The 116,609-nt window shown below is 40.4% G+C and overlaps 1 protein-coding gene and 1 long non-coding RNA gene across 3 annotated transcripts; one reads left to right on the top strand and one right to left on the bottom strand.

Annotated features, from left to right (window-relative positions):
- Positions 1–8,490: 8,490 nt before the first annotated feature.
- LOC137167080 (uncharacterized) lies at positions 8,491–98,440 on the bottom strand. Of its 2 annotated transcripts, XR_010923974.1 has the most exons (5): positions 98,357–98,424; positions 74,342–74,521; positions 45,168–45,196; positions 24,720–24,846; positions 8,491–8,710 (listed from the first exon to the last, which is right to left on the bottom strand). It is a non-coding gene; the product is annotated as an uncharacterized lncRNA (long non-coding RNA). The 2 variants fall into 2 exon arrangements; XR_010923973.1 differs by lacking the exons at positions 45,168–45,196; positions 74,342–74,521 and having other exon boundaries at positions 98,357–98,440.
- On the top strand, positions 89,266–93,333 carry DIRAS2 (DIRAS family GTPase 2). Its single transcript, XM_067568861.1, has one exon. It carries the CDS (start codon positions 89,295–89,297, stop codon positions 89,892–89,894), a length of 600 nt encoding a protein of 199 aa, XP_067424962.1. The 5' UTR covers positions 89,266–89,294; the 3' UTR covers positions 89,895–93,333.
- Positions 98,441–116,609: the final 18,169 nt, after the last annotated feature.

Raw genomic sequence — 116,609 nt, 5'->3', positions numbered from 1 at the left:
TGTCGCTGACAATTTCCTGGTGCAAGTGCTGGAGCAACCAACTAGGGGCCGTGCTTCTCTTGACGTGTTGCTCACAAACGGAAGATTTGGTAGGAGAAGTAGAAGTGGGTGGCAACCTAGGCAGCAGTGACCATGAGATGGTCGAGTTCAGGATCCTGACAAAAGGAAGAAAGGAGAACAGCAGGATACGGACCATGGACTTCAGAAAAGCGGACTTTGACTCCCTCAGGGAACTGATGGGCAGGGTTCCATAGGAGGCTAATATGAGGGGGAAAGGAACCCAAGAGAGCTGGTTGTATTTTAAAGACACCTTATTGAGGGCACAAGAGCAAACCATCCCGATGTGCAGAAAGAATAGCAAATATGGTAGGTGTCCAGCTTGGCTTAACAAAGATGTCCTTGGTGAACTTAAACGCAAAAAAGAAGCTTACAAGAAGTGGAAGCTTGGTCAGATGACTAGGGAGGATTATATAAACACTGCTCGAACGTGCAGGAATGAAATCAGGAAGGCCAAAGCACAATTGGAGTTGCAGCTAGCAAGGGACATGAAGGGGAACAAGAAGGGTTTCTACAGGCATGTTGCCAACAAGAGGAAGATTCGGGAAAGTGTGGGCCCCTTAGAGAATGAGGGAGGTGACCTAGTGACGAAGGATGTGGAGAAAGCTGAGGTACTCAATGCTTTTTTTGCTTCTGTCTTCACAGACAAGATCAGCTCCCACACTGCTGTACTGGGTGGCACAGAATGGGAAGGAGGCGAACATCCCGCAGTGCTGAAGGAACGGGTCCAAGACTATTTAGAAGGCTTAGACATACACAAGTCCATGGGGCCGGATGCAATGCACCCGAGGGTGCTGAGGGAGTTGGCTGAGGTGATTTCAGAGTCATTGGCTATTATCTTTGAAAGCTCGTGGCAACAGGGGGAGGTCCCTGAGGACTGGAAAAAAGCAAATATAGTGCCCATCTTCAAAAAAGGGAGGAAAGAGGATCCAGGAAACTACAGACCAGTCAGCCTCACCTCAATCCCTGGAAAAATCATGGAGCAGGTCCTTAAGGAATCCATTTTAAGGCGCTTGGAAGAGAGGAAGGTGATCAGGAACAGTCAACACAGATTCACTAAGGGAAAGTCATGCCTGACCAACCTGATTGCTTTCTATGATGAGGTGACTGGCTCTGTGGATGTAGGGAAGGCGGTGGATGTGATATACCTTGACTTTAGCAAAGCTTTTGATACTGTCTCTCACAGTATTCTTATCAGCAAGTTAAAGAAGTATGGGTTGGATGAATGGACTATAAAATGGATAGAGAACTGGCTAGAGCATAGGGCTCAACGAGTAGTGATCAATGGCTCCATGTCTAGCTGGCAACCGGTCACAAGCGGAGTGCCCCAGGGGTTGGTCCTGGGTCCGGTTTTGTTCAACATCTTCATTAATGATCTGGAGGATGGGGTAGATTGCACCCTCAGCAAGTTTGCGGACGACACTAAGCTGGGGGAGTGGTAGATACCCTGCAAGGTAGGGATAGGATACAGAGTGACCTAAATAAACTAGAGGATTGGGCCAAAAGAAATCTAATGAGGTTCAACAAAGAAAAGTGCAGAGTCCTCCACTTAGGAAGGAAGAATCTCATGCACAGCTATAGACTGGGGACCGACGAGCTGGGCAGCAGCTCTGCAGAAAAGGACCTGGGGGTAACAGTGGATAAAAAGCTGGATATGAGTCAGCAGTGTGCCCTGGTTGTCAAGAAGGCTAATGGCATATTGGGCTGCATTAGGAGGGGCATTGCCAGCAGGTCACGGGAAGTGATTATTCCCCTCTATTCGGCATTGGTGAGGCCGCATTTAGAATATTGTGTCCAGTTTTGGGCCCCCCACTACAAAAAGGATGTGGACAAGTTGGAGAGAGTCCAGCGGAGGGCAACAAAATGATTAGGGGGCTGGAGCACAGGACTTATGAGGAGAGGCTGAAGGAACTGGGCTTGTTTAGTCTGCAAAAGAGAAGAATGAGGGGGGATTTGATAGCAGCTTTTAACTACCTGAAAGGGGGTTCCAGGGAGGATGGGGCTAGGCTGTTCTCGGTGGTGGCAGATGACAGAACAAGGAGCAACGGTCTCAAGTTGCAGGGGGAGGTCTAGGTTGGACATTAGGAAAAAGTTTTTCACTAGGAGGGTGGTGAAGCACTGGAATGCGTTACCTAGGGAGGTGGTGGAATCTCCATCCTTGGAGGTTTTTAAGGTGAGGCTTGACAAAGCCCTGGCTGGGATGATATAGCTGAGGTTAGTCCTGCTTTGAGCAGGGGGTTCGACTAGATGACCTCCTGAGGTCCCTTCCAACTCTAATATTCTATGATTCTGTATTGTTGACTCATATTTAATGTGTGCTGTATGCAGTCTACCTGAAATTACCATAACATGGGTGCACAACTAATTGGAAAAAAGTGTACTCAAAGAGTAGTTATCAATGGTTTGCCGTTAAACTGGGAGGACATATCAAGTGGGGTCCCATGGGGACTGTTCTTGGCCTGGTACTATTTAATATTTTAATTAACAACTTGAATAATTGAGGAAGAGTACACTCATAAAATCTGAATGACATGAAGTTGGGAGGAATTGTAAATATTTTGGAGGATTAGAATTCAAAATGATCTTGATAAATTGAGAATTGGTCTGAAATCAGTAAGCTGAGATTTTATAAAGACAAGTTCAAAGTACTGTACTAAGAAAAATAAAATGCACAAATACAAAATGGGGAGTAAGTGGCAAGGCTATGGCATTGCAGAAACTGAATTAAATCGTAGCTTTTAAAAATGTATCTACTCTTGTCTTAAACACTCAACGCAATGGTGTGTCTACCACTGCTTTGGGTGAGCAGTTCCAATGTTTAATTACCCTCAGAGCTAGGAAATCACATCTTATTTCAAGGCTGAATTTGTCTAACTTCAGCTTCCAGCCATTGAATCTTGTTATTCCTTTGTCAGCAAGATTGAAAAGTCTCCATCATTGGATATCTGTTTAACGTGTAAGTGCCTAGACACATTGATCAAGTCACCTCTCAGCCTACTCTTTGATGACTAGTTTGAACTCTTTAAGCCTTGTGATGTGAGGCTTGTTTTCCAGCCCTTAGATCTCTTTTGTGGCCCTTCTTTGAACTGTCTCAAGTGTTTCCACATCTTTCTTGCAATGTGGGCATCAGAACTAGACACAGTTTCCTAGTAGTGGTTTTACCAATGCTGTGTGCAGAGTCAAGTTCATTCCCCTACTTCATTCCCCTTTTTATGCATCCAAGGATTGCATTAGCTCTTTTTACCAGAGTGTTAAACTAAGTTCATGCTCAAGCATTATGTATAATAACCCCTAAAGTCCTTCTGAATCACTGCTTTCCAAGACATCCTCCCTACTGTAAGTATAACCTGCATTCCTTGTTCACAGCTGTATTACCTTGCAATTAGCTGTACTAAAATGCAATTTGTTGGATTGTGACCATTTAACCAGGCTATTCAGATCACTCTGTAACAGCAACCTGCCAGCTGGTGAAAGCTCCTAGGGAAAAGCTCAGAGGTTTCTCCATTCTTTCACTATTTTCCAAATGTTAAAGGTTCTACATGAAAGAGAGAACTTTTCTTAATTGTCACCGCTAGTGGAGGAACAGGACCTTATGTCCTCTTTTCTTATCACAACATGGAAGAAAAGCTTTACAAACAATAGAGCCCGAAAAGTTCTAAATTCTGGCATCTCCTAACTATACTGTGGGTATGTCCACACTGACAGCGGCAACTTCGCCACTGTCAGATCAATTTATCTGGATCGACTGAGCAGCAGTGAAGACCCATTCAACTGATCTGGAAGTCTATTTAATAAAATCACCTCCGCAAAAAAGCGTAGTGTTGCATTGATAGGTACCATTTCCTGTTGGCACAGCACAGTGGAGACGGCGTGCTAAATGGAAGTTACGAAGTCGACAGGAGTTATGCAAACTATTCTGCGTAGCTTGTGTAACTCCTGTCGACTGCCACTGAATTTCGCTGGCAGTGTAGACCAGGCCTGAGAAGGTTAGCTGAGCAGTACACCTCTGTTTCTTGCATGTTTCCTTATTGGATCCTCTTCTGGCATTCGCTGTGTCGTAGGTCCGTTACCCATAGGCCCTACTTACACTATGAAAACAGCTATGCTAAGAAACCATTTAAAACAAACTGATTATAAAGTATAATTTTGGATGGCACAGTCCCACTCTCCCTCTTTGAACAGAGCATAATCTGGTTAAATGGCTTTTGAAAACCATTATCAAGACCAGTGGGCAGACTGTACCATTAGCTTTTAAGCAGATGTCTCCATTGCAATCAATGGTACAGCATGATCCCAGGTTATGCATGAGGAATGTAGAAGAATTCAGGCAAAAGAAATGAGGATTCCATGCTACTGTTCACAGTCTTTTTCTCTATTTTTTAAAAAACTTCATCATTAGCTTTTCATATGAGATTTAATGCAAGTAAATGTAAAGGTGTACCTCAAATACAAATATGTTTACTTTTTTGGGGAGGGGGGGTGTCTTCAAATTTGTTAACCCTACAGACTCTTTCTCCTATATATTATTTTGCTCTGTGCAAAGTTATGCCAGTTATCAGTCAATTCAAATCATTCATCATTTTGTGGGAAGTGTGTGGCTGGCTACAGAAAAAACACAGTATGCATGGTTCTCCTGAAAGCATTTGATAAATGTTAGGAATCTACTTCCAGCTAGTTCAATGTGAATGCACATCTCAGGTCCTTATTCTGCACCTAGCCCTGCTTACGTTTAGGGGGTAGAGTAGGAGCTGCAAAGACTCCATGATCCTCAGACTGCTAGTGGTTGGTCTGGTCTCAAGGAACAATGTAGAGCAGCCTCAGGGACAAGAAACACTCCACTATCTGGGGATTACCTGAGCACAAGGGCATTCCAGCCAGACCCCTTTTCTCTCAGCCATTCCTCTTATGTTGGGGCCTGCCAATGAAGTGGTGTAGAGCTAATATTCTTGGTCCCATTCCATTTGGGAATTCCCTTAGGCTGGGAGAATCCCCCAACAGGTTGGTAAGCCAGTTCTCTACATTCTAGAATTGATGTTGTATAATGTACATTTCAGTGATTGGGAAACAAGGGTGAACAATTAAGTGACAAAAATCTGCAGATGAAACAAAATTATTTAGGATAATCAGAAATACAGAAGATTGTGAGGAGAATGAGAGGGACTTAACAAAGCTGAATTGGCATCATGATAAAAATACCACCTAGCTTTTCATCAGCAGAAACCAAAAATGAGGTCAGTATCATTATTACTGCTTTACAGAAGGGGAAATTGAGGCTCAGAGAGGTGAAGTGACTTGCCCAAGGTCATCCTGCAGGACAGTTGCAGAGCCAGGAAGAGAACCTAGCTCCCTGGGTTCCAGTCCAGTGTTCTGGGGACTAGATCACGCTGCTCTGTTAATTACATCAGAAATGTACTGTTGACAAATGCAGGATTGTGCCCATTATAAGGAATCATTTCAGCTATTCATGCACTTCACATGGTTCTAACTTTAATGTTACCACTGAGGGAAAAGACCTAGGTGTCACTGTGGACTGCCCAATGGAAATCTTAAGTCAATGAGCAGCAGCAGTCAATGAAGCAAGCAAACTGTTAGGATGCATGAAAAATGAGAAAAGAAATAACACTGAAAATATTATTAGCCCCATTATATAATTCAACAATATACCCTCATTGCAAATGCTATTTTCAGATCTGGTGACTATCTCTAAAAGAAAAAAGTTGCAGAAACAGCAGAAGTTCACTGATGGGCAACAAAAATTATTAGAGACTTGGAAGGAGTGAGAAGATTAGGATTGTTTAAATCTGGGAGAAGATGAATGAGAGGAGATATGAGAGAGGCATACAAGATACTGAATGGTGTAGGCCCTGGTTCAGCAAGGTTCTTATTAAGCACTAATTTAACTTTAAGCCCCAAAGTCAATGCTCAGTGTTAGGCATGTATTTAAGTAACCTGCTGAATCAAGACCATAGCGATAAGGTAGGCAGTCCTATTTACCCAGCCTCATAATATAGGAACAGGAGGACGTCCAATGAAACTGAATGAAATACATAGATAAAAGGACATACATTGTAGGGGGAAATGAATTAGCCTATAGAACTAATTGCTACAAGGCATCATTGAGGCCAAAACCTTAGCAGGATTCCAGAAATGATTAGCTATCTATATGGATAATGAGAACATCCACAGTTATGTTGGGGTCAGGAAGTCAGTGAATACTAGTATAGGTGGGAAAAAAACCTACAGGCACCCAAGAGGAAGTAGGTAGGTTAAGGATGCAACCAAAGGTTTTCAGACTCTAAAATAACTAATGACATGTGGCACTTCTTAACCTTATTTTTACTTTCAAGTGAAACATGATTTGCTTGACTAATTCATAAATATGAAGTAGGCTTTAAAACTCCACACATACATGGAGTTCATTTATTTCATACTGACTTTAATACTGTCTATCCACTATCATGTCCTAGTTTTCTTCTTTTGCATTCAGTATAGGATTTTTCATAATAGCAAGAGTCCAGGCAGATCATTTCAATGTTTCATTGTCAGTTTTCATTTGTTTGCTTGCTGCTCTGAGGTAGCTGAAGACATGGTTACCTGAAATTTTGTGATCTTGAGAAGTGAACTGCTATTTATGTCTTACAGATGAATAGCAGTTTTCTTCTGCATTTTGGTTTATGAGGCTTGATTCATTACTGCATGAGGAACCACTGATTTGGTTCGTACAGCTAGTCTCAGAAGTTTTCAAAAAACGGTACCTAACAAAGTTATATTAAAGTTTATTTAACAATAAATTTATTCCATATTATTAACAATGATTTGAACATTACAATCTTTTTCCTGGTTTGTTGCATTTCCCCCGTCACTAAATATTGTATGAATCCACACATGCCCACAATTAGTGGGAGGGGGGAAAAATGTACTCTCTTTCTTAATCGGTCAGAAACCTACCCTGGTTAGTATGCGGATTATACAGAGTCATTCATTTAGTCACATTTAATGAGTCACTGGGATTCTTCCAAAAAGGACAACATACACACTGTGTTTAAAAAAAGGGATGTCTTAAAGAATGCCACACTTTTATTTCAGTCAAACATTACTGTCTCTGATATTTTAGTTCATTTCTCTGCTTGCCTTTTGTTCTATACCATAAAAGCAAGTGAGAGAGAAAGACAAAAGGACAGAGAAATGGTAAATAAGAACATGTTTTTCTCTATATGTATGTGCACACATTTTAAGCTTTTAACTGACTAAATTGTTTATGGTTCAGTGTGCATCTTAGGCACATCCTGCTGTTGGCAACAAGGTAAGGAAGCTTTGGGAGGAATTACTCTCCCACCCAGTTCAACTGTTTGGTGTACGAGAGAAGGAAAGAACTGGAGTTAGAATGATGGTACTTTTCCTTCTTCTTTGGCATTATAGATGAGGCCTGGCTTACTGGCAGACTGAGACAGTAGTTGATTACAGTATGAATGGGCAACTGACATCGGCTGTCCACTGACAATCTGACATGCTAAAATAGAATGTGTGGCACTATGCTGGAAGGGAAAGGAACAAACATTGAATCCCTTTCCTCCCTCATTCCTCTCTCATTCTCAGCATTGGCATTCTTTTTTTCTGCTGCTGCTATTGCCTCACTTGGTGATGAAAGTGAAGCCCTAGTGCTCTCAGACTAGGAGGTGGTTAGGATGCGAGCTTGCAACACTGGAGACTCAGATTCAATTTTCTGTTCCACACCAGATTTCCTGTGTGACCTTGAGCAATTCATTTAGTCTCTGTGTTTCAGTTTCCCCTCTGTAAAATGAGGATACTACTACTATCCTCACAACTCTCCTGCGAGGTAAGAAAAATACATGGAAGCTGTGATGTGCTTAGTCAGGTAACTATGGTCATGAGGGTCATACAAGTACCTCCGACACACAGAACAGCTTTCCTTACTGTGTACAACAGAGGGACATGCATGAAAAGGGGCAGTTTCTGTTTTGGTTTCTGGTTGGCACAGAGAAGCAATAAAATGGATTATGTGAGTCCAAGAGAAAATCAGTCTCATTAAAAAAAAAAAATCACATGGGTGACAGACACTATACTGTAGGGTTGCCAACTGTCGGTAAATTTACAGTCAGCCAGTAAAAAAATGAACAATTTTAACACTGTCCATAAATCAGTAAATAAATGAAAATGTCCGTGAAATTGGGTAGAAATAAAACAAATTATATCACTTCTTCAAAGAATCACTTCTTGTATCATAAAACTACACTGACCATCACTTTTATCAATTTCCTGTTTTCTATCATTGCACACACCCAAAGAACATAAGTGATCAATTAACTGCAGCTAAAACAATTGCATCTTTCCAAATTCCTGTATACAGAATATCATGAGTGAGTACACACTTTTGTGACATTATTGTATTGTTTATGGTATTTTTAGTCATGTCAGTAAAAAGTTTACTGTCAGTAAAAAAAAAAACCAAAAAACAACAGCTTTAGTTCAGAACTTCAGTTCTGTAAAAAATAAAATGCAAGGTTGGCAACCCAGCGAAGGTCCTGATGAGAAAGGAAGTAACTCAGTCTATGGTGTGTCCGGCTAGCTTAACTACATATGAAGAATGCCCTTTCCTGTGTGCTTGCATCCTCACCACAGCACTGCTGCAAAGCTGCAAGAGAAAGAGAATAACCAAATGGGTTTAGACAAATGCTTTAATACTTGTTTTTGTTAATAAAAGGATGACACAGATGCATACAAATTAAAGATGAACAATAACAGCCCTGGACTTTGGGATTATTTAAAAAATCTAGATCTACATTTTTTAGCTTGGTCCCTAATGTGGGGATGTGTTGTTACATTCTCTGCTTAGTAATGACTTTTCATTCACATAGTGCTTTTTATCCCAAGGGCTCTGCAAAGGTGCGTAAGTGTTATTCTTATTATCCCCATTTTAGAGATAAGGAAACAGAAGCAAAGAGGCTGGGATTTTCAAAGGAGTTAAAGTGTGTTAGAGGCCAGATTTGTACAGGTATTTAAGTGCCTAGTGGGATTTTCAAGCATGCCTAGGCATTTAAATCAGACTTAAGTGCCTAAATGTGTTTGAAAATCCCACTAGGCACCTATCTGCATCGCTAGGCATTTAAATATCTCTATACATCTGGGTCTAGGTGATTTACAAATGATTTGGGTGTCTAACTCATTTAGGGTTCTTTGAAAATGCTTGCCTAAATCGCTTGTCCATGGTCACACAGCCAGGCTTTCACAAACCTAGAGCCCAGGTTCCAACATCCTGTTCAATGTTCTGACCACTAGACAACATAGCTACAAGACCCACTAACTACGATGTCCTCTCTCACATCTAAAAGGAGAACAGACCCCATTGAATTTCAACAGATTAGATTTATAATACTGCAAACTGACCTCATTGTCCTAGATTATATTCTCTTACTCACCCATCCTGAGGCTTTCAAGATAAAAGAATATGAGGTGAAAACATAGCTTTTATGACATTCACAGGCCAAACAAGATCCATAGACAGATGCAGAAGGATAAAATAATTTGTATCTGTGGGATTATAGGATATAAACTATAAACCAGATGCATCAACCACCCTCGAAATTAGCATGCTAGTGTGAACAGATTGTGTTTATGTTACGTTCTTAGGACTAACGACAGCAGTGTGCATTGTAAATTTATTCAGGTCCAAAGAAGTTTCATGTCTATTAGGGACCCATTTTAAAGCCTGTTATTTTTTTCTTTTTTGGTGAATTCTATTTTTGTTTTATGTTAATTAAGAACTCATGCTCTGATTACACAGGCTACAAAAATTGCAGCAAATTTATTTATTTTTTTTTACCCAGTGTATTCAATTTCTTTTTAAAAACGAGATGACTGTATAAGGAATAACTTCAAGGAGAGCGCCTGGGAAGCCAGCCAGCACAGGGAGAGCTTGAGAATCTGTGGAAACCAGCCAGTCTGGTGAGGTGCCAAGGACCCAGGTAACATGGGAGCCCCGGCTCCCTAATAGTGTGCCAGGTGAGTAAGGGAGTTGAGCAACCCAGGTGTCTATCCAGATGTGTGTGTATTAAGGAACAGACTATCTCAGGGAGGCAGATGGGCTGGTGCTCAGCCTGCCTGATTTCTGTTAAAATTTTTGGCGGAATCTACTCATTCCCACAATATGTTTCGATTCCACTGAGTCAGCAGTTTTGTCAGAAATTTTTCAACCAGCTCTACCTCTGACCCCGGACACAGTTATTGTTACAAAAAATAACATCCTTGCAACTTGTAATCTCCAGCTGTCTCAAACACTGTGCTAACACTGCCCTAATTTACAGAGCACTGTAACTTCCCTATTTCTACATTTACTCAGTTTGGCATCCTCATAGTTAGAGGTTTACAAGGCTGATAGTAGCTTCTCTTTTAACATATGATAATTTTGTCTGTATATATCTGTAATGCTATGTGTGTTGTTATACTTCCTGCCCGTGGTGAGGGTACGTGGGAAACATGAGAACAGAGATGGTTTATTAACTGATTTTTTGGTGGCTCCCTCTATCTGCATATACCTATGAAAACTTTTTTGCCCCCACTTCTCCCAGCTAATTTTTAGGTTGAAGGTTGGCACCACAAAGCAGGAGGTGACAGTCAGAGCCCAAAAGAGTGAGACTATGGGAGTGCAGGAGGGAGTTGGATGGGATCTCGCATGTTACTTCACATATAGCTACCGCACAACCTAGGGCAGGCCATGCAGACTGATTAGAAATTGGTTAGTGGACACAACACTAGTGGAGATCAGAAATAGAACCATGTCAGGTTTCCCTAATGACTTTACTGTTTAAAAATAATAGGCTATTTATGACAGTCTCAATGGCACTATTGAGAATTTCACTGTTTTTTGTTATCAGGAGAAATGTGCTTCATATGATAGTGCTGAAGTATGTTTCCTATTTTTGTTTTGTTTTGGAAGAAGCCCTGCCAACAAAAATTTGTCAAGTATTTTTGCTTCAGATTATTACTACAAAACAGATCTATAAAATATTGTTTCCCCCCATATGTCATTGCTCGCTAGCTGGGTTACACTTTGTCCTGTGGAGTTTTGTGAAGGCCTGTTGATAAGCTGAAATCTGACATCATGGAGCATTTGCACTACTATGCAGTGACATGGGTGGTTGAAAGAATGGAAGAGCACAAAGGCTAATAGTGTCTGATGAAGACATGCTCAATCGATTGACGAGTGCTTTTCCCGTCGACTCTGGTACTCCACCAGAATGAGAAGCATAAGTTATGTCAATGAGAGAGTGTCTCCATTCAGAATAGCATAGTGAAAACAGTGCAGCTACTTGATGTATGGTACGATGATGTCAGTTATGTTATGTAACATAACTTGCATGAACAGAACCACACAGTGTAGACCAGGCCTGACAGGTAATCTTTCCTTTTTTTGTTTCATTTTGAAAATTAATTTTGGTAGAAATACTTAGGGCTAAATTCTGCCCTTGGGTTGTGGGTGTGTGTATGTGTATATAGATATATGTATGCATATTTCCCACTGATTACAGTGGGGAATATATAAGATCTTGGGTTGCGTGTGTGTGTATATATATATATATAAATATAATATGTCCTTTGCAAGAAGAGTCCCACCTTGGTAAAACCCACTTATGTAGCATGAGTCACACACTATTTCTAATCCCCATATTATACCCCCACACTTGCTACTTTTAACTTGGCCACCATTCTAACACCTGTATCACAAAAAAGTGACTGCCATACTTTAGTACTGTACATCTCAGCACATGGATAGATAAATGTTTCTGTACAATCCTCTCCACTAGATGCCTTTAACATGCATTATTAATATTGCTTTTGAGCTTCTGTCTCTTGAATAGCATCATATGTTGCATTAGATTGGCTAGCAAGAAGAGTTTATTTTGAATTTGCTTACAGAGAATTGTGTACAAAAAGCTAAGCATGAAGCAAATCTAGGCTTTTCTCATTTTTATTATATCAAATCAGCATGATCCTCACAATTCTGAAATTATATGAATCACAGGAGGGTTACAATATGAGCCTGTGAAGTAAACTTATCTGGCTTATTATTCCTAATGATTATTTATGCAGCACTGCAGGGGTGTATGGAACTTTATAGACCTATACAAAACCACTGGTGTGGTGGGCTTAAAATCTAAATGTGACAGCAATGAACAGTATAATGAGTGCATAGAGAAGAGAATACACACACAAAACATAGTACTTACTGTTCTTGTGGGAATATTGTTCTGCAAGGGAATATAAATTTCATGTGCACAGAATGTTAAAGTTGCAACATCAAGCACTCAAACTTTAGGCAATGTAAGGTTCCCTGTGTAGGAGTTGGAAGGTCATCATGAATGAGGCAGAGGATTTCAGGAAGAAAAAAGGATGATCTCATGGTTACAGTTGAGTGACATACTGGTAGAACTCGATTCTCTCTCTGTTTCTGCTACAAAGTTCCTATCTGATGCTAGATAAGTCACCTAAAATTCAAATTTTTCACAGGTGGTCACTGTGTGTTCATTTTCTGGGTGCCCTACTTGAGATCTTCTGGTCTGATTTGCAGAGGTGCTGAGCACTCACAACTGCAATTGACACCAAGGGGATTTATACTTTGACATATAAAGTGTTAAATACTCTGAAAGAAAAAAATCTCAATAGTCTCAAATTCACTGCCCAAAATTAGTGGACACCATTTCTCTGTGCCTCAGTTCCCAATCTGTCAAATGGGGATAATGATTTCCCCTCACCTTATAGGAGTGTTGTGAAAATAAATTAGTGTTTGTGGAGCACACAGATAATACAGAGATGCCCCTGAAGAAATGAATAATTCTATCTTCAGAACAAGATTTGGATGGTGTGCAGTCAATAAGGTCATGGGCCACACATTGAACAAGGAGAAATAAAATATTGAATGGCTACTCAGTAAGTGAGCACCATCCATCCTGTGCACTGTAGAAGGCAGGGTGCTATAGAAAAGAGTATGTGATCATAGATCATAGAAATGTAGGGCTGGAAGGTACCTTGAAAAGTCACCAAGTCCAGTTCCCTGCACTGAAGTAGGACCAAATAAACCTAGACCATCCCTGACAGGTGTTTAGCCAACCCATTTTTAAGAACCTCCAGAGTTTAACTACACCTATAGTTAGAAAGTTTCTCCTAATATCTAACCTAAATCTCTCTTGCTGCAGATTAAGTCTTTTCTTGTCCTGCCTTCAGTGAACAAGGAGACAATTGATCACCATCCTCTCTATAACAGCCCTTAACATATTCATAGATTGTTACCAGATCCATCCCCACCTACCCCAGTCATCTTTTCTCAGAATTAAACATTGCCAGTTATTTAAAATCTTTCTTCATAGGTCAGGGTCTTAGGGTCCACTCACTGCCTGGGGCATCTCCTCCTGGCTGTTCTGGGTATTAGCTCCTTCCAGGTCCAAGGCCCTCTTCTGCTAACTCACTGCACACCCGACTGCCACTTTCTCTCTCAGTCCCTGGAACTCCCGGTGCTCCTTCTTTGCAACTTGGTCCTCTGCCCAGGTCACTGTGGGTGTTTTCTCCCTTCTGGAGTGTCAAAGTCTTTCCTTACTAGCAGTTTCCCTATTCATTGCCCCTCATGGTGTCACTTCCCCAGGGGCTGGCAGGGGAACATGGGCCTGCTATATTCTCCAGGTTTCAATTCAAGGATCATCTATTAAGCAGCTAAGGTCTCTTCCCTTCTGAACCTCATTACCTTTCCCTGAGCCCTTTCCCTACCTTCCACCTCTTCCTTCTGGGTTTGCCAGCCTCATAACTCCCTCCTCTAAGAGAGTGATTGCAGACTACTTCCTTGCAGCTCCCCCTGCTCAATGTTTCCTGCCCATAAAAACCCAGCCCAGCTCATTCCTCTTCAGCTGGGCTCCCTCATTCAGTCAGGGGTTACTTAAGCCACCTGATTCCTCTCAGCTGCGGCCTATCTGGTTAATTGGCCCTCTTCTTAGCCTACTTTAACCTTTCAGGGTGATTGTGGGTGAATACCCCATCATAGTCAGGTTTTCTGTTCTGGACTCTCCAATGTGTCCACATCTTTCCTTAAATGCTACCCCCAGACCTGGACACAGTACTCCATATAAAGCCTCACCAGTGCCAAATAGAGAGGGACAATTGCCTCTCCTGTTAATATATCCCAGAATTATATTAGCCTTGTTCGCAACTGCATCACATTTTTTACTTATAGTCAATTTGTGATCCACTGTAACCCCAAGTTCTTTTTCAGCAGTACTACCACCTAACCAGTCATTTTGTAGTTGTGCATTTGGTTTTTCCTTCCTTAATGAAGTTTTTTACAGTTTTCTATATTGAATTTCATCTTGTTGAATCAGATCAAATTCTCCTGTGGGTCAAGGTCATCTGAATTGTAATTCTGTCCTCCAAAATGCTTACAACCCTGACCTCCTTGATGTCATCTGAAACTTTAAAAAACATACTCCCCACTCCATTATCCAAGTCATTAATGAAAATATTGAATAGAACCATACCTAGGACAAACCACTGTGGGACCCCACTAGATACACCTTCCAATTTTGACAGCAAACCATTGATAACTACTCTTTGAGTATGGTCTTTCAACCAGTTATGCACCCACATTATAATAATTTTTTAGACTGCATTTCCCTCGTTTGTTTAAGAGACTATGTCAAAAACCTTACTAAAAATCAAGATATATATGTCACATCTACTGCTTCTCAGATCCACTAGGCCAGTAACCCTGTCAAAGAAGGAAATTAGATTGATTTGACATGATTTATTCTTGACAAATCTATGGTGGCTATTTCTTATCACTCTATTTATCCTCTAGGTATTTACAAACTGATTGTTTAATAATTAGTACCAATATATTTCCAGGTATCAAAGTTACGCTGACTGGTCTATAATTCATGGGTCCTCATTGTTCCCCTTTTTCAAGATAAGTACTATGTTTGCCTTTCTCTCTGGGACTTCACCCATCCTGTATGTGTTTTGAAAGATAAGTGCTAACAGTTCCATGAATGCTTCAGGTAGTTTCTTAAGTACACTAGGATGAATTTCACCAGGCCCTACTGACCTGAATACATCTAACTTATCTAAATATTCTTTAGTCTGTACTTTCCCAATTGTGGCTTGTGTTCCTTCCCCCTTGTTGTTAATATTAATTGTATTAAATATCTGGTCACCATTAACCTCTATAGTGAAAACTGAAACAACATCAGCATTAAACACCTGATGCCATCAGTTATTAGCTCTCCTTCCCCACTAAGTAAAGAACCTACACTTTCCTGCATCTGTCCCTTGCTCCCAATATATTTATAGAAACTTTTCTTATTTCCTTTTATGTCCCTTGCTAGGTGTAACTCATTTTGTGCCTTGGGCTTTCTAATTTTGTCCTTATATGCTTGTGCTATTCTTTTGTACCTAGCAATCTGTCCATGTTTCCACTTCTTGTAGGATTCCTTTTTAATTTTCATGTCATTAAAGAGCTCCCAATGGAGCCATATTTGTCTTTTACTATTCTTCCTATCTTTCCTTCCCATTGGGATAGTTTACAGTTGTGTCTATAATATTGTCTCCTGAGAAATTATCAGTTCTCCCGAACCTTCTTTTTCCATTAGATTTTCTTCCCGTGGGACCTTACCTTTCAGTTCTCTGAGTTTGTTGAAGTTTGCTTTTTTTGAAATCCACTGTCCTTATTCTGCTCCTTCATTTCCTTAAAATCATGAAATCTATCATTTCATGATCACTTTCATCCAAACTGCTTTTCACCTTCAGATTCACTACCAATTCCTCATAATCAGAATCAAGTCCAAAATGAGTGTCACCCTGGTTCTTTCCCTTACTTTCTGAAACAAAATGTTGTCTCCAAGAACTTATTGGAAATTTTTGTGTTTTGTCATATTACTTTTTCAACAGATGCCTGTGTAGGTAAAGTCCCCAATTACCACCAGGTCTTGGATTTTGAATATTTCATGTAATTAAAGAACGTGTCATAATGCATATGCTTAAGAGGGTGAATTAAGATTGCACAGGTACCTATAATTCTGGCATTTCCTAATTTATCTTAATGCTTTTTTAAACTAGTTTTGTGTGTGTAGTTTCCTAGGTTTTTAAGAAAATAAACTGAAGAAAAATCAAAATGCTATCATTTGCCATTATACTGTCACCCACATGGATAATCAGTTGGATTACAAATATGTCATGGCAAAACTATACATAATTCATGGCAGAGTCATAGTAAAAATAGATAATTTCATGCTATGGTCAGGACAACCTTGTGGACATTAATGGTTTGTTAGTTTGCTTTAATCTAATCCTTTTTAAATGGAACTAGATCGAAGACAAAGAACTAACTGTTAATCAGTGCTTGCATTATGGGGCAGCTTGCGGGTGGGGGAGTTGCAGTGCCTCCCATCTCTTCCCCCAAAACCCCTTTCCCCAGTTCAGAACTTCTAGAAGAGGCAGGGCTAGGTCTTTGCCCCCCTCATCCCCTGCGTCCTCAATGGTGACCACTCTCATTCTCTGCCCTCTTTCCTCCTTGTAGGTCCCCTGCTTCTCAAGCCCCACTATCCTTTTTCCCCACCAACTCTCTCAGTCCCCCTCATCGGTCTCTCTACATAGCACCTCACTGGAGAAGGGGTGGTAGGGAAAGGATTCAGCAAGCTTGAACTGAGCTCCACAGAGCAGCTGGCCTGGAAGCTGGGCAGCACCTTTCACTTGCTGCCGGGATGAAGGGGCTTCTGTAGAGTGGGGACATGAAGCCCAGAATCTGCAAGTGAAATGCTCAGCCTGGGCAGCAGGTCCCAGTGACAGAACTGGGAGAGAAAAGGGGGTCAGATGATCCAGAGGAGAGAAGGCTAGGGCTATACGTTGAGGACCTGTGAACCTACAAGGGGGAAAGAAGACTGAGAATGGGAGCTATCACCACAGGGGATGGGGAGGGGGGCTTTGCCATCCCTGCCCTTCTAGGAGTTCTGCACTGAGAAGAGAGGTCAGTGGGGTGGGAGCTGGAGTTGAAGTGGGGACAGGTAAGGCTAGAGGAGATGGGGGTATAATATACAGGGGAAGGCAGGAATGGAGATGGGGAACTAGGCAGTGTTGGGTGGGTTCAGAAGGCAGGCAGGAAGGGGCAGTAGGAGACGGCTGGAGCAAAAGGCAGACAGCATGTAAGGGATGATGGTGGGTAGGAGAGGAGGCAACTGATCAAAGCAAGCTAAGAAACTATTCGTATGGTCCCTGCTGCTGCTCACTAACAGTTTGTTAGTTCACTTTGATCTAATCCCATTTCAAAGAGTGAAATGATGAACTATTAATGCCCAGCCAGCAGCGTCCATATAAATCCGTGGGCTCAGTGGCAGTGGTGATCACTGTGACTGAATCACATCCCCACTATCAGCATAGTTCGAACTTTTAGATCCACTGCACAGACAACTGCCAATTGTGGTAGGGGAGTAATTGATAGCAGTAGTAGGCTGTCATCCTCATTATGGACTAGCAGCTAGAGTGTGATGAGACACATTTAGTCAGTGGGTTTCAAAGATATGAGACAGCAGAGGAATGGTGAGACTTAGAAACCTTGGCTTCAATTTCAAGTTCTGCACACTGGCACCCGAGCTCATCAATGAAAGGTGGTAAAAATTTTCCCTCACCTTCTTGTATGGGAAAAACATTTCCCCCTAATATTCTTTTTGGGAATGGGTAAACCATTTTAGCTGAAGCTTAAATTTGCTTATATTTAAAAAGAATTACAGTGTGAGGCAGACACGGGGCACAGAAAAATTCAGCATAAAAGTTTGGCAACATTTTAAGCAACTGACAACCAAGGCCTGGTCTACACTGGCGACGGAGGTCGATGTAAAGTCACTTACGTCGATCTCCAAACACCTGCGTCTCCACTGGCACTACTGTTAAGTCGACTTAAGTCATGGCAAAAGTCGACTTAATAAGACCACCTCTGCAAGTGGCGTAGCACCTAATTCGAATTTATTAATTCAATTTAGTGTCAGTGTAGACACAATTTCACTTAAATCAACTTTATTGGCCTCCGGGAGGTATCCCACAATGCCCTCTTGTGACCACGCATTCGCTGCTCTGTGCTATACTGTGGTCATGCTACCAGGAAATGTCCCCTCCCCTCAAGCCCTGGGAAGATTTGAATTTTCATTTCCTGTGCTGCCAGCGTGGAGAGAGCTTTGTCACTGTTCTCCGCATGGCTACTGCAAAGCCCAAACGCGCTCCAGCATGGAGTCGACTAGAGGTCTTAGATCTCATCGGTCTGTGGGGTGAGGAGTCCGTTCTGGCTCAGCTCAGAGCCAGCAAAAGGAATCTGGACATTTAAGGGAAGATATCCCAGGGCATGCTGGAGAAGGGGCACCAGAGGGCTGTGCAGCAGTGCTGCGTGAAGATAAAGGAGCTGCATCAGTCATATCAGAAAGCCAGGGAAGCTAACAGCCGTTCTGGCTCCTTACCCAAAACATGCCGCTTCTATGATGAGGTGCACGCAATTCTCGGTGGCGATCCCACCACGGTGCTGCCCCGCAGCATCAATACCTCCGCTAGGTCACAGTCCGTGGACAATGATGAGGAATCCATGGATGACAAGGAGGAGGAGGCTGAGGAGAGCAGGGTGCATGAGAGTGGGCTGTCCGTTCTCCCTGAAAGTCAGAACATATTCCTGACCCCAGAGCAGTCCAGCAGCACACAAATGATCCCAACATCGGGTGAGTTTTTTTTCTTCTTAGCAGTTCTGTCCTTTTACATTGCGGGGAGGGAGCCAGGAAGGGGATTTCAGGTGTTTTGGTGACTGTACTGGGGGGTTACCCAGGGAACAGGTTATTTCTGTGATGAGATATACTCCGATAATCATCAGTTGATATCTCACAGAAACTTGCATGTAGTTAACCTGTTATCCTTTGCAAAAGTTTTCTGGGGAGGGCTGCCTTGTTCCTCCCTCCATGGTAGGATACTTTGCTGCGCCACGCTGCTGTCAAGGGAGCCTGCATCATGGCAGAACACAGCTGGTACCCTGCTGCGTGCAGCAAATCTTTCCTTTCCTCGTGCGTGACCCTCAGGAGACTGATATCACTCATGGTCACCTAGAGAAAACGGCGCATGTTTAAAATACCAGAGCTATACAGCAGATGCCCTGTACTTTTGTATTTCCCATTGTAGTGTCCTACCAAGTCACTTTGATTACTTTTATTTGGTTTAAACGGAGACTATAAACGCTACCCCCACCCCGTGTCCACAGATCCCCTATTTAAGGGCACAGCAAGCAGACCCCTCTGGGATGTCAGGAATGGAATGAGGGTCTGTGTTTGCCCTGTGCACTGCATGGGGAGTATTGTCTACATTGTAGCAGTTGTATCATTTTCTTCACTCTGCTAACAATGCTTACCTTGTGAATTTTTTTTCATTCTCTAGACACCTTGGCCTTGGCACCATCCTCAAGAAATGCTTCAGAAAGACTATTGCAGATTAGAAAGAGGAAAAAAAACCCCCAAGAGATGACATGTTTGGCGAGCGCATGAATGCCTCAGCAGCCGCAACAATCAAGCTCAGAGCATGGCAGCTGACCTTGTCCCAGTATATGGACATAGACAGGGAGAGTCGCAGAGAAATGCAGGAGCATGATCCCGGTACCACTTAGGAAATGCTGCGAATCATGTGGGACCAGGCAGACATGCTCTGGCAGCTTGTGGAGCTTCAGGAGCAGCGGAGGCAGGACAGAGTCCCACTGCAGCCCCTCCATAATGCTCCTCAACCGGGGGCTTTGCTGCCCTCCCCCCACCCCCAAGAGGTCTCGAAGGAGATTGGCCAGGCTGCAGTACGTGCTTGCCTCCACCCCGGTGGAGGTGAGCAGAAAGCAGCAGCGGACACGCTGACAGCTGGCCAGCAAGCAACCACCCTACTCCTTGAGACTGTGAATGAACACTCCTGCCCTTCCCCCATGACTTGAATGTTCATAAATAAAAGTTTGCATCATTTCAACACATTTCTTTATTAAATTGTATCTTGTTCTGGAGGGATTTGGAGGATACTGATATCAATGGGGGGAGGGAGGGGGGAATTGTTCACCAAAGGCAAACAACATACAGGAAGAGAAACCAGTCCTGCATCTCATTGCAGAACTTGGTTTTCAAAGTTTCCCTAATGCAAAGTGCTCCGCGGTTAGCTCTCCATGTAGTGCTGGCATCTAGCTGCTCATAATTGGCGGCCAGTCTTTCTGCCTCCACAGCCCAACCCTGGGGGAACCTTTGACCCTTCGCTTCACACACATTATGAAGAACACAGCACACAGATATCACCCAAGGGAGGTTCTTTTCACTCATGCCCAGCCTAGTGAGGAGACTCCTCCATCTACCCTTTAAACGCCCAAAGGCACATTCTACAACCATTCTGCAACTGCTTAATCTGTTATTTAAACACTCCTTGTCATTGTCAAGATGCCTGGTGTACGGCTGCATTAGCCAAGGGAGCAAGGGGTAAGCAGGATCCCCCAGGATCACTATGGGCATTTCCACACCCCCGATGTCAATTTTTTGGTTGGGGAAAAAAGTGCCCGCCTGCATACTAGAGAACAGCCCTGAATTACGAAATATGTGTGCGTCATGCACCTTCCCAGACCACCCCACATAGATGTTGGTGAAATGATCCCTGTGATCCACAAGCCCCTGCAGGACCATGGAAAAGTACCACTTGCCGTTTATGTACTCGGTCAGCAGGTGTGCAGGCGCTAAGATGGGGATGTGCGTCCCATCAAAGGCACCCCCCTGAAGTTTGGGAAGCCCATCGTGGCAAACCCCTCCACTATGTCCTGCACATTTCCCAAAGTCACTAGCCTTCATAGCAGAAGTCTATTTATGGCACTGCACACTTGATTCACGGTGGTGCCCACTGTAGATTTACCGACTCTGAATTGATTCCCAACCAAGCGGTAACAGTTAGGGTTGCCAGCTTCCACAGAGTGATGGCGACTCTCTTCTCCACCGTCACAGCTTGTCTCAAGCGAGTGTTCACGTGCTTCATGGACGGGGCCAGCTCCAAGCAAAGTTCAAGGAAAGTGGCCTTTCACATACGAAAGTTTTGCAGCCACTGGTCATCATCCCACAGCTGCATAACGATGCGGTCCCACCAGTCTGTGCTTGTTTCCCTGCACCAGAACCTGCGCTCCATGGACTGCAGATGATATGTTACAGCCTGCAGCAATCGGGAATTGTTTTGCTTGATGGCTCTTAGCAGGGCAGCCTCGGTGGCATCGCTGTTGCCTGTGCTTCGGCTTCTTGCTCTACTTTGGAAATACTCGATGATAAGCTGTGATGTATTTGTGGCGCTCACAATAATAATGCAGAGTTGAGCTGGCTCCATGTCTCTGCAGCAAAGGTGAGCGTGCGGAGTTAAAAAAAAGGCGCGAAAACAGTTTTCCTGTTTGTTAGGGAGGGGGAAGCAGCGTTGCATCATGGGACAATGACACTCATCCCAACAGCCACCGCAGCTAGTTGCACTGTGGGATAGCAAGCCACAGTGCACAGCTTTGAAAGTCGAAATAAGCGTGGTGAGTGTGGACACACGAGACCTGCGCAAACAGCATAGTGTGTAGATGCTGCTGCGACTTCTAAAAATTGGCTGCTGAAAGTCGACTTTAAGTAAGTCAACTTCACTCGGCAGTGTAGACATACCCCAACTCTTACAATGAAGAATGTCAGGCAACCTTGACTATGTGTAGCACTACCAGCTCTGCCTATAATTGTTTTGTTCCATTTTTTGTTCTACCCTCTGTCCCCGCAAAATAATTAAAGATGAGAATAGGAGTAGAAAATGCCAGAGTTGAAGAGCGAGATAAATTACTACATTTCTTTCATTCATATGTTTTGTTACCTCGTTCCTCTTATAAGATTGTTCTTAAGCAGTCAGTGCACCTTTTTCCCTTCATCTATTTGATGCCCAATAAAAACAGTTCTAGCACCAAAGTGGTTCAGTTGAATACCATTATATGAAAAATTCAAGCTACAACAGAGAAAATGTACCTATATATCAAGTAAACATGGGTAAGGTAAATACATTTTGATTATACTGATTTACAGTTTAATTGATTTGTATGTACTGCTGAAACATAGACTTGTATAATTTGAAAAGAGGCCAACTTCCCTTTGTTCAAATTCAGCCTAACTGGGCAGATGACAAAACGTTGGTACTATCTGATTGCTGTTTGATGGCTTATCTGGAGGTCTTAGTTCACTTACAAATGGCTGAGTACCTGCAAAATGAAAGTCATTACCTTTGCAATCGGCTTTAGTTGGTGCCTTTCTTGGCAGTCTCAGCTGAGAGACTAAGGACTGAGGGGCATTGGGACTGAATTATTCTGACTGCTAGAGGGGGTCTGGCATGAGAAACAGTAGCAGAAAAGTATGGAGAGGTTTCATTGTCCTAGCTCATGCTGTACCTGAGTTGCAAATAAATGGAAGACTTCATTTTCCAGGACTGCCAGTCCAGCACCATTCCTGACCAATATATTCATGTACACATTTTTTCAGATGGACTGCCAAGAGAGTTTACTCAGGGAAAATGTCTAGAAACAGTTGAGGGAAGATTAGACAGAACACCATGCTCTCCTTTCCTTTGTATTTGTTAAAGGGAGTTTGCACATAGTCAATACAAGATGGCAGGGTACAATATTTACCTACACAGACATTCATTCATTTTGAACATGTAAGAGCCAGTAGAGTCAACTGCTGTGACAAGCAGGATTCTCTTTCAGACTAAAATACCCTGCTAATACATTCACCTATTCTATAGGATCACTACAAGAGACACCGACGGATGATAGTTGTTCTCTCACTGCACCATACCATTCTTTAAATACATATGAGAGATTGCCTTGGAAATGCCAATGAGGCTGACAGCTTTTATGACATAGTAGTGCAATTCTCCTCAGTAAATCTCTACATGTGATTCCCCTCAGTAAACCTCTACATGCTATTATTTTATCAATCAACTGTAGCAGCTAGGACTGAAAAAGAAATAGTTTGGACAAAATAAAATAAAGTTAATCTGTATAAATAAGAAATTCTGAAACAATCACATTCTGCCATATGGTATTGGTTCAGGAAACTAAACCTGTAATTGTCAAATACAAGTGCTGTATATTGGCATAGAAATCGCAACAAACAATGATGAATGATGCTCCCAACATTTATGAAATTTTACAAGATCATGAAGATGAAGCACAGCCAATGTCATCATTCAATGCAAGTATAAATTTCCTTTTCCCCTAAAGACCTATCCCTACAGCCTCCACAGTCTATATGTTTCTTCCAGCTGAGAGATGGGTGAACTTGGAAAGGTGACTATCTGAACAGCCATGAAAATCCCATTATCTGTGGCTAACCAATATCTTCCCTTTAGAACAGTGTTTCTTAACCTGGAGTTTTAGAGGGGTCGCAAGTGCAGAGCTGGTATTGGGGGTGGCAAGAAAGGTAATTGTCTGGAGCCACAGGGGCGCCATGAAACTAAGTTACATGCCTCAGCCCCGTGGGGGTGGGACTCAGGCTTCAGGGGTACAGTAGTTTGGAAAGGTTAAGAACCACTGCTTTAGAAAGTTTGAGCTACACAGCTTATATCAGTTATTCAACCCTAGTAGCACAGTTTCCTGTCAAAGGTATGAACCATCACTTCTGATGCCTGCTACTTATCAAGGCCTAAGTCTCCTGCAAGTGTGAGTACACATATGCATGCATGTTTCTGGCCTCACAGGCCAAATTTGAGATGACATCTGGTATTCTGGCACCGCCTACCTCCCACTGGAGCTCTCCTTGGTCAGCTATTTCTCAGCTAACACCATGAGGGACACCATGGATCTGTGCTTTTGGAAGCTCTCCTACAGGAGACCCTGTTTGCCACAAGCCTTTCTAAGCTCCAATCCTGCATCATTGCGCTTACCCACTTCTGACCCTTTGTGCCCTCACCACGTGCTAACAATATCTCCAGCTGAATCTATTGCCCCTGTAAGGTTGGCTGAGAGTCTCATCCATTAAAGGCTATACATGCAGCACATAGTCTCACTCCCAACAGTCTCCATAAGTCTGGAGGGGAACTTTCCCCTTTAAGAGGCAGCCTTGAGGATTGCTCTCTGAGGTCTCTCAATGCTTATTTTTGGTAGCAGCCCAGCTAGTGCTGTTTCTTTAACCACCGGCTAGATTCTGCAAATGCTGTTCAGGGCAGGACTGGATTCCAGCAGCCTGGGGACCAAGGCTTCAGGCCTCCCTCCAAACAGGGCACTGCCTTTGTAGCCTGTCCTCCATGCTAAACCACCCCTCCCTCCAGTTTGGTATACACAGCCCTTAGACTTCGGTTCATGCCTATTATTATAAGTATGACTTGGCTATTTGTTTATTTTGACATAAACAAACGTCTCTACTTAAAATCCACCAAAAAACTGCATTAGCAATTTTCACTTTTGTTGTATTTTTTTTTAATCCCATGCCATCACTACAAACATATTGGGTTAAATCCTGCAATCTTTACATCAAGTGAATTTCCATTGAGTTTTACCTAAGTTTAGACTTTAGGATTTACCATATTGTTCGCAAATATATAGTTAGTGGTCATAAAAGTGTGTGTGCATTTTGATTTACCCTCTATAGTCCTGTAGAGGGTAGTGTAATTCCATGCTCATTTATTTCCATTTCCATTTCCAGCAGGTGGCATGGTGTTTGTTTTTGTTGATTTCACCTGGAATGAGTGTTTGGGTTGTCTCAGCTTCTAAAAGACAAATCACATACTGTTCATTCCAATGTACATCCTGTGCAGTGCTGTCAAACAGTTTTTGTAACCATTTCTTCTCTTCTCAATGCATAAAACAAATTGAATAAACCTTTTTTTCTTTTTCATAGGTAGCATGTTATTTTTAATCAGATTTTCTCACAGTAGTTGTGCAGAGTTCTTTGACTGAAACTTACTATACCTTGGTTTTAAAGAATTACAACCACATTGTAACAGTGAAGCCATATTGCTGAATGACAGTCACATTCAAAGTCTGATGACATTTAGCATCACGATATCAATGAATTCTTGTAGTTTGCCCTGTTTTCCTTAGTAGAATGCCTGGTGTGACATAAGATTGAAAGCCAGCAATACAGCATCACAGATTTTGGATGCAATTGTACCTAACACCTGGTAGAGTCTTACCCACTTGCACTATTATCCAGTAGACTAGGATATTTTTATTACAGCTGGAAGAAAAGAAAGGGTCCAGATACCCAAGGTAGAAGTCTTAGTCTTATAAAAAAGAATACACAACTAGCCTTACTCTTTGACTCTAGAACTCAGCATACCCCTTTCAGACTGAATCCCTCTTGGAAAGCAAACAAAATCTTTGAAGTCTGAGGTAAAGTATATGTGAGATCAGTATCCTGGGCTTGCCGAGATCTGAGGAGTCTTATCTCATCTCCTTCCCACTCATTTTGGTAGTCTCTGGCTAATATAGTTGCAGCATGGTTTGCCTGGCCAATGTGGATTTAAAAACAAGTTCCATTCACAGAGTTCCAGCGCCATGTGTGGAAGAAACTATAAGGTTCAGCCCTATTCTAGGAGGTGCACTGCTGAGATGATAGGATAATTTGTTCTCCGACACCATTCAGTTCTTGGCCTTTCTGCTAAGACTGCCAGCAAGGGTGCCAGATGCGGCAATAAGTTATATTCTATGAACACCCTGTCTGCTAACAACCAAATTGAAGCCACCAACACGTTTCACACAGACCACTGAAAAGTCATCAGTCGGTACTGCTTTAACTTTAGTACCAAACTGGGTTGGATACAAATTGGTGAGTATAAATCCCATATATTACACCAATTCTTGTACCATTCAGTTGCCCTAGAAAGTATGCACACACACACATTTACATTCTATGTTACATGTGCTAGTGAGTTCCATTGTTATTAGTGCCCCTAAATGAAGAGAACATTCAATAAAAATAAATTCAAAAATCACAAAGTTGAATTAGCACAGTGAAAATGGCTGCAAAGGGGAATGCACAGGCACAGAATACGTTACTCTCTTTAAACCCTTTGAATGATATTGTTTATCATTGAATATGAAAGCAATTTTTTCCTGTACACATAGAATACATGTTCATTGTACATAAGAACGGCCATACTGGGTCAGACCAATGGTCCATCTAGCCCAGTATCTTGTCTTCTGCTGGTGGCCAATGCCAGGTGCTTCAGAGGGAATGAACAGAACAGGTAGTCATCAAGTGATCCATCCCCTGTCTTCCATTCCCAGCTTCTGGCAAACAGAGGCTAGGGACACTTCAGAGCATGGTTTTACATCCCTGCCAATCCTGGCTAATAGCCATTGATGGACCTATCCTCCATGAATTTATCTAGTTCTTTTTTGAATCCTTTTATAATCTTAGCTTCACAACATCCTCTGGCAAAGAATTCCACAGGTTGACTGTGTGTTGTGTGAAGAAATACTTCCTTTTGTTTGTTTTAAACCTGCTGCCTATTAATTTCATTTGATGACCCCTAGTTCTTGTGTTATGAGAAGGAGTAAATAACACTTCCTTATTTGCTTTCTCCACACCAGTCATGACTTTATAGACCTCTATCATATCCCCCTTAGTCATCTCTTTTCCAAGATGAAAAGTCCCAGTTTTATTAATCTCTCCTCATATGGAAGATGTGCCACACCCCTAATCATTTTGGTTACTCTTTTTCTGCACCTTTTCCAATTCCAATATAACATTTTTGAGCTGGAGCGACCAGATCTGCGCACAGTATTCAAGATGTGGGCATACCATGGATTTCAGAAGAGGAAATATGATATTGTCTGTCTTATTATCTATCCCTTTCCTAATGATTCCCAAAATTCTATTAGCTTTTTTGACTGCCACTGCACATTGAGTAGATGTTTTCAGACAACTATCCACAATGACTCCATGATCTCTCTCTTGAGTGGTAACAGTTAATTTAAATCCCATCATTTATATGTATAGTTGGGATTATATTTTCCAATATCCATTACTTTGCATTTATCCACATTGAATTTCATCTGCCATTTTGTTGCCCAATCACCCAGTTTTGTTAGATCCCTTTGTAACTCTTCACACTCTGCTTTGGACTTAACTATCTTGTATAGTTTTGTATCATCAGCAAATTTTGCCACCTGATTGTTACCCCTTTTTCCAGATTATTTATGAGTATGTTGAACAGTACTGGTCCCAATATAGACCTCTGGGGCACACTACTATTTACCTCTCTCCATTCTGAAAGCTGGCCATTTATTCCTACCCTTTGTTTCCTATCTTTTAATCCGTTACTGATCTAGGAGAGAACCTTCCCTCTTATCCTGTGACCACTACTTTGCGTAAGAGCCTTCTGAAAATCTAAGTACACTATATCCACGGAATGACCCTTGTTCACATGCTTGTTGACCTCCTAAAATAATTCTAGTAGATTGTTGAGGCATGATGTCTCTTTACAAAAACCATGCTTACTCTTCCCCCAACAAATCGTGTTCATCTCTGTGTCTGATCATTCTGTTCTTTATTGTAGTTTCAGCCAATTTGCCTGGTACTAAAATTACACACACTGGCCTATAATTGCTGGGATCTCCTCTGGAGCCTTTAAAAAAATATTTTTTTAAAAATATTGGTATCACATTAGCTATCCTCCAGCCATCTGATACAGAAGCTGATTTAAATGATAGGTTATATACTACAGTTAATAGTTCTGCAATTTCACATTTGAGAATACCATCTGGTTCTAGTGACTTCTTACTGTTTACCAATTTGTTCCAAAGCCTCCTCTAATGACACCTCAATCTGGGCCAGGTCTTCAGATTTGTCACCTAAAAAGAATAGCTCAGGTTTGGGAATCTCTTTCACATCCTCAGCTGTGAAGACCGATGCAAAGAAATAATTTAATTTCTCCATAATAATCTTAACTTCCCTGAGTGCTCCCTTTCTTACATTAAATACAAATTGTGTTTCCATCACCAGTCAACTATTTCATTCAACCCTTTCCTGAGGTTGTTGTCTCTGCCTCTAATGTTCTAGGGATCATCTGAAAGTTAAGTCAGTATTACCAAATTCAAATGTTCAAAGATCATGGCATCTGGTCCCCTCCAAAGTGTCATGAGATTAGATTTAAAAAAAAAAAAAAACTCATGATTTTGAAACCAATGCATGTTGGGATTTTTGTTTTGGGATGTCTGAGTCTTTAGGGTACACTTGCTTCATGTTTTCAACATTTTATATGCAACTTCAGGGGCTAGAAAACAGTATTCTCATGCAATCAATATTCTCATGAAATCCTGAGATTCCTGTAGTCGGGGCATTAAAAAAAACAAATAGCACAAGGCTCATGAAAAAATCATGAGCTGGCAATAACTAAATTGAGGGCCCTGTGACTGCCACCCTCTCCCCGTCCATTACTCCCTCATTACTCATTTGTATATTCCACACCAATGTAGCGGTCAGAAGTACCTCCCACAGGCTCATACTCCGTGTTCATGTCCTGAGGCTTGTAGTCTGTCCTAGCTACTCTCTGCAAGGTGGGTATGTCCTGTCTCCTGAAGAACCATTCCCAATTCCTACCTATGGCTCACTGCAGTCCAGAGTAGGCCACACTCATTAGATTCTTTAACCAATCTACCCCATTTCCACTCCAGGCTAGTGGCAAAATCTAATATCTAACCAAAAAACTTTAAATAGACTGAACAGACAAAAAATGCCCCTTTGCTGGGATTCCTTCTTCTCTCACAAGTCCCTGCTCATGTGAGTTTTTCCAGACTCATCTCTGAAGCCCAGAAGTATAGTCCAAAATAATCTGCACTCATTTCCCATGTACCAAGAAGAGACTAACAGTCAATCCGGCCCCTTCCATCATATCCCCCTTCAGGCAAGAAGAGGAAGATTATATGCTCCTTCTCTTTCCAGAATTTGCCCTGACTGGCTAAGAGGGAGAAAGGCCCTGATCCATTCAAACTACAAGGCTCTGGTTCTGTGCCCTATTCAGAATTGTAGCCTGTTACTCTGGGACCACTTCTATCTCCCAATGGTGGCTTCTGTCCTTCCTTCCTCTTGAGATGAACTCTTGGAGCAAGGTGGCCTGACTCCTATTGTTATATCTACACTGCAATTAAAAACCCATAGCTGGCCCATGCCAGCTGACTCGGGCTCACAGGGTTTGGGCTAAGGGGCGGTTTAACTGAGGTGTAGACATTTGGGTTCAGGCTAGAGCCCGGGCTCTAGAACCCTGCAGGGTGGGAGGGTCCCAGGGCTTGGGTTGCAGCCTGAGCCCAAACATCTACACCACAATTAAACAGCCCAGGCCAACCGTGGGTGTCTAATTGCAGTGTAGACATGCCTAAGATTTCCCTCTCTGGCCTTAAGATACAGATTACTCTGTGATGCTACCCATTTAAAGTTTATTCAAACAGCCTGGAAGACCATTTCTACCCTAGGATATTAGCTGCTTGACTATATCCAGAACATCTGCTCTCCCTCCAAGCTCTCCTAAGCCTTTGCTCAGGGCAATCTGTTCCTTGGCTGCTGATGCCTATGTTCCTAGCAGATACTGGATAAAGAAGGCTAGGGAAGGTTTTGGGTTTTTTTGCAGGGATGGGAAAGGGGAAGCAGGGGAGAGAATTCTCCTTTGTCTTTCAGATTAGACTTTTCCTGTTTTAATGGATGACTTTTTAGATTGTGACATCACAAAAATAAGAGATTGGACCTGAACAATTGAAGGTGAATGGGTGTGATAGTCAAACAGCTTCAAAATTTTTGGTTTTGGTATATTTTGTGGGTTTGTTATACCTCTTGCCAGTCACTCAAACACTGGAGAGAAAAGCCGTGTTTGTGAAAGACTGTTTTAGGTAGAAAAACCTCCCTTGCCTGCCATCTAGTCTTCCAGGGTAGAAGAGGCAAGACTTGGTATTCCTGATACTTCTAACATAAATTAATATTGCAGCATGGGGCCCACTCTAGCTTGCTTCCAGACTCTCTGCTTTGCAATCCTGAGAGACCACAAGACTTGTAGGTTGTCATCTGATTCATTATACCTCACCATTTACCACAGCAAAATTACCACCCAGACCTATGTGAACTGCGTGTTTGAATTAAAAGGGGCTGGTACTGTTTTATTCTGTGAGTCATTACTGTCAAAAATACATGTCCATATCTGTGAGCTTGGCTTTAGTCTTTTGAATCTAAAAGAGTTTACTATAAAATGAAATATACTCAACATTTGGAATCATGTAGCTCCTTCTTTTCAAAATCCCACAAACTGAATTATTATATTACATGACACAGTGAATGATGCAATATCACCAGCTGCTGTGAACGAGACCAAGACAAAGAAAGCAGTGAGCTGCAATACTTGCCGGATCAGCATTTACTCAGGTGCCTCAGCATTCTCTTAAACATTAATTGGCATCGGGGATATGTTAGGCAGGATGCATATCAGTCTTTGCATTCATCTGAATCCTTTGTATATTTTAATCTAGTGCAGATTTTAATATACTGGAATTAGAGTTTTCAAACTGAATACCTACTACTAAGTCCTGTGTTGATGGTAGAGCTGAGAGAAAATCAGAATCTCCAACCTGTGGGAAATTCTGATGCTTCAACCTCTGTTTTTGTCCTGAATCACGGTGAAAATTTGTGTGTGAAATGAAAAGTTCTGAAAAAAATTGATTTGTAAGGGGCAAAAGTTTCCTTTCTACATTGTTGATTGAAAGTAAATGAAATATTTAGATATTCCCCAATTGAAATATTTCATTTTGGTTTCTTGAACTGACCTGAAACAAAACATTTTGGGTCAGTTCAACATTAAGCTGCGTTTCCTAATAGTGGTACACTACCTCACTGGAGTTGAAGTTTAGACCCCCATGCTCTCCTATTGGCTTGGTTCCTGGCAGGACTACATCTCCCATCATGCAAAACAGTAGCCTTTCAGATCAAGCAACATGGTGCATCATGGGCACCACATGATTGTGGGTGCATTTGAGAAATGTGGTCCCACCAAGGGCACTGGCCCAAAAGGAAGAATGGGAGCATCAGACAATGCAAACTACAACTCCCATGAGCCAATACACTACACTAGGAAAATGCAGTTTAATGCTGAACTGACTTGAAAAGATATTTTGTATCAGTTCAACAAACTGAAATGTTTTGTTTTGTTTTCTTCTGATGGGAGAACTGAAAAATTGTGGCAAAATGTTGCAGAAACTGCATTTTACACTGAAAAATCGTTCCAACAGAAATTCCTGACTGCTTCTAGTTGATGGTATTCTATATATCCAATTTATCTAATGATCATGCACTGAAGAGATTCATACTAATCAGTTATTTAACAGAGGGGGTTTTCTAATAAAGGGGACACAGAAGTTTACTCAGTACATTTGGGGATGCTTTGTGGAGGCCTTGAAAAGGCAGGAAGTTGCCTAATATGGGCGGTCTCTTGTATAGGTATCTATTGCTCTCTCTAAGCATTCATAAGGTATCATTCACTGAGATATCTAGGTGCTAGAACAGGGAATTAAAAGACATGAATGTTCTAAAAAGAAACTCTGGAAGTGTGTGTGTGTGTGTGTGAGAATGTGCCTGAAGAAACTTCTGCCTCTGATAGAATTTGAGCAGTGTTGTCTCTCATCCTTGTGGGAAAGCCAGCACATAAGGATTTTATCTCACATTTTTTCCTAAACACTCTTAGGCTTGGGCTCACTCTGACCACTTCTGGCAGGAGATTCTATAATGTAGGGTCTTGCCCAAGAGCTACCCTGTCTACAGTTCTTGACAGACTTCACTTATTTATCAAGCCATTCTGCTCTCATCATGGTATCCAAGGCCCACTTACACTTCCATGCCACAGCAATGAGCACACATATATCTTAATAGTTGCATCATGCCTGAAGAGTATCGCTTTCTTGGTGGGTCATGGCCTCCCACGATTCGCTGTTTTTCAAGGGAACTGTCTGAATTGAGAGTGAAACTCACATGCACAGAAGACAGAACTTCCTTGGTGACTGGAACCTGTCACAGAGGACATCAAAGTGACCAAGAACCTCCAAGCCTTTAGAGCAAAATGGAAACTGCATTTCTTTAACTAGCCTTCCCACAATAATAGAGGCAAAATATAGACCAGTCCCTGTTGAATAAAGGGAAGATGAGAGAAAAAATTATATATTGAGGGCTGGATGAAGGCATAGGTAACTAGGCATGTGACTAGGGCCCAATTCATAGTGGGGGACAGCCTGAGAGTTATTTGAACCCCCATGCACCAGGTCACAATGTCATTCACTCAAATTTGGCCCTGCCACACGCCCTCACCCCCTCAGTGGGTAGGGGGGTGACCAGCACTGCTCCTCCTCACCCTGCCATGGGGCTTGCTCCTGCACCAGGGTTCCCCCGGGAGCCTACCAGGCCTCACCCCACTTCCAGCAGCCTGTATCTCCTCTGCTTTACCAGTAGGATTTGCTCAGAGACATCATAAAGATCTTCTACAAGTATGGGGAGCTGCCATGAAAGCCTGCACAGGGGAGCTGTCCAGGAGAGGGGTGGTGGGGAGCCTTGGGGGGCAGACAGGAGGGAGATTTTCCTAGGGCCCAGCGGTGGGTTAATCCAGCTCTCTCTATATTTTATATGTATTTATATATTTAGCAGGTGCCTGGATGCTACAGTGATGTACAGCGTATAAAAGACAAGACAGACAGAGGAGAATCACGCTCCCTCTCTTTTTTGTAAAATTCCATGTCCTGGAGTTCAAAGGGATCTTGTATTATAAAAGATAAGCTCAAATATAGTAAAGCTAGTCAGAGAGATGTGAGAAGTGGTTTCTGAGAAAACGTGATGCTCTCATTTCATCTGGCTGTGCTAGATAGATCAAGCAAAGGGATAAGAGCTGACCATATGATTTCTTTCCTGTAATTGCTAATTCTCTTAAGGATAAACGTTTAAGCTAAAAATAGTGTTGTGTCATGCGGATACTGTGGAAATCTTTTTAGGTTACCATTTTGCTGTTGTATGCTATAACCCTGCTCTTGTCTGAATCTGTACTATGCATGGTATGATTTATGCCATCGGTGACTGGCTCTATTCTGAAGGAACTCTCTAACTGAAAGACATTATCTAAAAGCAGACCAGTGCTAACTCATTGGGGGGCCCTAAGCAGGAATATTTTCCCCCACCAATACTAAGACAGGCAAGTTCTTATAATAAAAAGCTAATAGGCCTTGAGCTGCTCGGGACCCTAAGCAAGTGATTAGTCTGTTTATGCCTAGCACCGGCTCTGTCTAAAAGTAATCCTACAAATGTTCTGTGACCATAAAACAGGGACAGAACTGGTGACCAAACAAAAAAGGCACAGACAAAGTGACAAATTTTCAAAGCAGAGTGCAAAGGTTGCTCCCACAAAAATGTAAGGATGCAAAATAAATTATGTGAAAACAGAAAGGCACACAGTTTGAGAAAGACACCCAGTTTGGTGCAGAAATTCCTATTTCTGAGAACAGAATGAATGCATGCACATTTTTAGCAGATGCATTCACTGCTTTGAAAATCTCCCTAGAGAGGTTAGATGGCAGCACCAGATTCAATAAAAGTTGTGTTTGTGTGTAAATTATTAGCAATCCCTTGGTTTCCCACAGTCCCAAAATGCAATTTGCTTGAGAGTCAAGTTAATTGAAAGACCCTTTGCAACCTGCTGCCAGAAGTCTTAACTTGCAATAGTAAACACACAATCAGGGCACTTTTATTTTGAAAAACCTTCATAAGCCATCTGTTAGTAATTGAAGTGTCTATGCAAGTGACAGAAAGTGCAGCATAACTGGCTGTGAGCAATTTACATTTATAGCCTCTCCTATCTCCCCATAGGATTCAGTGTGAGTTACACCCACACTTCTCTCAACGTTTGCTATTTTTTTTTGTTTTTCTACCATTCCTCTTGTATTATTATTTCTGTTGGTGCCCAAAACAGGACATGCGGTCCATGACCCTTGGAACTTGTCATCTAAATTAACCATGATATAACGAGGGGGTATAAAGACAATAATGGGGAAGGAGGGAGAATGGACGGTAATATCAGGAAAACTGTATGGTAACTCAGCAAGGGCTAGTGCATCTCATGGTGTAGTAAACAGGGTATGTTTTTGCTTTAGTTGGTAGAGGGTTTCATTCCCTCATCTCCAATGCAATGTCTTTCTTGGCTAGTTTTGTGTAGCCATCACTGCAGAGGTGAGTCTTAAGGAAGGAAATGACTGAAGAGAGAGTGAGGGCCTTGAGATTCAGCTCAAGCAGCGCATTCCCTGAAGAAAGAGAAGGGAATAAAAAGGGCAGAGAAGTTTGTGGGAGAAGCAGATAATAGACTCATTGGCTAGGTCTTCACTGACGATGGCAAATTCGCCGCCGTCAGATCAATGTCTCTGGATCAACTGAGAGGTCAGTGAAGACCTCCTCAGTCAATCCAGAAATCGACATACTAAGACCACCTTCTCAAGTGGCGTAGCGCTGCGTTGATGGGAACATGGTTCCCGTCGGCGCGGTGCAGTGAAGACGGTGCACAGAACAGAAGCAGAGAAGTCGACGGGAGTTACACAAGTTTTCTGCGTAGCTTGCGTAACTCTGGTCGGCTGCCGCCTTATCTCTGAGGTAAGTGAAGACAAGCCCATAGACTTTAAGGTCAGAGGGACCATCATCTAATTTGACCTCCTACACATTGCAGGACACAGAACCTCACCCACCCACTCCTGTAATAGACTCATAACATCTGACTGAGTTACTGAAGTTTTCAAATCATGATTTAAAGACTTCAGGTTACAGAGAATCCACCATTTACACTAGTTTATATCTGCAAGGGACCTGTGCCCCATGCTGCAGAGGAAGGCAAAAAAACCCACCCAAAACCCGGGTCTCTGCCAATCTGACCTGGGGGAAAATTCCTTCCTGATCCCAAATATGGTGATCAGTTAGACTCTGAACATGTGTGCAAGACCTACCAGCCAGACACCTGGGAAATAATTCTACACAGTAACTCAAAGCCCTCCCCATCTAGTGTCCCATCATTAATAGTTATCAAGAATATGCCTTTTGCTTCACCAGCAAGTCCAAAGGGGCAATGTGAAGAAACAGTGTCAACTAAGAGTAAGATTACTTAGACTGAAAACTCTTTGCAGCTTCACTCTTTTATTTGTTTGTACAATGCCTTGCACAACAGGCCATAGGTAATCTAAATAATAACAGGTGGAGGGCAATTATGTAAGGTCTGCAAATTGACGAGGAGAAGCTTAAACTTGATACAGTAAAGAACGGGTTGGCCCTGGAGTAATTCAAAGACTGTCAGATCAAGGGGGAAACAACAAGATCTTAATGGCAACATTTTGAATGGCCTGAAGGGGAAATGCTAGTGTCAGGGAGACTATAGCGAAGGAGACTGCAGTTCTCAAGATGTGAAATGAGAAGGGCAGTGGATGAGAATTTTTGCTGCATGGAGAAATAGAAAAGGTGAGATTTTGGAGATGTTGTGGATAAGAAGCAACAGGATCTGGATACAATCTGGATGTCAGGAGCAAGGGAGAGGGAAGAATCAAAGAATCAAACTTGAAAGAGAGAGTTGATGGTGGTGGAGTTGGCTACAGTGAGAGAGAATGGGGGAATGGATGACGTTTGAATCTCAGACACCCAGATACCAAGTTGAAGAGGGCTTTATAAGTACCTAGGTAGATCAGACAGATAGATTGTTCAGTTTTAGCTGTTTTAGGCCAGATCCTCTCTTTCACCAGAACTCCGTCAGCAATTAGGGAGATGAAGGACAATAAGGGTTACATCTCCCTTATACTTGATCTCCCCAGACCCAATGCCACTTAGAATTGCCTGACAACTGTAAGTTTTGTCACTGACAGATGGTCCTTGTCATAATGGTGAAGGATTGTCATAACAGAACTCCCCATCATCGTCTTCCTTTTGTCCCCCATCATATGCCCTACATTGGAGGGTGCAGATATGTGTGGAGACCAGATCTAACAGTGTTACACTAGTCAGAGAAATTCACTGGAGGAATTCTCTGCTGGGACTATGTGGATATATTACAGCCACTTCTGCCACCTGAATGGAGTAGAGGGGTCATAAGAATCCAGCTCTTGAAATGATATCTTGCCATCAACTTAACAAGCTTGTTAAGTGGCTGAAAATAAAAGAGGTAAGGGATTCTAGGTGTGGCAATATATTTACATGTTAGCCTTGTACCTCTAACGTCCTGAGTTCAGAGCTCATTATAGGTCATAAGTGAAAATGCATTTGATTGTCTCATTCTAGTCTATAGTGGAGTTTTCTCACATTACAAATTTCCTATGCAATATGGTATGACTAACAGTTTCTGCTCAAGAGGTTCAGGATAGGAACAGTGGAGGTGGTGTATTTGGGACTGAGATGTACTGGCAGAGCTGTGTGGGAAAAGCTTATGCACCAAGTTATCCGACTACTCTTTGATTTTCATGAGCAACAAAAATCACATAACAGCGAGAGTCCTGCGGCACCTTAAAGACTAATACATTTATTTGGGCATATGCTTTCGTGGGCAGAAACCAACTTCGTCGGATGCATGAAGTGGAAACTTCAGTTTGGTAGGTATATATACACATTCAAGGATGGATGAGTTACATCACAGCAAGGAGGGCAAGTGTTAACAAGGTAAAGAGTGGATGAGGCCATTCACAAAAGCTGATGAGAAGGTGTGAATGTCAAAAGAGGGAACATTATTTTTTGTAGTGGGCTAACCACTCCCTGTCTCTATTCAGACCTAGTCTGATAGTGTCAATTTTGCATACGAGTTCCATCTCTGCAGTTTCATGCTGGAGTTTGTTTTTGAAGTTTTTTTGTTGAAATATGGCAACTTTCAAGTCTGTTACTGAGTGTCCAGGGAGATTGAAGTGTTCTCCTACAGCTTTTTGAATGTTACCATTCCTGATGTCTGATTTGTGTCCGTTTATTCTTTATGCAAAAGAACATCAGAGATGTTGATTTAAATGGATTTGCATTCTACCTTTCCTCAAGTTTTTCCTCATCAAGGAAGATCAAGTCAGGCTTGCTGAACATGACAGTTATTTCAGAATCACAAAATAGCTGATCATTTCTAAAGATCTCTCTCTCACTGATACTCAGTCCCCAATATCTAAAGCCCTTTTATAATTAGATGGAACAGAGGCACAAAGTAATCATCTCATCAAATTCTGATATAATATCAATACATTATAACATTGCCTTGCTGTTAAATCCCTTCTTCTGTCCAAGAAGTATGGTAGGAAATGGGGTGTAACCAGTTCCCCTATGTTGCGAGTCCTCTATCTCAGTGGGAGGAAGGGAAATGGAACTAAGGGGTAGATTTCCAAAGTGCACTTGAGGTTGCAAAATAGTACATATATAATCATAGCAGTATTAGCAGAGCTTGTTGAAACAATTCTTAATAGAACAGTTTTCCATCAACAAATGCAGTTTCATCAGAATTGAAATGTTTTACGGGAAGATGTGGATTTTGACAACATTTTTAAATGGGGAAGAGTGAAAACATTTTGTTTCAACAATGTCAAAAATGAATATTAATAGTGTTTTTGATTAATTGTTTTGTCTTTTATATCACATTAAATTAGCTGCGGTTATTAGAATTTTATTAAATATAATATTAACGTATTATATAATAGAATATTATATTATAATTATAATTGCAGTTAATAACGGCAGTATTATATGTACATAATATTAAATAGAATACAATTTAGAAATATAATATCTTAACATTAATATTTTAATATAAAAGTCAAAATGAAATTAATTGAAATGACACCGTTGTTCAGCACTGCTGAAATGAAGTATTTCCATGGTCCCCAATCAAAAACTTTCAGATATTTTGTGTCACAGGAAATTTTTGAAATTTCAGCTTTTTGTTCTGATTCAGAATGAAAAACAAAAATTGAGATGTCAGAATTCCCATGAATGAAAATTCTGGTTCCTGACCAGCTCTGAGGATTAACAGTTGCAATAGGCACTTTGGCTATGCTGCTGAAAATAACCCAAGATTCTGGGTGCACGGTACTGCATGGCTATACACACTTAACATGTGCTCTTTCAACAGCTATCCGGCGATGGCCAGCTAGTAGAAAACAAGGTGAACACACTTATAAAATATACTAGTATTCTAACGCAAAGGTTCCAAACACTCTAGTAACATTCCCCCACGTCCCCATATTTTCTCACCGTCTGCTTCATACATAAGTGACAGCAAAATATACATTTCTAGGACTATGTCATCTACAATATCTATGCTATCTACTCAGATCAGGTGAAACATGTTCATACAGTAAATGTTACTAAAAAAATATCCCCTAATATTTACTTCTCCTCTGTGCAGTATTTGCTCAGGTCTAGATTGTGGAATATATGCTATTGTCCTGTGTGAGGGACAGTGTGAAGCATCATAGGAGCACTGTGGAGATTGTGCTTTAGGCAGACAGAATCTCTCTTGGGGCTGCTCCATGCATGAAAGTTGTATATATACACACCATCTCACAGTTTACCTAACTGCTGGTGCAGGTTGCCCCACTTAGGCCAGGTCTACACTAGATAAGTTTTAGCAATGTCACCACACCGGTATACCTATACTAGCAAACTCTCTTAGGGTATGTCTACACTGATGGAGGAAAAGTCGCCGCCGTCAGATCAACCTATCTGGATCGACTGAGCAGTCAGTGAAGACCCACTCAGTCGATCGAGAAGTCGATGCAGTAAAACCACCCCTTCAAGTGGCGTAGCGCTGCGTCAACAGGAACACGGTTCCCGTCAGCGCAGTGCAGTGAAGATGCCACGCAGAAGGGAAGCACGGCAAGCTACTCTGTGTAACTCCAGTTGACTGCTGCCGAATCGCCTGGTAAGTGTAGACCAGGGCTTAGTGTAGACACAGCTTATATCAGCAAAAAAAGTACTTTTGCCATATAGCTTATACCAGTTCCCTGAGCAAAATAAGCTATATCAGCAAAATCACTTTTATGCTGTTATACCCAGTGGCACTTGCAGCCCTCCATGTTACACACCACTATTTACCATTGGCAGGGGTGGCGCTAGGGTTGCCACCTGGCCAGTTTTTCCTGTGTTGCCAGTTGCTGGTTTCTTGTTGCAGTGTTTTGGGTTGTTTTTTTGTTTTTTGTTTTACAACTTTACTATTCTTGCAGCAGGAAACATCACAAATACCCAAATTCAGACAAATACAAATGGGGAGAGAAATGGTAATTACTATTGTATGTATCTAACCATATAGAGATGTAAGTGGTAATGCAATGCCCACAAATTCACAGAGTCCTATGATTCTCTGACTATCTAAAATATTTTTCAACCATTTCATTTATTCATTTAAATTATTTTAAGACTGGGTGGATAAATAACTCAACCTTTCAGCAGTGAACAAACAAAACAAAACAAAACATGCCAGGGCATTCAAAAACTTAACTGGAGAACATATTTTCAATTTGTCTCTGAACTCTGAGGCAATTAAACTCTTTACAGCACATACTGTATGTGTCTAATTGAAATACAAGACAAATAGTGGTTGATTTCTCCTTGATTTTTAAAACTTTACAAAATACATGGTACGAAAAGTGATTAAAACAATTTGTTTAGATAACGTAGAGAATATTCATATGTAAAGATCAGCAGTGCAACTTCCAGAGTGGTTAGCTGGTTGTCCTGATATAATGCAATCCCTGCAGAATGAGGAAGTTGTGCTCATGTAACTGAATAAAACATTTGACTCATTTAGTTCATTGGGGGAAGATCAGAGCATAATTATTTCACAGCCTCCACAGCTTCTGCTGTGCTGTGCCGCATATTTGTGCCATCAAGCGTATGTGTGCTAAAGAAATAAACATCCATCTTTGTGCTCTCTTTCTCTAATTCACTTGAGTCTCTCTGGGAGAAATTCTGGTAAACTCCATGAATCACAGAGGGTCCTGGGAGGAAGGTGTTTAAAATAAAACGCTCAGGTCCTGAGAAGACATTCTGTTGAGTGGGAAAAAAGAAAAGCCCAGGGTAATTTACATGTGTGCTAAATAAATAGACAGTCCCTAGGATGTGAAAGGTCACTGGTGCGAATTTGTAAAAGGGAAGCACAGAGACAACAACAGCTTGGGGGAAATGAAGGCCCATATTAATCTGATAGTCACAATCATGCCCAGATTCTTTACTGACAAGACATACTAGGCAATTCTGTAAGGCTACTATATGGGCCATAGACTGATGAGAAAGTAATTCAGATAGGAGTATTATTTAATCGCCTTCTGCTAAAAACCTCTACCAACTGCTGAGTTGCCAAGGCAAAAGCAGAATCAAGAATGGAACATTAGTTTGAGGCAGCCCTCTCTGAAAGTATGCCACTAAATATAACTTAGTCTCCTGGGATATCACCACATTCGCTGGAATAATGAATTGCAAACTCACTGGGATTGAACCGGCTAGAAGAGCAGAGAAATAGGAGCATCAGAATTTCCTCTGAATAATTCTTGAATATCAGGCAAGGCTACTGACCTGGAGGTCACAGACAGAGAATTGCCTTTGCAAACTAGGCACTTTTCCCATATAGCTAATCATCATCAAGGAAATGGGGGTTCATTAACATTGCTTTCTTTCTGCTGGAAAGCTGAACTAGCGTTGAGGGTTCAATGCTCTGTGTTCTCTTTCCACTGAAGAAAAAAAGAGAATACTGAAGAGTTATTAACAGAGCTGTATACTAAGGAATGGGGGTCTGCACTCAATGCCTCTAGGATGAAAAGTCTTGGGGACTATGAAGGCTCATTGGTTTTCCTTTTTGAGGTCCTCCTTCAACAGTTTAGAGCCCTAGAAGGGCAGTGATACCAATTTCTGATTTCTTATGAAAACTTGAATTCCACCCCTTGTGTCATTCACATCTGCAATGTACTTTGGACTTTAACAGTCAGGCAGGCACTGTAAAGCTCTAGCTCTGATAAATGCAGCTAGTGGTCTAATATTTGATACTTGCCTGTTAAGTCATGGCCAGGCATGACCCCTCAGGGGCAGACAAGGTTTAAATGCATAGCCTGGTAATGGATAATGAAGGGTGAATAACAATTCTAAGAGCCACTGATGAGATCTCAGAAACCTCTCTGAGTGATGCCACTTGCCTATTGATTGCATTTTAAGAATAGCCAGAGAATCAGCAGGGAGAGCTGCATTAGAGAACTCAAACACCATGGGAAACAGGAAAATGAGGAATCCTTGGAACCAGAGGTCTTGGTTGAAAATGAATGATGTGACTGGACATATATATATATATATATATATAAAGCTAAATTCTCTGCTCTCTATCCAAGGCATTGTTTGGGCTTCACCTGACATAAGGAAATCCTCATGTGGTGTACAGCTGGGTTCAAATGTGCTGGATGTTAGTTATATTAAACTTTCATTGCAGATGCAAAAAATTACGTGATTAGCTAGTTTTCTAACCAGAAACCAGTCATCATCAGATATGTTAACTGGAGAGTGACTTTCAGAAATCCATCTTGCTGCTAAATACATCATTTCAGAACAGAATATAATTTCTTAGGTACTATCTCTTCTGGGGACTGCTTACCTCTCTGTAAAGCATCTAGTACAATGAGGCACCTGTCCTATTCTGGGCTTCTGGGCAATACTATAATAGAATTATTAAATAATGATAGCATTGCAGGCCACCATGATACATAGAAATAAATAAAGTTAATTTAATTCCTTTTGCAGATTTTACTTCTGCTCTTTCCCTTTAACACTGACTCAGAAGCAGGTGAGCTAAGGATTGGCTAGTTCCATTACATATTAATTTTTTTTTTTTAAAACATTTTCCAAGAATGCACCTTTGCATCAGAACAAAAGTGGTTGTATTTTATTTTTGCATTTTTACCGGATTACAGTTGACCTTTTTTTTGTATAAATAGAATAAAGTGTTTTTGAAAATGAAAGAGTTTGACAAAGGGTGCTGATTAATATCTTCAGACTTGACACCTTGGCAACTTGATTTTATGTGTAAAAGGAGCTGTTGCAGAAGTGCTAATTTTTCATGTCTTGATCTGGATTTTAAACTCTTCATCATTCAGTTCAAGAATGTCCTTTCGTACATCTCATTCATCTTTGCTTATACACTTTGATAAAGGGGACTGCTAATCTGCATTATACAATAATCAGGGGAATAATTTATGATTCACTAAGAGATGAGAAGAATATTTGGAAAATAGAAGGTAAATAAATCCATAAAATTGTAATTGCTGCATTTTGTTTTGCCACAGTAACACATTTCACACAAGCCTTTTCTTATGCAACAGAATGTCTCTGTAACTAATTTGTTCAGTTTACCTACAACCAGCATGACAGAGTTGATTTAATATGGAATGAGGAGGGTATCTCAACCACTTATGCTGCTGGAATAAAGCCCTCTTTATAATCTGTAACAGAATCCAAAACTCCTCCATTTTCTTTATAATTAATTTCTTCCTCTTATTATGACTCTTGAAAAAATGATGGTTCTAAAGAGAGATGTGCAAAACAATTGACTTGAACCTAAAATGCACTAGGAACATTTTTCCATCAAAGATGGATGCATACTTTTTCTCTTTCTGGATATTCAAACATTTTGATGCTGAAGTTTATCAGAGTAATTCACATTCAGTTTGTGTTTGCTGTGGGGAAAAATATTCACATGGGGAAAGCCACATGGCACTGACTGCCCACAATAAACATAGCCATTGGTCCCAGGCAAATGAAATACCACGTTTTCTCATCATAGCACAAGGCAGGTAAGTAGATTTTGTGCCTGGACTGATACATGTTAACAACAGTTTTGCAAGTCTAGGAGTATACCGATAATACATCTCAGTTGGGGCAGTCTCTTGGTAGTAATGTAAGTATAGGAAGAAGCATATTATGATTTTCCAATTCCTACCTGACTTTTCATGGCTGACTATTAGGAAAAGCTGTTTTACTGGTAAGCTGAACAAATACTAGTATGGCCTAGAGTCACTGAGAGGCAGTTTCACAATACCATTTTTATGGAGTCAGTTTTCAGTTGTGCTTGGCTGGCAGGAGTTGACTTGGTTCAAATTCTATTATATAAATGTTGTCATATTGTTTTAAACCTAAAAGGTCTTGCATGCCATTTTTATTTACTCCGTCACCGTACTCTAACACGATAAACAGTCTGTAGAGTCTGTGCTAATTGCATTTTCTTGATAATTTTCAAAAACTGGATGAACCAGCCTTTCAAAAAAAATTTTTTTTTCTAAATGATTGACCTGTGGGAATTGAATATGTAAAAACACAGTACAGAGATAAGCAGCACTGATATGGAACCAGTAGTTAATACAGCCTCAGTGATCATGATTGTGGTTGAGGTTCTCAGAGAACCGGGCACTCAATGAAGGAGCAAAGCACTGGGAGTATTGGCTAAATCCCTTAATCTGACTGTCTCAGTTTCCCTTGAATTTTAAAATGGGGGAAAGGGTAGCTGTGAGGATTAAGATGTTAATGATTGCACATAGCTTTGAGTAAGTGAAGTGCTAATTATTTATGGATCAATATCATGCTTTGTATATCTGCAGTAATAAAATTCTAAATTAACTATTGTTTTGGGGCAGTACAGTTCTGTCACTTTTATTGGTATCACAGTAAAATCCTTGTGTACAAGCTTTGTCAGGGGGTGGGAGTGAGATTATTTTTAAATACAATGTAAATAAATCTGTAAAAGGGTAAAGGCACATGGGAAATTTTTCTCCCATTTTTAATCAACAAACATTAAAAATCACTAACACAAAATTAAATCACTGTGAATCACTGATCTCTGGTATAGCATAATCCCATTGGGTTAAATTCAGTCTTTATTTACAGCTAGGCAACCCAAACAATAACCGAAGAGAATCTAGAGAAAATAATTAATAATTAGGCCTTTTATCCCATCTGGTATTTCAACTTTCAGTGTCTCCACGATTAGATGTTACCTTTAGGCTAAGGCTCCTATGCTGTTGGAGGCATCTGCTAGCACTACTTTGGCTTCAGTGATTTTAGCTGCCTTCTAGCCCCTCTGCCTTGTCCTCTAGAGCAGAAACCCATCTGAACTTAATTCATACGTACATGAATTCATGTTCATGTACATTTCTGTTGATATGTACCCAGACCTCATATACAAACAGGAAAATTGAACATGCTCCACATTGAGTAACCTTGGATTATTCAACAAGAGTTAATTGGAAGAAGTGAGAGAAGAATTTGGCCCTAGAAGTAATTGCATGTGTTATCCAGGGATTAAGTTTTATGCAGGTGGAAAGAAAATAGACCCCATTCACATTTACAAATAAGGGCCCTTACCAATACTCTGATAATATAAATGGGCCTTAAAATGATTGTAACTACAACTTATTCCCACAGGAAAATGAGATGCAGGTCTGATTTGTTCTCTTTGCTTTGTCCTCTTTTCTAGTTTGTTGATCAAGAGCAGAGTGCTGTATAATAAAGCACCTTGTGATGGGACAATTGAGAAAATGAGACTATCAACATCATTAGGGAGACACGGAAAGTCAGGCAATATCTTTTATTGGACCAACTTTTATTGATGGAAGGCACAAGCTTTCAAGCTGCAAGCTCTTCTTCAGGTTGGCGACGTTTGAAAGCTGGTCTTTTCTAGAAGTTGGTCCAATAAAAGGTATTACCCCTCTGATCTTCTCTTTCTCATATCTAGGCACCCATGGCTACAACAACACTGCAAAGAACTTTAGGTTCATTCAGCTATGGTTGGGATAGCATGAAAACAACAAAACAAAAATAATAGTTACAGCCTCATTGTACTTGGTTAATATGTTAGTGTCAGAATGTTTCCTGAAATGATTAAAATATTAATAAACAGTGAAAGGTCTGAAGTTCTAGAGATCTTTGTTTGTCAATTATGCTTGCAGCTTTCACAACATGAACTACAGCACTACTGTTTATAGATATAAACCACTTGATTTAAACAAGAGCATGTGCAGTAAATTACCCATTGCCCTTAGCTTGATGACTACCTACTTTCCTCAGCTGCTTCTGCTCTGAATTACCTGCCAAGAGACAAAACAAAACATTGAATCATAGTACAGTACACTTTAGTTTGAATTTCTCGCACTGCTCCATACATAACATAGTATTCGGTCATGCCACATTTTTTTTTTAATTTTACACAGTAAAAGAAACAACAGTTATAGCGAAACAAGCCACAGCATGCCAAAAGGAACAAACAAAAATCATATATGTCAGATAATTACTCTTAATGCAAACATGAAATGGCTGACTCCATTTATTGCTGCCAATGATAAAAAACCCTGTACTATTTTGAATGAATGGCAAACATGTTTTTGACTGCTTGAGGTAGCCTCACGGATTCCAGTATAGCACATCTCAATTTCTAGTTCAGACAAATGAGAAATAAAAACAAAGCAAGAACCCAGTGTACAGAGAAAAGCCATCCCCTTCATTGTTCTGCTTCCAATGAGGTGGAAGGTATTAGAAAATTAATTAAGGAACATATTGGAGAATCCACAAAAATAGCACTGGAGACTCAGGGCCACATTCTTGGCCTTGTTTCAGCCCTTTTGTTCCCATCTGGCAGCACAAAGGAGCCATAAAGCCAATTTAACCAGTCTCTTAAGCATTGTCATGTCATGGCGGAACATCCAGACGATAAAGAGCCAGTATAGTCAACTCCACTGTGTCTCTCCTTTGCCCCTCATGGTGTACAGGGGCATGGACAGGGAAAATGGGGGGCTGCTCTGGTAGTACACAGCTGCTGGAATAGCCTTTTGGGTCTATGAGCTGCTAGATGCAATTTACAGCAGATCTACTATTAGTAGTGTCCCCAGTTAGATATCAGACACAATCCAGGAGATTTAAACAGACTTTTATTACAGCTTTTCTGAGGTTGTGAGGCCTGCACCTCAGTTGGATTCAGCTGATTCACTTCCTGGTGTGTACCACTGCTGGGTCTACTGAAGGCAGGCTCTAAGTTGCTTTGGGAGCTGATTCAGCTTCCATGGCTCCAGAACTGGAGGAATGCAAAGATGGCATAAAACCCCCTTTGCACTCTTCTGGGTCCTGTGATGGTAGCAGAATCAAGGGGCCAAAGTCTTACAAATAAAAGACACACGGGGCCTCATCATCTTCTCATGTTGGTTGTATATACAGTGAACTTAATTCAGAACTCATTGATATCTGAGTTTTACAGAGGGGTAATTCCATTGCTTCAAATGGAGATCCTCCCGATTCATCCTAATGTAATGGAGATCAGAATCAGGGTCCATATAGTTCTATTGACTTCCACGGAGTTATTTCTGATTTGCTCATGAGTAAATAAAAGGAGAACCAGGCCCATACAACATATGAATATTCAAAATGAAGTTATTGTGATATCAATTGTTTGACTAATTCTTAAATACCAAGAAACTCAAGGACAGAGCTAAAATTCCATCATAGATTCATAGAGCTGTAGGGCTGTAAGAGACCTGGAGAAGTCATTAAGTCCAGTCCCCTACACTGAGGCAGAACCAAGTAAACCTAGGTCATCCCTGACAGATGTTTGTCCAATCTGTTCTTAAAATCTGCCAGTGACAAGTCTTCCACGGCCTCTTTAGGTAGCAAGTTCTAGTGCTTAACTATCCTTATACTTAGAAAGATTTCCTAATATCTAATTGAAATCCCCCATGTTGTACAGTCAGCCCATTACTTCTTGTCCTACCATCAGTGGACATGGAGAACAATTGATAGCGGTCTTCTATATTTGAAGACTTAGCAGCTTCCCACCTCAGTCTTCTTTTCTCATGACTAAATATGCTAGGTTTTCTGAATTGTCTATCATTTTTGTTGGTCTCTTCTTGATGCTCTCCAATTGTCCAAGTCTTTCCTAAAGTGTGGCACCCAAAACTGGACACAGCTGAGGCCTCACCAGGGCTTATTAGAGTGGACAATTACTGCCAGTGTCTTACATACAACACTCCTATTAATACACCCCAGAATTATATTAGCTTTTTTTGCAACTGCATCACATTGCCGACTCATTTTCAATTTGTGATCCACTATAATCTCTAAATCCTTTTAAACTAGCCAGTTATTCCCCATTTTGTACTTGTGCATTTGATTTTTCCTTCCTAAGTGAAGTATTTTGCACTTGTCTTTATTGAATTTCATCTTATTGATTTCAGACCAATTCTACAATTTGTCAAGGTCCTTTGAATTCTAATCCTGTCCTCCAAAGTGCTTGTAATCCCTCCCATCTTGGTGTCTGCAAATTTTATAGACGTACGCTCCACTCCATTATCCAAGTCATTAATGAAAGTATTGACTAGTACTGGATCCAGGACTGATTCCTAAAGAAACCCACTAGATATATCCTCCCATTTTGACAGCAAACCATTGATAACTACTCTTTGAGTATGGTCTTTCAACCATTTGTGCACTCGCCTTGTAATAATTTTATTAGACTGCATTGCCCTAGCTTGTTTATGAGAAGGTCATGTGGGATTGTATCAAAAGCCTTACTAAAATCAAGATATATTACATGTATTGCTTTCCCCCTATTCACCAGGCCAGTAATCCAGTCAAAAAAGGAAAATAGGTTGGATTGGCATGATTTGTTCTTAATCAATCTATTCTGGCTATTACTTGTAAATCCATTATGAATTCATCCTATCACGCACAGGGTTTGTAGCACTTTTGAAATTAAAGAACAGCAAGTTTGTAGATCCTGATGTTACTGAGATCTCACCACAGTGAGAGTTCAACACTAGCACTGAATTTCCATACTTTTCTGGGTTAAAGTCAGTTTCCTGATGTACTTGTTTAACTGCTTGTTTTTTATGACAGCGTCAGAAAGAGAGTGACAGAGAGTGTGTAATTTGAAGTCTATTCTGACGTATAACACTTGGGAGTCTAACATGAGAACATCTTCCAGGATTGGTGAGAGGGTAGTCTGTAATGGTCCAGATTCTTCTTGCTAATTCAGTCTGTTAATTATGGCTAAAGAATTACCAACTCACCCCATACGATGTTATAGTTTAAAATAATCTGTTTGTGAAATATAACCTTTGGGCCAAATTCTTTTCTTGTGTAAGTCATTTGAGCACCATTGATTTCAGTGGAGTTGTATTGGCTTACACCTGTTTTGACTGTTGCCCTTTATCTCTAATCCTTCCTTGAAGAATTAGAAGAAGTAACTAGAATGAGTATTTTCACTTCTAATTTGTCAGTTAATTTTAGTTTATTTCCCCAAGGCTTGCCATGCTGTAGGGTGATGTCTTTTAGGGTTTCAGAGCTGCAGCAACAGAAGACGTTCCAGAGTGCTATTATTGGCTAGTTAAACTGTGAAAAGCTGCAGAAAAGGGAACAGACAAAAAAAGTTTGACTTTTCACAGTTCTAAGGCAGCAGCTTGTCAGCTATGGCATGAACTTCCCTTTGCAGTATTCTTCATGGGCTAGATGAGAGGAAAGTCTATTCTGGGAACAGTGTTCTCTTAGCTTTCTGTATTGAATTTCCAAGAAAGCTGATGCCCACAAAAAAAAAAAAAAAAATTCTAAAGCAACCAATGAGAAATAGTGGCCTTTCCCCTTTGGTAGAAGTAGAACTGAAAATTCAACTTATTGAAAATGTTTGCAACACAAACAGACTGTGAAGAAAAGGTAGAAGGAGCTGAGCATCTGGCCTGAAGACTAAAGAAAGGCTTGGTACAAGTTTTACTCTAGGTACAGTAGAACTGACCTACAATGAACCTTGATGTACATTGACACCTCTCTGAAGTCGCACACAAAGAACTCAGCAAAACTGGCCAGCCTTTACCGCTCAATAAAAAGGAAACAAAGATTATATTGAAAACAAAGGGGCAATTTTGTTGTCTTTACTCAGCAGCTGGATGAAGTCCCTCCTGTTGAGGAAATTTTGTTATTTGGTAGATAAAAATCACTCAGATTTAGACTGACCTGTTTGCATCTCAGAGGGAAGGGCAACAGCTTGAGAAGCTGAGTCTGGTGTGCCAGTTTTGAGTAGCATTTTTCACTGAAGAGATGAGGTGCTCAGGGAAGTTTATGCCACATTCTGTGCTCTGGACCCACGTCCTAAATCCATTATGTACCGAAATTTCCCCAAGTTGCCCCACAACTAAGAAGCTGCTCAGAGCCATAGCTCAAGCTGAAACTCTGAAGGCTCCTAAATGGGATTTTTAAACTAGGTAGGGGAACCCCTCTGTTGCCAGTGGGGCCCAATCCTGTAGGTGTGCTCTGAGCATGCCTACGACTTGATATGTCTTAAACTCCACAGTAGGAGGCTAGACACAGACCAAGGATAAGGGTGTGGGGGGAATGGCACAGCATCCACAGAAAAGACAGCCAGGGGCACATGGAAGTGAAGAACAAGCACAAGAGAGGTATTGAGCCAGTGAGCGACGGTTTTGGCTGGTCGGGCATAGGCTACGTAAGTGGCTGACTTGGCTCAGGTGCCTAACTCCAGGAGAATATTCACTGCTAAGGATCCCAAATGGAGGGAGGTGCCTAGCTCTGACCCATCAGCCAGGTGACCAGGTGTGCTGCTTAGGTGCCCAAGCCCCTCTCACAGCCCTGCCCCTCTTCTGGGCATTTCAGTCCAGGTTAGCTCAGCTGGCCAGCTTCTGAAAATCCCTTTCTTAGGCGCTTAACTACCCAAATGCTCTTTATAGGGAGCCTAGAAGGCACAGAGCTGCCTACCTTGGGGTTTAAAATTTCACTAGGCAATGGACCAACCAAGGGTTAGGTGTTGCTTCATTCAATCAGCAATGCATAAATGTTTTTCCAGAGGAATTTTACAGATCCATCAGAGCTGCTGCTCTTGCCCCAGAGATGCAATAGGATACCCCGTACACTGGCGTATGTGGCTACTGCATCTGTGAACGTAGATGAACCCTCATACCTCTGCAGCATGCCTCAAACTTCCTCTCCAGGGGAAGCTGCTGCAGGGCTCAGCTCGGATATGTGCAGGAATTCCAATATCCTTCTGCATACCCACTCCAGAGTCACTTTTGCTCTATGCTAGAGATCCACACTAGTTCCACTACACAGGGGGCTTTTTGAAGCTCTGGGTGCTGGGTGAATGTCTCCCTTAAACGAAGAGGGGATATCTCTGCACAACAGCATGGATTGCACCACTTCCCTAGCCAGGCTGTGAAGGGAACTTGACCTGTTCCTATGCTGCTTAGAAATGGGGAAGGGACAGCATCACAGCATCAGGGATCTCTGACCATTCCTATTCCTGTAGTGTAGCTTGTATCACCCTCCTCAGACCATCAGGCCAGGTTAGAAAACAATACTAAACATACCTTTTTCAGTCATTTTTCCATTCAAAATTTAATGCAACAGTTTACCTATTTCCAATTTTTATGCATCAACATCGTTCTTGTTATTCATGTTACATTGAGAGTATTTTCTAAAAGGAAACATTTAACTTCCCTACAGCAATGAAATAGGGTTGTCAGATTCATTGGGGAAACTTCAGCAAATTTAGCAGAGGAAGAGCATTTGCTAGATTTAGGAGATCACGTACTCACAGAAGGATGAAGTGGTAGCAATTGATGCAAGTTCATTCTCTCTGTCTATGCCAACACAATTGATTCAGGTGGAATATACCAGCACTCATCCTTGTTGCAAGAAATCAACAGCTTTTCAGAATGGAATGTACCTTTTTAGTTAGAACGCACTTAAAACAGTGAGTGCCAGATTCTCAGCTGGTGTACACGGGTCCAGCTCCAGCTTTGACTTCAATGGAGTTATGCTGATTTATACCTGCTGAGTACTGGCCCAAGGTTTCCAGCCTTACCTACTGCACAAAAGCTGTGCTGCAAAGGGCAGCAGCAGTTGTGTACTATAAGACAATTTTAGAACGTCCTAAAAGTTTGGAAATAAAATGTTCTGAGGCATAAGAGTTTTGCTATCTGAAATAAAACTATGGATGTTTCAGGCCATGCTTAGAATAATAAGCTGGGAAATTGCTCTTATTTTTACTTCATCACTATAAACAGGTGTTATTACACTGTGGGCCAAGTACTGTTCTATTTGAAGTCAATGGCACATGGGTGCAAACGAGCAGAATTTGACCCTACCAAAGTAGCTTAGACTAACAAGTTTATGACGTAGTAATTATGTAGACTTGGTGGACCAAATTCTGCTCCCAGATACAACCGTTTAGTTCTGGAGAGATTCCATTGGTGCAAGTGCAGTCATGCCAGATTTACACCAGTGTAAATGAGCAGATTTTAGCATAGCAAATTCAGAGATTTTAAGTCTTACATTGCAAAAATGCCAGGACCCGGGAACATAGATGTGAAAGGCTCTATGCCATGACTGCAACTTGGATTCTTAATGACCAAAGGTTTATGCTTCCTGGGACCTGCAATTATTATTCAAGAAAAAACTTCCAGCCACATATGAGTTTTGATTGAGCAAGCTAGCTATTTGGTTGTCTATATAAAATGACCCAGTGATCGCAGTCCACTTCCTAGTGGTCATTTAACTCCATACAAGTATCCATGTTGTTACTATATTACTAATTTCCTTACATAAAATGTAATTTTATTAAAACAAAATAGGGAGGTACTCATATCTTTAAAGGAAAGCAAATAGTATATATTCTTGGTGTGTTTGCTTGGTAATATAGCACACAACAGGCAATTTAAATGAAAAATGAATGATCTAAAGGGCAGTTACATTTCAAACAAGACACATTTTTGTTACAATCACATCCCTAACATCCAACAGTAGATGGAAAAACTTTGTTTCCATCTTAAACAAGTAGGGCAACTAGCTGTGTTGTGTAGGTGTCTCAGATACCTGTATTCATAAGTACATAAATTCATTCATAAATAAATCCTGGGTGTATCAACTTTCTGTTGCTGATGTACTTTCAGGGTACATCAAGAGCCATAGCACGAATTGCATACAAGAGACATGATCTTGTTCACTTACTTCTGTTAGCTTTCTCATTCTGAGAGGGTGCTGGGGGAAAGCTGGCTGAGCCAGCCTCCTCCTAGAGCCCTAACTGAGGGGAATTGGAACAAGCTGAATAAGCCTGCATGGAGTGGGCCAATGAGGAACAGCTGCCGAGCACCTTAGTAAAGCACTATAAAGGCACACAGGAAGACACTATAGGGGGAAGGAGGGTCAAACAGCCTGAAAGGGAAAAGTGACAGCAGGTGGATGGGTATCACTTGGTCAGTAGTTGAAATGGTGAGGCATCTGAGGTTGGATGGTGCATTAATAGATGGTGGTGGGTAAAGAACCTGTAAATAAGGCACACTGGTGGGAGCATGAAGCTGAAGTCTGTGAGTGGCTTGGGGGAGCAGAGGACTTGAGCAGCAGGGGGGCCCTGTGCAAACCTGCTACACACCTAATTTCCCCCCCCCCCCCCCACCTCCTCCTATTTAATATAAAGACAATAGGGATTATATTTTTTTCCACTGTTGAGACGCCAGATGTTCACCGTTGGGGTTCAGTGCCTGGGCATGATATCCCCAAAAAGAAAAGGCTCAAATACTATCCAGAAGCTTTAAAAGGGCTGGCTGGGGAGCTCATTGGACTGTTCTGGTGATTTTCAGTAAGTCTTAGAACACTGGGGAAGTTCCAGAAGACTGGAAGGAAATGAATATTGTGCAAATATTTTAAAAGGGTTAAAGGGATGACTCTAGGAATTATAGGTATCTCACTATCAGTCCTGGGCAAGATAATGGTGTGGCTGATATAGAAGTCAAATAATAAAGAATGAAGAGAAGGTAATATAATTAATGCCAATCAACATGGCTTTATGGAAAATAGATCTTTCTAATTAACTTGTAATCTCATCCAAAAAAGATACTGTTTGATTGATATAAGTAATAGTGTTGATGTAATAGACTGCTGGAAGGCATTTGACTTGGTATTGCATGACATTTTGATTAAAAAAAACTAGAAAGAAATTTAACACGTCAAGTTAAATGGATTAAAAGCTGGCTAACTGAAGGATCTCAATGTAACTGTAAATGTAGCTGCATTTTCAGGCACCTGATTACCTTTGTAAATCTGGCCCTAAGTGACTCAGAGGCACAAATCCTAAGGGACCTGTGCCCTTAAGTCAGTGAGGTACTTTTTAAAATCCCACTCCAGATTCCTCTTTCTCATAGAGACTAGCTATGCAGTGTGGCTTCATGGATAGAGCACCGGAGTGGCATTCAGGAGAGCTGGTTTCTGTTCCCAGCTCTGGCCTACTGGGTGACATTGAGCTAGTCACTTCACTTTTGTGATGCAGTGTACCCTGTTTGTAAAAGGAGGATTAAGACACTTTCATCAGATTTCAAACTGAGGTAAGTTTCTATATAGAAGCTAGATATTGTATTATTGGTTGGTGATAAATTCATCTTCGTGGGGGACCTGCAACTTCAACCTACAATCTATGCAAGTAGGAGCAATATTTAAAAAAAAAAAATTGATCTTGTCAGCTACCCAGAATGTTTTTCAGGAGGGTAAATGATGATGGTTTCCACTCTCCTCCAAATGAATATGCAAGAAGGTGGTGCTGCTGCCGCCATCGCCAAGAATCCATGCTTATCTTAAAAATGCCCTTCAGAGAATTGCTCTTCATGCCAGTCTGCTAGACTCATTTAGAAAAATAAAAGAACCCTCGCACAGTGGCTTCGAATTTTGTGAAGTACACTAAACAGTCTACCCTTTTATTGCTGCATGTTTAGCTCGTTGGGACACATTTGTGAGCATTGCCGTTTAGTTTTGGAACTCCGATCAAATATCATTGGCCTGGTTGATGTTCTCAGGAAGATCAATGAACAGAAGAGATTTGTGGATTACACATGACTTGTTTAGACTCAGCCAGAGAGACCGCAGAACAGGAAGTCCAGCTGTGTGAATTACATGATGGAAAGACCCATTGGATAGAGTGTGTATGATTACAAGCTGCAGGAGACCCTTTAACCAGGCAATGGGAATGAGAAAGGGTCTGGACTTGATCTTGCACAGCCCAGGTCAAATTTCCCTGAAAGCCATATGTGAGTTTTGCTTGTGTTAGATCCAGTGGTGCCCAAACTTCTCCTTTTGCATCTTCCCTGACCTGTCTGTGCCTCCCTCCATTATTGCACAGCCAAGGCTGCCTCAGAAGCCGAGCTGTGATGGGGGCAGAGCAGGGCTGGAGGTGTGGTGCTCCCCCCCTGTGGGAGCTGGTCTGTGCTCTGCCATGTGCCCACCAGAATGTTCCCACAGTTTGGGGACCACTGTGGTGTTAGAATGTCAGGATCAGGTCCTTCAAGTGTAGTGCATAAACCCTGCAGACCTGATCCAAAGCACAGAGAAGTCAATTAAAAGACTTCCATTGACTTCCAGGCTTTGGATCAGGCCCTTAAAAGTTCATTCTGGTGGTAGAGATAAGAGACTAGAGTTTTCAGAAAGATTCCATATACCTAAAATGGGGAACTCTGTAGAACTGATAGCATGTCTGCAGCTAGAATGATGTGTTTAACTCTGCCCCCCAGCCTATAAAATAATTAGTGCCCAGAAGTGTTAGATGGTGCTCAGTAAAAGGGCAATAAAGCATGTCAGGCCTTCTCCTGCCATGATGAGTCCCCCCCCCCCCCCCCTTTTTTTTTTTTTTTTTTTTTTAATGTGACTAACATGCCTCATCTCTCTCACTTCTCAAAGGAAGGGAGCATCTGGCCTGAAGGATTTAAATGCTGCAAGTTGCCAGGAAAGACCTTCAAAGAGAAAAATATCAATGGGTTTAACAGACGGAAAAATGTTGTAATGGATATAGCTGAAGGGTTACACTGACAAGCCAGGGATTTAGATACACTCAAAGGACCATATCCTGCCATTGCAATGCACATGGAAATTCTGCATAAAAATAAATGGCAGCAAGATATGGCCTAAAGGGGACCTACCATACTGAGCAGGCAGGCCGGCCTTTTCCTGTCCATCAATTACTTACATCTGATTGATAAGAACAAGCTGGTAACACATGCAGTTAACACATTTTGGACCAGATTGTGATTGGTCCCTTCACAGGAGCTCCAGGGGGTGGGGAAAGACTCCTTGAGTCCCTAGAATCAAGGATACCTGTTGGTTGTTGCCACTGCTAGTGCTAGTCAAACAAGGCTGGACTATTGCTCTGCCTAGCTTCACACTGACAAGTGGAGCTAGGCTGACCTGGGAGAGGAGAGCGCGCAGTTCATCCTGCACAAAAACAGCAGAGCTGCCACTCCAGCCTTCGCATCTCAAGAGCCCCCGGGGAAATTCTAGCTGAGTCAGCCAGAATTGCTAAAAAGCATGCAGTTGGTTATTGCATTGTGTTCAGCTATTTAAACCTTGTCTGCTAATGCAGAATTTGAGTGTTAATCAGCTTAAAAAAAATCTGTTTCTCAACGCAGCAGCAAAAGAGTGTTAAAACCTGGGCTATTCTTAGCAAGGAGATGGAGCACTACTTGTTAAAACACTGCCAAAGAGATAAGACCTGTGTGTGTGGAAATTGCTGATGGGGTTTGAACAGATAAAGTAAAAGGTTGACAGAATGGACTGTGGAGGGTGAAGTAAATGACCTCAGCACTGTAATGAACAAGGGAAGGACATAGTTTTTAAGGGCATTTTGTATTTGACTAATTCAGCAACTGGGTTATGATTACACACTGGTTCCAGCATATTTGCACACAGGATCAAATCCTGCCCCCTCTTTCTCTCCCTCCCGACCCCCCCATTATGGAATCAGTGTGGTTCTACTGCAGAGCTGAGGGAGCAGGATTTGGGGAGTCAGCACAAGGGATGGGGGCTTCCTATGTGTCATGGAGGCTTCATGTAATTACACAAAGTTCTACTCTCCATTGCACACCCTTACTCCTCCCCAGAAGTGCGGGCACAGGACCAATGGAGACTAATGCAAATCTATGGCTACAGTAACAATCATGCAGCTGCTAAACTGAATCTATAAAACAATCTATTCTGAACCTTCTGATGCATAACCCACAAACACTACATGGTACCAGGAGTAGACCAAAGATCAGAGTGATTGGAGGAGAGAGTGAAGTGTAATGGGGGTAAAGAAAGTGGAGAAGCTGAGAGCTCCATTGGAGTTGACATTATCTGGGAATGCAGCAGATAATGAAGAGATTTCAACAGACTCAGCCTGTACGTGCAAGCGAGCAGCTTGCTTGAAAAAGATAAGCACAAGATAGCTATATTTTTAAAATTACCGTGGGGCAGGAAGCACTAGATGTTCGTTGTAGTATGCAGCTGTGTAAGGCAGAGCAAACATGCCAAAAGGCAGTTTTGCAGAAATTTGAAGACTACTAAATGCCTAAAGACAATTGAAACTTTATTGCATCTCAAACTGCTGAGCCAAACATGTAATTATGGACAGCTTGCAGATTTAATCATCAGAGATCAAATAGTGATGGGTATTTGAGATCCAAAGATTAGAAAGACTCTTGGAAGGTCCAGATTTGAACCTGGCGAGGCAGTAAGAATATGCTAAGCAGCAGAGGTTACCTAGAACAGACTGACACTTCCGGAGGGAAAACAAGACAGACTTGCAAATCCTCAATGTACAAAGAAAAGCACAAAGGCAGTGCAGAGCAGAAATGCAAGAGGCGAGTGTGTTTGTTGAGGGCAACATAAAGAATTGCACAAGGTTGGGAAGCAAACAGACTTCATCATGATCCAGGCTTTGGACAATGTTGTAACAAGTGCAATAAATTCAATCATTGTGCAAGCAGGAACAGCAGGTGGACAAAAGACAATATATGCATGCTGTGTAGCAGGAGGAGAACAGTATTAGCATCACGAAGAGTTTTGTTAAGGAGCTTTGAATGAAGCAGCTATACCAAATGATTGGAAATGAATGGAACTTTTGAGACCTTGAAACGTTAAGCAAATGTGGTAACAGAATATATGAAGGATCTAATGGAAAAAAAAACTGGGTACACTGACAATAGAGAGGTAAAGTTAAGGGCTCACAGTGGAGAGCTCATTCCTACTTTGGGTACGTGTGAACTAAAAGGTACAGTTAAAAGATAAGATTGAAATAAAATTTGTAATTTGTGCCAGGAAAAAAAAACATGCCTATTTTGGTCTTGAACACGTCAAGGTCTAGGGTTATACTGAGACTCTACTCATTATGAGGGACAAGGGAACTCCAGTATTGAGGAGCAGTTTCAGGATGTCTATAAGGTGGTAATTATACTGCCTACAGACTGTCAGATTGAATTGACAGAGCCTATGTGTCCTGCCATACATTCCCCTAAGAATGTTCTTTTAACTCAGCAGAAAACAAAACTCAAAAAGAGGAGCTAGCTAATGAAGAAAGTAAAGAGCCTACTGAATAGGTTTACTCACTAGTAATTGTAGAAAAGAAACATGGAACCTTTAGGTTATGAGCAGACCCCGCAGAACTAAACAAAAATATCAAAAGAATGTTTTCCCATGCCTGCTAGGGAAGACATTTTTGGAGAAATGGCAGATAAACATTTCTCCACAGTGGATGCATCAGCAGGATTTTGTCAAGTCCCCTTAGGGGAGAGAAGCAAATGTTTATGTACTTTTAACACACCATATGGAATATACTGCTTTTCCAGAATGCCTTTGAGGTTAAGATTGTAGCAGAGGTATTTCATAGGACAATGCAACACCTATTTGAAGGTATAGAAGGTGCTAAGGCGTATTGACAACATTCTAGTAGGAGGAAGAATAGAAGAACATGACCACCAGTTACACAGAGCACTGGAAAAGGCTAAGGCAGTAGGATTAGACATTTTAAAAAGCAGAAATGTCAATTTTGGGTCCAAGATATTACATACCTGGGAAAAAGACTCTCAGAACAGGGAATCCATAACAGAATTCAGATAAATTATAAACATTTCCACTCCCAGTGGTCAAAGGAGTGCACAGATTCTTAGGAATGGTTTGCTTTGTGGAAAAGTTTGCTGGTTTTAGTAGTCAAATTAGGTACAATTTTAGAGCACTCTGGCACAAAAATAATCTAGACAAAACCTGAAACAGCTAATTAAGAGGGCTTCTATCCTTAAATCTTATGATTGCAAGAGACTGAGGTGTCCACAAATGCATCAAAGGAAGGCGTAGGAGCAACTTTACTACAAAGTCATGATGAACACTGGAGACCTGTGGCATATGGTTCCAGGGCTCTCACTAAAACTGAGTGTCAATATGCACAAATTGAGAAGGAAGCTTAGCTGTGGTGCATGGTTGCAAAAAAATTTGTGTTTGCCTATGGGCAACCAACTATTGCTGAAACAGACCATAAGTCTTTAATATCCATTGCAACGAAGGGGCTGACTGATACTTCGCCCAGAATAGAAACATTGCAGTTATATGGATTTGCAAATAGAATATCAACCGGGAAGGGATTTAGTGGTTGTGGACACTCTGTCTAGAGCTTTTCACAATACTGTAGCAGAAAACTATTCAGAACCTGATATAGTGCCTGTGAACCTTAGAAAAACAAACAAACTAGCCAGCCTTTGACAAAATGTGGATGACATTTGCAGCAGCCGCAGCACAAGATGAGACCTTGGAAAGAGGGATCAAACCCATAAGAGTGGGTTGGTCTGGACACCATATACTTTGTCTGTATTTTCACTGCAAAGAAGAACTTTCCGTGATTGATGGCATTTTGTTTAGAAGGAACAGATCAATTGTTCCCAATGTGTTATAGTCTGACATGCTTATTAGAATTCATGAAGGACATTTAGGAATTGAAAAATGCAAAGTAAGGGTCAGATGGGAAAAACAGTTAAATGTAAACCATGGCAAAAATTCCAGCCTATGCCTGCAAAAGTACCTACGCTGGTACTTCAGGAAGCTTTAGAAGCCTGATGTAAAGTTGGTATTGATTTGTTCTATTATGCTGGCAAAGATCGTTTTGATTTTAAACTATTACTCATGCTTTCCAGTGATTGCTTTACTGGACGATACCACAGCAAAGCATGTAATACCACCCATATCTGCTAGACATGGTATTCCAGCAGTTGTGATATCAGACAACAGTCCACAACTTGCATATTTGCATATTCAAAATATTTGGAAGAGACAAGAGGTTCAAGCATATTACTGTTAGTAGGGAATAGTATAAAAATAATAAAGAAGCTACTAAAGAAAGCAAAAGAATCCAACTCAGATCCTTATTTGGCATTGCTTAACTATAGGACAACACCTTTGCGCCATGGGTGGTCTCCTGCAGAGATTGTCTAACAGACAACTAAAAACTGACTGCCTCATTTTGTAGAAAATTATCTTAAGAATGACCATGATGTAAAAGGGTTGAAGAAAGCTGATTAAAGAAAAACAAACTATATTATGAGGGTCACAAGAACTAGAGCCTTTCCAACATCAGGATGCCATTGTATATATGATGGAAATTGACAGGCACAAAACTTGGCAGTAGTTACTTGTGCAGTGGCTCCTGGGTCACGAGTGGTCACTCCTGAAGGACAGACTTACTGAAGGAACAGGAGACTTCGACAATATGTTCCTGAAGAAAGGGGGGAGGAGGAGGAGGAGGAAACTTCAATGATGGAAATGGGAAGGGAAGAGGAGCATGCAACAGAGCAGCGGACAGGTGTAGACAGTTCTGTTAGGGTGACCTGATGTCCTGATTTTATAAGGACAGTCCTGATATTCAGGGCTTTTTCTTCTATAGGTACCTATTACCCCCCGTTCCGATTTCACACTTGCTATCTGGTCACCCTAGTTGTCATGCAGATCAGCTAGACTGCGTTGAACACCTCAGACTATTGAGAATTGATAAAGTTGTAACATGCTAAGTTGTTATATATAGTTTGTGTATATATTATTTATGTTGAATAAACTCTTTAATTGGAAGAGGGGAGATGTGAGAATGTCCCTTTAAGGACTGCACCCAGCTTAGCTGAACAGACATATTAGTGGGAGCTGCGAGTGGTTCTGGTGCAGCCACCTAGAGCAGTTACATCACTCTGAGTTGCTCAACTGAATCTATAAGGTGAGTCTATAGGAACAATCACTGGAGTTGAAGTAACCAATAAAAAGTAGTTTTAAAGAGACAGAAAACTACACAATAGCAAAAAACAAAGCTATACAACAAGTAATTAGTTACTGATAAATGAGTATTTAATGAGTCGTGATTGTATCTTATTACCATACCATATTTCCAACACAGTAATAAAATGCAAAAGTATATAAATAAGTACCCTTAGTTTGCATGAATGCTAAATGTATTTGAATGTGTTTTGATATGTACATTTATTGTGCTATACAAGTAGCAAGGTAAAAAATAAAATATAGCAAAGTATGGTTTTGGATCCAATATTGCTCCCAAATTCCCAGGTGGATGAAAGCTCATTCTTAACTGCAGCTGGTAAAGCAATTACAACTATTTCCCTGTTTGATATAGACCGTGTCTTTGTGACCTCTAGACTCAATTATTGCAACGTGTTCTTTATGGAGCTGTCCTTGAAAACCACCAGGAGGTTACAACTTCTCTAGAATTCAGCTGCCCGCCTTCTTGGAGGGTGAAATGAAGGGAATATGTTACATCAATTCTCTGAAGACTGCACTAGCCATTCTTTGCTTTCAGGTATAAGAGTTCACATTGATCATTAAAGGATTTATATATATATTGATTATATATAATGTTTGGTTTCTGACTACTTGAGAGATTACCTCTCTCCCTATGTGCTGCCATGACATTTGTAGCTAGATGGGCTGCTTTTGCTTATAGTCCTTAAATGTTGCGGGACAGAGCAATTTTAGTACCTTCACTTCTGAAATTTGCTTCTGCTGTTTCCTACCAGCATCTAAAACCTTGAACCAAATATACTTACATAAATTTGCTTACACAAATAGTCCCATTAAGCCGAGTGGAACCACACATATGCTTAACCTTACCCACCTATTTCCTAGATCAGGCCTCAAGTTAGTTATCCTTCCATGTGTAAAGTCCACTAGAGTGGCCTCTCTCAGACTTTTGCCTGGGTGATTATGGGTTAGATTGCTGAATGCTGAGCAAGTCTTTTCATGTAGAATGTTTGGTCTGCAAATTAGGACTGTGCTCCCATTCTACCGTACTAGTTTCAAAACACTGTCCAATGCCTGGAGATGATGGCATGATGAGTGCTTGTGTAAGTTAAGAAAGAAACACTGCTAAAAAAGAGGGCTCCTGATGGATCAGATGTTTACAATATCTTTGTAGTCATGGCGAGTCACTGTGTAAAACAGCAGAGACGTTCAGGTCTCATAGCAAATATAAATGGCCTTTTCTAGAGTTTATATAATCGCCTGATATCAAACAGTCCCCTTTCTTTCTTTAATAATGCAGACCTCAGGAGATGAAAGGAACACAAACCAGTTTTTTGTGGGCTTCTGACAAAATGAGCTTAGTTACTGTTTATTATAAGTGTAAAATAAATGGCATTACACTCTATTCAGAAACTTCTCCCCAGTTCCCAATAAAATGTAATGAATACAAAGCTCAGAAAGAGACGCCTTATTTTATTTCTGTATTGTCACAGACTTGGTCAAAATTTAGGAACAAAGACAACCTGTAGAAATCCAACTGCTGGTTCTCTTTCATAGATACCTAAAGGGTTCTATTGTGACTGTTAGCCACTACTCTGTGATGATGGTTGTGCAAAGCCTCAACATTCCAGCAAGGGCACTAGGAGACACTGGGCCATGGGGAGGCACCATTTCCACAAGAGGAGTGAGCCCACTGCTCCATCTCTTCGGGGGCAGCAAACTCTCCTATGTGCATCTGGCTAACTGTTCAGGCCCATGTAGTGGGGACCAAGGCCATGGCTGTCTCTGCCCCATCACCTTTGTGGTATCTACTGCCCCACAGGGTACAACTCAGGAGAGGGTGATAGCCCTGCACCTTCTTCCACTCCATTTAACTCAATAGCAATGCTTCCATAAATCTCAGTGGTGCAAAATCAGGTCTGGTGATTATGGCCAGCCCTTGTATGGGAGATTAGTGGTAAAAACGTTCCTTGGGCTTTCCCATTTGCTCAAGGGCCATATATGATCTGCTCCAAAATTTGGAGCTTTTTGGTTCTGACACACATAGTTAATGAAAGAAACAGTCAACCAACAAGTTCTCCAACTACTAGTCTTTATCAATTCATACCAATCGCACAGAAAAATGTCATATTACAGATCTGGGCAAGTAGAGTGAGTAAGATAAAGTAACTGAGAATTTTCATCCTCCTGTTAGAAAGCCCACTAAAATCAAAGAGAATCTTTCTATTTACTTCAGTGGGATTTGGATCAGGAGGAGAAAATTCTCAGTTATTTTGAGTTTGATCCTTTGTGCCCTCTGAACTACAAACTCCCACTACTTTCCATGGGAGTTGCATGCCTGGTGGGTTTGAAGGAGCAGCCATTTTGTTTTGAAAATGTACCGGTTTGTAATATGCCATGTGTAAGTCTACTTATTTAAGGCCAGGTTCTGACAGCCTTATTCACCTTGAGTGGTACTTTCTTCACACCCATTGACTTTAACGGGACTATTTGCAGAGTAAGATAATATTCAATGGAAGGGAGTTAGAATCTGCTGCTGCATGGTTGGTAAATTAAAGAGCCTGTATGTTTATTAGTAATTGTTTTTAAACGTTTATCAATGAAGTATTTGTGTGTCATTGCTTTGACCTAGATGGTGTCTATCTAGTAGTAGAAAATATTGCAAATGATAGGGACAAAAACCTTATTTTAAACAGGGGAAACTGCTAAACCTTTCTGAATATTGTGTTGTGACTAACAGTCATTTGTGTTCTAGGCTCCGTTCTTTCTTTTGTTGCTACTGTAAAGAGCCTGGAGATACTTGAACTATAGGCACTTTATAAAACAAAAGATTGACAGATAATTGATCTGGATGCTATTACTAGCATGAAGACTTTGGTTTATGGTGCAGTCACTTACTTCATTGGAAGGCACTCAGAAATGAGATCTTGGAGTTAAGTATTTCATCTCACAAAGTGTATGCAATGCAATGATGCCATACAATGTGATGAGTTCAAAGGTTGCAGTTTGTAATATGAACCTCCCAATAAACTAGCCTCAAGGCTCAAATGTTACAGGCTACCATATTCCACCATAAAAAATTGAATTAAATATTTCTTCCAAAGATAGAGTGGTATTTCAGCAAGTATCTGGTTATCTAATAGGTTCCTGTGCTGCATATAAAACACTGGATAAAATCTATCATTGGAACTCCAGAGAAATCAATAGTTATTCTAGAATAAATGCTAATGCAAACAAGAACGGAATCTAGCCCCTTTGAATTACACCCAAGATGAATTTGGTCTGTCTTCTAAAGCATTTTTATACATTTATCAAGTGCCTTGTTATTATGGTCAATACACACCCAAATATGAATTTTTAACCATACCTGTAACACATGATGTAGTGTAATGTATTTCACTAATAAGCAATCCACTTTTAATTTTAAGCATTTTAATATATTATGATGCAAGCTGATTTGAGTTAAAAGTAATACATTTTGGAAAATAATATTAAAGTAGAAGTACTAGTGGATCAATATGCCACACTTATATAGGGCTTTACACTTTCAAAGCACTGTACAAACACTAAAAGGACAATACTAACTCCATGCCTGATTGACAAAATGCTGGACATTGCCTAAACACTGTTCTCAGTTCCTGATCACCTAAGAAGAAGTTAAGATAACTCAGCACCTTGCAGGATTAGACTTAAACAATCTTGTAAAGCAGGTTGGAAAGTATTATCCCTTTTTTACAGATGGGAAAAGTGAGATTGAGAAGTGAAGATATTTGGAGCCATTCATCAAGTCAGTTAAAAGCCAGGATTAGAATTCCAATTCTACTTCAGTCATGGGCCAATCCCCTCTACAGTCCTTCAGATCACACTTGCGTTATCACATTGCTAATTTCTTATTCACACCTAGTCTTCCAACCTCCTAAAATAGATCTCAGTTCTGCAGGTGTATCTACATAAAAAATATCCTGGGCCTCAATTTCTGCCTTTACACTTTGTGTAGTCATTTACATCAAACAAGATATGATTTGATAGTACTTTATGGCCCCTTTGCACTCACTATGTACAGATATAAATGACTGCACAAGGTGTAGGGCTGCTGAGAATCTTCCTTCATTATAGAGCAGCAGCAGTGACACCCTGCTGTCATGGGTAAGTACTCTTCCTTGTAGCCTGCTGCTCATCTACTGGAGAAGGCGGAAATGCATCTGGAGAAAAAACACTAGTGAGTGTTTCTGGAAAGTCAATCTCTGTAGAGCTTTCTTAGCATCCTAACTACTACCCACCTAGAACCAGTGTTGGTTCAAGCTTCTCTCACCACAGACCAGAGCAGGGAGATGGTAGGTAGCATTAAACTTTCTTTACCCCTGCCCCCCATTCTTGGGTGTCTGGTCCATACTATAAAGAAAGACGTGCTCAGGATGCTCTACATTAGATGGCTACCAAAAGCTCTTTCTAATAGCCATAAACCACTGGAGCGCAGAGATGGCCTGGAGATGCCCTCTTTTCCCCAGGCATGCTCCCTGTACCAATGGTCAAGAGGTGGGGTGGTATAAGAGCAGCTATGGCAGCCCTATGCTAACAGACTGGATTTAGTAGGGTTACAGCAGCTTCACATCACCCTATTGGCAGAAGGCAGCTGCGGCGTGACCAAGAATCTGTTTAATAATAATTTTACTTTCGAGATCTAAAGTACTAAGCTTTAAGTGGCTTTTGTTTTCCACAAGTTACAGCAAGTATAAATACAAAGAGGACAACAAAAAGGTGCCTTACAAATGGAAGATACTGATTTCTTGCACATTGGCCAGCCCAAAGTGTGGGGAACCATAAAACCCCAACATCTGCGTAGGGCCTGGGCCAGCAGTAGGTCAGCCAGCCCAGAGAATCAGGGCCACAGTCTTCCTACTTATCTGTGAAGTGTCTAACACTCTGTGTAAGCTAGAAGAGTAAATAAAATAAAGTCACAATAGTAATAATGAATGGTATACACTCTCCCCAAAGTCTAGTACTGGATATCAGCAGGAATGCAGGGGGGTGAGGGTGAGAAATGATGCCTGCCTAGGAACTCATGGGACTGACCCAAAGCCCCTCAAAATTAATAGAAAATTTAGTTACTTCAATGGAATTTAAATCAGGCCCCAAGAAAGTATCTATCGGCCTATTTACCAGTGCTCTGAGCACAAATGGCAACTCTGTGCCTAGCTCCCACAGAATCGTGCTAGCAGCATAGAGCTGGTGAGGGTGGCATAGCTTTCTGTACCCTATTCCTCTCCCTCATGCACTCACCCAAGACAAAACTGAATGTGGAATTTGATATCTGATGCTTCCTCTATGTGGGGATTTTGTCCTGCTTTACTATGGTTTCAGATGGTGTTTTCTATCTTTAACTATGATCCCAAGAGACATCTGGAGATATGCGTAGGGTACATGTACGTAGTGTACATGTAACATGGATTCAGTGTTGACCAAGAAATCTTCTCTTATAAGGACCTTGCACGTTTGACTCTCTAAATGTGTGCACAGGGTTTAGAAAGCCCATATTTTTCTAAGCAGGTCAGTTCTTCCTCAAGTTCCCTCTCTCATTCGGGAATCCAATGTTCATGTTTTCAGCAGCACAATGATCACACAGATTGAGTAAGACTTTCCTTTGTGTAGGAGGCTTTTAATAGTAAGATTCTCCCAGGGTTTTGTGCCTCTGCCTTCTAAAGCCTTCCTGTCAATTGGAAATGAATGAGATGTACATGTATATATTTTAAAATTTCACAGCAATATTGCTTGGTGCCTTTTGGGGCATTCTTTAAAATGAATAACAGAATTAGGTCAGTGTTACATGAAGCATGAATTTAAAAAAAAAACACTGTACACTAGAGTGAAGAAGGCAGCTGTTCCCTTCACCGTCCCTGTAGTCTTGGTAAATTAAAAAAAAGTTTAGGATAGGCATTAAGGAGCAAATCCAGCCACTGTGGCCACATAGGCTCTCTTTGCAGCTATGCAGACCTTGTCTTCTCTGTCCACACAGGGTACATGGAGCTGTTCAGGCCAGTCCAGACTGCACTACAAGCTAGAGGGAGAATTCCTACCCTTCATCCAAACTACTGGCCTATATGCTGCAGACCAGGGTTTGGTCTGTGACATTTGCTGTTGGACATTTATACTAATGAAGTGTTTTTAATTATGATGTGGTGATGTGTGCCTGAGATTCTGAACGTTCTTTACAAACACTGAGCAAGTTCTGCCCATCGCAGCAACCCCCCTGAATTCAGTGGTACGGAGTATTATTGAGAGCAGAAGTTGGCCCGTTGTGACGCCTTACTCCTCTGCAAGAATCCAATAGGTAAATGCTACTACAGGGTGAGAAGTGGTTCCACTCACTGCAGATGTGTCTTCTTATGGCCTGGGAATTAGCTCTCATCCCCTTCCACTGGTTGCCCCTCCCCCCTTCTTTCTCTCTCCTCCATGACTCTGGGTGTTCCCTCTTCACAACTTGACCATCTGGCCGAATCATTATGTAGTCCCACCCTTCCATGGTAACAAAGACCCATTACACAAACTGTACAGACCCTGCCTCAGATGGTCTTCCATTCCATGTCTCCAGGTCCTGTGCCGCTTTTGCTGTGAATTATAGGGTTGCCCTGCTACTCCAGGTTCCAGCCCAGCGACCTATGACTAGCAAACTAGGTATGCTCAGTCTCAGACCCAGTTGCCCTGAGCTCCTTCCTGCCCCACTTCTTTATCCCTTTTGCCTATATCTGGGTTTACCCCCAGAACGTCTTCCATTCCCGTGGCTACTTCACTGCTCTAGGTCTCTTGTAAAACTCTTTAATCCAGGGCAGGGCCCCAGGGCTTATTCTCCCTCTGGATCTCCTTCTTGGTCAAGCCAACACCCTTTCACTCTATGAAAGGATTGCAGACCTCCTCCTGCAGCCACTTCCTTTTCTTTCTTTTATTCCCCTGTCATTTTATGGCACTGCAACCTTAGCACGTGACGCTAAAACCACCAATTACTGCAATTTTCACATAAGTTAAAAAAAACAAAAACCAAAACCTATATCCTCTCATCCAGTCCTGGATCCTTAAAAAAATGAAGTAATGCTTTTTTAATACTATCCCACTTTTCCAGTACTCTCATCAATACTTTCAGGCAATACTCTTTCACTGTAAGGCATCTCAGTTCTTCAAAGTTCTTCAAAGAATTTGACATTTTGCTTATAGCTAGGTTGGCTGCTGCTACAACTTCCTTTATTATATCATGAAATTCCTCAAAATTAGCACTTTATACAATTGGTACTGAGCACACTTACCTTAAAGAGTCCCCAATTAGCTTTTTTTAGGCTCTAGGTAAGAATTCCTTCAGTGTTTTCAACATTACCTTGGCCTTGATATGTAATTAGAGAAGTGATCAATTCCCATTTCATTTTTTTAATAGATTACCCAACTGTATTTACTTGATATATTGCTTCTTGCAATTTTCAGATCTAAACATGAAAAGGTTCCATTCACCTAATAATTGCTCCATTAGTGAGCAATACAAGTTTATGCATGTCAATGAACTGTTCTAGACATTTGCCATTATAATCAGTTTTCCTGCTTCCCCACAATTCATTATGGCTAGTAAGGTCTCTACATATAATGGGCCTTTGACATCCTTAACTAACGCTTCCAATTCTAGATTGTCTAGTTTTTCACATGTGTTGTACACAATATAGATTCGTATAAAGGTGCTATGATTTTGCAAAAGAATCTCAACAGTGTTGTACAGAACTTAAATTTTGAGTACATCTATTTCAATGTAACAATGTAACTAAGACCTTCCCTTTATAAATACACTGACCCCTCCTGCTCTTATTTCTCTATAACCTCTGATTACATAACATCCTGGAAGTCTAAACAAGTTCTCACTAGCCATGTTTTTTGTATACATCATGTCAGGTTTCTCTTATATTTAAAAAATAGTTTTCTTTAATTCCTAGCCATGTTATTAAATTATGTGCATTCTAGTAAAAATCTGTTAGAACCATGTTGTTTAAACTACACTACTATTTTCATTTAAAACTGCATGAATGCGGTCCATCAAGGGATTGCCTATATGCAAATACTTTGCTCCTGCTTTAGTTATATTTTTTATTTTTTCAATCTTCTTCCCTGACTGTAAAGTGCAATTAATCAATTCTATCGTAAATGCAATATTTTTTTTGCCTATAAAGCAGTCCATTTTAATCTATTCCCCTTATATTATCTTCCCGGTCCTGGACTACATATTGTACCAGTAGCTCACATCCCAGCTTTTATACGCCTTACCCTAGTTCCTCCCTCAGCTGGGTTTCATGTGCAATTAGTGCTTATCAATCCCTGAGTTCCCTCCACATGTATCATACAAAATTAATTAGCCCCTTCTGGTCCACATTAACGCACTTGGGGTTTGTGTGGAATGGACATCCCACTACACATGGTGTCCCTTACAGTACAAAAATTAATGGTCCGCTTATATACGCAGGCAAAGCTCCCAATAAATTCAATGGGGATACAGCCTGCGTAAGGATTCCAGGACAAGAACCCATGAATGTCATTATAGGGGCTTATCAATCATCTCCAAAGGAAAGATTTATTTTGTAGGTAGAGGATAATCCCACACATTGACCAAGAGAGTATTTCAGACATGAAATTGAAAAGAATAGGAATCTCAAAAGGACATTTTCTTAAAAGTAGAAGACTATCTAAAAAGTTTTCCCACTGAAATATAGTTCAACAGTTAAATTTCTAAACCACGAATGAAGTTTGAAAGTGCAAAAAACTCATAGAAAGTCATAGCTCATGAAAGGCCTGCTTCTAGTCTTTCTCCCTTTGAAGTGAATGGCCAAATTCCCATTGATTTCAATAACAGCAGGATCACAATTCAGATAGGTAAGCTTGAAGACTATTTATTTATTACAGGCGGTGCCTGCATGCTAGTGCAGAAACAGCCATGCTGAATCTGGAGAAGTACTGTATGCTTCTCAGTCTGAATTCAAGCATACGGGGTCAAATTCTACTCTCACACTAGAGTGGAAATGCACCAATGGAACTGAAAGCCCAAGCTGACTTGCTGTATTATAAAACTACTGGAGCATGACACTAAGGCCTTGTTTACACTAGCACTTATTCGGGCAAAACTTTCATCACTCAGGGGTGTGAAACCCTTCCCTCCCCCCCAAACGACATAAATTTTGCCAGCATAAGTGCATGAGTGGATAACGATATGTTGGCGGGAGATGCTCTACCGCTGCTTGTTTAGGTGGTTTTATTACGGTAGGAGAGCTTTCTCCCATCAACATAATGAGGCTACACAAGCACTCTTACAGCAGCACAGCTGTACCAATATAGCTGCTGCAGCTGCAAGTTTTAAGTGTAGGCTAGCCCTTAGCTACGGAAGGGTGCTTATTGCTGAGATGTGGTATTAGAGAATTTGTAACTAAGTGTTTGCCTCCCAGATAATTAACTAATCCAAGAATCACCATGGTTTAAATGATGGTTTAACCACCAAGCCCTGACTCAAAGGCAGTGCTTAGCTGCATTGCCTCAGGAACCAGATTGGGGCTGAGTCAGTCACAATCTCTTGTCAGGAAGCAAGCGGGGGAAGGAGGCAGAAAGTCATCTCTGCCAGCCCTATATCCTGTGCAGATTACTTCCTCTAGGAGCATTAAAATAGTCATAATCTGGTTAAATTTCTACTGTGACACATGCACACACTCGCACACACACCCCTGGAAAAAACATTCCTAGCTGTGTTCAGCTGGTGCCCCTTAAGATTGGTAATGAAATCATGCTTTCTTAAAACAAGCCCTCATGAAATAAGTGTGTCATTGAATTCCAGCCAATCAAATCAACCACAGGGAGCTTACCACTTGCCCCTTTCAACAGGCATTCAAGCCCTGAAGACTGAACACCTGCAAACACATTGTGAGGGGCAGACATAGCACAGAAAGGCTGTACAGGAATACTTGGCACCAACTGCTCCCTGCAGAGCCAGTGCTCCACAGCCGCACGTTCACAGGCACCATCAAGTGGAGGGATGGGTGCAGGGCTGGTTCTTTCAAGATCACACACACCTGCATATCACAAGCTCTGAATGAAGGGTTGGGGTGAAAGGTACTGGTGCTCTCTGCTCTGATGTTGCATTATGAAGAGGTTCCTTCCCCTCCCCACCATGGGCATTTTATTAGTATAGGAGTCAGAGAATGATAGACATGAAATGAGATTTCACAGCTAATTATGAAGATTTACCGGTGCAGGCCTAAGATCTATTTGTTCACTTTAATATGGTGACCATTTCATAAAGAAAAATAAAACTATTTTATTTGTCCCCCCAAAAAACAAACAGAAAATCTTACATGCGTCAGGTGAGTGTAATTTTGCAAGGCTGAGTTAGATAGATAGATAGACTAGAGTGATTTTTTCCCCATTTACAATGTTATTTTATTGCATTTTTCCCATAAATATTTGCTATAAGGGTCCAGTTCCTCATATGGCAGAGATCAGCACAGCTCAGGTGACTTGAGTGGTGCGACACTGATTTACATCAGCGGAGGATAAGTCCAAGCGTAGCAGAGGAGAGCTTCAAGCTAAAAGGAAAGTGTTTGTTCCATATTTAGTTACTTAGAGAAAGGGAGATGTGTGTGCATAGATGATTACATACAGCTGTTTTAAATTACAGAATGCTAAATATTTGGAGGACCTAAAATAATTAAATGCACGACTAACTGTATAAATAACATTACATTTTGTAAAGTGAACAGAAAATTCCAGCCCCTAACAACATATGTATGTTCCACAGTTATTCAGTAGGTGGCACTTAAAAGCTTAGATGAGCTTTGCAGTCGCCATTTAGGTACCAGCAGCAGCTGAAGCTGCAGTCAGTCCATCTCTGAGAGCAGAGAGAGAGTGTGTCTGGAGGGAGATTGCAACCAAGCCAACGAAAGCATTAACCACGGCCCAGGCATCCAGAGAGAGATACTAGACTAAAACCAGAGCAGCAAGAGCACAGGCAACAGAACAAGGACCAGACAGCAGCAACCAACAAGACGAGAGAGAAGCAGACGGCTTAAATTATAGCTCTGTTATTTAAAAACAGACAGCTGTCTCTTGGAGAAAACTCACAACAGAAAGGCTCTACTGCTGGTACTATGACAGACAAAAACTGAAGAGCATTTGGCAGAGTTCTATTCTTTCTCAGGTAATCTTCTTAAGTCATTTTTCTACCCAACATTGTATAAGAAACATGAGCTATGTATTCACATTAAGTGAATTTTATTTTTCTTAGCCAAATCCAGCAGTCCTTCCTCAGACACTGAAGTCAATGGGAATTTTTCATGAGTGAGGATTGCAAGCTTTGGTCCTAATTGCAGATCTCAGGCAGATGACAGGGTATGTTCGAAATAGTGGTTGGAAAGAAAGACAGGAGCTGGTGACACGAGTACTGGCCATCTATGAAATATTTCTGAGTGCTCCGGGGCATCAGTAACAGCTTTGTATCAACAGCTAAAAAAGATTTTCATTCAGATATGATGGGCTAAATTCTGCCCTCATTTACACTGATGCAACCCATTGGTTAAAAAGATATTGCTCTGGTTAAAATGAAGACAACAATTGACCATATATGATGGGGGGGGAAAGGGGAGAAATGTTCAATTTGAATCAACACCACTTAGGATTTTCTCTCTTTAAAAAATAATAGAACTAAATTTTAGACAACTATGAGTATTCATCTTGCAGGCTGACATTTTTTTTTTTTTTTTAAATTTGACAGCTTACCTTGCTCTTACTGCTGTGTTCTCTGTGGGATGTTACATATGTTGCAATCCTTAGTCATAATGGCGTGAAAGTTCAGGATAGAGCTGCAAGATTATATTTTTTAAACACACAGACTATATGCATTAAATATTTATATGCCTTGATGTATAAACTATATATATAGTGCATGTATGCACACAGTATGACCAATATATATAATTGTGTATGGTACACATGCACATGTGCGTGCACCCTGTCTTCCCCCTCCCCCCCCCCAACATAAAAACTTTTATGGTTGATCTGTATGGCTACCTTTGTCAGGGTTTACAGATTCCGCTGAATCTGAAGTATTTAGATTTGGGTCAACTGGCCATTTTGGTGTTTCTTCACTGACTGATTTTTTTGGGGTACAGGGAGCTGCCACCCAGGGGTTCTAGTCACACTTACTGTACATGTTATTGGTCAGTCGCTGGGTATTGACAAGTGTCTCATTACTAAAGATTGTAAAATGAGTGATACCACAAGATTCCATCCTATCTCCTATGTGGCCATCTCTAACCATAGGGTAATTGCATCAGTGTGTAAGTGATACACAGCTGTAAATCTATCGCCATATGGAATCCTAAAGTCTGGGGAAATATTTGAAGGATACGTCCAGCTATTTCATCCTCAACCATGAGAAGACTTACTGTTCAGTAGATGTTGTTGTTAGCAGGAGGTATCCTTTGTGTCCCTACTTGTGAAGGGGTTTGGCCACAAAGATTAAGAATCTTGGTATCACTTTTGGCTGTGTCCTCTGCATTGAAAGCCAAGAACCAAAAGTGATTTTCCCCCATTAAGCTGCATTTTTGTTTATTCCAAGATGGTCAAATAGCAGAAATGCACAAATTTGTGACCCTGAGACTCGGACACCATGATAGCCTCTTCAAAGGGTGCTCAGCAAAGGTGTGCCAACATTTGGAACTTGTTCAGTGGTTTGACTGCTCACCAGTTCGAGCTATCATGATAATATTACATCTGCCCTTTATTCTCTTAATTGACTGTCTTTAAAGTGGGGGATTCAAATATGAATGGGTACTGCTGGTTTTTAAAAGCTTTTGTTGGTGTTGGCTCTGACTATACATTCAAGACCTGCCTGCTCACTGAGCTTTGTGCTGAGACGTATTTGTGCTCAGACACATCTGACTATTTGAATGTCCCACTATCATGTCCAAAGCCAGCAGATGATCACAATTTTTTTGTGGTATGATGTGGAATGCATTCCACACTGAAATCTCTCTTTTTCCTCCCATCACTCTTTTAAAAAACATCTCAGTATTTTCTTGTTCAAAGATGATTTTACAATGACCATTTGAGGGTCTCTATTTATTCTCTTCCTATCACTTTCTTTCCCCTTTTAACAAGGCCCTTCATTGCGTACGTGTATAATTCAAAAGGGGCACATTATACTGTATTTGTTTTTTTCTGTACATCTCCATTAATGCTTTTTTAGTAGGGAGGAAACTTCTGAAATCAGTGTACACATTTGTCCACTTCAATTTGAATATGCGCATCAGAGTATTTATATGCTTTCGTTGGAACTGCACTCACATCAGAAGGTTTGGTCCAATAGTTTACTGCCTTTACTGTACATTGACATGCTAATCAAATTTCCAGATTTTTTCTTTTAATGCTGTTCATGGTGCTTTAATCAAGCAAGCATCAATGTTACAGACTAGATGCATGAGAAAAAGCCACCACTGTGCATTTGTGCACTGTTACATAAAGTTAGAAATAAGGATTTCCCTCCTCTCCCCCCAACACACACACTTTCTCTTGCACTTGCTTTTTAAACACACATTCCAGTAAAAGGCACTTGGTCCACAGCAAAATGTCACCATTTAAAACAAAACAAAAAACAAAAGTCTATTTGGCTGTCTTGAGTTTCAGCATAGCAAGAAAAAAAATCATGTGGGGTCGGCACACAGCTGTTTTCTGGGGTTATATTGAAGTTTCACATGGAACTAGGGATCAGTTAAATTATCTTATTTTAATTGCTGGAAAGAGCATTTCCAGATGAAAACATACCTTTACATTTAAATTGAACCACAACCTATTTTCTCTTTGAGATTATTAAAAAAAATCCAAACAATAAACCGTTCCCCAGATCTTGTACAATGCTTGAATAGGATGTGAAGAAAAAAAGAGCAAAATTTATCAGCACCTTAAAATGGGGGAGAAGAGGCTTATAGTAGTGACATGAAGACCCTAATTTTCCTCTCACACAATGTAAATCAGCAGCAGCTCCTCTGGAGCAAATGGATTTAACACTAGAGTAAAAGTGATGTAATAGAACTCAATCTCCCAGATTTCCTAAATGGTGGGAGTGCTGCCAAACCCCGTAGCAGTGAAATGTTACCTACCTAATAGTTATTGCAGCTAATGGAATAGCCTTGGGTTGAGTCCGAATAGGTGGCACTGAAGTGCTGGCATCCTTTTATTTTCCTGCTCTAAGATGGATGTACAATAAGGCAACAGCATGCAAAAGGCAAATCCATTTCTGGGTTGTAGAAGGGTTTCCATTTAATGTCCAGTAACTCTGACTTAAAAATCAATGTCATGCACAGATAAGAGAAAAATAAAATGTATTTATAAGTTTTTATTCTCCAAGCAAGTCTGACTAGGTTTTCATCTTATCTGAGAAGGCTGGTAATTTCAACCATCAAATTTCAGCTACAGCTGATAACTGAAATATTTTTGTAACCCCCAGTGTAGAAAGATGGTATTCTTAAAAGCTGCCAAGTTTCTTCAAGTAAATATTGAAAGCTTCATCAGAGAATAACTGGGGGAAAGAAAGATTTTTTTTTTAATATAAAAGTATATTTCAATTGTATTTAATTTACTTATTTATATTTAGTCTTATTGATACTATTTTATTCTTAATTCATATGTTTCCTTTCTTGGTAACTTTGACCAAAATGAAAATATAATGGATATAATGAAACACACTTATATTTACCTCAAAAGACAAGCCACTCAAAGTCTAGACTAACATGAACTAGTTTTTAATGATTTATTTTTATTTTTTGTAAACAAATAATCTTCAGTCTTTTGAAATTCAAGAGATTCCAAAAGAGAGAGATGTGGTTTTTGAAAATGTTCCAAATGTTTTTAAAAAAATAAAACATATTTAACAAATTCAACTTATGCCAAATTGCAGGAGTGAACAGGCAGAGAATAGGTTCTTGTGAACAATTAGAAACTTCTTCAGAAACCCATCATTGCTACACAACATTCTACAATTATACCCAGATCTGATCTTAAATCCCTGCATCACAAACAGCTTCAAAATGTAATGTAAATCACTGCATTGATTGTTTGGTATTTTGTCCTGGGGTTTTATCTTGTGAAATTTAGATATTGAGAGCTGCCAATTCTTGTGAATTTTATCATGAATTTCACAGTATTTGGTGTTTTCTAGATATCCCATTGTAGTCAGTTTGTCTAAACACAAAGTTACACACATTCATAAGTGTTTGCAGGATCAGGGCCTAAAATCTGATCCTGTAGTCCTTACTCAGACAAAACTTCCAACGAGTAAGGATTTGGCTTATAGCATTTGGAAAGAAATCTTCAAAGGCTCAATCACATTACTACTAACAGAAAGACAGACATAAAATAAATTTAATGGCATTGTATTTACATTTCTAAGGGCCAAATCCTGCTCACTTAACTCAACTTTAGTTTCACTGGGACTACTCCTGAGAGAAAGGCAAGCACAATTTGGCCCTAAGTATTTAATGAATTAGTGCTGATTCAGCATGGCACTGAAATGTGTGTGTAACTTTAACCACAGGAATAATTCCATTAAATCAATGGGACTTCTCATGTGCTTAAAGTTAATCCTCAGTTTAACTACCTTGCTGAATCAGAACCAAAACTATTAGATTTTTTTTTAATTTACCAGCTTCAGAAACTAAAAATGAATGTGGGGCTTGTTAAACAGATATTGGACTGGTATGCATTATGCTGGATAATATTAATTTGCCTTTTGGTTTTGTCATTTTATGACTTCAGTTCATATTTACATATGTATTTCTCTAGTGCTCAATCCTCCAATGTGTGGTGCACTCTGGTCTAATAAAGCACTTAAATATTTCCTTCCCTTTAAGTCTCATGCTCATAACCTGGGTATTATCTTTGACTCGGATCTCTCTCTTGGTCCTTACATCCAGACTATGTCTAAATTTTGCCAATTTTTTCAGCATAAGATCTCTACGATACGGCCTTTTCTACCCATCCACACAACTAAAACTCTTGTCCAGGCTCTCATCATCTTGCGTTTCTCTCTGGCCTTGACCAACAATCTTGGCCCACTCATATTCATCTAGAACGTTGGAGCAAAGATTCCTTTCCTACCTTGTTGCTTTGATCATGTTATCCCTCTTTTTGAATCCTCTCCATTGGCACCCTTTCTCTATTGCATCAACCAGAAACTGCTTGTCTTCACTTTCAAGGCTCTGCATGGCCTCTTCCCCACCCTACCTATCATCTCTTATTCACCATCAAGATGTTGATTCCCACCTCAGATCAGCCTGCAAGGCCAGCTTCTATTGACCACTTGTTAAATTTTCAAACAATCACCTTTGTGCTTTCTCTCACACAACCCTTCATGCTTGGGAGGCACTCCCCAGAAGCATCCACAAAGCTACCTCATTATCCTCTCTCAAAACTCTTTAAAACTGTCCTCTGCCTTAATGCCTCTAAAAAATTGACTACAAACAGGCTGCTGGTATGCTGAGATCTATCATGCTGACCTGTGTTGTCTCTTAGTTTTCTTGTATTCCTGTCTCTCTCCATCTGTTGTCTCTTGTCTTACACATAGATTGTAAGCTCTTTGGGGAAGGGACTGTCTTTTTGTTCTGTTTCTACAACTCCTAGCACAATGAGGTCCTGGTCCATGACTAGGGCTCCTAGCTGCTACGGTAATACAAATTACAGCAACAACACATGACATTGTCCTGGTTTAATAACTAGTCAAGATTTTATTATTACAACAATATCAATTTAAAATACTTCCAGAGGGGTAGCTGTGTTAGTCTGTGTACAGCAAAAACAACGAGAGTTCTGTGGCACTTGAAAGACTAACAAATTTAATTTTTGTAGACATAAGCTTTCGTGAGACTCAGCTCACTTCGTCAGATGCAGAAGTACGAAGTGACAAAGTGAGTTGAGTCTCACAAAAACTTATGCCTACAAAAATGCAATTTAAAATACGTTTTGCACTTTGCTGAGGGACCGCACCCAGAAGATCTCTTCTATATAATATTTCATAGGTGTTCAAACAATTTTAAAGACACTAATTTGGGATATTATCTGAACCTTTTTTAACTATACAGGTGCAAACGTTTTCTACACAATTAAACTAGCCTCAGGAGAAATGTGATTGGTTGGAACTGATTGTTCTGTTTTATCCTTCAAAAAACCAAACAAACCCACAAATGAACGACTGCTCATTGAAAACATGCCAGTTACTTTGCTAAATCAGAGCATAGCCTCTCTGATCAACGAATGATATAGTTGCTGGGTTCTACCTCTTAAATGCTCATTTGTCTTTGGGACAAGAGTGTAGGGGCTCATGTTCTTAAAAGAATAAATTTAAGGTCTTAAAGTTATTCCACTTTTCAATATTAAAGTCGTCATTTTATCTGCACATTTTGGGACAGATTCTCTTCTGTAGTATAACCACTGTATTCTGCACTGTGGATAAAATCAATTATAAAGCCAGTTTATCCAGCCTGAAAGGATCATCCCAGTTCAAGAGAGATGCTCTGGTGGCTTTTATGCTCTCCCCTTCCTTACTGCTACCAGAGTAAGGAAGATGGAAGGTAGTTGAACAAGAGTGTGCATGGTCACTCCAATTCATAGGGTTTTGTTTTTTTTACACTCATCTAGTCCAATCTCCTGCAAACACACACATCCCTAGCTCTGACTTTGGCCCCATAGGGCTGTTATCAACCCTTTGACTGTTCTAACTTAGTAGTAAGGGACCAATCCTGCATAAATCAGCGAAATTCAAAAGGGAGCTGTAAGCAACTTCTGTACCCCTTCCTCTCAATTTGCACTGTGTGCAGTTCAGACATAATCAAGCCTTCTGAGTACTTTGAGTTTGTGCTTATTACAAAATATATGGAGTAGAAGACCACATTTACTCTCAAAAACCAAGCAAAAATTAGTGAAGAGAGCATTCCAGATAGAAAATGGAATGTAGGGACCGAGGCACTATTTTGATTTTCTTGTATAGAACTAATGTGAAGCCAGATTATTCTGCTACATCCTGACTGGATTCAGATGCAAACCAGTTAGTCAATATTGCTTCTCCCATTTTCCACAATTTGATTGTGACTACCTTTCATCATGAACCCTGACAAATCCTAATCCATCTTTTATTCAAAGCCCCTGAACAAAACTCAGGAAATCTACAAGCCTCCAACCAGTCACTGATCCGATCAATAACTCCCTCATCCCACACACCAGGTAACTTTTCCAGTGACTACTTCAAAGCACTTCTAAAGTCAAATTAATGATTATCTTTTCAGTGTCCAATATCAGAACACTATTAGGTCAACATGACTCAGCAATCAGCATATTCAGAAATAATAATAATAATGCATGCCTTATACCAGTGTTCAGGAACAATGTTCAATCAGACTAAGTTATAGCTTTAATTTCACAAAATACTTGTAAGCACATTCTGACCTCCAACTCTATGCAGCAAAGCACTTTTGCAACTGCTTAAATACTCCTCTGAACTGGGACTTAAATCACTTGAATAAAATCTCCATTTCTATAACGTCAATATTTTGTGGGCACCAGCCACCTGACCATTACCAATAGCATATCAAAGGCTATTAAATTCTGGGACACATGAAGATTTGGTACAAGCTGGTCATACAACATGCCCATTATTCTTAAACATAATGTAACATGAAACACTCTTTGGCTTTAATCTAGCTGAACGCTAATACTGGGCATGATTCCTAGCCCATTGAAAAATATATAGAAATGCCTGCACAATCAAATGTGCTTGGGAGATCTCTTATCACTTGTTTTAAGAAAAACTAAAAACAAATATTGACAATGGAGAAAACTTTAAAGCCTTATTCATTTTTTTAAAAGATACTAATCCTCCCATTCTGATGGTACCTAACCACATTCTTTTTCCACCCAAACCACAGCACTGCTGCGATGGTTGTCCCAACCATGTAGCTCAAAAAAAGTGTAATTACTCAAGCTGCAATTTGTTAGGACACAGGGGTTGATAACTGTACTCTTATGAAAAGTACCAGGGGATCTTTAATGACCAGGGCTTTTGTTTTGCATCTCATCTGAAAGATGACACCTCCAAAAATTGTGCCCTCTCTCACCATGCTGTCATTTACTACTGGCTCAAGGGACACCTAATAAGTCACCAGCTCCCTTCCCTGCTACATCTAGGTGTTCCTTAGACTCCAGAGGGCTTAATTACTGATCCTGCTTACTAGCTTGTGAGATCTGACAGCATAAGGTAGAATGGTTACAGGCAAAGAGAATGCAGAGCAATACAGTTAAGAGATTTCTGGAATATATTTCATTCTAAATTCTATATTGCATACCAGGCATTGAGAGAACTCAAGTCAATTGGCTTAATATTTTTGCACCACTTAAATGATCTGGAAAAAGCACAATCACTCCATGCCTTTGAAGTCCCTCTTCACAACACCAAGTGAAGGATTTTGTAACATTTAATGTCAGACACCAGGAGATTCCCCTTCTTTAATATAGGGAAGATTGGCTCCAAAACAGTCGGAATACATCCTAAACCTTCACTTTGCAATGGTATATTAATAATTAGACTTTAAAAAAAAAAAAAAAAAAAAAAAAAAGCTTAACATCCATTGTCCAACAGTCTCGTGGAGAACACGGAGTTGCCAATGTGGAGAAAAAAACCTGGTAGTTAACAATATATGGATTTATAAAACAAACAATTATAAAACAAGGCAACTTGCTGTAGTAGTTATCAAAGCATGAGATGAATTCCCACTCCCGCCCCCCCCAGGTAAACTGAAAACACGAGAGAATTTTAACTACTATCATTAGGTCTTACACCCTACACACCATGTCTCAATCTGATGTGATTTGGCTAGCAGCTTTGTATTGTACTTAAATGCTCTGAAGAAAGATAGAAAAAAATATTAACTCAAAATAACTCCTGGCTGAGATTCCACTCTCACACATACAACTACATTGCCATTAGCAGCATGAAGATATTTTTTCTGCTGATAAGAATGGCATGAACAACCACTCTGTTAGGCAGACTCTCAGCTGGTGTGACTCAGCAGTGGAGCTGTGGTTTGACTTCAGTGGTGTTCTAACGAGTTATACCCACTGAGGATCAAGCCCCCGTATATTTGCAAAGCATTTATTGCTCTCCACTAGAATTAAAGATGTTTTTGAGAGGCACATCATCTTTGGGTTGCAAAGAAAAAAACCCACCCCAACCTATTTTAGCTGTTCCGTTTTCCCTTTAAGAGTGTCATATTTCCACTGAAGGCAAAATTTTTAAAAAGTTCACTTTTTTGCAATTAAATCGGGAGCAGAAAAATATAATTTTTGCCACAAAATCTTTGTTTGCTGATAGATTTAGTTGTTAAATTATAGGCAAAAATTCATCTTATGATCATGAAAACCTCTGCTTATGACTGCTCATATGCAGCTACCGCCTTCAGTGCTAAACTTATCAGTCTTATTGCCAATGTGCATCCCTTTCATTGCTGTTGAGTTAAGCAGTGACAGAAAGATCTATTTCTGTGTGCTGAAACAGCCCCCAATCTTTACCGTATACTTCACCTCAACCACAGGTAGATGTCCTTCATAGCTACAACTGGATTGCCCATTATCCTCTACCTCAAATTGTACATAATTGCATTACAGTGGGGTCACTGTAATGGGAACCATCTTTTGGTGGAATTTTTTACCAATATTGATAAGAACCTTTAACATATTTATTCCTTGCACCTTATTGCATCATCAGAATATAAAATACAAGGCGAGGCATCTTCTCCACAAACACAAAATATCTGACTGACTGATGCCTGATGACTGTACCTAAAGAAAAGAGCATCTAAGAGATCAAAACCCAGCATCAGGCAACTGCTGCATTGCATAACTAACCTCAGATGGCACAACAACCTCAATCAGCAAAGATTGGAATCAGCAAAGAACCAAAACAGAACTTCAGGCTCAGGCTGATGAACTCAACATCACTCTTTAACAAGACCAATGTTATCCTTTACTTGGTTTCCAATGAAGCTTCCAGCCTACTATGCATCACAGAAGTTTGGCTATGCAAACCCTGTGCAAACCTCTCTCAACAAAACGCAGGCATGTGCAAGGATTGGAGTGTAGCCATTTTATTCTTATCCGGCTTCAAGCACCAAAGGAGGAGGCCTCATCCCAAACGAAGTGTGCTCATCAAATATTCAAGTCAGACAACCTCTTGAGGGATGCATTCAAGTGAATTTGTTTTCAAGGAGATTTCCAAAAAGCACTCAATGTTGGCCAAATTCTGTTCACTTTAAAATTAAGGGAAGTGTTCAGTTATGAAGGTGAGATCCATATTAAAAAAAATGGGAGAAAAATTAGAGATACAGGCTTTAGAGATAGCTAGGATAGAGTTATGTATTCAACATTCAAATACAAAAATAGTTTAAAAACTAGATTAATAAAATTACTAGTACACGCAGATGAACACACACCAGAGGAACCTAGCAACCTGAACCAAACAAATGCAGAGTCAACAAGCTGAGGTATTGGAATTAAACATTGCTTTAAACAGATAGTTTAATCCCATCATTATTTATGCTGTGTGATGAGAATTTTATATTATAATGGCTTTGTCTTCCGAGTCCTATCTTCCTGTAAGAACAGCCTCTCAAATGTTCTTCGCAGAGCTAATAAAGGAAGTTAATTTAAAATACAAAAATGTCATTTAGTATGAAGTCAAAGCAGACTGGGGTTCTAGTGGATTGCTCATCATACTTATGGTGCAATGGCTTAGCTAAAGTAATATGAGCATTGTGTGGCAAGAGCATCTAATGAAAGTAGAACCTCATCAACTAGCACATTTACTAGGAGACCCATTGCAAATAACTGAATTTTTAAAGTCAACAACAAAAGCAGCAGCAAAGATGCACATAAGAAAACGTACTCAATCTATTTTCTTTATTTAAATAAGAGTAGTTTAGTTTAACTTAATACTTCAAAGGATACTAGTACATTTCCAATGGTTTATTTGTAAAAGTAATGAAGACAGCAAGTGAGACCTTACTACAGCACTCACTATTGAATAAAATCTTTTCTGAGGAGCTGGACTGCTGTTTTGTGTGTGCAAGTTATGGGATGTACAGACTGGCAAAGTGTGTGAGAACAGTTATCCTGTATCCGAAAAGCATGCAGCTCTTTGCAAGTTATTTTCTCTTGGCCACATTGGCCAGAATACTGAAAAATAAGGTCCAGTGTAAGGTAATTTGACCACTTGCTGTATCTTTTCTTTATCTTTCTGCTTTATTCTATCAGCTAGTCTTTTTTTCTAACAAACTTTATACAGCAAAAAGACAATATCCAGATATGGCTACATTAAAAATATAAATAAATGCACAATTAGGTGCAATTTAAGCACACAATTACATTCACAAATATGGAGAACTATTTTCACTAGTACAATAAAGAATGTATGTGCCCAGTCACACATACGAGATATCATCTAATATTGAAAAAGATTCAGGGGAGTATTTTTGTACTCACAACATTACATTAATCACTCCCCAAATACTTATGCCTCCACCTATTTGTCCCCTTATCTGAAATAAATATGAAAAATGTCTACTTTCTTTCTTCCATTTAAATAAGATGACTTCTGCAAGGAAAATCAATAGTACATGAAAAGATATTGATTCTGCTGCTGAGTCTGAAATCAGAGTCCCTGGCAGGACCCAAGCATAATTTTTTTGGGCCCAGTACAATCTTGTAACATGGGCCCCCTCCCTCACACATACATGGGCTTCCAAGCCCCAGTAAAGTGTACCTTTTTCCCCCCACCATGTGGGGGTCCTGGTCCCTGGCTCAGGAAAACATCCTTATTCAGGAAGGTGGTTAAACAGGTGCTTTGAAGTTAATAAGATTTAAGAATATGCTTCAAGTTAAGCATGTGATTAAGTGCTCTCCTGAATTGGGGCCTTAATTATCAAAAGTTAAACATTTAAGTCAGATTCTCTACTTCAGCTGACCTGTGGTTGTGTAGAAGAAGAAGCTGGGGAAGCAGAGGGTTTGGGGTGGAAGGAGGTCAAAGATTTTGAGAAACACGCTGGGACCAACTATGACCCATCATAAATTAGAGTACCTTGAAATTAATGCACAGATGCCACTAGCCTCAAAGGGCCATTCTACCAGCCAAGATTCAGCCAAGCATAGGGCTGACCCAACCATTCCCCCTTTTGCTTTCAGAAAAGGTGACACAGCTGCTATGGCTTTGCACCATCCAAAGATGATCTTTCTATCCGAGGGGATCCTCAGGAAGCCAGATCTTCTGGGTTTAATCTGATTTGTGCCAGGGATCCAGTGTAGGGCAGATCTAAGAGGGCTGAGAACCAATGTTACTAATTCCATCTCCTTTCAATAACACTAGTGCAACCCAACTAAAGTCAGTGCAATTCCACTGATGAGAAGAGTTTAACTCCAAAACTTCAATTAGTCTAATTTATACCTCTTAATGCATGTTACAGGCTTGGGGAGGCAGGGAGGTGGTGGTGTTTGAACAGGCTATGAATTAGTTATTTTCTCTCACTTATTTGGATACATATGATGAAAATACAAGAGCTCATTACTGTTTATATAGGTAGATTTGGCAGCCTTTACATTTTACTTGAAAATGTTAGTGTCATATGATTTTACTGAAACATTAGAATTCTCTAAACAGAATAAATTATTATTTGTGAGGCATAACTATTTGTTAATCAGACATGGCTGTCATGTGCTTATTAAGCCTCTGCAAGTTCGAACAGCTGGCCACGCTCTCCAGCTCCACCCCTATATTTGTTCTCAAAGGTGGGTGTTTAGTTTTGTTTAGATTCTTCGGCAATAAAAGGGAGTAAACAGTACCTTTGCCTTCACTGACTACGGGATGACTCATGTGAGTGCATACTGCAGAACTGGACAAGCCACTAGGAATTCCATTTGTGGAGTGCTTGTAGAATCTGGTCACATTACATGCATAATTCTGAAAAGCCACCTTCTGAAAATGTTCTGGTGTTGGCAAGCAGAAGTGCCTGCCCCATTAGGGACATACGTGCTTGTTTTAGGCATGCAACTGAATGACATGTGCATACCCAAAATGGGTTTTGCTCTCTCTCTCACTCGCTCTCAAGGCTACCTGAATTTCTGTGTCTCAGCAAGTGTGCCGGCATGACTGACTAGTATGTTATTTACACTTTATTTCACACTCAAGAACAGTCTTTGTAATTATCCTGTATTTTGTGGGCTACCCATTCCCCAAATGTGCAACCACTCCATGCTTATCTACCGCTGAAGCAAAATTGCTGTGTCTTCTCTAGTCCCCATCCAGATCAGAAAGATTATGAAAGCACAATACTTACTATTCTACACTATCTGAAGTCTCCTGCTCCTCAATTTCTAAATTGCAGCTGTGTCTTAGATGTATTTAGGTTTTATTGTCTAGAAAGAGACTTCCTTCTCTTCTATTCTGGCATTGGGATGCGTTTGTGTTCTGTTCATTTTCTCAGCAACCCAATCTAACCACCCACTTTCCCTCTGCCTAATAGAGGCTTCTCTCTCTCTGTTATCCCCTCCCCAGTGTTTTCTGAGCCCACTCTGCTTTCTGTTCCCTGCAGTCCATACTTTTGCTTCTGGATATAAGCAATTATGGTGCTATGCCTGCTCCCCTCCATAGGTGGGGCACCCTTAATTCTCAGTCTTTCCCATGCTCCTGTGAGCTGTGATCTCTTGCGATAGCTCAACTCTGCTGTATTTCGGCCTTTACTATCCATTTCACTTTAGGATCAAAGTGTTCCCAGATGTTATGGGAATGGCAAAGAACTAAGCCCTCTGATCTTGTTGGTAACTTACAGAGTGGCAGCTGAAATAATATTACTCCTTTATCCAAGTTATCATGCAGAGTTCCACATGCTTACAGTTTACTCAGATATAAGAATGAAACAGGCTGTCCAGGGTGCTAATGAATGTAGGTGCTACCAACCTCCTTACAAGATGTCTCTTTCTGATTGGCCTGGAATAACAACTCCGCCGGCAACAGGTTTTATTTTAAAAAGTAAAGCTCAGTCATATCGATCTAGAAATTATGGCACCTGGTGAAAGAGAGAGGCATCCAACATGGCCATCCAGAGGCTGGAAGCTGAACAAATTAGACAAACTAGACAAATTAATACTGGAAATAAAGCATAATGTTTTAAAAGCCAGGGTAAATAACCACTGGAACAATTTATCAAGGGTTGTAATGGATTCTCCATCACTAGTAGTTTTTAAGTCAAGATGCGGTGCTTTTCTAAAATCTGTGCTGTAGTTCAAACAGAATTGTTTTGGGGAAATTTATGGTCTGTGTTATTAAAGCAATCAGACTAGATCACAGTGATCCCCTCTGGCCTTGGAATATATGAATATGCTATTTTTTTCCCCTCCAAATTCCATTGAGTTAAAGCAGTGGGTTTTTTTTTGGTTTTTTTTTAAACTGAGAATAATTATGGATGAAATGAAGTTGTCTGTAGTATATTGCGGTATTGTGTCTTTAAAATTAGTCATGCATAATCAACCGAGGGCCTGCACTCAGGGTCTGTATGCTTAGAATTGGTAGGAGCCATCCTGTTATGTATCTAATAAAGAGATTTGTGGCTTAAACTTTATATCCCTGGTCTCACTTCTGGGTTCCTGAAGTATAGACTGCAGCATATTCACAAGAAACACACATTGACCTGCCCGTGACAGAAAGCAGGACATTGGCAATTTATGTTAAGCACATATTTTATATCATTCCATCTCTAAAATTCTGTATGGAAACTGATTAATAGGGCTAAACTTATTATGACGGATGAAAGTGTACTGAAAGTTTATGGTTGCCTAGTACCCGGTGATCGCCACCTGATTACATTCAATATGGGAACATAGGACACTTCCAACCAGTAGCACACATTTCTCACAAACACACCCCTTCCAAAAGGGTTAATTTCCCACAGCTGAGGAAAATTATGAACAAGATTGACTTGGAGGAAAATATGAATGAAAACTGGAAATACCAGTTTTAGATAGCCCAAACTCCACAATCAAGAAAGAGGACAACATTGACTAAAAACCCATCCTGATTCAGTGGAAATGTGACGGCAGTAATTAGAAATTAAAAAAAAGCAATATAACAAATGGAAAAAAGGGAATAAATGGCAATCAATGTAAATGAAAATTTACAAAGAATAGATAATTGATAAAACTGGTGGAAGACATCAGGGAAAAATCCATAGCTAATAGGAGTAAGAACATAAAGGAGATTTTTAAAGTATATTAGAAACACAAGAAATCCTAGAAATAGTATAGGTTAATTACTAGATGAAGATTGTATAACTGTTGTTAATGATCCAGAGAAGGAAGAAGTGTTCAATAAATATTTCTGTTCTGTGTTTGAAAAGAAGGAGAAGGATAATGTGCTTGGATCACATTTGTACTTTCCAGTTTATTAGTGCCCAAGGAGGGTATTAAACAACAATATCTACTAGGGATCAACTTTTTTTTTTTAAAATCAGCAGACCCAGATAACTTGCACCCCGAGTCCTAAAAGAACTGGCTGAAGTGGTCTCCACTCCACGGATGTTAATTTTAATAAAATACAGGGGAAATTCCAGAAGAGTGCTATCATTCTGCCACTATTAAGAAAAGGGAAAGCAGGATGACTTGGATAACCATAGGGTAAGTTAGTCTCACATCAATGGAAAAGTTGATGTGGGATTTGACTAACAAAGAATGAAAGGATAGGGACATACTGCCAGTCAACATGGTTTTATAGAAATAGGTCTTTTCAAACAAACCTGATTTCATTCTTTGAGATTACAAATTTGATTGTTAAAAGCAACTGTGTAAATGTAATAGACTTTTTTTTTTTTAATACATTTGACTTAGGACCACCCAACATTCTGATTTAAAATTAGAACTATAAAATATCAATAAAGCACATGTTAAATGGATTAAGAACTGGATAGCTGACAGATCTCAAAAAGTAGTTGTTAATGGAGAATCATCATCAAATGGAGGTGCAGGTTCTAGTGTTTCACAGGGTTTATAATAGGCTCGATGATCTAGGAACAAAGAATGCAGGCCATACTTACAAAATGGAAGAATGTATCTGGGAGAGCATTGCCCCTGAAAGGCATTTTTAAATCATAATGGCAATCATCCCAACAAGAGCTCCCAGTGCAATGCTGTGGCAAACAGAGCTAATGCAGTCTTTGGATGTATAAACAAGGGAATAGTGAGTAAGGGACTAGGGAGGTGATTTTACTTGTGTGAGATAAATTAGTGAGATCAATACCAGAAAACTGGGGACACCAGAACTGAATGCTTTTTCTAAAAGGACGATAAACAGTGGAGAGGGTGGGAAAAAAAAAACCCCAAAACAAAAAAACCTCACAAACATGATTTGAGGACTGGAGAAAGTGCCTGATAGCAAGAGGCTTAAGGAGCTCTATATTTTTAATATATCGAAAAGAAGACAGAGGTGACTTAACTACAGTGTGTAAGTACTTTCATGAGAGAAATTACCCAGAGCTCTTTAATTTTTTACTCAAAGGGATAACAAGAACCAATGACTTGCAAGTGAAGTCAGACATTCAAATTGGAAATAAGGGGCAATCTATTCATTTCTTGATGTCTTAGAGACATACCTTTCTGGAAGGTATGCTTTAGTCAAACAAGTTATTGGGCTCCATATAAGGTAACTGTGAAATGTAATGGCCTGTGACACACAGGCAGTCAGACTACATGATCTAAGGGTCCTTTTCTGGCCTTAAATGCAATTAAACTATGAACAAGCCCTCGTTCCTTCTATGTTTCCCCTTTTATGGTCCAATTTGCCAGCCCTTATACATGCATAAGTCTCAATGAAATGAGAAGAAGTGTACACATTAAGGGCCTGACACTCATTTCCATTTCTTATAAATGGATACTGCATCAGTCCCAAAGTAAGCAGCGTTTAGATGAATTTGTGATTATAGCCAAACATTCTCTACTTTGGAATACCATAGTTAACAGGACCTTGGATACCTCCTTAAACATGCAATCAGTTATTATGACCTTATCTAGAGTTAATTGCTTAGGGAGAGATTTTTGGCAACGGGTAATTTTACTAGACATGCTGAACTTCAAGACTGACAAAGAAATCACTATCAAGTATACTGTGCATTATCATCCCTTTGATAGATTTGACAATATAGTTCTTTTCAAAGTCTTATGAAGATGCAGATCTCTCTCTTCTGATAAATGTAGACAAATATTAGCATTAAAAAATTCTAATGTGCAATAAACTCAATTAAAAGCTATAATTTTCCTCTTGAATTATACATGAGCAAGATCATTTAGGTAATAAAACAATATTTTTGAGGTAAAACCAAAGTGGTGAAAACCCCAAAGACAGCATATGAAACCCTTAGTGCTCCAATGAGAGGTTAGCACTTATCCATTAGTTTTAAGTTTTGCTTGTGAAAAGTATGAGTTGTACAGTACTGGAGACAAGTTCTCTATTAAGAGAAGAGGTATAGAATAGGCAGAAGTTCACACATGCTGGTCTCCCCATCAATATGCTTCAGCAATGACCTGAAATATGTTTTCTAGGGATGAGAGCGTAGCTCCATCTCCATAGCCAATTCAGTCTCTTGATAGACAGACTGTCAACAAGGATGTCAACTGGATGGGTAGTTTTTGTTCCATGTACATTTGCCCACCTAAGAACTAGACTTAAAGTTACCACATTCGATTTACTAAGGCCACCAAATAAGCATATGATGGGATTCATTTTCATCCATTATCAACCTACGCTGGATTCGAATCCAGAAACAGCGTTGAGATGAATCGTTCTACACCCATGATCAGTTCTGTTGAGTCATTATGTATTATTAATATGCCATTATTCTGTCATTTTGTCAGATCTCTTAGTATAGACGAGATAAAGCATTTCCCCCATGAAAAGCTGTATTAATATATTGTTACATTTTCCTTCCTAGGTTTTTTTCCCCCTAGTTGAGCTGAGCATCAGATCATTGGAAAAGCATGCCTGAGCAAAGCAATGATTACAGGGTGGTGGTATTTGGAGCTGGAGGAGTTGGCAAAAGTTCCTTGGTTTTGAGGTTTGTGAAAGGCACTTTCAAAGAGAGCTATATTCCTACCATTGAAGACACCTACAGACAGGTGATCAGCTGTGATAAGAGCATATGCACTTTGCAGATTACCGACACGACAGGAAGCCATCAGTTTCCAGCCATGCAACGTCTATCTATTTCCAAAGGACATGCTTTCATTTTAGTTTACTCAGTCACCAGCCGGCAGTCCTTGGAAGAACTCAAACCCATCTATGAACAAATCTGTCAGATTAAAGGGGATGTGGAAAGCATTCCAATTATGTTGGTAGGGAATAAAAGTGATGAAAACCAAAACCGAGAGGTGGAGAGCAGTGACGGAGAAGCCATGGCCAAGAAGTGGAAGTGTGCCTTTATGGAGACTTCTGCCAAGTTGAACCACAATGTGAAAGAGCTGTTCCAAGAGCTGCTAAACCTGGAGAAACGCAGGACTGTGAGTTTACAAATAGATGGCAAAAAAAGCAAACAGCAGAAAAGGAAAGAGAAGCTGAAAGGCAAATGTGTGGTCATGTGAAAATTGCAGTTATGAAGCAACCATGTAGTCTCATTCTTTCTGACAGAACCCAACGTGAAACCTATAGACAATGAGGAACCATGTGAGACCCTCTTTATTAGTAGCTGTTATGAAAGAAATACACTAGAATTTTTTTTAAAAGGGGGGGTTACTGTTACTTGCTATGAAAAAAAACTCCCAACAACTCAAATCATGTGCTCAAGTTAGCAAACAAAACCCAAAGTGAAAAAATTAGTAAAGGATTTCTTATTTTAAAATGAATAGAAGAAAACAAATCCATTCCTTATTAACAATATATTGCACTATTGAAGGATTGGACGTCAATTACTTAAGTTTATAATACTGTTTGTACATAATTGTAATGCAGGTGATGTATCTACAGAATGCAGATTTTGAAGAAAAAGAAAGGCCAGTGAAGAAATCTAGAAAGTATAAATGAATGTTGGATTAATTTATCATAGCCTTCAAGAATGCTGGGTATAACAGACTTTTCTGCCCAAGTCTTAGTACTCACTGTTCAGGGTTGGAAGATGCACAGACAAAGAATCTTGGAGCTGCCAATTAATGAACTGTTGTGCATTTGGGGGAAATAAAGGGGTTGTGCAGCTAAATTTATTATATTAGGTCCCTCCTTAGTATGATACTGATGAGCAGTGTTTGAACTGAAGGAAGGGGGTGGAGGGGAAATCTTCTTGGGTCAGCTGGAGATCAGCCCCCTCCTCCTCTCTGGACCCAGCTAAACCATCATTTCCAGGAATGTCCTGTACTTCAGGCAGTATGTCAGTATATCAAATAGTGTGCAGATACAGAAAAATTTTCCACAAGGAGGACATACTCTGGACTCCCTCTACAAAGGCTTCTATGGAAATTATTCAGTTCAAACATTGCTGATAAGAACACAATATGATTGGTAAATTAACTGGTGTCTATGGAGTTGCAGGCAGGCAGGCGCGTACAGAATAATTTTGCTCAGATTGTCAGATTTGCCAAGTCAAACTTCTGTATAATTACTGCATTTGAATTAAAATTTTGCCTGCATCTTATGGTAAACATACAGTACACTATTAGATTTATTGCCTTTAAATTGGCAAAAGAGGGTTATATTTATTATTTAAATTTATGGTTTGAACTATGACACGATGGAACCAAATCTGGCAGTCTTCACTTAGAGAAAGCGTCTCTTGGCCCCATCTCTAGGGCATTAATGGAAGACTTGCCTGAGTAAAGATTACAGGATTTGGCACATTAACAGTTCCAGTCAAGAAGTGCATTACAATGCAATACTAGGTTCTCAATAAAGAAAACATATTAAGGCTATTTTCTTTAAAGGACCCTGCTTTTTTGCAGTCCATAAATGGGGAAAAAGTATATTTAATGTGAGGTTTTTTTAAAATCTCTCTACAAAGTTTTGGTTTTAAAAAAACACCTCAGTATGAATGATTTGCTCTATATCCCACTGATAACAGCAAAAAGGTCAAAGACCAAAAAAAGCACATTAATTTTTTTAAAGGACATGAAAATTGTCTATTCTACAGTTTGAACCTTAATATTTTGCTTTCAAACAGAAAACGTTCACTGTATTTTTTGCAAATGTGTATGTCAAAAGCATATTACTAGAAAATGCAGTCAGATACTAGGAAAACTAGCATCCATGTTATATTATCAATGTTTTCTATGAGCAATTTAAATGCAGAATTCACTTTAGAAACAATTACCTTGTTCTTAAAGTGATTTCTTGTTTACCTTCCAAACAGAAATGCAGCCAGTTACTGGATAGCATGGGTAGAAAAGGATTTTAGCAGGCCAGCTATCTGCCAACACTGCTCTTCCCAAAAGAGAGAGCTCAATTGATGTAATTCATTCTGGGTAAGTCAATGGCAAAACTCTCACTGTCAGGTCAGGATTTTACACTCTCATTTAGTTGCAATAGAAGTAGACAATCTTAACTCTGCTGCTAATTCCCAGCTGCATGAGCTATTAAGAGAGCTTATCCTTTTAATCCTAAAAATAATCACATATCGGTGACTGAATAAGGAAGAGAAAATTGGAGCGAGTATAACAAACAGGTTTAGGCTCTTTCTTCTCCTCTTGATACTCACATTAAATTAAATTCAGGATTTCTCTAGTCAATTGACATTCTTAAACAATTCCTAAATATATGAAGGATTCTGGAATTGTTTTATATTGCTGAGTGGATTCTCTCTCAGACCGGCTATTGAAAAAACAAACAGTATTTAAAGATCAGCGATGTGATGCATTTATCAATGGTATATTTAGTGGGAACTACACAGATGTTACTCAGTTTGTAAGCCAATGGTTTAAGTGGTTAAAGATTCTAGTCTTCCTAATTTTGGACTTCATTAACAAAAATGAAAAAAAAAAAAAAAAAGATTGATCAAGTTTCAGAAATATTGTTGCAGCCAGCAACAAATTAAAAAAAAAAAAGGGCCATAGACAGAGCTCAATTGTATAATAATTGAACTCCAATTGATGCTAATAGACATTGTGAATATGTATTAAAGGCACTGTTGTGCCTGACTTGCGTCTGAGAGCTATTTCTGGTATGCTACCTTTATATGACAACTGTATAGAAGAACTAAAAAGTCATCTTCAAGACAAAAAGCCTTATTACAATATTACTTGATTTTACTTTGATGAAGTTATTCATGATTTACACTAATAAATGAGATCTCAATCAGGCTCAAAGGGTATACTAGATCAATATTATTGAACCAAATACTGTCCTTGACTTCAGTGGCAAACAGAGATGAGCAGTTCTGCAGTGAGTGGAAATAAAGCAAGTAAAACCTGCTGCTGTTAGGCTTAGGGACAATTTCCTTTGGTTCCCAGTTGATTCCTCTCTAATAACATAATAAGCCATGATTTATTTCATGCACCTGCATGTATCAAAACAAGGCCAGTATAGAAGCAATATTATTCATGGACCACTGACTCTAAAATATAATATTTTATACCCTTGCATTGTCATTGCAGTTTATAATATTAGATTTTTCATATCTGTGAGCTGGTTAAAAATATTTGTTTTGCTATTACTGATACAGACGTTCCTTTTCTTTATAGAAAAAACAAAAAAAGAGGGAAAAAAGAGAAAATGTAGCTTTGTTATATTTTGCATTTTCCTTTGGAATGTGATACCAATATACATAAACTCTCTGAAAGTGTATATAAACAGCATATTCAATGCAGTATTGTTGTAGCTGTGCTGGTCCCAGGAGACCAGAGAGATAAGGTGGTGAGATAATATCTTGGACCAATTTCTGTTGGTGAGAAGCAAGCTTTCGAGCTCATATAGAGCTCTTCTTCAGAAATAAATGTACTCAAAGTGTCACAGCTAAATAGAAGGTGGAACAGATTATTTAGCATAAACACATATTTCAAGGGGCCATTCAAGGTGAAGTGGCCCCTTAACACCTCTCCTGTCTTGAGAGGTTGGGGGGGGCGGGAGGGGAAAGAGCTGTGGCGGTGTGTAAGGTTAAATGGGTTATAGTTTGTTGCAATAAGCCATAAAGCCAGTATCTCTATTCAGTCTATGATTTTTGGTATCTAGCCACTTAAACTCCCAGGCTCCTCTTTTGAAGGTGTTCTGCAAGTTTCCTTCGAGGATGAGGACTGATAGGTCAAATATACCGTGATCGCTTTGTGAAAAGTGTTCACTCACAGGTGGCATAGTGTTTTTGTCTATCATTTGTCTGTGCAGTTCATTCTAGAGCATGGGGATTGTCTGGTTTCACCCATATTGTTGTTATTGGGGCATTTAGTGCACTGGATGAGAGACACCACAGGTTGTGATAGGCCTCTGTAGGACCCATGTGTGGCTCTTGAAAGGTGTGTTGTGGGGGGTGTTGATCATCATAGCAGTGGAGATACGTCTACAGGTTTTGCATCTGTTCTAGCAGGGTCTGGTGCTGCTTTGAGGTGGTGTGTCCTGTTCTGTGGGGAGCTTGCTTCTGATGATGAGCTTAGAGAGTTGTTTGAAGGCCAGAAGAGGGGGTTCAGGAAAGATTTCTTTCAGGAGATGGTCCCCATTGACTATAGGTTGTAACTATTTGATGATACCCCATATGGGTTTCACTGTGGGGGTGGTAGGTGACAACTAGAGGTGTATAGTAGGAGCAGGTTTTATTTCTGTATTGAAGCAGATTCTCTCAGGGAATCTGGGCTCCAGAAGGCAAGCTTGTAAGCTTAAAATTCAGAACTTTGCTAGATACTAAAAATCATGGATTGAAAAGAGACACTAGATTTATGGCTTCTTAGAACAATCTATAACCCACTTAACCCCTCCCCCCAGCATTTTTTCTCCCTCCCCAGTGAGTGGAGGGGTGTTAATGGGCCACTTCACCTTCAATGGTCCTTTGAAATTTGTGTTGTTTACCAATCTGTTCCATCTTGTACTTAATTGTGACACTTCGAGTACCTTTTGTTGACCTGAAGAAGAGCTCTGTGTAGGGTCAAAAATTGGTGTCTCACCACAACAGAAGCTGGTCCAATAAGAGATATTACCTCACCCACTCTGTCTCTCAGAGCATATTTAAGACATGTAAGATCCATAATGAATTTCATCACCATGAAAACATGATATAGACAAATCAACTATTTACAAAGCATGGGTTTATACATGTATGTGAGATATTAAGATGTGTAGTTATCATCCAAATGTATTTATTGCTATTTCATTATCTAATATATTTTATTCAAAACTACTGATATAAATAGTCATTTGCGCCTACAAGTTTCTATGTTTCCAGTGATGTTCTGAATATACAGACAAAATAAAGTTTTAAATTACAAATATATGCTTGGAAAATAGCCTTCTTTATTAACTTTTGTTGATTTCGTTTATTTGTAGTTTGAATGATTCTTTGATAATGGGCAGTGGTGCAATTTCCTGAAGCAAAATTGATTTATACAAATATTTGGCAATTTCCCCAAATTCATTACTGTAAAAATCAGACTTCTAGAAAACGTATGAATAAGAGCAGGCATTTTATGTCCATTATATGCCAGTGACCATATGATTGCTCTCTTACCATCCTCCCTGATTTCTTTTCTTATGCTAGAGATCCTCTGCCTCTCTGGTATTTGCCCCAAAGTTTTCCCTCTTATAACGACAGTAAGAGTAATAGATCTATGATTTCTAAGCAACCTACCTCCTCCATATAGCCCAACCAGGTTGTGTGGACTTCACTGAGCCACTCTCCAGGTCATTTAAAAGGAGAGCAATTCTGGAAGCTTCTTTACATTCAATCACCATATCAGGTTCTCCTGGATGATGGCAGTCTTGGGTCCAGTGACTGCACACTTTTGTGACTTACCATATAGATGCTACTATTACTCCTTCCCACCTACATAATGTGTAGGGTTGGCTCACAGCCTCCACAATGCCACACCCTCAGTCCAGCACCTAATGGCGCTCCCCCATCTATGCCAAGAAATGTGGCATGTCGTTATATTTTCTTTGCCATTATTTCTTAGTGGCATGAATTACAGTACAGTGCATTTGCAGCATTTTCCTATTTTATTTATTAGAGTAATATGCTTGTTTTGACACCTAACACTTAGAGTTACCTCATGAGAGATGTTTATTATTTAACTGAGCAAATGTTTCAAAACAAGTGTTCATTAGTACACAAAAGACAAAAGTACAAAAGTGTAGATGTCAATTTTAAAATAGTAAATAAAAATGCACGATTGGTATGTGTTCAAGTGCTGAGTTTTGAAGGAAATCTCACACCACCACAAATTAATTTTGAAAGAAAACCGAGATGATTTCACCCTTAGGAAAGGATCATCTCTAAAATTCTTAGTTATTATTATTGGTTGCTTCTAATAACATCCACAATGTGATAGGCCTATTCCACAGTGTTTCCATGCACAACCATATTTCATATACCTCTCTCTCATTTCTATCTCTGTTTACCACTCTACTTTCCTGTCAAACAATATATTCCTTGTGTGTGTGGCACAGTGCCCAGGATGGATAAAAATCCAATTAAAAAGAAATTAAACTTCAATTAAAACACAAAAATTAAAAAATAAAATCAATTTAAAATTAAAATGGCCATTTCCAACTTATGTTAAACCCTAAATCTATTAAAATCATTTCAATTAAATATAAAATAATAAGCAAGTCACTGGATAAGAACTTGGAATCAGAGTTTGCTGAAGAACTATACTAGCTTTTGACAGCAGTAGTCTCTTCTGTAGAAGCAGAGAGAACGTTTTCTTCTTTTCAGTTGATTCAACAAATTTAGTTCACTGACTAGCTCAAAGTTAAAAAACTGATTGGACGTTGAAAAACCAAGAGAGCTTGTTTTCCCTCCTCTAATCTCTTACTAAAAACTAGGTGTGTGGATGAAATCTACTAGCTCTAAAATCTTGAAGGACATGGTGACCAGGAACAGTCAGTTCATTTCACTAACTACAGTTAACACTTCCTTTGTTAATAAATCAGTTAGCTTTAAATGCCAAATATGTTTTGCTAAACTTTTTTTCTTAGGTATCCAGCACATTTATTGTAGTTTTATTTAATAAAATTAAAATGCTGGTTTGTGCATTTTTAATTGAATTTGAATTTCCATCCAAACAGAACTTGACCCCAATCACAAGTAAAACATTAATGACCTCCTTTGTATGATTCACCATTTTCTAACATAAAGATGTAAAAATTTGCTCACTCACATTTACTGAGATTCATAAGATATATAATTGTTTAAATAAATATGCATAGATATAGTGTGTCCTTCTGGTTAGCAAAAAGCAGAACCAAATTTAGGTTGAAGGCTATATTTAGTTGCAAAAATCAACATGTTTTAAATAGTTACCGACTAATGAGAAGCAACCTTTCTTTCTGAAAATAACTAAAAGTACAAATGCAAAACACATTTAAAATCCATTGTTTAAATCATGATTAAAATCAGTGATTTAAATTACTTTGTTTTAAATCAATCCACCATGCTCTGTCCTTATTGCAAAGGGCATGAACACATCATTGTAGGTCTCATTTAATTAATTGCTGTCTTAACTGTGTTCCACAGACATTCCATATACATAAGCTTCCTATTTTCTAATGTCAAGTGCATTTATTTAATACATGGTTTTCTATTTTCTCTCCTCACCTACCATTCTTAACCATAGATATTTGTCACTAGCTACTTATTAGCCATTTATCTATCTAAGTCCATTAACACAGTATTTAAATGCCAAGCTGTTAAGGATGCAGCCAGATCTCTCTAGCCTAGGTACAAAAGTTTTTCTGAACAGTCCACCGTACACCTGCTGTATTAAGTAGTGTTTGCACTGGTCCAACACCATATATAATAAATAAATGAAGAAGTCATAGCAGAAGTGGAAGTAAAAAGGTGCCTTGCCTTCCAGTAAGATATATAGGCCTCATTCAGATGCTACAGGACAGGTCTAACACACCCCCTCATCAGCAGAGCTTTCATCTGACAGCCTGGCACTTCAGAGAATGAAAGATTACAGAAAACCGCTACACAAAAAAATCCATCTCATTTGACTGGGAAAAAACCAAACCAAACAGGAAGTACAAGAACTGAAGGTGCTATTTTGAGTGCAGAGGATGTGGCAAATATTCTTGTCCATACACAGGAGGACCTGGAGGACAGGGGTGTTCCTCTACACATGACTCACAGCTAGGTTAACCTGTGAAAGGCAACACTGATACCACAGTAAAGCATACACAGGAGCTCCAGCTACACTTGTTTTTCTGTCTCTAGCTTTTTACATGGGCTCCTAAGTACCCTCAGAACTCAGCATTTTACTCCCTTGCCTCTGAAGCACCCCAGCTGATACTAGAATTAGGTTGACAGCAGCCACAGAGGCAGCATGCAAGTTTTTCATCACTATTCATCACCACTGTCACGTCCCTTCCTCATTCAGTGCGACTCCTGCTGCTAGTCACCCAGGGTGAGATTTTTCAAAGGTATTTAAGCATATACATGCCCAGTGGGATTTTAAAAAGCCCCTAAGCAGGTTAAGTGTCTAGCGTGATGCCTAACCTGCTTAAAGGCTTTTGTAAATCCCACAAGGCACCCACCTGTATCTTTTGGCACCTTTAAAATCAGCCCATAGGGACTCCAGTAGCCCTCTGGCTGCTAACCACCAGGCCATAATACTACAAGGACTGCGGTAGCTGTAGAAGGCTATAAATACATGGCAAGAAGTAAGCAGAAAAGGTCCATGCCCTCTGTTAAAGATTTTTACTTGAAATGACTATTTCCCCAGGAAGCGCTAAGATCAGACAAGCTATTGACTTTATTTTCAAAAGGAAAAACCCAAGTCAGTGAGCTAATGGTTGCTGTTGATAACAGCATGATACCATAGGTAACATAGGTAACAGGAAGTGTCATTTACTGAGGGAATTATAGCCAGAGCACAAAAATGATTACAAAGGGGGACTGTACAGCACAGGGCCAACTCACCCACCCATGCACCAAAACACATGCTCCTAGCATAGGATTCAGTTCCTTTCTCTTCATGTAGGGATAGGTGGACCAGTTGTTTCATTTTCACCAAGCACCTGACCCCCTTGCTGGCTTTTATAAGAACCAGGCAATCTTCAATCTCTCACCTGATCCCTGGCCTCAGCTCAGATGCAGCTGATTAGTCACAGGTGGAGCTCAATCCAACTTCTCTTAAAGGGCCAGCTACCACCATTTATTCACTGCAATTCCTTTATAACACCCATCCACATGAAGTAGGGTGACCCTACATCACGTTCTGGCTGGAACGGTCCATTTTTAAGCCCTAATCCAGCCATTCTGACTTTTTTGGCAAAAGTGGGCATTTGTCCCATTTGCTGTTGCCAACGAATCAAGTGGAGGAACGTGTGGGAAGGGATGAGCACTGATGCCAGCACTGCACAAAGCAGGAGCCAATGCTTGGGCACAGGGAAGGCAGGACTTGGCCAGGCAGTGCAGAGGGCAGCTCAGGGCAGGGGGGGGGAGAGCTCAGGTGAGTGGCATGGGCCAGCCCCGCAGGGTGTCCCATTTTTCCTTTGGGAAATATGGTCACCCTAATTCATGAAGCCATTTATATACAAATTATTTAATTTTGACAATAAAAAAGAAACATGCATGTGGTCTGACAGCAACAATAACTTTTGCAAAATTCAACATGAAAACTGCCTACCGTCCAATTATAACTGGAGGCATCAATTATCAACAAGTTATAAATTACAGAACTGAGAAGAATGGAATTGGAATTTCCCCGTCCCCACCATAACTGACTGTTATCATTAAGGGACCAGTCCTGGTCCGATTGAAATAAGTAACTTCATTAGGAGCAAGGCAGAGAAAAATAAGAGAGAGAGAATGCTAGCTGATAATACTAAGTCTTTTGAAAGTACTGATATTTCTTTCCTGGAATGCTGATTAACTAAGGTGCATGGGATACAGAAGGTGCTCAAACTTCAGATCTATTTGCCCTATTTGCCACAAACTGACTGAGAACTTGATTTTGCAGCTGTTGCCAGGGTCACTCTGTGGCTATCACTATACCAGCAAGGAACTGGTCATCCACCCCAGTTTGCTCAGATTTTGGGGAGGTACCATTTCCCTGGGATGCCCTTCCCCAACACCAGCTTATTTAGGAATGGGGTGAGGTTGAGTGGCTGTTATGAGTTCAATGCTTGGGGGTGCCCCTGCAAATTGATGAGGTCATCAGTGGAGCCCTTTAATGCAACACAGGAATTGCTGATTCTGCACTGGCTCATTAAGGGTTGAATTCTGATACAACTGTTAAGGGCTAAGTTATGACTATCATGTGCAAGTCTGCTAGAGGAAAAGAGGCTGTGGGAGGCTTCTGTCCCCACAGTGCACCCCTGGAGAAAGAAGGAATGATTTGGTTGCTCTGGGAACAACGAGTGGGAGGGGGAAGTCAGCTAGTAACCCTGCAGATGCTGGAGTGCAGCAGGGGCACGGCTATACCTTCCACTTACTTGTCACACCTGCTAATTTGACATAAGCCATTGAAAAGTCTGACAGATGGTGGAATGAGGAATATCTGGGTCTGTTACCCACTGCATCATAGTTGCAGAGTTCCCAGAGCTGCTGCCCAATGGAGGTCATTGGTGATGCTCTTCCTCCCCCTTCAGCAGCCCTGGCCCCTCTTCCTCCCCTCTAAGAAGCAGGAAAGGCCACTGGTAGAGTAAGGAAGCTCCACTGCCCAGGAAGAGCTGATGGTTGTTTTCCAAGAGGAAGAGAGGTGGAGAGAGGGAGCTGCTACTTTTTTTTTTTTTGACAGGAGGGGTTTGTGGTAAGAGGAACTACAGGCCACCCAGCCTGTGAGATTGCAGCAGCTGGTCTCCCTCAGCTCCCCACTGCCCTCCTGTGAAAAATGTAGTAGCTGAGCCTGCTGCTTTTCTTCTCACTTGTCCTCTAACTAAAAACCACTCTAAATTCCTCCGATCATCTCCTCAGAGGCCTCTCTGCTTCTCGGAGGGAAAGGAGAGAGAAGAGCAGGATGGCCAAGAACTGTCAGTGTAGCAGAAGCAGGAAGCAGAATGAGAGACTGTGCGCAATGCGCCTTGTAATACAGTGCACCTGAAAGCTCAGGGCCTGGCCATGCCCTGCACATGCAGCTGCAGAGCAGCACTGGAGGACCACACCGGCAGAATGGCTGTAGCAAGTGCTCTGCTTTAGCACTCTTCCTCCATCATCCCTGAGTTACTGCCTGCTCTGCCACTAAAGAAGTATAATTGCTCCTGGGAGCCCTGCTCAGGTGATCCCCTCCCAGCCTGAAATAGCACCCCTGGACCACAAAGCCATAATAGAACACTAATGACTGAGAAGAAGCAGCAGCATATGGTATACTGATGAAACATTCTGACACAACCATAATCTGGGGGAAGCTGGAAATACATTGAGGACAGAAATGATACAAATCTCCTATTGATATTCAAAAGATTAGCACGGCACAACAATGAAATTCTTCTTTTCTTCATTCAAGCCAGTGTCAGCTATTAAATGGGAGGAAGAAACTGGGGGAGACATAATGCTATATGAGAATTAGGAGTGATAAAGACAGTAATTTGCAATGTGACATGATAGCAGGAGAGACCAAGAAGTTTTGGGCTACATAAGTGGAAGCATCAGTCATTGAGGTTACGTCTATATTGCAGTATGGGGGGTGATTGCAGCTCCTGTGGGCATACCTGAGTTAGCTTTCCATCTAGCTAACTCGGGTAATAGAGCAATGAAGCCACAGCAGCATGGGCCTTCAGTGCAGTCGAACCATGTAAGTAATTACCCAGTGTTTTGCATGGGTTTATACAATCAAGGCTGAAGTCTGTATTGATGCAGCTTCACTGCTCTGAAATCTGAACTGGCTTGATTAAAGATAGCTTGAGTGAATCTACACGAATTGCAATCACAACATGAGATTGCAGTATAGACCTAGCCTTAGTGGGAAAATAGTAATGCCTTTCTGTATGACTTGTGTCAGACTATACTGGAAGGCTGCATTCAGTTCTGGGCACCTCTTTACCAAACTGGAGAAAAGACAGATTTTGGAGGAAATATTCAAAGAGTTACATGATGACAAGATAGCAGTCTGCAACTACTGGAAGGATGTTCAACAGGGAGAAGGGAGATTAATTATCTAATGTAGTGCAAGGGAGAAGAGCTTCAAATAAATGAAAAGAAAAAATTAAATGGAATGTCATGATAAATAAAAACAATATTAATAATAATAATTGACAATAAAAAGTATTAGGTTGTGAAAGATACCCAAGGAAAGTGGTGAAAGCCCATCACTTGGGACTTTCAAAACTAGATTGAAACAAGCACTAGTAAATATGCAATAGGAAACAATCCCGCAATGAGATGAAGGTGGACTAGATAATCTTAGAGTCTCATCTCCTCCGATTCATCCTACAAAGACAGGTATACAATATTTTTGAAAAAGAAATTATCATTTTTCACATTAATATGTCAAAACAATATGATGAATCCAGTAGTCAACAGAAAAAAAAATAATTGTGTTGCATCTTTCCAGTGTGAAAAGAAACAAAACCAATTAATTTCTTGGTGTTCATAATATGGTATTGGGTTTCCATTATCTTCAAAAATTCACCAGCTCTTAAACAACAAAAAGATGATTACTTTGGAAACAAGTAAATAACTTTTCTCTCAGGCAGAGATTCTAGATGTCATGATGTTAATAAGAGGAACAGCAATAAGACTTTTAGCCTGCAGTGAATTTTCACAGCTCAGTCATAAAAACCTGAAAAATATAGTTTGTAATGGGAAGCTTGACAGTTTCAAATAAAGTTGTCATAGATGGCGGTGATGTAGCAGCTATTAGAGAAAAAAAACTACATAAAGACCAAGAAAATCTATCAGGTGAACAATCAACAGGGACAGAGTGAACATATCTTAGATGAAATGTTGGTTTTCTTGATACATAAGGCACATTTAGCCCTACTACAAACAGATACAACTACAATGATTTTAGTGTATTTATGTCTACTTAAACCAGTGGGATTTACCCTGGAGATGGACAGAATGGGTCAAAATCTGACAGCAAATAAAGATGCAAATGATATATATTAGTAAAATAGGTGTAGGTAAAAAACAGGTAAACTTTACTTGACTGGAAAGGTGTAGAGAAGAGCAACCAACATAAGAGTGGAAGCTTTATCATACACCCTGTGTTGGCTGCTTTTTCTGCTACAACCCTTCATTTCCATCCCCTCAACATATAAGCTACTGCAGCCCTAGAGAGATAAGGTGCTACAGTTATACAATGCAGCCTAAAACTTATCAAAGTTAGACTATTTATTAAAAAGAGAACTGAACATTCCATTACCATCAAGAAAGTATATTACTCTGAATTAAACAGATTTAAGAGATGTGTATATATAAGTGGTTATAACTGTCTTTTTTATCAGTGTAATTTCTTTAGACTCAATTATGATTCCTTAGGAGCTAGAAATCAGTGCTGTTTTGTTGGATCTTACAAGTTGAATTAGTTTAAAAGAGAAAACTTTAACATTAAAATCTCTTGCTGAAAATAGTTCTAAAGCACATTCAATAGCAATTAGGATTTGAAGTTCAACAGAAAATATGCCACTCAGTCATTTGTATAGGCAGTATTAGTCATCCATTTCCCCCATGAATATATTTTATACTTTGAAATGTAATTAAAATATGTATTTAATAGCATACAAAGTGTGCATTTGAATAGGAACATCTTGAGCTGCTTATATTTTAACTTTTCAAATACATTTTTTAAATCCCAGAGGCCAAGTTCATCCAAGGAGTACCTCCAAATAAATTTGTCACTTGGTTCCTGGCTGAGAGAAATGATGCATATATATTCTTTTGCTAGATTTGATAATAAACAATAGGCTTTTGATTTTAAGATATATTATTTCTCCAAAACAAGCATTTAACCTCTCCTGAATGGATTCACATGCTTGACAGTAGGTACTTCAAACCGAATCAAAGGAAGGATGATCTTGTGGTTAAGCCACTGGCCTGGCACTATTGTGTGACAAGGTTAATTTCTCAGTTCTGTCACAACCTTTGCATGACCTTGAGCAAATCACAATCTCTCTGTTTCCCATGTGTAAAAATGCGATGAAAATAATACTCCTTTTGTCTTGTCTATTTAGACTGAATGCTGCTTGGACAGTTAACAGAATAACTAGTGGTGCAGCAGGCAACCTACTCAAACTATTACTCTCCCCTGCAAGGTGAACTGATTTTCAAAGTGGAAAAACTTGAAACACTGTTCAGAGAATTATTATGCTGGGAGATAAAGGAGCTTGTTGGCCAAGTAGGAAAAGGAGGGCCCCCTCCCCATGCCATCTCCACTCACATTCAGAATGAAAAACTGGGTCACATAGTAAAGGACAAGGACGGAGATGACTGTACTTATCTCTCTGTGGCTCCTCACTGTTCTCTCATGGTCTACCCAGTCAATCTAGCACTAACCCCACATCCCCTTCCCATGCCACCAGTTCAGCCATGTCCTTGTTCAGCAATTGACTCCATTCCACCTGCATGCAACCCTGCCAGTGCAGTTTCCCCCTTCCTGCTTAGAACCTCCCCAAGCCCCCCAAATTCTCAGAAATATCTCCCCACCACCATCACATAAGTATACATCAGGTTAAGACTCCCCACTCTTCCTAGGTAACCTCTCCACATCTCAGAAAACCACCCCTCCCTTTTGAATCCTTTCCCATCAGACACATCCAGGCTCAGAATAGCCCCACCCCCATCCACACCCCCACATACTCACACTGTGACACAAATTTCCAGGCTCAGAACCCTTCCCACTCCTGCCTGACATCCACCATCACCAAATCAAGATCAGAGCCCCCATCCCCTTACTTATTGTTGGGTCTAAAGAAGCAGGAAGATAAGCAAGGCTTATGGCAACAGAGCCTCTGATGTTGTGCACGGAAACCTGCATTCCCTGCTCTGCACCTTCTTCCTTTGCTCTTTGTAGCTCACGTGTTGCAAGAATTCCAAGGGCTGGGAAGGAAGCACATACAGACAGCCATGTACTCTGGCTCAGATCTCAATTAGTTCCACAGAAGCTTGTATTGCCTGCTTTGTTACTTCTCCCTCACCTGCAATATGATTTATGCGAGATAGTCTATTATTTTTTGTCAAGGTCCAAATTTCTTGGTCAAGGTATAGTCAAAGTTGAGACTCCAGAGAAAATAATTAGTACATACAAAGATTTCGGGCTCCATTCAAAAGCGTCTGGAGGTCCAGATTTGGCCCATTTTGTTCACCTATTCACTACCCCGGTTTATGTGCTCCAGCCTCAAGAAAGCTGCTCAAGGTGCATTGCAGCCTGCTGGGTTAAAGCAATTTCAACCTGGCCCAGAGTTTCTGGTGACCACAGGTGGTTCTGCCCCTACCGGTACATCAGTCCACTACACACCAGTGGCATTATTGGTGGGGCTTATCCCCATTAACCACTAACAGCCAGCTGACCCTATATTTGGGAACGAGACAGTCTGTTGCTATGTAAACATACGGCATCAAGCAAAATGTAGCTAGCCCCAGTCTTGGTCGGGGCCTGTAGGAGCTACTGTAAACAAACAACAACAGCACAGGGACCAGGAGTGTGGTCCTCATCACTACAAATAAATATTGTTCTAGAGTCTCCTTCAAGAAATCTCTTGGGGGGGGAGGGGTTTATCATGTAAAATGTGATAAAGATGGTTACAATTATTTGCAGTGTAAAAAAGAACTCAGTTTTACAGAGGATTCTTTCTATTTCATAAAACTCTGCAGTTGCTGGTTTTACATTATGACTTTCATACATTAGATCCTTGATAGATGAAAACTGGATTGTTAGTTTAGGGCCAGCTTTTCTGGCATGACTGCAAAGTAAATTTGGAGGTTTAATCTCAGTCCCAAGAGAAGCTGTAATTCAACGCCATAAAAATACCACCCCTTGTTTTCACTGACATGTTCAGTTTTGCTCAGCGGGAACAGCACTAAGCTGACAAAAGTACTCAGCATGAGAAAGGTAGGATCCAAGTCAGGGGTAAAGGGTAGCTGCAGGAAACAGTGGCATTTCTATTGATTTTGCCTTTATCTTCAAGTTGTAGGTAGATAGAAAAACATTCTTATTAGTCTGTTTGAATTCATGAGTATAAATGTTAATTCCAAAAGAGAATTTAGAAAAAAAATCCATAATTAAATCGTGTGAAGTTGTAAATCAGAGTCAAATCAGAGATAAGCAGGCTGATTTGGATGAAATAGATTCCAAGCCGAAGCCAACTGGACTAAACAGAAAGACTCCCGTTGAGTTCAGTGAGCTTTCGATCAGGCTCACATTGACTAGACCCTTCACATCAAATGAATATGAGCGCCTCTGAGCTTTTACAAAGGTTAACAAACTTTTTTTTAAAGTTTCTCCATTCCTCTGTATTTCTTGGTTTTAGCCAAGATCAACAGTTGAAATAAAGAAATGCAGAGGGACCAGCTGGTTTTTTGGATGTGGTTTGCTTGTTTGTTTTGCAGTAGCATATCTCTGTGAAGGTCAGGTAAATAGTGAACAAGGTGGGTGCGATCATACAACCTTGTTTGACCTTGGCCTGGATGCGAAAGGCATTGGTTTCAGATCTTCCACTCAGGATGGTGGCGGTCATATCATCATGCAGGAGTCTCAACATGGTAACAAACTTCAGTGGGCAACCCAGAGGTTGGAGGACGATTCACAGAGCTTCACGATTTAAGGAATCAAACACCTTGGTCAGGTCAATAAAGGCGAGGAACAGTTCTTGATTTTCCTCCTGAAATTTTACTCGGATCTGCCTGACAACAAAGACCATGTCTGCAGTGCCTCAGAATGGTCAGAAGCCACACTAGGTTTCCGGGAGGATATCCTCAACGACGGGTTGAAGGTGGTTTAGGAGGATATGTGCCAGAATTTTACCCACGATGGACAGGAGGGAAATCCCCCTGTAGTTCCCACAATTAGATTTGTCCCCGTTCTTATAGATGGTCATGATGGTCACATTCTTGAGATCACCAGGGATGTCCTCTTCGTCCCAGAGGCGGAGGATGAACTGATGGAGTCGTGATGTGAGCCGGAAGCCACCAGCATGGTAGACCTCTGTGGGTATACCATCTGTTCCTCAGACTTTGTTGCTTTTCATCTGTTGGATGTTCCACTTCAGCTCTCAAATGGTTGGTGGATCGCCGAGGGAATCCTCCACAGGATGTTGTGGGATGTCTTGGACAGTCTTCTCCAATATGGTGGACTCCTGGTTGAGGAGGAGTTCAAAATGCTTCTTCCAATGCTGACAGATGGTATTATCATCCTTGAGGTGCCGGGAGCTATCCTGTGGTCAGAGGGGTTTTTGTCCAATGGAGCGAGGTCCATAGATTGTCTTGATAGCCTGGAAAAAGTTACGCATGTCATGCTGGTCGTCGGCTTAGCCCTGGATCTCGCGCACCTTCTCTACCCACCAGTTCTTCATGTCGCAGATGCGTTGCTGGGTCTCAGCCTTCAGTTGGTGATATACTGCCGTCTTTCACTAGGTTTGTGGATGGCTTTGCCAGGCAATGAAGGTTGCTTGCTGCCGCTTGAGGAGTTCACGGATCTGAGTGTCACTGGCATCGAACCAGTTCTGGTTCTGTCGCGATGCGAACCCAATAGTCTGTGTGCAGGATCTTGGACAGTGGACTTGAGTTGTTCCCAGTATGCCTGGATGGAGGTGGCATCTGTCACACTGGTTGGATTTGGGGGGTGGGGGGGGGGACATTTATTATATTTAACATCAGTGTGTCAAAATCATAATAGTTCATATGAGATATGCCATGTCAGGTACCATTAGAAAGGCTATAATGTGCTAAGTAAGATGATAATGTTTATGTTCATGTGTTATATGTGTAATGGAAGTTATGGATATGGTTGGTATATCTGTATTTCAAATTGTGCTGTGTCTGGGCGACATCCCAGACAGGATGACTGCAGCACTAGCCTGCTTAATGGCCCATTAAAGAAATTCACAGGTACAATGGGCCCAGGGGGAGAAGCTAAGGATATACCTGATGAGACACCAGGACTTACTCATGTGGCTCTGGACTCCATTTTATTCCTGTAAATTTCTACAAGCAGCATGGAAAAGGCCAAAGGACATAAAAGGCAGCTGCACGACATCCATTTTATCTTTAGTCTGTCTTCAGTCTTCACCTACCTCTGGATCAATTCATCTACAACTGAACCGAACTGAAGCTGTGAAACAAAGGACTGAGACCCATCCAGGTACTGGATGTATACCAGAGGGACTATATAAGCCTGCAAACTCCACAATTCTACTAGAAACCTGATACATATGAACTTTCTAATCATTTGTATATATCTGATTGCTTTAATCATTTAACATTTCTCTTATAGTTTGTTTCTTTCTTGCTATAATAAACCTTTAGTTTTATTTTCTAAAGATTGGCTGGCAGCATGGTATTTTGGGTAAGATCTAAACTTATATTGATCTGGTACTGTGGCTGACCCTTTGGGGTCAGGAGAAACCTTTTTGGTAAAGAGCATAGAGTTTTAAATAACTGATCTTTTTACTGGACCTAGTGGCCGATTGGGAGCCAGAGACTGAAATGCAGTAAAGGGGACTGTGTATATTCTTATTTCGGCTTCTTGATAACCAGTGTGGGGAATCAGAAGCACTGTTTGTGGTTGGTTGGGAAGTCTGACTTCATTGTCACCCACCAGTGCTGGGAGAATCTGCTCTGCTTTTACAGCCTGCCCTGACCTTGGCATTCTCAGGTGGCTACTGTAGACATGGATGGGTCACATCATCAATGGAAGGGACTTACTTCAGTGCACTGTGCAACTGGATCTGGAACTCCTCCTGCTGTCCCGGGTCCTTCAGGGCTGCAACATTCAGCTGTCTCCGAGTGGCTTTCTGGGTCTTCCGGTGTCTTGGCTCCAGGTGGATACTCATCACTGAGTGCACAAGTCAGTGATCCGTCCAGTAGTCTTCAGATCCCTTCGTGGCCCTCGTGATGTCATCATCCACCTCATCCAAGATGACCTACCACCCAGCGTCAGTATCCAGTATCGATTGGATGGGAAGCTCTTCAATCTTGGTCACTTCCGGGAAAAAATGAAACTCACCACCAAGGACATCCATGACCTTCAGTTTGTGGCTGCTGCGTGATGGCTCACTCTGCACAGGACATGCAAGCGATACTAGATCTCTTCAACGCTTCGTATAAGAGACTTGGCCTGTCCATAAATGTTGGCAAGACAAAAGTCCTCCACCAACCTTCCCCAGTCCAGCTTAACATCCCTCGCACCATCCACATAAACAGGGAGGCTCTGGAGTACCTGGGACACTTCCCGTATCTCGGCAGCCACCTCTCCCAGTGGGCTAGCATTGATGAAGAAGTCCAGCACCAGGTTAACTGTGCCTGTGTTGCCTTCTTCAAGTGTCTTTGAAAACAGAGACCTTCAGAAGTCGATGAAGGTCCTGGTTTATAAGGCTGTCATGCAGATCACCCTCCTCTACTGAAAGGAAACTTGGACCGTCTACTGATGCCACATTAAGAACCTTGAGAGCTTCCACCAGCAGCACTTGCGTCAAATCCTGGGGATGAAATGGGAGGACCACCGGACAAGCGCGCGCGTCCTCCATGAAGCTGTGTCCACCAGCATTGAAGCCTTGCTCCTGAGAGACCAATTCCAGTGGACAGGCCACTGTCTCTAGATGCCAGAGAACCACCTCTCTCACCAGGTTCTCTTCTCCCAGCTCTCCGTTGGCCAATGCTCAAAGGTGGCCAAAGGAAGCGGTACAAGGACACGCTCAAGGTTGCCCTCAAGCATGAAGCCATCAACACTAATGACTGGGAGGAGCAAGCTGCTGACCGCTTGGCGTGGCACCACCTGGTCCATCAAGCTATGTGTCACATTGAGGCCCAACGATTCAATACTGAGGTGGAATGGTGGCGGCGGCGGAAGGAGAAGGAGACCAACCTGGGCTGCAAATTCCACTTCCCCGTGTAACAACATGCCCCCACTGCCAAAGAATATGTGCATCCAGAATGAGGCTCCTCAGTCATCTGAAGACCACCAAGCCTGACAGACGTCATCCTCGACTCTGAGGGACTGCTGCTGCTGTCCGACGATTTCCATGAAACTAACAATAACTAGAAATCTAATGAGCGAGACTTCAGTGTTCTTTGAGACTTCCAACCAGCATAAAGAGAAATTTTAGGGACCTTAAGTGAACCATTTATCCATCGTTAGCAAAACATTTAATATACTGTTCTGTTCAGCTCAAAAGTCTGCAAGGGCATTCATGGGGGAAAAAGGGGGCAAGCAGGGGTATGGGGGTCCCCAATCATCAGTGGGGCCACAGAACTCCTCGTGCCCTGAGGCCATGGCAGGGAGAACACCAGTGCCACAGTGGGGGCACAGAACATGCCCCTCCAAAAGCGGTCAAATTTTTATTCCTGTGCATGTCCCTGAAAGTCTGAATTATTTTGCCCAAGCGCTACCATGTACATTCATATGGCTAGAGAGGAATCCCTTTATTATTATATGTAGTATGTTGCATTTAATATCTCTTCAGAAAAAGAGATAAAATGAACTGACACCCAAAATTGTGCTACTGCATAAGCGATAATTAAGCATCACAGGTAATGTCCGAATCTGTAGGTTATTAATTTTAAGGTACTTGAGGAAGGTTTAACAACACCTTCTTAATAATAATGAATTAGGGTTAGGCCAAGTGTTTGGTTAAAATAAGAACTCAGCTAACTTTTTACCTACCCTTTGAACTGAACTCCAAACCAAAAACTTTTCATTAATGTCAGAAAATTTGGATAAGAACCCTCCATCGTAGAAGGGAGATGTGGGATGTCATAACTTGGTACTTGCTCCTTCCTATGATCTCTATGAACCACCAACAGGCTCACTGATTTCTCCATTATCATACAATCGCAGCTGCATTTCCCATACCCTAAGTAGAAAAGAAGCCTGGTGGCAAGGGGACAATAGATGGTCTGTGCAAGAAGACAAATGGACTGATTCTGTACTGCTGCACATTGGTGGCTCATTTACATCTCTGCATAGGGAGTGCAAAGTGGGCTGAAAACTCCACTAGTCTCACTGAACAATATTTTACCAGCACAATGCACTGTTGTATGGTGCAAGACAGTGGTGAATCAAGCCCAACACAGGCTGTGGGAACCAGACTTACTGGAGATGGCCTTAGATGGTTTGCATAAGAATCCACATATACGACTCTCTGTCCAAACAAGCCTAAACCTCTGAATTTTGTGGCATTCATACATCTCTTGGGATTTGTTTTATTTTGTTTTTTACTTCATAGTGAACATGTTAAAACATAATCAATTTGCATGTCACAGGAACTGCCATAAGTAGAACAGAAATAAAAAGGCAAAGGTAGAACAGTCAAGCATTCTGCTGATTGACTAAAGACAAATTTCTTTCCTATAATTGCTGAGACAAATGTGCACATAAGGTGAAAGGAAACAAAAAGATCTCAGCAGACCACAGTGGTGGGAATTAGTCCTCATGTGGCAGAATGGAGCACAAACTGTGGTGATCATATTGACCCAATAACATTGACAAATACTTTAAAAGGAGCAAAAAAGCTCTAATTAAAAAATAAAAGTGGATAATGAACTTCATGTAAAAATTCTACAGAGCTCAACAATATACAACACTTTTCCCTTTTTCTTGTTGTCTTTTTTTTTTTTTTTTTTTTTTTAAGAGGTGATAATCAGAAACAGGAAATTTGCAATCTCTTTTGACACATATTCTAGGAAACCTTATTGCCATGAAGATCAACAAATATGATCACTTCTCTTTAAAAGGAACAAAAAATGGATTTGCAACTCTAAAACAATTCAATTGCTAATGAACATTCTTTGGTACAGATTTACCTGGTCTAAGAATTGTGTAAACATGGCACATTTTGGAAAACAAAACAAGGCCAAGAGAGGAAGGATTGTTCTTATGAATTAGTTATTGCACTGGAACTCAGGAGATTCAATTCCCAGCTCTTCTGCAGATGCTTCTTGTGAACTTGGACTTATCATTTACATGTCTGTGCCTCAGATCCTCATCTGTAAAATAGGAACAATAATATTCTCTTTTCCCACCCATTGCCTTTTTCTGTGTACTAAATTGTAAGCTCTTTCGGACAGAACTATGTGTATGCACAGCACCTAGTACAATGGGTCTTCAGTTTCTCTTGGAGTCTCTAGATGTTATTATAATAAAAATAACAAGATTGGTGTTAATGGATCCCTTTTATATTCCTAAAAATAATTTTAAAAAAAAGTTCTTTATAGCGGAACTGGCTTCTACTGAACTACTTCTACCCACATACAACAAATATTTGGAAGAAAATTTGTAAAGATGGAGGACAGATTCTTATTGACGAACAAGATATTTGGGCAGTAGTTATCCAGTTTGCTCATGCACTCACAATAACTGCAATCACAATTGTGGTGTACATTTGTGAACATATATTTTATGTATGGACTCACTCCATTTTCAAAAAATGTAGTCGGTGGTGTCTGTACATGGAAAGTGTTCAGGGTAAAAAGCAGCTACGGATTCCCAGCTGCAGGCTTTTGGGGAACATTGTCCCTATGGTACATGTGGACTGACCTGCAAGACTTCCCCCATTAATAGTAGGAATCAAATGGCTGTATCCCAGGCTTTGATGCTTACTTTTTACTCAAATGACATATCAAGTAATTATCATCACCAAGTATTAATATTCTGTAGGTAGCAAAAAAAATCTAAAATTAAAAAAAAGTTTTTAATGATGTTTTTCCAGATAGTCCTGCCAGCCTTTCCGGTCTTTGGCCTTTTTGTAAGTCTGCTATTTCATGAACATTGTGTCCAGATGTTTGGGTTAGTAACATTCTACCTTTTCAGTTGAAACAGGAACAAGGCTTGTTTGGTTTTAAGGAAGTTTTAATCCATTATTTTGAATGGCTCTATGTACATCAATCTTACATTGTGACTTCTCAAATTGCTGTAAAGATGTCTTTCCTTATAGTGCTTGAATATAATGACATATGCTCATGTTAATATTGTGATTGCTGAGCTTCTGGACACCCCACAAGGAACTATGGACCTGATTCTCCTCCCACCTACATTAATAAATGAGTGTATCTTCACTAAAGTCAACTGAGCAACAACTGTATAAAATCAGCATGAGAGGATTATTAGACTTAGTATGTGTACAACACAAGGTTATCGTAAAGCACATGCTTATATCCCATTGACTTAATGTTAAAATTAAGCATGTACTTGAATGTTCCTCTATCTCAGTGCCTAAACAGATAAAGCCACATTAAGTGTCTGATTATATCTTCTACACCTTTTATAGCAACAAAACAATCAAAGAAATGTAAAAAAGACTGTTTTTCTTTGAAAATGTCTGTTTAAAAATCTACTTTGTAATATTTATTTTAAAGGACATTCACCCAAACTAGAATGGGGTTAGGCTGGAAGGAAGTGCAACGGAAAAATACTGTCCTCAATATTTCAGACAAGCCTGATCAAACAATGAGCGCTTTTGATAGTCGTGACTACATGTTCATGCTACACCATGCCCAAAAGGGAGTTAATCATTTAAAATTTCAGCTCTAAATGCTTGTATTAGTGTTCATTTCCATTAGGTGGAAAGCACATAAAGATGCACATATGGAATATCACCATGAGGCAAGATTTTGCAACAGAGTGTATTTGCATAGTGTAAGAAATACCAGTGAGACAAAGACAGAGTGCACTGTCAGAGGGATTGATTTACACGCACAAAGGACCACACAAACATGCAGAGACTGAGATAGTGATAAACAAACATATCCATAAGCCTGGGTAGTGCAAGGAGCAGTTGTTGTTCTCTGTAAAGTCAGTGGAGTTATTAATTAAACCAGAATCTGTTAACAGATCAAAACACGTTCCCTATTGAGCAAAGCTGTTTGTGTTGCTTCTTGTTACTCTGAGAAATATTTTGTGCACACCCAAAAATGTGTTGTGAAATTGTAGAATTGGATTAAAGTGATGTCTTCTGAATATGACATTTGACAGTGACTTCAGTGAAAGTGAACTAATAAAAGGGATCAGGCTGGCTAAAGGGATTAGAAATTGAACACAGTGCCTTTCATTTCTGAGTCACCTTGCCCTGGAGGGTAAAAGCATATACCATCTGATGGCTATTCAGTAATCTATATAAACTGAGTTAGTGGTCTCAGTCAAATTCACAGTGGATCAATGTCCACATCTCCAGCACTATCACAGTTAACCTCTCTGTCTTTTGATTGTCAGCAACATTTTTGTCCTGTTCAGGTTTTGAACACACCTTGGGAAGCTTTATCCCACTTTGCAAAAGTTACAACTGCCTGCAGAGCAGATGTTAATAATTTTGTCTGGCGTGCAAGCTCATTTTCCTATGGATAATTTAAGGAAATCAAACTGAGTTTCTCTGAAGATTAGGAGAAGCATATATAGTAAATATTAAGCTTTGTTGCAAAAGTAGCATTAGAAATTAAAATTAGAAAACCCAAATCTTTACTATTATTTATTTTTATATAGCGCACAAAAGTGTGTTGGGCACCTCAAAGCTGTATGATAAAAATAGATCCTTTCTATAACACTTTACAATCTAAACAGACAAAGATTAGAGGATGTGGGAAAAGGGCTGAATTCCTGTGTTGGTACTTTGTATAACCTCTTACCTATTTTTTGTTGATCCTAAAGCCTACATTTACAGTGATCACCTAAGAAACTAGCCATTTTCCCCTTTAAACTCCTCCTCCTCCCAAACATAAAATTATAGGGTCCTTCCCGCTTCTCTGATGCCATGGATTGGGGCCTACACATCTTCCACACCAGGCACTGAGGCCTGCTTTTAGTTTGCAAAAATGTCTCTCTCTTTGCACAGCAACATTTTAGAAGATATTTTGAACAGTAGATTTCAAATAACTTCCCCTAAGATGTTTCCCATGAGCTTTAAGATGTGTTGATTTATAACAGAATTAAAGCTTTGCCTCATGCCAGAATTTTTGTAACAGGTGGTGTTTAGAAAGAGAACAAGTGTTAATTGTTTATCGAAGCGGTAACTTCTTTAAAAGACCATCAATACATATAAAAAGGTTATTTCTTTTGTAAAAGACAGCTATTATTTAAACTGTAAAATGACAGGACAACAGTACACTCCACAGAAATCACAGATGACTCATGGTACCTCATATGTTAACCCTTTAACAGTTAATTAGGGTGAGGGGTCTTTATCTGGATGCATCTATCAACAGCATATGATGAACGACAAGACAGATGGTCTTTCCAAAACAGAACAGGGTCAATTTATTGGTGACAAACAAGTAAAAGCACGAGGGTCGATACAATGGGGATAAACCCCGGACCCACGTACCACAAACTTAACCCCGGGAAAAAACCCCAATTGTCTCTAGGCACTTGATGGTATAGGCTCACGGTATGTCTTCGCCCCTCTTAGCGTTGTTGTTACGATCTGGTCCGGTGCTCGTCTTCTTCTCGTGCTGGTCCGTCGATCGTCTATTTTGGCTCCAGGTCTGACGAGGCCTACCCTTAACAACCACAAACGTGTCTCCCACACACTGTCGCTAGAATGGACAGCACCCGCTGCTGGGCACACAGACCTTATATAGCCTTGGGCTCAATGTTAGGGATTTCCTGCCCTAAGAAGGCGTGCACACGGCCCTACCCTCTGCACCCGGCACCACACCGTGGTGCACACGGCACGCTGACCCAACTGTCGGTGCTGCACCCGGCACCATGACCTACTTAGATGTGGCTTTCCCACCTTAACAGGTGTTACCAAGCAGATTAAAGGGGCTTGGCAGGAATCTGCTAGGGACAGTGACCATGGCTGGGAACAGAGACTTCATTTTGATTAACATGGAACTCAGGCAGTCTGGTTTCACCTATATACAAGGAAGGTTCATGCCTTAAATAACTATATGCACCAGTAATCTTGGGTTATTTAGGCTTACACATAATCTGTCTGCACAGCCATAATCAAAAAGTACTGGATCATTATTGTACTATTTTTCCCACAAGGCATGTATTACTCTGACACTGTAATCTCCAGAAAAAAGATGTGTATTTTATCACTGTGATTAAACTAAGGTAATTTATTATATACATGTAGAATAGCTGCAATGCAATATGGTTTTCAGTGGAGTTCAGATCCAGAACAGCAGAGAAACTGGCTGAGGACCAGCAGGTAGAACTGAGGGAGCAGAGGCTTCAGGGGAATGTAGATTAGGAACTGGTGGGCCAATAAATGATAGGTATTGTTTGCAGTGATCATTGGTTATATTAGATAATGTTTTATTAATGCAATATTTGTATTAAAGAGTGGTGGTGAATTGTCTCAAATGTTTGTGGCATATACGAGATAAACGATACTGATTATTTTAATAAAGAGGAAGATTGTAATTGTTATGCTTGGGCAGATGAGTTGGGTTTATTATTAACATAATCCTGTAACGCAAGCTCATTTGAACTGCCAAGGACATTCTCTTCTAGTAGAAATTTGGGCATTCCTAAAGGTAAGATAGCAACAGGCAGAAAGCCAGGTCTAGCAGCAAGCTCAAAACAAGTATTTTTAATGCTTTCGTCTGTAGATTAACCTGGGTTGTTGCCATTTATTTTTGCCTTTTGGGATTTCTCTTCACTAAAGAGAAGTTTTTATATATTCCTTCCCTAGGAAGTGGTTTACTATGGTTTTTAATTTATCTGCATTGATTCACCCATTCCTAAAATCAGCATTTTTGGAAAAATACAGAAAACGTATCACTTTCATAAAGTATTATGGCTCTAATATTTGCCTGATTTTTACCAGTATATTGGTGCTTGCACTGCTATGTATCTGCAGCTTAGATGATCTGAAACTCCTAGATACATATTGATTCTTGCATTTCTGAGAAATAGTTGGAATTTCACTTGATAATCTGTGATGCCGTACATTTCTCTGTCTCCCTTTCAAGAACTCAACACTTTGTTAATTCAGTATCTCATAAGAGTTTAAATGAAAAGCTTGTGATATTTAAAACAAACCTTTCTTCTTTTCTCTCCATTCCTCTCTTTCGTTGATGTACACTTTGGAAACCTTACTTCCACAGACCAGGCATACAAATTCATCTGGATTATGTG

The sequence above is a fragment of the Emydura macquarii genome, unplaced genomic scaffold (genome assembly GCF_026122565.2).
Source record: "Emydura macquarii macquarii isolate MOO-44397 ecotype Brisbane River unplaced genomic scaffold, CSIRO-AGI_Emac_v2 contig_2897, whole genome shotgun sequence".
Classification (NCBI taxonomy): domain Eukaryota; kingdom Metazoa; phylum Chordata; order Testudines; family Chelidae; genus Emydura; species Emydura macquarii.
Note: the sequence above shows the minus strand (reverse complement) of the source record. Positions and strands in the feature narration are given on the sequence as shown.

Coding starts and splice junctions, on each gene's coding strand:
- DIRAS2 (XM_067568861.1), top strand. CDS start 89,295: ATGCCTGAGCAAAGCAATGATTACAGGGTGGTGGTATTTGGAGCTGGA.